At 42.3% G+C, this 144,179-nt stretch overlaps 1 protein-coding gene across 3 annotated transcripts; it reads right to left on the bottom strand.

Moving 5' to 3' along the window:
- Positions 1-67,641: 67,641 nt before the first annotated feature.
- On the bottom strand, positions 67,642-127,105 carry LOC110521751 (myosin light chain kinase family member 4). Of its 3 annotated transcripts, XM_021599591.2 has the most exons (15): positions 126,746-127,105; positions 110,122-110,416; positions 76,362-76,455; positions 75,807-76,143; positions 75,437-75,663; positions 72,544-72,649; positions 71,365-71,458; positions 70,622-70,731; positions 70,217-70,358; positions 69,390-69,460; positions 69,142-69,270; positions 68,773-68,925; positions 68,563-68,641; positions 68,292-68,342; positions 67,642-68,161 (listed from the first exon to the last, which is right to left on the bottom strand). In XM_021599591.2, exons 1-15 carry the CDS (start codon positions 126,799-126,801, stop codon positions 68,099-68,101), a joined length of 2,007 nt encoding a protein of 668 aa, XP_021455266.2. In that variant the 5' UTR covers positions 126,802-127,105; the 3' UTR covers positions 67,642-68,098. The 3 variants fall into 3 exon arrangements, with proteins under 3 accessions (XP_021455266.2, XP_036824959.1, XP_021455265.2); XM_036969064.1 differs by lacking the exons at positions 110,122-110,416; positions 126,746-127,105 and adding an exon at positions 94,812-95,188; XM_021599590.2 differs by lacking the exons at positions 110,122-110,416; positions 126,746-127,105 and adding an exon at positions 80,896-82,094.
- Between the last annotated feature and the right edge of the window lie 17,074 nt (positions 127,106-144,179).

The following is a 144,179-nucleotide window of genomic DNA, read 5'->3' as shown; positions in this document are numbered from 1 at the left end:
GCTCTCTCTCTCTTCCCTCTCTCTCTCTACTCTTTCTCTCTTACCTCTCTCTCTTCCATCTCTCTCTGCTCTCTCTCTCTCTTCCCTCCCTCTCTCTGCACTCTCTCTCTTCCCTCCCTCTCTCTGCACTCTCTCTCTTCCCTCCCTCTCTCTGCACTCTCTCTCTTCCCTCCCTCTCTCTGCACTCTCTCTCTTCCCTCCCTCTCTCTACTATCTCTCTCTTCCCTCCCTCTCTCTACTATCTCTCTCTTCCCTCCCTCTCTCTGCTCTCTCTCTCTTCTCTCCCTCTCTCTACTCCCTCTCTCTTCCCCCCCTCTCTCTCATCCCTCTCTCAATTCAATACGAAGGGCTTTATTGGCATGGGAAACATGTTTACATTGCCAAAACAAGTGGAACAGATATAATTAGCAAAAGTTATAGAATCTGAAATAAACAGTACAAATTGCACCCACAAAAGTTTCAAAAGAATAAAGACATTTTAAATGTTATATTATGGCTACATACAGTGTTGTAACAATATGAAAATACTTGAAGTGCGAAAAGGAAAATAAAATAGGCAGATAAATATAGTTTGTGTTTGCAATGGTGCTTCGCTGGTTGCCCTTTTCTTGCAGCATCAGGTCACAAGTCTTGCTGCTGTGATGGCACAATGTGGTACTGAATTTCACCTAATGGATATGGGAGTATATCAGAATTGGATTTGTTTTCAAATTCTTTGGGGGTGTGTGTAATCTGAGGGAAATGGGTCTCTAATATGGTCATACATTTGGTAGAAGGCTAGGAAGTGTAGCTCATTTTCCCCCTCACTTTGTGGGCGGTGGGCACTCGAGAACCAGGTCTCTCGAGAACCAGGTCTGCCTACGTTGGCCTCTCTCAATAGCAAGGCTATGCTCACTGAGTCTGTACATAGTCAAAGCTTTCCTTCATTTTTGGTCAGTCACAGTGGTCAGGTATTCTGCCACTTTGCTCTCTCTGTTTAGGGCAAAATGGCATTCCAGTTTGCTTAGTTTTTTGTTCAGTTCTTTCCAATGTGTCAAGTAATTATCTTTTTGTTTTCTCATGATTTGGTTGGTTCTAATTGTTTTGCTGTCCTTGGGCTCTGTGGGTTCTGTTTGTGTCTGTGAACAGAGCCCCAGGACCAGCTTACTGATGGGAATCTTCTCCAGGTTATTCTATCTGTAGGTGAGGGCTTTGCTGTAGAAGTTTTAGGAATCTCTTCCTTTTAAGTGGTTATAGAATTTAACATCTCTTTTCTGGATTTTGATAATTTGCGGGCATCATCCTAATTCTTCTCTGCATGCATTATTTTGTGTTTTATGTTGTGCACAGAGGAGATTTTTGCAGAGATCTCTGCATGCAAAGTGAATTCTTGGTTTGTGAGGGGACCCCAGACCTCACAGCAGTAGAGGGCAATGGATTCTATAACTAATTCAAGTATTTTTTTGCCAGATGCTAATTGGGATGTTGAATGTTATGTTCCTTTTGAATGGCATAGAAGGCCCTTCTTGCCTTGTCTCTCAGATCATTCACAGCTTTATGGAATTTACCTGTGGTGCTGATGTTCTGGCCGAGGTAGGTATAATTTTTTGTGTACTCTAGGGCAACAATGTCTAGATGGAATTTGTATGTGTGGTCGTGGCAACTGTACCTTTTTTGGAACACAATTCTCTCTTTATCCCTCCCTCTCCAGTCAGTCAGTTTCCTCCCACTCTTGTCAGCTGTACATCAGCAGGACCAGATGATATCAAAGCAGTAGAGGGGAGGAGAGAACAGGAGGGCAGGGGGGGGGGGGAGCCCCCCTGTAGAGACCGGGGACCAAACTGCCCCCCCCCCCCCCCCCCCCCCCACACCCTCCTCAGCTGCTGCTTCTGTTGTCTGTAATGAGCCTACCAGCGTCCTCTCTGATTAGGAGGGGTGAGACTCAACAAATTGCCCCACACCTCCTCCTCCTCCCTCCCTGTACCTCTGTCCTTCCCCCTTACACCCTTTCACACCCCACTTTAATACTCCAGCGCCCCTGTCGACTCTCCCTCCTGCCCCCCTCTCCCCCTCATCCCCTCTCATTTGATGAATGCCCCCGTTGTGAGCAGAGTCATCCTCCCCTCCCTACCACCCCTGCCCCTGGCATTGCTTACATGATCTTTGAAATAGAAGTGAAGTCAAGGGACCACCGCCCCTGCAGGTGCTACCCCTCTGGTCTCACACACACACACACACACACACACACACACACACACACACACACACACACACACACACACACACACACACACACACACACACACAGTCAAGCATACGTTTATTTTTTTATTTTCTAAAGTTTGGCTGCCCTGTAAACTCCAGACCTCTAATACGCCTCATTTACGCAGACCACAACCCCACCATCCCCTGCCCAGCCCTGTTACAGACCGACAGTCCTCCTGCCAGGGCCCACCCATGACCCCTACCCCATGGGTAGATGGAGAACAGCTGTGTCTTCATGTGTTACTGGCCAGCCTACTGCTTGGTGGTTGTGCTCTTTGGTTGTAAATACCATATTTTCTGTATGTGAACGACTGTCTGAGAGTCAATGAATGTGTCTACTAAGTCAACTTTTGATGTGTTACTAAAAAATAAATAAATAATAACAATATGGGGATGAGGTAGTTGGATGGGCTATTTACAGATGGGCTATGTACAGGTGCAGTGATCTGTGAGCTGCTCTGACAGCTGATGCTTGATGCTTGATGGCATGGAGAGTCGGAGTAATAACAGTGTAATATAGGAGTCATAACCGTAGTCATAGGAGTGGCCCTTCCCCATCACCCCATCACAGCACCACCTTTAATCTGAAGGAGATTATCTCAATGCCTTCCTCCCTCTCTTCCTCTCTTTCACCATCTCACCATCTTTCCCATCCCTCCCGGCCATGCACACTCACCCTATTTCTCCATCTACCTTTGCCCCATCCCCCTTTATTAGTCATGAACTGCTTATAAGTTATGTTAGAAGGAAATGAAAAGAAAGAAAGGCCAGCAGCATATCACTCTGCATGCCACTGCTGGCTTGCTTCTGAAGCTAAGCAGAGTTGGTCCTGGTTGGTCCTTGGATGGGAGACCAGATCCTGCTGGAAGTGATGGAGGGCAAGTAGGAGGCACCCTTTCCTCTGGTGAAAGAAAAATATCACAATGCCCCAGGGCAGTGATTGGGGACATTGCCCTGTGAAGGGTGCTGTCTTTTGGATGAGACGTTAAACGGGTGTCCTGACTCTCTGTGGTCACGAAAGATCCCATGGCACTTATTGTAAGAGTAGGGATGTTAACCCTGGTGTCCTGGCTAAATTCCCAATCTGACCCTCATACCATCACGGTCACCTGATCATCCCCATCTTACAATTGGCTCATTCATCCCTCCTCTTCTCCCCTGTAACTGTTCCCTAGTTGTTGTTGTTAATGAGAATGTGTTTTCAGTCAACTTACAAGAGAAAAAAAGAAAAAGAGGTGGAAGAAAGGAAGGAGAGAGAAAATGGAGAGTCAGAGAATGAAGGACCACAGCATTACTGGACCATCATGCTATGAGACTATTATAGTGTTATTAAAAAATATCTGGCACGTCTGTTCCATAATAAATCAGTGTTTTCATATCTGCTGCAGCCAAGTCCACAGTGCACTGTGCGATCAGAGAAAATATGTCCAAGTCCACAGTGCATAACTGGACCAGCAAAGGAACAAGAATGATCCATCACGCCATGGCACCTCCACCAGACCACCCGAAAACACAGTCATGTTATGGTTTGCCATTGTCTACACCACACTCTCTCTCTCTCCTGCCATTTTTTGAACCGTGTTTGAGTTCCAATGTTTGGTAGGTAGTTATCATCTCAGTAAGATAAGTCATATTCTTTTAAATCAAAGTATTTGAACTGTAACATTAAAGACAAAATGACAGACTGTGGCTTTAAGTCCCAATGTTTGGAAAGGGGTTATATGACTGATAGATAGGTGAATGATATCACGCAGGCATGCAGAGTGCAGAGAGAACACCCAACCGCTTTAAACCTAATAATCACACATTAATATCACACATTAATCTTTGGATGAAAAGCTGTATAATCTGAGCGCGTATGTCACTGCTTTGGTTTTAAATGAGAGTTTAATCTGGATCATCCATCTCAATCTCCATTATTAGGCACCAGATACTTCACACTTTAAGACTGCACACATACACTCTGTGCATTCGGACATTGCATTCTGACAAATGGATCATAGCACACACACACACACACACACACACACGCACACACACACACACACACACACACACACACACACACACGCACACACACGGTAACAGAAAGGTTACTGTAAGACAATGTGCAGGGTTCAGGTCAGATGCAGCTCCACCCGCATCTCTCACCAGGGTGGGAACGCCGTGTCAGGGGTCGGAATGCCGGGACGGAACGTCTTTGAAGGAGAGCTGTCACAAGGAACGGTTCGGGAAAGGGAAGTGCTCTGCTGGAGTTTTATATATCAATGGAAAGACTTCCCTTCAGCTCGGCTGCAGAGGAGAGCCGAAGTGCAAGCAGCAGCACACTGACACACACACAGTACAGAGTACACACACACACACACACACAGTACAGAGTACACACAGAGTACACACACACACACACACACACACACACACACACCAGCAAAGGAAAATGTCAAAGAAACATGAAACAGATATATAGTCAGGAAGAGAGGCCCTAAACAAGTGATATAAAACTCCAACCAATCCCACCCAATGACTGGGTTCTATACAGTGGTTGGCTGGTAGAGAGAACTACATACTGTACTGTGTGTTTACATGAAATGAATGACAGAACATGTGTTAGCTGAGAATATACCTACACTACTGACACTACACTATAAACCATAGATATGGATAGGCATATTGTGGGCCTGAATGCTTGATAATGAATGGTGATGATGTGAAGCATGACACATTTAGTATATTCCCACATTGGGTCTATCACTGAAGCAGTACTGTGAGGCATATATCTGATAATGTTGAGGTTTTGAGAGAAAAGATCAGTAGCTGCACTTAGATAAAAGGGTTCCAGAAGGGTTCTTCGGCTATCCCCGTGGTAGAATCTATGTGGGTTCCATGTAGAACCCTCTGTGATGCTTTCTTCGAGGAGCAAAACACAGACAGTCTATTTGTTTTAAGACAGCACATCATTTTTATTGGCTCACTGCGACAAAGGAAAACCAAAGAGGTTCTACCTGGAACCAAAAATGGTTCTTCAAAGGGTTCTCCTACAGGGACAGCAGAACAACCCTTTTAGGTTCTAGAGTGTACTGTAGGACATCCACCAGAGCAGAGGGGAAAGCTATATTCTATCCCACAATCCAACAGCAACCTGCCCAGACTACAGGAGCAAACTCTGGGTTCCGCAGCTGTTTGTCCCAGCATATATTCACAAACACACACACATACACGGACACACACAGTTCTGATCTGCTCCCTTGTCTTTGTTTCTATCCACCCTCTGTCTCTATGATCAACCACAGTAGGCCTACGCCATCATTCTGTTGACTGTTTCCCCACCCTGGTCTGACCACAACCCTGTCTCGGCAGGATCCTGTAACCGGTTAAATACATACAAATTCCCTTCCTACTGAATGACACACCATTACACTCTATCTGCATTCACACTGCTTATTTCCTCTTACTGGTGTGTGTGTGTGTGTGTGTGTGTGTGTGTGTGTGTGTGTGTGTGTGTGTGTGTGTGTGTGTGTGTGTGTGTGTGTGTGTGTGTGTGTGTGTGTGTGTGTGTGTGTGTGTGTGTGTGTGTGTGTGTGTGTGTGTGTGTGTGTCGGTGTGTGTGCACCAGGTTTCTTACAATGACACATACACCCTATACTGTTGGGTGGAAACAGTGTAAAGACAGATTCCTCAGCATTACGAGTCAGCCTTAGGTACTGAATACTTCCATTCTAACTTTCAAGACAAACAGCACACGGTATGTAGAGCTAAACTGCTATCCAAGGGATCCTGTGGAGGGTTGCTAAGCCGATGATGGGGATCTCACATAGACAATATGGATTAGGGCTTTATCCTGACAGGCCATGTCAACACACAGAGAGAGGCATTATTGTGTTTGTGACAACCTCCGAATGTGGTTACAATGTGTAAGCAAACAACAACCTACCACGATGACACCAACAGCCCAGGCAGCATCAACCAGCCATTCCTCTGTCTACATCTCTTTTTTTACCTGGGTGATGTCTTAGCTGTGCGGCTCAGTAGTTATCTAATGACTTGAATACATATGGATACATTCTTCACAGCATAATTGAGCGAGTGTTCTGAGAGGTGTCGCTTGGTGTCAGCAAGTTCACTCGCATTGTGTCATGTCATCCTCTTCTCACACTCTGTAAAGTTATAGAATCCCTTGGCCTTTCAGGGGGAGGACAATAGACAATTTGTTAGCTGCAAAAGTCTTAGCGTCTTTAACAATTACAAGTACTGTAGGCATATTATGTTCTTCAAAACAATTGGCTCGGCTGTTATAATATATGGATCATTTTGTTCTATGGGGGAAGATTTTGGACCGAGGCTAGTTATACTGTTGTTTCAAATACAATCTGATCAACAGTTTAATAGGCAACTTTTATGCTCCGATTTACAAGATAATAATCAGACCATGATTTATAGTGCCTTCAGAAAGAATACCCCTTGACATATTGTGTATGATGTTGTGTTACATCTTGAATTCAAAAAGTATCAAATATTTTTTTTTGCTAACCCATCTACACACAATAACCAATAATGACAAAGTGAAAATATGTTTTTAGCAAATTTAGCAAATTTATTGAAGGTGAAATGCAGAAATATATATGTTTTACACACTGTGACTTCGGAAAGTATTCAGACCCCTTGACTTTTTTCACATTTTGTTACGTTACAGCCTTATTCTAAAATTGATTAAATTGTTTGTTTCCCTTCATCAATCTACACACAATACCCCATAATGGCAAAACAAAAACAGCTTTTTAGACATTTTTGCTGATTTATAAAACATTCTGAAATATCACATTTATATAAATATTCAAACCATTTACTCAGTACTTTGTTGAAGCACCTTTGGCAGCGATTACAGCCACGGGTCTTCTTGGGTATGACGCTACAAGCTTGGCACACCTGTATTTGGGGAGTTTCTCGCATTCTTCTCTGCAGATCCTTTCAAGCTCTGTCAGGTTGGATGGGGAGAGTTGCTGCACAGCTATTTTCAGGTCTCTCCAGAGATGTTTGATAGGGTTCAAGTCCAGGCTCCAGCTGAGCAACTCAAGGACATTCAGAGACTTGTCCCGAAGCCACTCCTGCGTTGTCTTGAATGTGTACTTAGGGTCGTTGTCCTGTTGGAAGGTGAACATTCACCCCGGTCTGAAAAAAATCCTCACCCTGTCCTTGCTTCCCGTCTCCCAGCGTCTGTAGTTGCGGAACCGTTACTAAGGTATTCTATAAACCTGTTTTCACTTTGTCATTTTGGGGTATTGTGTGTAGAATGCTGAAGATGTAAAAATATATATATATTACAATAACGTAACAAAATGCGGAAGAAGTCAAGGGGTCTGAATACTTTCCAAAGGCACTGTAAGTATTCACACCCTTTTGTTATGACACTCCAAATTGAGCTCAGGTGCATCCTTGAGATGTCACTACAACTTGATTAGAGTCCACCTGTGGCTAATTCAATTGTTTGGACATGTTTTGCGAAAGAAACACACCTGGCAATATAAGGTCCCACAGGTGACAGTGCATGTCAGAGCAGAAACTATACTATGAAGTCCAAGGAACTGATCTCTAAGATAGAATTTTGATGAGGCATGTATCTGGGGAAGAGTATAAAACCATTTCTAGAGTGTTTAAAGTTTCCAAGAGCAAAGTGGTCTCCATCATTGGGAAATTGAAAAATTATGGAACTACCCACACTCTTCCTGGAGCTGGCCGTCCAACCAAACTGAGCAACTGGGCAATAAGGAGTTTGGTCAGGTAGGTGACCAAGAACCCAATGACCACTCTGACATAACTACAGAGTTCCTTGGCTGAGATGGGATAACTTGCCAGAAGGACAAACGTGTCTACAGCACTTCACCAATCTGGGATTTATGGGAGAGTGGCCAGACGGAATCCACTCCCAATAAAAAGGTGCATGGATTTTGCAAAAAGGCATATCAAAGACTGAGAGCGTAGGGCAAAAGATTGATGAACACTGGCCTGAATGCAAAGTGCTATGTCTGGAGAAAACCAGGCACAGCTCATCATCTGTCTAACACCATCCCTACCGTGATGCAGCATCATGATATGGGGATGCTTTTCATTAGCAGGTACTGAGGATAGAGGCAACAATGAATGGTGCCAAATACAGGCAAATCCTTGATGAGAACCTGCTTCAGAGTGCAAGTGACCTTAGACTTTGGCGAATATTTATGTTCCAACAGGACAATGACCCCACACATTCAGCCAAAGCTACACTCAGAGCAAGAATGTGATAGTACTTGAGTGGCCCAGCCAAAGCCCAGACTTGAATCCCATTGAAAATCTGTGGAAAAACTTGAAGATTGCTGTTCCCCGCCGCTCCCCATCTAACTTAAAGAGAGCTTGAGAAAATCTGTAAGGAAGAATGGGAGAAAATCCCCAAATCCAGATGTGCAAAGCTGATACAGGCGTACCCAAGACGACTCAAAGCTGTAATCGCCGCCAAAGGTGCTTTCACAAAGTATTGACTCAGGGGTGTAATACTTATGTAAATGTAATTTTTTTTCAAAACATTTGCTAACATTTAGAAGAACATGTTTTCATTTTGTCATTATGGTTTTGTGTGGAGATGGGTGAGAAATTCCGTCTGTAACACAAGTGGAATTGGTCAAGGCACTGTATATTATTGTGATGACGTGTAACTAAGGCGTCATTAATCATTATGCTATTTAAGAGAAGATTACAGAAAATTGTGAAAGAAAAACTAGGCTTGCGTCCAGGTTGATTCTGTGTCAGGCGACAGCAGGGAAATGATCTGTGTAGATAATTGACTGTGTCTGCGATAACGTTGGGTTACACTATGCCACGGGAATTAACTCTGATTAATGAAAGATCCCTAACAACTCCAAAAATACACAAACACAGATTACACACCACACACACAAAGATTGCATAATACACACCACACAGTCACTACACCCATTGGCATTGAGATAAAAGGCCCCACGGTGTCCCCCACGGTGTCCCCCCACGGTGTCCCCCTCTATTCTCGTCTTTGATACTTTCTTTGAGGAGCGAAACACAAACAATCTATTTATTTTAAGACAGAACATACTTTTTATTGGCTCACTGTGACAACGGAAAACAAATTCAATACTGAAGGTGTGCAGGCTTCATATATAATCCATTCTGTTTCTAAGGATCTGTCACTTTGGATAAGAAACATATGTATATTACTGTCAAATGCTAGCTAAAAATGGGTTTTGCAAATATCTTTGGTTTTCAGCTCATACTATTCAGGATGGAAACATTTTATTTCCTCATTCCAAAATCTTATATGTGTAAAATGGAGGAGGGTAAAGTAGTATATGAAGGGAGTAAAACTGTTACACTGCCCAACCCATGATGCCCTTGTTAGCATGACTAAAAATAGACAGCCTACCACTCTCTACACTAGGCTGCATCTAGGCCTATAACATCCACAACGACATTCATAAATCTCCCTAAACAAGACACAGTAGTAACACATGTGGTGATGATGGGCCATATTTTCTTACTTAACCCACAAGTCAAAGTCCATAACTGAGAACAGAGCCAAGAATAATGTATACCTAGAATAAAATATACCTAGAATAAAATACACCTAGAATAAAATATACCTAGAATAAAATATACCTAGAATAAAATATACCTAGAATAAAATATACCTAGAATAAAATATACCTAGAATAAAATATACCTAGAATAATGTATACCTAGAATAAAATATACCTAGAATAAAATACACCTAGAATAAAATATACCTAGAATAAAATATACCTAGAATAAAATATACCTAGAATAAAATATACCTAGAATAAAATATACCTAGAATAAAATACACCTAGAATAAAATATACCTAGAATAAAATATACCTAGAATAAAATATACCTAGAATAAAATACACCTAGAATAAAATACACCTAGAATAAAATATACCTAGAATAAAATATACCTAGAATAATGTATACCTAGAATAAAATATACCTAGAATAATGTATACCTAGAATAAAATATACCTAGAATAAAATATACCTAGAATAAAATATACCTAGAATAAAATATACCTAGAATAATGTATACCTAGAATAAAATATACCTAGAATAAAATACACCTAGAATAAAATATACCTAGAATAAAATATACCTAGAATAAAATATACCTAGAATAAAATATACCTAGAACAAAAACTATCCTATATATGTCTATGGCTCTGGAACAAAATATCCATTGCTAACGTCCATTTAACGTTGCTAAGATATCACTGCTTTGGTCTTTGCTCTCAGCAGTGGTCACCAAGGCAGGGGAGGTGATGAGTGACAGGTTGGTAATGCCTTCGTGTCTCTCAAACATGAACACCATTCACGCATAGTGAAGACATATCCCTGAGAGGTTGAGCGAGAGGAACATCTGGGGCTGAGGTATTCTCTCTCTCTCTCTCTCTCTCTCTCTCTCTCTCTCTCTCTCTCTCTCTCTCTCTCTCTCTCTCTCTCTCTCTCTCTCGCTTAGTGACTGTCTCTCAGCATCTCGCTTAGTGATGTTAGCGCTGTGATGGCAGCCAGAACTATGCAAGTCAAAACACAATCCAGCAGAGAGACAAAGACGCTCACAGAGCCTCAACCGCTCACCAATCATCACTAAGCACTCGGCTGCCCTTGTCTACCTGACAGACACCTACCTGGCACATCTACATCCACACATGCAGTACACAAGCACACACACAAGTTTATTGGTCATATGCACAGGATACCGGGGGTCCACAATAATTTGGGGGGGCATTTCATTGCACAGTATGCTTGTTGTGGGGCAGATGGTAGGGCGGGGGGGTTGTGCAATGAAATGCTTAACAAAAATGTAAGATATGCATAACACACACACACACACACACACATAAGGGAAGGCACAATAGCAGTTGAGGTTTCAACAATGCAGAGCTGAATTTCTTGCTTAGAGTGAGGCTTTTTATTAGCAAAGTGAGGATAATAATAGCTGGCGAAGCGTGAGAATATTTACCAAACCAAAATCACAAGGAAGACGCAGACAGGGAACAAACTAGGGCTAAACTAAATCAAATAATACGTTGAGTACTATCCCATTGCCATCTAATTACCAGTACAATGTGCGCTTTCTACGGCAAATGTAATACAAGAAAATACTTGATTGAAAGAATAAAATACCGGTGCGAAAAAAACTATTGATTTGCATTTGCCAAACCCAGTTGATTTGCCCAGAGAGATTGACGTTCTGAGAAAGTCGGAAAATGCCTTCAAAACCGACCAATAGGAGCAACAGTGAGCGCTATTACCGCCAAGCAGGCTTGGGTTTTTCCAGGGTGTTGTGGACAGGCGTAGTGGATGGGCATAATCCATGACTTTTATGTTTTAAACCTATCCCAAATTCGGGAATGAGTGCCTAAACGTAACCTTCAACTTCAAACTTTTGACATTTGGAGAAATGGAATAATACAGAGCAGCAGGAGAAATACAAAAACACTTTGAAACGTGTCATTTGGAGAACGTGGATGAAAGTCTAATTTTGCAGTGAGACTATGAGAGCTTGTTGCCAGCGTGCCGACCACCTCTGACATGCGTCTTTCTCTCTTTACAGGCTGCCGCACCAAAGGATATGGCATTATACACGTAACGTATTCCACAAATTCATGTGCATTCTCATAAACCCAGAAACTGTTTTTGATGTCTGGTTATTAATATGTCAAGTCAGAATATCAGGCACGGACTGACACCAACTCCGTGACACACACACACACACCTGTATGTGAACAACGAGAAGTCAGGAGTGGAATGTGTTTCGGGTTACGATCTGAACTTTACAGCCTTACCCCCAAGGGTGAGACAGTTTAATTCCACCATAATACGATGAACATGACAGTTTAGTTTTATTACACCAGGCAGTCTCATTTTATAATAATACGCAGTGTTTAAAGAAATTATAAACCTTTCACAGGCAGTCAGCGCCGCTGGTAGCCTTGCCTGAACGTCGGCCACACGTGTTGTAACTAAACGCTCCCTTATCACACACGCACACGTATGCACACACATATACACACACACACACACACACAGACAGACACACACACTATTCCTAGGTATCCTGAGTTGATGTCAGAGATGTAAACACACCGGCAGCCCAGGGGTAGATGGTGTTTTTTCCTTTGGGAGATCAAACCCGGTGGGGGTAGAGTGGATTGGCCCTCCCTGTCAGAGACGCTGGAGGTCTGGACAGCTAGGACAGTTAGAGAGGAACGTGTGAATGCTGCCCAAACCACTGTTTGTGTATCTATGCTTTTCCCCCTCATTATCCTAGTAATTGGGGGAAGGAATGTTGGGGGAACGTTCTGGTAACGTCGCAGCAATCTAACCTCTCTTTCGGCTTGCCTATCACCACCCTTCACCCATGTCTGTGTGATGAGTCAACCCACAGCAGAGAGAGGACGGAGCAAACACACTGCCATGGGTTTGTACAATATCCAATTATCTGCACTTTTCAGCAGGTCGGACATATTGTCATTTATACCATGGTATCATGACTTAGGATAAGACCCAGATGCAGACACAGGAGGCGGACAGTTATTATAAAACAGGGGGCAGGAAAACAGTAGGTCAAGGGCAGGCAGAGGTCAATAATCCAAGTCAGAGTCAATCAGGGACAGAACGGCAGGCAGGCTCAGGGTCAGGGCAGGCAGAATGGTCAGATCCGGAAAGACTAGAAAACAAAACTTGAGAAACAGGAAAAACTGGAAAAACGCTGGAATGACCTGGCAAGACAAGATGAACTGGCACAGACAAACATAAAACGCAGGTATAAATACACTGGAGATAATGGGGACACATGGGAGACACCTGGTGGGGGGTGGAGACAAGCACAAGACAGGGTGTGACACATGGCATTGTTGAATACTCATTCCTGATTGGCTTGAAGGGCATTCTAGAGCGTGGATTATTTCCCTACCATTAAATGTCCATGAAGTTCATTCTTACATGTTCGATGTTTGAGCTGCTTTCGAAAGTAGAAGTCGAATTGAAAACATTATTGTCATTGTTGAATTAGAGTATCATAATAGCAAGCTAGGACTGAGGATTTGGTTAGCTAAGTTAGTAGACGGTAGCTAGCTAGTAAACTTGCTAGCTACTTCAGTGGATGTTGAACACATTTCTACCGGAAAATTAATTTAAAAAATATATATTTTACCCCCTTTTTCTCCCCAATTTAAAAAAAATCTTGTTTCATCGCTGCAACTCCCCAACGTGCTCGGGAGAGGCGAAGGTGGATTTATGCATCCTCCGAAACATGACCCGCCTAACCGCGCTCTTTAACACCCGCCATCTTAACCCGGAAGCCAGCCGCACCAATACGTCGGAGGAACCACCCTTCAACTGGCACCTGGGGTCAGCCTGCAGGCACCCGGCCCGCCACAAGGAGTCGCTAGAGCGCGATGAGCCAAGTAAAGCCCCACCGACCAAACCTAACCCGGACGACGCTGGGCCAATTGTTCGTCTATGAAGTTGCCACTCCGCTAGCACGTAGTGGCACACATCTTCCACATTGTGCAATATTTTCCATAGAATGCATAGCCCCCCATTGTTTATCCCTTACGCATATCTTATAACATTGATTTTCATATTACTCACTTTCACACACCCTAAGTGAGCACTTCCAAAGAGACATTTATTCACCTTGGCCTCACAAACAGACAAATAAAATAAATTAGCCTGAATAACTTCTGATCTGTATGTGCGCGTGAGAACGTGCGTGTGTGTGTGTATTGGATGAATAAAGGCCTGTTTGTCAGCTTGCTGACGTAAACGGAAGAGAGCACTACAGGTATGACAGGCTGATTTAAGGCTTCCATTAAACACAGAGACAAAGAGACACAGGCATCCACACACACGCAGGAAAACTCTCATAGTAAAAAATAATAATACTTCACTTTAAAAGACTCCGACTAAAACAATTACCCTTCATTTAGATAACTATCCGCTGTCATTATACACTCATCCATGCTCCCTTTCTCCCCCTCTCTACCTCTCTCCCCCCTCTCTCTCTCTCTCCCTCCCACTCTCTACCTCTCTTCTCCAACTTCTTGTCTCTCTTGTTTTTGTGAGAAATACTCACTGATCCAAACAGGTGAGATCATAGGTCATTACAATGAATGAGTAAGTTTTCAGCAATCGTTAAATTGCCCAATAATACGCCCACACACTCACAATGGAACAAAGCCGTTTTAACTAAGAAAGATTACACAAGAGTTACAACACTGGTATTACCATTTACTATTATACAGTTGTATTGTAGCTTAATTAATATACACCAATTCTCTCTCTCTCTCTCTCTCTCTTGTTTTTTTGAGAAATACTCACTGATCCAAACAGGTGAGATCATAGGTCATTGCAATGAATGAGTAAGAATGCAGCAATCCCTAAATTACCCAATAATACACATACGCACGCCCATGCCCGCCCACAAAGGAAGAAAGCATTTTTAACTAAGAAAGATGATACAACAATTACAACACTGATTTACTATTTTACAGTTGTATTGCAGCTTAATTCATAGACTTAGATTTAAGCCATGCAGTAGTAGGGCTCAGTTAGCTCATGTGCTGAGTGTAAGTATCACGATGTAGCCACAGCCCACACTCAGAAGGAAAACCCAAAACAAACTAGAAAACTACACAAACAACCCATTATGCCTCCTCAGTGAAGGAAGCCTTGGTGTGTATTGTAATTATGATAGTGTGTACAAAGTGTGTCAGCTTCAATGAGACAGAGAGAGAGAGAGAGAGAGAGAGAGAGAGAGAGAGAGAGAGAGAGAGAGACAGAGGAACAAAAGTTAGGCCTTGAGGTCACAGATTAGCAACAATGTTTACACTTCTCCCAAACAAGCTTGTGCCACTGTGTGTGCATGTTAATGAATGAATGAGTCTCTACTGATGATAGACAAGGATGCTATCAAGGAATATACTAATCTGTTCCAAACTGCATGCCATGCTATGCATACAGAACAGGTATCATCCCAGCTGACAGTGTAAACTTCTCCTTAAATCACACACCTACTATTTTTAGAATTCAAATTGTAATTAAATGTACACAACAATCAAGCATTGCCCTCCTCCATTTGTTGTGTGTGTGTGTGTGTGTGTGTGTGTGTGTGTGTGTGTGTGTGTGTGTGTGTGCAATAAAGCCCTGTGTGTGTACGCATCTCTATATCCCTGAGTAGACAGAGAGTAAGCGCTGTATAAACACCTTTGTGTGTGTGTACACAATCTGACAATGCCTGTAAACTCTATGTCAACTGCCTTGTGTAAATAGAGCACTCGTTGTGTAAACTCTTTTGGAGTTTAGTATGTTGGCTATGTGTGTTTCTTGATGCTAGGTGTGAACATAAGCTCTCTACCTGAAACGTTGGCAAAGTTCGCATCAACCCTTGTGGATTGCTATGATAACTGACGCCAAAACACACACACAAAAAAGCATACACACGTATGCAGACAACCATTATGCGCAACCTAAATGTTATGTGAAGTGTTGCGCTGGCATGCATGCACACATATCAAACAGTCACAGCATTGAAATCTATCAAAGTGAAAGTTGGAAGTTCAGTGAGTTTGACAGATAAACTTAATACCGACTCATCTCTGCATGTGAAAGGCCAGGACATCACATGCTCTATGAACATGCTGTATATCATCAACGATAACACCACCAGAAACCAGAAACATCACCAATAACTCCAGCCTCAAGGCACTTCCTGTGAAACTGTTTATCATTTCCAGAGCCAAAATGTCATCCGGGATAAGAATGTAGCAACAGCCTCCATGATGCATTTTCCTAATAGCTGGTTACTGTGGGGAATGTGGGCTCTCCTCAGCATGCCTCCACTGTGTCCCTGCTACAATACTAATTAAAGATGGTGGGGAGGCTGAGTGGTGAGGTGTTTATCCAGACGACACACACTGGCTCTCCCATACTAGTGTGCAACGCTAACACACTAGGCTACGCTAAATCACTTCTCACTCCTCACTAAGAGAGGGGGAGAGAATGCTGACACCTCAGGAAACTAATATTCCCTGACCAACATACATACCTTCCCAAAAGTTCTCATTCTCTCTCTCTTTCACTTGCTTTGTCTCTCTCTCTCTCAAATCTTAATCTGCATAATTTAACAGTAGACATTGACTGAGAATCAAGCACCCTGAGAAGTAGTTCCCTCCCTGAAATCCCTCCTTATTCCTTTCCATCTATTCTAGCAGAGCGGTATGGTGCCATCTGACATCCTGGAGGCCCTAACATACTCTATTCTCAGACAGACCACCACAGCATACTATTCTACCACACTGTAGCACTCACATATATAATAATGAAGTGCATTGAAATGCTGGCCATAGCACACATCCACTCCATCATCCCAGACACCCTGGATCCACTAATTTCCAACAGACGACGCAATATCAATTGCACTAAACACTGCCCTCTCCCACCTATAAAAGAGGGATACCTATGTGAGCTGGTCATTGACTACAGCTTAGTTTTCAGCTCCATAGTGCCCTCCAAGGTGGTCAACAGGCTCGAGACCCTGGGACTGAACAACTCCCTCTGCAACTGGATCCTGAACTTCCTGACAAGCCGACCCCAGGTGGTAAGAGTAGGCGACAACACCTCAGCCATACTGACCCTCAGCACGGGGGCCCCCCTGGGGTGTGTGCTAAGCCCCCTCCTGTACTCCCTGTTCACCCACGACTGTGGCCACGCACGACTCCAAGTCCATCATCAAGTTTGCTGACGACACGACGGTGGTAGGCCTGATCACCAATGATGATGAGACAGCCTACAGGGTGGAGGTCAGAGACCTGGCAGTGTGGTGCCAGGACAACAACCGCTCCCTCAACGTCGGCAATACCAAGGAGCTGATCGTGGACTACAGGAAACTGGAGCGGGTGCACACTCCCATCCACATCGACGGCGCCCCAGTGGGGAGGGTCAAGAGCTTCTAGTTCCTTGGTGTCCAGATCAATGAGGACTCAACATAGTCCTCTCACGCCAGCACAGTCGTGGAAAGGCAGTGCCTCTTCTCCCTTAGGAGGATGGAACAATTTGGCATGGCCCCTCAGATTCTAATGGAACTTTTACAGCTGCACCATCAAGAGTATCCTGACTGGTTGTATCTGGAATGGAATGGAATGGAATGGCAACTGCACCGCTCTCAACTGGTAGGCGCTACAGAGAGTGAAGCTCACCCGCATCACTGGGGGTGAGCTTCAAGCCATCCAGGACCCACGTGCCAGGCGGTGTCTTAGAAAGGCCAAAAAATTGCCAATGAAGACATGGACTGTTCTTCATGCTCCCATCAGGTGCATCAAGGCTCAGAACCAACAGACTCCAAAACAGCTTCCATCCCCTGGCCAGAAAACTGTTAAATGGCTAACAGCTACTGCTTCCCCTCACACCTACGCTGGTGAAAAAGTTAGATTTATTACTACCATTACGCTGCTGTTCATTGATCATTGATTGCCGTTAACATTATTATCTATTTATCACTTTCTCCTAATTCCATGCCTACTGTACATGTACATATCTAACTCAATACTGGCATTGAACCTGTATATAGCTTCCTCTCTTATGTCTAATATTTTGTTTAAATTTTTCATAATTAGTTATACCTTTTTATATTGAATACTGCACTGTTGGGTAGGGCATGCAAGTTAGGTATTTCACTGTACGTGTGTGCATGTGACAAATACAACTTGAAACTTCACTCTGAGACTTTTGAATGTTTGTCTATTGAACCTGTTATGGTCCAACAGAAATGTCATAAGAGGAACCAAGTGTCTGTATATGTAATAGGTGCAGGGGGGTCAGCATTAATCTCTATCCTACCGTCCCTGTACTGTACACGCAGTATTGTCAAGGGAGGCCTTGGTGGCTCACTGCTGCCATCTATCTGTCACAGGAGGAACTACAGCCATTGGGGCAGCCCCTGATTCTCTACCGTGTTCACCAACTACTGAGTCGTGGGCCGAATTTGACCCGCAGGTGATGATTTATATTTTTTATAATTATTTTATTTGGGACATAAAAGACTGTAAAAACACCAGCAAATCAAATGAATAAACATTTTGAATTTATTCCAAATTATTTGCACGCATAATAGAGAGATGTACACTGAGTATACAAAACATAAAGAACACCTGCTTTTTCCATGACATAGACTGACCAGGTGAATCCAGATGAAAGCTATGATCCCTTATTGATGTCATTTGTTAAATCCACTTCAATCAGTGTAGATGAAGGGGAGATGACAGGTTAAAGAAATAATTTCCTTTCATGCTTTCGTTTTGTTTGTCTTTTTTGTTTTTTGTTTAGGCACTGTGCAAATAAATCCATCCCATAGAGTAGTACTACAAAACATCTCCCCTCATTCCAAAATACTGAGCACAGAAAGAGACAGACTTGCTCATCTTGGCATGAAGCTGTCTATTCTTCATTTAAAGTTCACTTTCACTTCAAATTAGGCAGCCAAGTCCGCTATAATCCCCAACCTTTCAAAACATGCCTCTAGGCCTGCCTGTCTCTGTCTGTCTGTCTGTCTGTCTGTCTGTCTGTCTGTCTGTCTGTCTGTCTGTCTGTCTGTCTGTCTGTCTGTCTGTCTGCCTGCCTGCCTGTCTGCCTGCCTGTCTGCCTGCCTGTCTGTTTAGAGGCTTAGCTAGACAGAATGACAGAGTGAATAGACCGCCAGGGCAACTCTGGCCTATCTCTCTTGTTCTTCAATGTGAGCTCTGGAGTTGGGTAAAACTTCACTATCTTTGCCTCTTTCTCTATTGGGCATAATCACCATGATCCAAATCTCCCGTGGGCAGATTCTGTGTGTAGACAGAGATAATCTGCCAGGACTGAATTGGATGCGTGAGATCCAAACATAAATTCTGTTTTTTGGGCTTTTCGTCACTGGTTATTTGGGCGTGACGGGAGTGCTGATAGTTTTCTTTCGCGAGAGTGGACTTTGTTTTTGCTGGAACTCTCAATTTCTAACACATATGAACACCAAAGTTAATCATGCAGCTGACCAAATTACCCAAGATTTGACTTCTGGGTAAACAGAGATTACCAAAATCCTGTTATAAACCAATTATTTAGACACAAAATAGTGCCGTTTTACACACATAGTATACACACACAGACACGCAATGACTCATCAGAGATAGAAAATAAACTTAATCACTTCACTGGGAATGTGCTAATTTGAGTCCAGATGAGACACGCACACACACACGCCCACTTGCACAGGACACACACACACACACACACACACACACACACACACACACACACACACACACACACATACGGAGAGTGCCACTGGAGGAGCTGGTTGGATGGTGGTAATGTAAACACTAATCAGAGTGAGGTTAAACTCAGCCAATGGGATGTTGAGGAGAACACACTCTTCACATTAAGCATGAGCTCTCATATAAAGCAGCTCGCACAATCACACACCACCACACCACACTATACCCCAGGGCATGTTCTCTATAATCTCGATGATTTGGTTTGGTCTAGTGAGGGGGGCTTTGTGAATATTCTATCTTTTCCCACAAGAATTCCACATCTGCTGGAGATGGCTAGAATGGCACAGGAGTGGCGCAGCGGTCTGAGGCACTGCATCTCAGTGCTAGAGACGTCACTACAGACCCTGGTTCAGTTCCAAGCTGAATCACAACCGGCCGTGATTTGGAGTCCCATAGGGTGGCGCACAATTGCCCCAGCATCGTCCGGGTTTGGCCAGGGTAGGCCTTCATTGTAAATAATATTTTTTTCTAAACTGACTTACCTAGTTGAAATAAAGGTTAAATAAATAATAGTATGGGAGAATAAACATCTGCTCTTAGTCAATATCTGAGGTCTAACCCCAACATTCTCAGAGAGCCCAAAGGTGTTCCAAAAGACAGACTAGGGGAGTTAGTAATGGCCAATGATACAGCAATTCTATAAGAGGTAACTGTACTGCATAATTGAATAGTACAATTAGAGAAACAGGGAAATGTGTAGGTGGATTAGGAGCTGCTTCTCTGTGATTAAACAAGGAGGTTGTTTGGCTCCTAAACCCTACTGTCTCTTCCAGGCCTACTCCTCAGGGTGCATTTTAGGATGCAGACGTCAAGAACAAAACAAAGGAAGTTATTCCCCAAATCACAGATAATAGAGCCGACAAATACTCTCTTCAACGCACTGGGAATACCAAAGCATGGGATTCAGTATACTGTTCACACAGAACCACATTCTGCCAACACACAATAGAGTACAGTTCTTTCTACCACATGGTATTGCCAACACAGACATCACGGTGACATTACACAATATGACTACTCACTATCAACAGTCAATACACCAAAACCACGAATACACATAAAGACAGACACACACGCAAAACCAACAATAGACCGGGCTTTTTGAGAACCCTCCCAGGTTCTAGGGAAACAAGCTCAGTAAACCACTGGCGTGGGAGTTACTGTAGAGTCAGGCCGGATGTGGGAAAAAGGGAAAGAACAAGGGATAAAGGAGGAGAGGAGGAGAGAAACTCAGGAGAAAGGAGGATGTTGAAAACACTTTCTTTCCTGTAGGAGTTGAAATAGCCTTTCTAAAAATAATGAAGCTAAGTATGAAACCCTGTCTATTTATGGAGTTCATGAATGGTATCAGTATGAGCTGTGGATTTTCTCAGCTGACTGAATGTGAGACCTGGCCTGAATCAGACACACCACATACTATACCCTCATTGGAGTGGAATAAATATCTCTCCGGGAAGAAGAAAGGCGGGGATGTATGTTTCATGATTAACAACGCATAATGTAATTGTGATAATATACAGGAACTCAAGTCCTTTTATTCACCCGACCTAGAATACCTCACAATCGACCGTATTATCTCCCAATATAATTTTCTTTGGTTATAGTCATGTCAGTGTATTTCACGACAGCCCACAATGAACTTCACTGGACTTTATGCAAACTGGAAACCACATATCATGAGGTCGCATTTATTGTAGCTGGGGATTTTAACAAAGTAAATTTGATGAAAAGGCTGCCTGATGTTCTATCAACACATTGACTGTAGAACTCATGCTGCTAAAACACTTGACCCGCTGCTACTCCAACTTCCGGGATGCCTACAAGGCCCTCCCTAAAGCCCTCACAAACTTCTACAGATGCACAACTAAGAGCATCCTGTCGGGCTGTATCACCGCCTGGTATGGCAACTGCACCACCCGCAACCGCAAGGCTCTCCAGAAGGTGGTACGGTTTGCCCAACGCATCACCAGGGGCAAACTACCTGCCCTCCAGAACACCTACAGCACCCGATGTCACAGGAAGGCCAAAAGATCATCAAGGACAACAACCACCCGAGCCACTGCCTCTTCACCCCGTTATCATCGATAAGGCGAGGTCAGTACAGCTGCATCAAAGCTGGGACTGAGAGATTGAAAAACAGCTTCTATCTCATGGCCATCAGACTGTTAAATAGCCATCACTAGCATATTAGAGGCTGCTGAAATCACTGGCCACTTTAATAAATGGAACACTAGTCACTTTAATAATGTTTACATATCTTGCGTTACTCATCTCATATGTATATACTGTATTCTATACTATTCTACTGTATCTTAGTCTATGCTGCTCTGACATTGCTCGTCCAAATATTTATATATTCTAAATTGTTAGATATTACCTGTTAGATATTACTGCACTGTCTGAGCTAGAAACACAAGTATTTCGCTACACCCACAACAGCATCTGCTAAACACGTGTATGTGACCAATAGCATTTGATTTGAAACCCGTCACACACTGACACTCTCAACCCCCGCCCCTCCATTTCTCCCTTCCCCCTCTCTTCCCCTCCTTACCTCTTTCTCTTCCTTTATCTCTGTTTAGTCAGTGTGTTAATATTCCAGTCAGTCTATTCAGCCCTACACTACTGTCACTCTCCCCTGACAGCTGCATGTGGTTGGCTGTTTTAGACAGACACCTTTGGGGTTTTGTTCCTCCTGTCTACTGACAGGGGGGCTCTGTGAGAGAGAACAATGAAATGGTGTGAGACTGATGATCATCACCGTATCCACATCTGTATTTACACTACTGTTCACACAGCATCATGCATATTTCAAATGGGAAGTTTCCAAAGTATTTAAGCTAGATGTATAATGAATTACTGTGTATTACTATTGTTGTGGACAGCATACACTACCTGGTGTTTACAGCATCTGTCTTGAACAGGTTTAGTGTAATAGTCACTGTAATAAACATACTATATTTCCATCTACGTATACTGATTGAACACAGAATTCAGAGAATTCATATATTCATATATCTCCTGTTGGAGATATATAAATACATATTTATCCTAATAAAGGCCTTTTGTTTTCTGTGTTTGTTTAGTGACTGTATTTTAATGCTGCAGCTGGGTCCCTAGCCCTCCAGTGTCGGTATACTATTCCCTGGCACTGTGACTAATGATTGAGGAAACAAGCACCCACACAGACAAACTCACACAAACAAGAAAACACAGAGCATTCAAACATACAGAGATTCAACATACTGACTCGTGGAAACACACACACACTACAACAATGTACAATGTTGAGCGCTAACTCTTCTGGGTTTCCCTTTAAATAAACAAATATAATGCTCTGACATACATAGAGGAAGGGGAGGTAGAGAGATAAGTATCTCCTAACATGCTGACCACTCCACTCGTTCAATCATTGAATCAAGACTGTTCGCGCGTGCCAACGAGCGTCTGCATTGCCAAGCGCTAAAAGAGTTGTCAGTTCTATTTGTGACGCTGAACACTTTGCAAGTCCTGCCTCTCCCTTCTCCTCATTGGTTTATAGAAGCATAAATCCGCGTGCCATCACCTCATTAATTTAAAGATGAACTGAGGTCGGTCGGTTGTTGTGGTAATACACCTTATTATGAAAGTTAGATGCCAATCGTCATATAAAGTCTAAAGAAGAAAAAGCCTGGAAGGAGGAGAGATGACTAAAAAAGATTAGGTTGACCGATTTATGTGTGGATTAATTGTCGGAGTTTATATCCCAGTAAGAATTAGCTAGTGTGACCGATGTGAAATGGCTAGCTAGTTAGCGGTGGTGCGCGCTAATAGAGTTTCAATCGGTGACGTCACTTGCTCTGAGACCTTGAAGTAGTGGTTCCCCGCGGCTTTTGTGGAGCGATGGGTAACGATGCTTTGTGGGTATCAGTTGTCGATGTGTGCAGAGGGTCCCTGGTTTGAGTCCAGGTTGGGGCGAGGAGAGGGACGGAAGCTATACTGTTACATTGGTGCCGTGACCCAGATCATTGGTTGCTGCGGAAAAGGAGAAGGTCAAAAGGGGGGTGAGTGTAACCGATGTGAAATGGCTAGCTAGTTAGCGGTGGTGCGAGCTAATAGCGTTTCAATCGGTGATGTCACTTGCTCTGAGACCTTGAAGTAGTGGGTCTCCTTGCTCTGCAAGAGCCGCGGCTTTTGTGGAGCGATGGGTAACGATGCTTCGTGTGTGTCAGTTGTTGATGTGTGCAGAGGGTCCCTGGTTCGAGCCCAGGTTGGGGCGAGGAGAGGGACAGAAGCTATACTGTTACACTAGCAACATCAAGCTAGCTAAATAGAACAAATTAGCTAGCGACTGCAAGCTAGCTAGCTAAATTGCCATGCATGTTTAATGCTCTTCGATCTGTCCCCAAATTATATAACTGGTTCAGAGTTTGTTTTGATATTTAAACCTGCGTGTCCTGATCACGTTTGGTGTGGGAGGACAAAATTCATTTGCGCACGATGGTGCACGCGGACGCAAGTACGTGTCCGGTTTGGGTATGGTGTAAGAAAGATATTTTCCTCCCTTGTGTGACCAGGATGAGTGGAAACGTCTCTACTGTTTCCTGCCAGTAATCTCGATGGCCCACCCATTAGCCAGATAGCCAGTGACTCAGGAGTCTAGGATGGCATAGGCTCACTGGTGAAGGAACTAATAAATGCAGAAAATACTCTGTATGTGTGTGTCCATATTTGGTCCAGGAAGGATCGTCCCACATAGGAGGTTGAGAGCAAAGTCATGGTCTTCAGGACCACAGAGAGGATGTGGTGGTGAAGGTCAAGAGTGGGAGAGACACAGAGGCTAGTCTTCTCTCTCTATGTGTCTCTAGCTGTGTCCAGATGACAAGCATATAGGAGTGAAAGCAATATAACGGGTAACGGGGTACAGTGTGCTTTTCTCTCAGCCTCGTTCACTTTCTCTCTTTCTCTCCCATACACAAACAGAGACCCCCACACACACCACAGGCACAGTGTATACACACTTCACTTTATTTCCCACACATACAGGCACAGAGAGAGTGGTTCTTTGTGTTGTCCGGATCCCAGTGAGGCTGCAGAGGCAGACAGGAGGTGGAGGCATTACACAGGGATCTCCTGGGATCCACTGGAGGAGATTGCCAACAAAAGGGACATTGTGTCACAGACACAAACACAGACACACACACACACATCCAAGAACCACAGCATCCTGCCTCATCAACCCCAATATCCTCTAAAGCACCGATTCCCAATGTTTATGTTCTTATCTACACATGTAGCAGTCAATACAAACTGAAGAAATCTGAGTTATAGTAAATCTAATTCACAAAGGGAATTTGAATGCACCACGCCAAAATTCAGGCCTATTTGTACTGTGCTCGAACAAACGTGAGGAATGTTTCAGCATGTTTTACCAAAGACTACAGCAGAGAACATCCTCTTCCTACCCTCTTCCTACCCCGCGCTGAACACACACTTATTACACATAGAATGAGTCCATGTAACTTATGTGACTTGTTAAGCACATTTTTACCAGTGAACTTATTTAGGCTTGCAATAACAAGTGGGATGATTACTTATTGACTTAAGACATTTCAGCTTTTCATTCATAAATCATTTGTACAAATGTCTAAAAAGTTAATTCCACTTTGGCATTATGAGGTGTTGTGTGTAGATCTAATTTTAACCCATTTTAAATTCAGGCTATAACACATCAAAATCTGGAAAAAGTCCATTCCTTTCTGAAAGCACACAATGCTTTACTGTAGACTTTATTTACACTACGGCCATGAATGTTTGAAATCCAAAGACCAGGGAGGTGTTCCATTGCTCTTCGAAGAAGGGCACCTATTGGTAGATGTGTATAAAAACTGACATTGTATATTTGAGCATGGTGAAGATTTTAATTAGACTTTGGATGGTGTTTCATAAACAAAGTCACTACAAAGATACAGGCGTCCGTCAGTCCTTCCTAACTCAGTTGCCGGAGAGGAAGGAAACCGCTCAGGGATTTCACCGTGAGGCCAATGGTGACTTAAAAACAGTTACAGAGTTGGCTGTGACAGGAGTGGCTGTGACAGGAGAAAACTGAGGCTGGATTAATAACTCCACAATACTAACCTAATACAGAATTTAAAAAATCCAAAACACCTATCCTGTTTGCAGTTCAGGCACTAAAGTAAAACTGCAGAAAACGTGGTGAGGAAATTCACTTTATGTCCTGAATACAGTGTTATGTTTGGGGCAAATCCAACACATCACTGAGTACCACTCTTTATATTTTCAAGCATGGTGGTGGCTGCATCATGTTATGGGTATGCTTGTCAATGGCAAGGACTAGGGAGGTTTTATGATAAAAATAAATGGAATAGAGCTAAGCACAGGCAAAATCGCAGAGGAAGACCTGGTTCAGTTGGCTTTCCAACAGACACTGCTTACCAAGACAGCATTGAATATTCCAGAGTGACCTAGTTATAGTTTTGACTTAAATCAGCTTGAAATTATATGGCAAGACTTGTGTCTGTCTAGCAATGATCCACAACCAACTTGTGGACATTTTTAATAGAATAATGTGCAAATATTTTACAATCCCGGTGTGCAAAGCTTTTAAAAGATTTAAAAGACTCACTGCTGCCAAAGGGGATTCCAACATGTATTGATTGAGGAGTGTGAACACTTAGGTAAATGTGGTATTTCTGTACTTCATTTTCAATTCATTTGCCCCCCCCCCGCCCCCCCCCCCCAAAAAAATAACATGTTTTCACTTTGTCATTATGGGGTATTGTGTGTAGATGGGTAAGATTATTTTTTTTATCCATTTAGAATTCAGGCATGGACTTTACAAAGTGTCAAAAGTGTTCCATACGGACGCTGGCCCATGTTGACTCCAATGCTTCCCACAGTTATGTCAAGTTGGCTGGTTGTCCTTTGGGTGGTGGACCATTCTTGATACGTAAGGTAAACTGAGCGTGAAAAACCTAGCAGCGCTGCAGTTCTTGACACCTACTACCATATCCCGTTCAAAGGCACTTACATTTTTGTCTTGCCCGTTCACTCTCTGAATGGCACACATACACAATCCATGTCTCAATTGGCTCAATACTTAAAAATCCGTATTTAACCTGTTCATCTATACTCATCAAGTGACATAAATAAGGGTTCATAGCTTCACCTGGATTTACCTGGTCAGGCTATACCATGGAAAGAGCAGGTGTTCTTAATGTTTTGTATCCTCAGTGTATATGTGAAGGTTGGGGTGTTGGCTTTGGGGAAGGTCTGGTGTTCTGGGGCTGCATAAGAAGCACTGTTGTGAATGAGATAACTGGGGACCACTTTACTGAGAGGACACTGTGTCCTGACCTCCCTTCCTTTATTCACTCTCCACTTCCTGCCTGCCTGTCCACCCCTCTATCATCCCCCCTCCCAACGAGTCCCCAGTCTGAAGCCTGGAGCAGAGCCACCTTCTGTGGTGCCTGAAGGCACTTCCTGTCCACTGTGGGGGCAGCAGGGCTGGTATGACAGGGGCGAGTCTTTTCTTTCAAGCACTGATTGTGCAGACGTCGGCTATTTAGAAGAAGGTTTTACTTGCAATGACGGTGATACTGTATGTGGTCTTAACCTCCCATCTGCTAAATGACTTATGTAAATGTAAAAAACAAAACACCCAGGGGAAATGAAATCATTAGCATGGAGAGTGTGTGGGTATTTGTGTCTGTGTGATTGGTGTACATGGATTTTAAGAAGTCACAGAAGTCTCATTATATCACCACAAGAGTGTTAGCTACATACTCATATTCAGTCAGTAGCACCCTGTAAAAATGTGTGGCCATGTTGACTTTCTGATGGAGCTGTGCTTCTGTGTAGCAGCAGAGGGTGAAAGTGATGAATGACCTCACTCAGGGTCGTATAATACAGTGTTAATTTCGTCAACAAAAATTGTGAAAACCATATTAGTCACTGCCGATTACCGACATTACTACAGTATTTAAAACCTTATTATAATCTCCCACCGTAATAATTGTTGCTTGTGAGCTTGTTATACATGTGTGTGCGTGTGTGTGTGTGTGTGTGTGTGTGTGTGTGTGTGTGTGTGTGTGTGTGTGTGTTTGTGTGTGTGTGTGTGTGTGTGTGTGTGTGTGTGTGTGTGTGTGTGTGTGTGTGTGTGTGTGTGTGTGTGTGTGTGTGTGTGTGTGTGTGTGTGTGTGTATATATATATTTTTTAAGAATTGTGGAATGTGGATCATCATTATTTGGACTGCATAGATGAACTAGATCAATCTGTTTATGGTCCAATGGCAGTCATGTTACCTCATTAGCTAGCTATAGCTAATAACCTGGTGCACGTTCAGCAGGACGCAATGTTTTGGAACGTTAAGATAGAAATATGCTATGTAGAACAAACATGTTGAAGAAGGAAGAACATTTAATCATTTTTTTGCAACTGAACGTGGCCATGGTAACATTGCCAATAGCCTACAGTGCATTGCAAAAGTATTCACCCCCTTGGCAATAGTCCAAATTGATGAACTGAAATGTAAAAAATTACTTGTTTCAAAAAATTCTAACGGAAAAGTGGTGCGCGCATATGTATTCACCCCCTTTGCTATGAAGTCCATAAATAAGATCTGGTGCAACCAAGTACCTTCAGAAGTCACATAATTAGTTAAATAAAGTCCACCTGTGTGTAATCTAAGTGTCACAGTTTCTGTCACATGATCTCAGTATACACCTGTTCTGGGTTATAAAAAAAATATCAGCAACTTTAAACATCCCACGGAGCACCATTAAATCCATTATTAAAAATGGCACCACAAAATGGCACCACAACAAACCTGCCAAGAGAGGCCCTCCCACCAAAACTCACAGACCAGGCAAGGAGAGGCAACAAGAGAGGCAACACAGAGGCAACAAAGAGACCAAAGATAACGCTGAAGGAGCTGCAAAGCTCCACAGCGGCGATAGGAGTAACTGTCTGTAGGACCACTTTAAGCCGTACACTCCACAGAGCTGGGATTTCCTGAATGGTGTCAAGAAAAAAGCCATTGCTTAAAGAAAATAATAAGCAAACACGAGTGATGTTCGCCAAAAGGCATGTGGGAGACTCCCCAAACATATGGAAGAATGCACTCTGGTGAGATGAGACGAAAATTGAGCTTTTTAGCCATCAAGGAAAACACTATGTCTGGCACAAACCCAACACCTTGATGGAATTATGGATGGCGCTAAATACAGGGAAAGTCCTGAGAGAAACCTGTTTCAGTCTTCAAGATATTTGGGACTGGGCCGGAGGTTCACCTTCCAGCAGGACAATGACACGAAGAATACTGCTAAAGCAACACTCGAGTAGTTTAAGGGAAAAATTTAAATGCCTTGGAATGGCCTAGTCAAAGCCCGGACCTCAATCCATTTGAGTGTCTGTGGTATGACTTAAAGATTGCTGTATACCAGCAAAACACATCCAACTTGAAGGAGCTGGAGCAGTTTTGCCTTGAAGAATGGGGAAAAAAACCCAGTGGCCAGATGTGCCAAGCTTATAAAGACATACCCCAAGAGACCTGCAGCTGCAATTGCTGCAAAAGGTGGCTCTAAAAACTATTAACTTTGGGGGGTGAATAGTAATGCACGCTCAAGCTTTCAGTTTTTATGTCTTATTTCTTGTTTGTTTCACAATAAAAAGTATTTTGCATCTTCAAAGTGGTAGGCATGTTGTGTAAATCAAATTATACAAACCCCCAAAAATCTATTTTAATTCCGGGTTGTAAGGCAACAAAATAGGAAAAATGCCAAGGGGGTTGAATACTTTCGCAAGCCACTGTACGTACATGCAAACATTTGGTGGCATAGAAAGAAAGGAACATGTGTAGCAAACAATTTGTTGTTTAAAACCCTCTTCACAACACTATATCTGACTGGGTAAATAACTTTATTTTGCGTTAATGTGGACCCAGTGACTCAAACTTGAGCGCATGGACCAGGACTTGAGCACTGGGACTCGGACTTCAGCCACAGGGACTCGTGACTCGACTCAACCATTGATGACTCTCACTCAAACACAGGGGTTTGGTGCTCCATTCGGACTTGAGGTTTAGTGACTAGACTACATCACTGGGCAAAACAGTCATCGGCTCCCGTTCAAAGTCATTAGCCCCCATTCTGCTTTTGGACATCAATGTGGCTGCTGCGACTGTGAAACGTTGATAAAGTGCAACCCATACTACTTTGCGGCACCATCTGGTGATTGTGCTTATCTCTCTCCCTGGCCCAGGAAGGATCATTCACATACTGTAGGAGGTTGAGAGCAAAGTCATGGTCTCTAGGACCACAGAGGCTCAGTCTCTCAGTCTCTCAGTCTGTCTGTCTGTCTCTCAGTCTCTCAGTCTGTCTGGCTGTCTGTCTGTCTGTCTGCATGCTTGTCTGTCTGTCTGTCTGTCTGTCTGTCTGTCTGTCTGTCTGTCTGTCTGTCTGTCTGTCTGTCTGTCTGTCTGTCTTTCTCTTAGTCTCTCTCTCTCGGAATTTACATGGCCAGATAACTGTTATATATTCTTATATACGTTTGTCATATTTCTGCTGTTGGGAAGATAAAACATATGTTGGTAGAACAAGGCTATGTACTGTATGTTTGTCAAAATGAAAATCAGTTATTTATGTTTACTATACTGTAGGTTAATGAGGCAATACAAATGTGATGTGACTAAAACAAAAACAAAACAAAAAATGTCCCACTGTTTTCATAATTTTGACAATAACTAGACTAAATCCACATTCAAATGAACTTTTTGTAACTAAGACCTAATTATATTTTAGTCAAAATGACTAAGACCAGACTAAATCTAAAAAAAGAGTGTCAAAGTTCATTAACAGTGGTATAACAGCACTTTCCTGGTTAACACCGCTGGACCTCGATGGACCCCACTTCAAGCTAATTGTTTCTGCAACCTTCTAACAGTGTAATTATTATATTTCATATACAGTATACCATCACAAAAATAGTAATTTGGTTGTGTTTATTATTAAGGCCTTGGGTAACATTAGAATATTTATTTTCTTTTATTTCAAATAACACAATAGCATTTTCATTCGTTTATGTTACTGTAGGCTATATGTAAAAAAATATATATATATTTTTTTTTATTTTATTTTATTTTTTTTAAGAAAGAAATGCCAAAATTCAAGTGTTCAGTCAATTTTATTCGTGGAGTGCCTTTGTTACAACTATGAAACAGAAAGCATATGTGTTAAAACACGGTAACAGCTTATTTTTATAACAATTAAAATACCCCAATCACCAAGAAGAACGGTCAAAAGACATGTGGTCAAATGATGAAAACAGCAGTAGCCTAAACATCATTACAAGCACCAAGTGGCCTCGATAAATAGTGACACTCAGCACAAAACCAATAATGGCACTATAATGAATATAAGTGTTGATGTGACGGCAGTTAAAAATAGTCAAATATTGTCAGCTCATATATTGTGTGCATCATCACACAATGGCATCAGTTGGATTTCATTTAGCTATTATTCCTTGTCAAAACAGTTGACATCATTTTCATAACTTTCACTTGCTTGACACACTTTGACACACATTTGTTAGTGTCATGACTTTGGCCTGGGGGTAGGTTTATGACAGTCATAAATACCTCTTTTCCCCTTTTTCCTCTGTCTACCCTACTGATGTTTACATTTGCAAACCCCTTTGGTTAACATAGAAATTCTTGGAACATCAGAAGGTGGGGGGAAATGAACTACATTCTGGTAATCCGACCAATTGAACATATGCGGTGGTACTTAATGAATATGATGTCAGTTCGGTTGTCATCTGAGACATTCTCATCAATGATAAGATGACAGAAACTCTACAGTGTAAAGTCTACACATCAGAGTTATCGGATTCACATGGAATTGTTGTCCAATTTAAATGTTTGAATATGAAATGATTCGTGATGGGATGAAATGTGATTTTAGCTTCTAAAATGTGAGATTTGGGTTTTCATAAGGTAGCTCTGCTCAATCAGTGGCCCGCCCCTGTGAAGGGACATTGTAATCAAGTTATGATTAATTATGTGTATGTGTAATTCTGTGTGATTAGTTAGGTATTTAGTAAATAAATAACCCAATTTTGCATTGCTGCTTCAACTTGTTAGCCAGGTTTCGTGAAGATAACCAAGAATGTACAACATTCAGATGAGACTGAATTAAGGTAACGATTAATATTAACTGCTATTGATGTAAAATATTACTAGGTCTTTAAGAGTTTATTCGGAAGATAACAGCTCTATAAATATTATTTTGTGGTGCCCCGACTCTCTAGTTAATTACATTTACATGATTAGCTCAATCAGGTAATATTAATTACGGATAAATTATTTTATAGAATAGCACGTCATATCACTTAATCCGGCATAGCCAAAGACACGACATTTGGTTGTCGTGCATAATAGTGTCCGGTTGACTCTTTATTGTGTTCCTGTTGTCTTGTCATTCTTCAGCACCTTTGTGGAGTACGATGGCTGTGCAGGTGCCTTATTTTGCGCAGAGGAAGCTCCCGTCTCACTTTGTTCATGGTGCCGGCCAGACCTGTTTTCTTTGTAAGCAAATGTTCTCCAATGGCAGTGAAGTTAAGAAATTGTCCATGGTGACATTTCTCTCCTTGCTAAAGTAAGGTTCACTACATTGTCCAACACCCGCTCAATGTAGATATTTTCCCAGATAATTAAATCCATTCAGCAAGTACAATTATCTATGCTCTCACTGTGTAGCCTAGTCCAAGTAGGCCAGAGTAGACTGATACGACTGCTTATGTGGACTGATATAGGGTACATACCATTTAACATTATTATTAGAATGGATCAATACAATAGAATGGCCTGCCCTGTTCTTCATTCACAATTTGGTGATACCATAATTATGCATCGTTCACTAACCCTCTCTCATCATCTCGCCCATTCCCCCCCTTTCTCCCCATCATCCTTTTATTAATTGAATCTGTCGTTATGTGTGAAATTAGTTTCGGTATAGTTTAGGTTTAGTTCAGAGGCAATTATCGGGTTGATTATCAGCTGGGCACTGCACTTTCAACCGTCTAAAGAAGGAGCGGAGCAGGCCCTACTGTTGGGAGGAGGGGCAATAGGGGAAAACCATTCAAAAAAATGACATGCCCTCCAAAAACTAGAACTCCAGTTCTATTTGTGATATTAAGATTAAGATTTTTGAGACGTCTCATGGTCTGACAAACACTGCTCTTGATATGCCACCTTTCAACGCAGATGTGGAAGCGTGATATATCTTCAGACGGATTTTGATGGGGATTTTTTTATTATGTTAATCATGGCCTCTAAAACTTCAAGCTGCATACTGGAACCTATTCCAACTAAACTACTGAAAGAGCTGCTTCCTGTGCTTGGCCCTCCTATGTTGAACATAATAATGGGCTCTCTGTCCACCGGACTTGTACCAAACTCACTAAAAGTGGCAGTAATAAAGCCTCTCTTGAAAAAGCCAAACCTTGACCCAGAAAATATAAAAAACTATTGGCCTATATCGAATCTCCCATTCCTCTCCAAAAATTTTGAAAAAGCTGTTGTGCAGCAACTCACTGGCGTCCTGAAGACAAACAATGTAATTGAAAATATTCAGTCTGGTTTTAGACCCCATCATAGCACTAAGACTGCACTTGTGAAGGTGGTAAATTACCTTTTAATGGCATCAGACCGAGGCTCTGCATCTGTCCTCGTGCTCCTAGACCTTAGTGCTGCTTCTGGTACCATCGATCACAACATTCTTTTGGCGAGATTGGAAACCCAAATTGGTCTACGCAGACAAGTTCTGGCCTGGTTTAGATCTTATCTGTCGGAAAGATATCAGTTTGTCTCTGTGGATGGTTTGTCCTCTGACAAATCAGCTGTAAATTTAGGTGTTCCTCAAGGCTCCGTTTTAGGACCACTATTGTTTTCACTATATATTTTACCTCTTGGTGATGTCATTCGGAAACATGTTAACTTTCACTGCTATGCGGACGACACACAGCTGTACATTTCGATGAAACATGGTGAAGACCCAAAATTGCCTGAAGCCTGTGTTTCAGACATAAGGAAGTGGATGGCGGCAAATGTTCTACTTTTAAACTCAGACAAAACAGAGATGCTAGTTCTAGGTCCCAAGAAACAAAGAGATATTCAGTTGAATCTGACAATTAATCTTGATTGTTGTCTCAAATAAAACTGTGATGGACCTCGGCATTACTCTGGACCCTGATCTCTCTTTTGACGAACATATCAAGACTGTTTCAATGACAGCTTTTTTTTCCATCTAATGTAACATTGCAAAAATCTGAAACTTTCTGTCCAAAAATTATGCCAAAAAATGTATCCATGCTAGGTTAGACTACTGCAATGCTCTACTTTCCTTGGCTACCCGGATAAAGTGCTAAATAAACTTTAGTTAGTGCTAAACACGTCTGCTAGAATCTTGACTAGAACCAAAAAATGTGATCATATTATTCCAGTGCCAGCCTCTCTACACTGGCTTCCTGTTGAGGCAAGGGCTGCTTTCAAGGTTTTACTGCTAACCTACAAAGCATTACATGGGCTTGCTCCTACCTCTCTTTCTGATTTTGTCCTGCTGTACATACCTACATGTACGCTACGTTCACAAGACGCAGGCCTCCTTACTGTCCCTAGAATTTCTGAACAAACAACTGGAGGCAGGGCTTTCTCCTTAGAGCTCAATTTTTATGGAATGGTCTGCCTATCCATGTGAAAGACAGACTCGGTCTCAACCTTTAAGTCTTTAGTGAAGACTCATCTCTTCCGTAGGTCCTATGATTGAGTGTCGTCTGGCCCAGGAGTGTGAAGGAGAATGGAAAGGCACTGGAGCAACGAAATGCCCTTGCTGTCTCTGGTTCCCCTCTCCACTGGTATTCTCTGCCTCAACCCCTGTTACAGGAGCTAAGTCACTGGCTTTCTGGTGCTCTTCCATGCCATCCCTAGGAGGGGTGCATCACTTGATTGGGTTTAGTCATTGACGTGATCCTCCTGTCCGGGTTGATGCCACCCCTTGGGTATGTGCCGTGGGGGAGATCTTTGTGGGCTATACTCGGCCTTGTCTCAGGATGGTAAGTTGGTGGTTGAAGACATCCCTCTAGTAGTGTGGGGGCTGTGCTTTGGCAAAGTGGGTGGGGTTATAACCTGCCTGTTTGGCCCTGTCCGGGGGTATAGTCGGACAGGGCCACAGTGTCTTCCAACCTCTCCTGGCTCAGCCTCCAGTATTTATGCTGAAATAGTTTATGTGTCGGGGGGCTAGGGTCAGTATCTTGTATCTGGAGTGTTTCTCCTGTCTTTTCCGGTGTCCTGTGTGAATTTAAGTATGCTCTCTCTAATTCTCTCTTTCTTTTTCTCTCTCTTTCTCTCTGTCTTTCTTTCTTTTGGAGGACCTGAGCCCTAGGACCATGCCTCAGGACTACCTGGAATGATTACTCCTTGCTGTCCCCAGTCCACTTGGTTGTGCTGCTGCTCCAGTTTCAACTGGAACCCTGACCTGTTCACCGGACGTGCTACCTGTCCCAGACCTGATGTTTTCAACTCTCAAGAGGCAGCAAGAGTGGTAGAGATACTCTGAATGATGGGCCGACCAACCAGTGCTCCTGCACATTGGCTAACCGGGCTATCTGCATTGTGTCCCACACCCACCACCCGCCAACCCCTCTGTAACACTACTGCTACTCTCTGTTCATCATATATGCATAGTCACTTTAACCATGTCTACATGTACATACTACCTCAATCAGCCTGACTAAACGGTGTCTGTATGTAGCCTTTTATAGCCTCGCTGCTGTCTTTTTACTGTTGTTTTATTTCTTTACTTACCTATTGTTCACCTAATACATTTTTTGCACTATTGGTTAGAGCCTGTAAGTAAGCATTTCACTGTAAGGTCTACTACGCCTGTTGTATTCGGCGCACATGACAAATAAACTTTGATTTTATTTGATTGGCTAACTGACATTTACTCCCGAGGTGCTGACCTGTTGCACCCTTGACAACCACTGTGATTATTATTATTTGACCCTGCTGGTCATCTATGAACATTTGAACATCTTGGCCATGTTCTGATGTTCTGTTATAATCTCCACCCAGCACAGCCAGAAGAGGACTGGCCACCCCTCATACCCTGGTTCCTCTCTAGGGTTCTTCCTAGGTTCTGGCCTTTCTAGGGAGTTTTTCCTAGCCACCGTGCTTCTACACCTGCATTGCTTGCTGTTTGAGGTTTTAGGCTGGGTTTCTATACAGCACTTTGTGACTTCAGCTGAAGGGCTTTATAAATAGATTTGATTGATTGATTCACCGACCCTGCCATGACTAACAAGGTGAAAAGGACGACAGAAAGGACCACTCTTTTACTGAAACACGTTCCTGTGTGTGTGTGTGTGTGTGTGTGTGTGTGTGTGTGTGTGTGTGTGTGTGTGTGTGTGTGTGTGTGTGTGTGTGTGTGTGTGTGTGTGTGTGTGTGTGTGTGTGTGTGTGTGTGTGTGTGTGAGCGTGCGCGTGTGTGTGTGTGTGTGTGTGTGCGTGCGCGTGTGTGTATGTGTGTGAGTGTGTGTGCGTGCATATGCACACAGGTGCATGACTGTGTGTGTTTGGGAGTGTATGTGCACCCTCTCAATAAGGTCTTGTTCCCTCCCAACCATGTAGCCTAACTTCTCTTCTCTTTTTCCCCCCTCGGTCTTTTCCAACCGCACATTGTGGAACATTCCGAACCAGTCATGGCATTACCTTTCCCCTACCTCCACCCCATTCCCCTCCACCACCCCAACAGTTCTTCTCCAGGTCTGGGGGTGATTTGGCCACAGACCTCCAGTTCTCCAGACCAGAAGGGGAACAAGGGAGACAGAAAGTGGGAAGAGACACATATTTTAGTCTACCAACCAAAGCCAAGCCATGTTCGAGTAACCTGGTCCCAGATCAGTTTGTGCTGTCTTGCCAACTCCTAATGACAACACCTAAGCCATGTTCAGAACCCTGACCCTGTTAAAGCCTTGGCCTGTAGAAGAGATCTGACCATTATGCTGAGTGTCTGCTGTAGGCTATGCCTATTGGATGTGTTGCCTGTCTGCGCCCTACTGGCACGGGGGTGAGGGGTATATGAGGCAACGGCCTGATATAGACTCCATGGGAGAATGGACAGTATGAGGAGCTCTGACCTAAGCGTAGAATTAGAATGAATGTACCGGTCAAACTGCCAAGGTCAGAGGTTCCAAGGCTGTTGTAACGGTTGTCGTCTGGAGGAAGAGAGGAGGACCAAAGCACAGCGTGGTAAGTGTTCATCATTATTTTAATAAACTGAACACTAAATACAGCAAGGAACAAAAGAAACAACCAAAACAGCTCCGTCAGGTGTAAAACACACTAAACAGAAAATAACTACCCACAAAACCCATGTGGGCAAGAGCTACCTAAGTATGGTTCTCAATCCGAGACAACGACAGACAGCTGTCCCTGATTGAGGACCATACCAGGCCAAAAACAAAGAAATACAAAAACATAGAAAAAAGAACATAGAACGCCCACCCTAGTCACACCCTGGCCTAACCAAAATAGAGGATAAAAAGCCTCTCTATGGCCAGGGCGTGACAGCTGTGCTATTCATTTCTATGGTCCACCACTCTAGTCAGAGGGATGTCTAGCTCATTCTACCATACTGTCCAAAGAGAGCCATATGAACCATCATACTCATTGTGGTCCACCATAGTCCAGAATGAACCAGTATGGTAGAATAGAGTTCAGTTCAGTGTAGTTCAGGTGGGTTCAGTGAGGTTGCAAGTGCGTAAATCCATTTGAATTCAATCACCTTATTGACAGCATCCCTTTTGATTTGAACAAAACCTTCCATACACTTTTACCATTCGTAGAAGTGCTGAGAAAGTGACTTTTTGGACCTGAACACCAAAATATTCAGTGCTCAAAGTGGATGCCTTTTGCATACCCCACCATATCATGAGACACCCAGGTCTTCATCACTGGAAAAGATAACTGGTTGCAATTTACATCATTTAAAAGCTTACAAACAGGTTTGTTAAAACTATTTAATATTATCAACAAAAAAACAAAAAAAAAGGTCAGTTTTACCATTAACGTAAATGATCTTAAAAACGTGTTAACTCCGATTATTTTCCTATTCGCATATGTTGTGCGCATTTTTAGATAGTTGAAGTTAAAGGTTGAAATACAGTAGTTTGAGAACTCTGTGAGCTTTTAAATGAAATCAAATTCAGCTGTTAATCTTTTCCAGTGATGGGGTGGTGTATTCAAAATGTGTCAGCGTTGAGTACCTTTATCTACTGAATACTTTGCCATTCAGGTCCAAAAAGTAACTTCTTCCGTAGGCTAACATGTACGGAAAGTTTTGAAACAATGGGATGGTGTCAAAAAGTGATTGAATTCAAATTGATTTAACCAAGTGGCTCTGGTCACCACAGAGCTGGAGTATGAGGGACTAGCTATATTAGCCCCCCTCTTGGGTAAGGAGGGTTCATTTAGGCTCAGGAAGGTGACTCTGGAGGTGGCTCTGTCTCTTCCGTTCTTTCTCTAGCTCTCTGGAGGGTGGATGGTGGAACTGAAGAACGACTGACACCAGCCTGACTGAGTCGGTCTTGGTACCAAGAGAGAGGTTTACACTGCCACCCTGGTACTACACCATGTAGCCTCTCCCTCCCTGTTCAATGAGCCCCCGTCAAAGTAGTGCACTATACATGGAATAGGGGGCCATTTGGGACATACCCCATAACTCCGTAACCTCACGGCATTCAAACCTCCGGCCCCTGGGTCCTGTCATATTTTCCTGCCCCAGTGCCAGGGTCAAACCTCGACGTGCCAAATTAATTATTGGAAAAAAAACATAAAGACTTGGTTTTCTTTTTGAAAACAAGAGGCTCTTTTGAGGCTGTTTCAGCCCATAAACCCTGGCCTCACCTCTCTGTTTCCTGTTACGGGGAGCCAGGGGAGGGTGGGGAGACACAAACATGCATGCATGCACAAATCCAGGCACACGCACACGCACACAGACACAAGGACACACACACACATGCTTCAGCAACTAAACTAAACAACAATTCCATTGGTCAGAGAGTGACAGGTCCGGGCTAAAAGGATTGGAGCATCTGACTGGTCTGTCGCTGATATCTTTCCTTCCGCATTTGAAACTAAGGGAACAACAGATATGTATCTGTGGTAAGTCTGATTAGTTCATTACAATACTGTACATTCTGTTCCCAGGGTGCAGTGTGTGAGATACACCTGCAGTAGGAGTGAGAGTCATGCAGAGCACACCTGTATCAGACAGGTCCAGGTGAGATATACAGTACCTGACCTCAATCTACACACCAGAGAAAGCAGCCAGCCAATCACAAGCCCCAGGTGTATGCTACTACGCACATACAGTGACAATGAGACAATAATACATGTGAATGCTGAACTGAGGCTATTTTAGCACAGGGGGAGAGTAGACCTGCCAGATGTACTTTCCATGGTCCTCTGGCAGTGGAATCGAGGTCTACATCCCAAATGACAAACTATTCCCTACATAGTGCACTGCTTTTGACCAGAGCAATATGGACCCTGGTCAACAGTCGTGCAATATACTGTATATGAAATAGGGTGTAATTTGGGAGGAATCCTCCCTTTCTAGTCCAGGACCAGGGGTATATAGTACATACCTCATCTTGATGATGTGTTATACACATTCTACTGTCCAACAATGGGATACAGAGGAACACGTTTCCCTTTACAAACACACACAGAAGCAGAGGCACATGTTCTATAGGGACAAGTTGTGAAGACGCGTGCCTGTGTGTGTTGTCCCACCAAAGATTCAACAGACCACCTAGCTTAACAAACAATCTCTGCCCTAACGAACAACGCCGAGGCTGGCTACACCAATCCAAATGTATGAAGTATGTTTGCTATGTTAGCTCATCAGAAACTCCCCCAAGTCCATCATTAGATCCAATAATCAGAACCATCATCATCACCACTTTGTATGGTTTCAGTTAGTGAAAGCATTGACTTGGCATCGATGGGCATAGTGAAGGCATAGTGAGTCAATCAATCAATCAATCAATCAAATGTTTTTATAAAGCCCTTCTTACATCAGCTGATGTCACAAAACCCCAAACAGCAAGCAGTGCAGTGGAAACTTTTGGTAAGAACAGACAAAACACGCTACATTGTCTTCTAAAGGTTTCATATTATGGTAAAGCAATCCTTACTCCCATCTCCCGACATTCTTTCCAATAAGGTATCCAGTATCCACAACACTGCTTACATCTCAGTCTAGTGTTACTGTTGTACTGTGGGAAAATGTGACGTATTAGCAAGACACAGTGATTGTGTTTATTATTCCTATATAAGCATGGCCATGCCTCAGTAGATAGAGAGAGAGAGAGGGAGAGAGAGAGAGAGAGAGAGAGAGAGAGAGAGAGAGAGAGAGAGAGAGAGAGAGAGAGAGAGAGAGAGAGAGAGCGAGAGAGAGAGGGAGGAAGAAGAAGAACAATATGTAACAGAGCGGAACATTTGGGATGATTGACATAATAAGCGATGTGCCATAGAAAGCTAATCTGGCGTCCCCTGCTGGTCTAAAATTGATATGACACGGTATTATTGCATGGCATGCTCTCAGTGACTGTATTTTATTTCAAGTCGAGGGTATTTATTCACATGATATTTGTCTTTATGCTTGAGTGACACATATCTTGGGGATGTAGAAGAACAATCTGTACAGAGACAGCTGAAATGTGTGTGTGTGTGTGTGTGTGTGTGTGGTGTGTGTGTGTGTGTGTGTGTGTGTGTGTGTGTGTGTGGGTGTGTATTAAAAATGCGATGCTTGTGTGTTTCAGAGTGTGTACGTACTGATCGTGCTTATTTGTCAGTGTGTATAAATTAATCAATTTAATGTGCTTTCTTTAGACCACAGAGAAAGGATTCCAGGCACACAACTAGGCGTAATTAGAGCTGATAGAGTTTAATGAAGCCGCAATCAGAGACCACAGAATACATACAAACACATATACAGTGTAGCACACACACACACACACACACACACACACACACACACACACACACACACACACACACACACACACACACACACACACACACACACACACACACACACACACACACACAAGCTCAAAACCACACAGACACACAACCACACACACACAGACTAAAATAACATTATAAGTATACAGTATTCTCTTGGAGTGAGCACTCGTAATCTAACCCTCTCCTTTAGCCCAAACCAGGCATGTCACTATAAAAAAAACCGAATGACTGAGCATGTGCAGAACTCCCTCACATATTCCAATGTGAGCTCTGTGGGGATTTCCTGTCCACACAGGAAATACATCACTTTACGTCTTCTCACAGTGGAGAGTGACATCGCACACACACAGCTACTGTTCACACACACATTTGTTTTACTATCCTTGTAAGGAACAAAAAATGTATTCCCATTCAAATTCCTATTTTCCCTAACCCCTAACCCTAAACCCTAACCTTAACCCTAAAACTAAACCTTAACCCTAACTCTTAACCTTGACCCCTAAGCCTAAAATATATTTTTTTCTTGTGGGGACCGGCTAAATGTCCCCACTTGTCTGAATGTTCCTTGTTTTACTATCCTTGTGAGGACTTCTGGTCAACACAAGCATAATAAAACCAAACCACACACACAGAGGGCTCTATTTGAACAAAAACCTAAGCACTGGCAGTAGCGCTATAGGTCAGGGGTTGTGTTAGAATTTTTTGTTTTGTGTTCACAGACATAATTATGAGTGCAAAAGCTGGCGGTGGCGTGAAAGCGCTCGGTTTGATGAATAAAGTTTTAGGTGTGAGGAGGACTTGGCCACTCACTGGCCAATCAACGTGTCCCATGGCTTAATACTACATGCGTTTGTCTTAAGTTCTGTAGGTTATTGACGATCTTTGCGTTGTCATCAACTCATATTCGGCTGGGGGCACTGAATATTCTCTTCCTGGTCCATTGTGGTTTGAGTTTATTAAATCAAAGTATCTGTGGTTCCAGATTTTTTGGAACCCGACTTGCTGTTGCTAAAAATACGATGATTTCTGCACATGCGGGATCCACTACCCTTCCTCCTTTCAGCTGTTGCTCCCATGCTCAGTCACTCCTTGACTTTGCTGCTGCATTGAACAATGTGGTTATTTGTCTGTTGTAACAGTAGGCTATTGCAAACATAAGCGCAACACAAACAGGTTGTCTAGCAATTTGATGTTCTTTTTTCAGGAGGGGAGTTACATGCAGCTATTTAGGAATGCTATATGTAGCTTACACAGCATGTTTTATAAGAACACACCTCAAATATTGCCACCTCACCCACCTCAGCGCAAGTGAGCTGATGTTAGGCAGGTAAATTGCCAAACCTGGCATTAGGGCTAGAAAATGCCAGTGCGCCAGTTTTTTAATGACGAAATTGCAAAGTAATGTGCGTTTGACACTTGCGTCTCCATAGCGGCAGCCGAAAATAGAGCCTACAGAATCTGCTACTGTTCACACACACAGTCTCTCTTATTTACAGTATACCTCTACTTTACAGGAGGTTGGTGGCACCCTAATCGGGGAGAACGGGCCCGTGGTAATCACTGGATCAGTGGAATGGTATCAAATACATGCTTTCCAGGTGTTTATTGCCATTCCATTTGCTCTGTTCCGGTCATTATTATCGGTCATTATTATGAGCTGTTCTCCCCTCAGCAGCCTCCTGTGATCTACTTCTGTTTTATTACAGCTCAGATTCATGGCAGTAGGATATAGGAGCAGACACATATAGGTGCATTAGCTCATACTTGATTAGCTAGCACTAGACTCACTACCATAGTAGTCTCACAGGGAAAATATCTGTCTGGGAGAGACTAGCGCCAGATTCACACTATACGGCCGACCCGAACCGTACTGTGCTGGCTCTGATGTTTTATTTTTACATCAAAAAGGGCTCTTAGGCCATTTAAGTCCTGAATGACACCTGACTGACAGCTCTGTCTCCAAGGCTGCATGCCGGCCCCAAGACCAGAGACAATTGCATGCAAGGAACAACACAACTGCAGGGTTGCTTAGCAAGCTGACCTAGCTAGCTAGTCTTTTGAGCTAGCTACTGTAGATACTCAGCTAGGTAGTCCTGTTAGCTAGCTAGCTAGTTATCTATGCTGGAGGTTAGAATTATACACATATCAGTTATGGGACACTTCATGTTTTGTGGATAGTACTTAAATGCGAGCTCCATTGTTGACAGGCTGATCAGATGAAATTTCAACCACAGAGCTTGATCCTTACAAAAAAAGATTGCAGTTTTGAAACTGCAATAAAAGTAACTGCACTCTGGCTGCAATCTGTTTTCATAAGGTGATTCAATAGCAGTCTCATGGGCTGATGAATCAGGATGCTGCATTGGTGCCTGTTTCATGAGCAAAGTTTCTTGCAAGCATATTATCTCTCAAAGTGCCTTACAGGCTGATGCATATGATCCAGCTCTGCGGCATGCTATTGAATCTGCTCAGTCTGTCAGGAATGGAGCTCACCCACTCTGTAAATTGTAATATTATCCACAAAACAAGAAATGTATCTTGTAATTATACACATATCAGTTAAGCAAGCTAACAACCAGCATACATAATTTGCTAGCTTGCTAGCTAACTAACAAGACGACCTAGCTAACTAACTAGTTAGCTAGCTAACAAGAATAGCTAGCCAAGTTAGCATGTTAAGCAGCCCTGCAGTTGCGCTGTTCATGAGATTTGCTCTGGTCTTGTGGTCGGCATGCAGCCTAGGAGGCAGGACTATGTCATGCCTCATTCAGGGCTGAAATAACCCACAAGCGTAAAAAGGTGATGCTATAACTTTCCACCAATATGAAGTTAAGGTTTAGCCTCTCTGGATTGGCTCCAATCAGAACCTTTTTTCTTATTTATTGAGTCCTGTTGGATCTCCAGATAGATCTCATCCCAAGGCAGAATCAGCCTTGGAGGGGCGATCAGGAGCGATTACGAGCAACGGAGGAGAGATCACAGAGGATATGTGCACGGATTCTTAGTTTTATGATTATTATTCCTGGCATTCCAACAACTCTGTCTCCCTTGTGTGACCACTATTGAATGCAGTCTGTGGAACGGAGGGAGGGGGGAGAGGATAGGAGCAGTGTGCAGTGTAGAACTCCAACAAAGAGTTAAGGAGAGAGGTTGTAGGTTGCACATCAAATAGGTTGGGGGTGTATCAAAACACAGTGTTGTTTTCCTAGCAAGACCAGTTAAAGAGAGCAGCGTAGTGGAGTAATACCCTAAACCAAAATAAAGGCCCATTTTACTGCTGACCAGAGAAGAGGGGGGGGGGGGGGGGCTGAATCAGGCCTTTTAAGTCCTCACCTCCCTCCCCCTCCCTGTCCTGATACTAAGACAGCCAGCAGAGAACAGAGCACAGAGTGGTCCCCCAGCTCTTTGACTCCTGCAGCTCAACCAACCACAGTAAGCGGATCCTGAGGCCACCACAAGACAAGCAGCCTAACGTATCTGCCCAGTCACTATTTTTTAACGGTAGTTGGCCTGGCGATTTATGGTATCCCCTCTACCTATCACCACACTGGTGTTAGAGAGCCACCCCCTGAGTCTGAGATGGTATATCCAGATGGTATATTCCTGTATGGAAATTCAACAGCAGGGACTAGGGGCCTCAGCATTCTACTGCTTTGTTAGGGGGGAGATATATCAAAGAGAAAGAAGGGCAAAATAAAAAAATGTATAACACTGGAGAGAGGTATGGGGAAGAGGGAGAGGGAGAGAGACAGTGGGGGGGGGGGGGGGGGGGGGAGCCAAGGGAGAGAATGCCACAGGTGTAATCTGGTGTTCCGAGCAGAGGGTGGCATGTGAGAGGTTGGAAATTACTTTTCAATATCAGGGAATGGTTAATGGGATGGCTCTGTCTCCAGGGAGGGCTTCTATAAAGGAATATCTGGGCCAGATGACATGTTAGTTTGTTCTCTCTCTCTCTCTCCCTCTCTCTCTCTGCTAATAACCCATCCGCAACTACCCGACTATATGTGAGACCCACACCCGACCTTAACCAATAAATATAGAAAATGTGCTGTAGGCTACAGTCAGAGAAGACATAACCATTTTTGGGGGGTGCCTAATTTAGATATTCTGCTTATAATATCCAACATCTTGCCCTAGGGCCTTCGACTCTACAAGGTGCCAAAAGTGTTCCACAGGGATGCAGGCCCATGTTGACTTCAATGCTTTCCACAGTTGTGTCAAGTTGACTGGATGTACACTACAGTTCAAAAGTTTGAGGTCACTTAGAAATGTCTTTGTTTCTGAAAGAAAGTACATTTTTTGTCCATTAAAATAACATCAAATTGATCATAAATACAGTGTAGACATTGTTAATGTTGTAAATGACTATTGTAGCTGGAAATGGCAGATTTTTAATGGAATATCTACATAGGAGTACAAAGGCCCATAATCAGCAACCATCACTCCTGTGTTCCAATGGCACGTTGTGTTAGCTAATCCAAGTTTATCATTTAAAAGGCTAATTGATCATTAGAAAAACATTTTGCAATTATGTTAGCGCAGCTGAAAACTGTTGTACTGATTAAAGAATCAATAAAACTGGCCTTCTTTAGACTTGTTGAGTATCTGGAGAATCAGCATTTGTGGGTTCGATTACAGGCTCAAGATGGCCAGAAACAAAAAACTTTATTTTGAAACTCATCAGTCTATTCTTGTTCTGAGAAAGGAATGCTATTCCATGCGAGAAATTGCCAAGAAACTGAATATCTCGTACAACGCTGTGTACTACTCCCTTCACAGAACAGGTCAAACTGGCTCTAACCAGAGCTTCTTTCGCGGAGCAAAGATCTTTAAAGATTTTCTGTGCAAAATGTCCAAATTACATCCATTTGACTGATTGTAAGGGAGTGTGTAATTGACATGCTGACTGCAGGAATGTCCACCAGAGCTGTATCCAGAGAATTTGATGTTTAGATAATTTGGCAGTATTTCCAACCGGCCTCACACGTGTATGGTATTGTGCAGGCGAATGGATTGCTGATGTCAACGTTGAGAACAGAATGTCCCATTGTGGTGGTGCGGTTATGGTATAGGCAGGTAGGCAGGCAGGCAGGCATAACTTAGGGATAGTGGCATGTGTCAAGATCACAGATTTTAGAGAAATAAAAAATGTCGGTACATATAAAAGTGTCTTATATCGGCTGAAAGCTTAATTTCTTGTTAATATAACTGCACTGTCCAATTTACAGTAGCTATTAGTGCAAAATAATGCCATACTATTGTTTGAGGAGAGCTCAAAACAACAAAACACTTTTTTCAACGCGATAGGTTTGATAAATTCACCTCTGAAGGTGAAATGTGAACTTACACTCTGAAATCTTGCTCTGATTTATCTTCCAAAGGGTCCCAGAGATAACATGAAGTGTCGTTTTGTTAGATAAAATTATTTCTCATATCCTAAAAAGGTCCATATAGCATGCATGATCGATTTTGTATTTCCACTCATTCAATTTGCAAAGAAAGGAATCTGTGAAAATCGAACCCTAAACGTTGTTTCAACCTGTCAAATCATGTTTGTATTTATTCCTCAGAGATCCTAGAATGTAACCAGACTTCACTATATCATTAAGGGTGTAGTATATCCTATAGGACACCAAATTTGGTCAGAGAGCGATGCCTTCATGGCACGCCGATGACGTGGGCGGTCTTCACCTGATTGATTGTAACTTTGTCAAATAAGCACCAATCGGGGTCAAACAAAGCTAGCTAGATAGCAAATGAGCCGGGCTTTATGGGAGTATCGGGAAACCCCGTGTCTGTCACAATATGTAGCCTCTAACCTTGTGCGACAGCAAGCCTTTCCTTTTGGACAAAAATTGAGAATTATGAAGTTATGAAAACGAGTATTTTACAAATGTTGAACAAATAATATGGCTACCTATACTGGAAAAGCTAAATCAAAGTCCAAGTATACAGATTTGACTAAATTCTTCCAGAAAAATGTAATGTGAATGTAAATGTCTCCTTCACGATTTGCCCAAATGTACCTGGGTGACGTCACACTAAATGTCATGCAGTTTGCCCATACTTCAAGTTATCCGTCTGAAACGTTGCACATACACTGCTGCCATCTTGCGGACACCATCAGAATTGCAACCAGAGTGATGGCTAAATTTGGGACCTTTCTGTTGCATTTCAAAGATGGTGGTGGAAAAACAATTGTTGTATTTTTCTTTGTATTTTCTTCAACCAGATATATTGTGTTATATTCTCCAACATTTAATTCCTATTTCCACAAACTTCAAAATGTTTCCTTTCAAATGGTACCAAGAATATGCATGTCCTTGCTTCAGGGCCTGAGCTACAGGCAGTTAGATTTGGGTATGTCATTTTAGGTGAAAATTGAAAAAAGAGGGCTATCCCTAAGGTATGGACAATGAACATAATTGCATGTTATCGATGGCAATTTGAATGCACAGAGATACTGTGATGAGATTCTGTGGCCCATTGGCGTGCCATTCATCCGCCGTTCATTATATTTCAGCATGATAATGTACAGCCCCATGCCGCAAGGACATGTCGCTGACCCTGTACACAATTCCGGGATGCAGAAAAAGTCCCAGTTCTTCAATGGCCTACATACTCACCAGACATGTCACCCATTGAGCAGGTTTGGGATGCTCTGGATCAACATGGAAGACAGCGTGTTCCAGTTCCAGCCAATATCAAGCAACTTTCCACAGGCATTGAAGAGGAGTGGGACAACATAACCATTCCACTCTATATACAAAGGATAAGATATGTACTCCCAGTCATGTGAAATCAATAGATTAGGGCCTAATGAATTTATTTCAATTGAATGATTTCCTTATATGAACTGTAACTTAGTAAAATATTTTTTATATATATATTGCATTTATATTTTTGTCAGAAAAGAACACATTGATAATATCATAAACCATTCCTCCTACACCACTTTGTAGGAGTTTTAAGAAAATACATTCATGCCATATGGAATCAAAGGCTTCTTGAAAGTTTATAAAAACGTAAAATATTTCTTAGTTCTTTGTGTTTTTTGAACAAGGTGTCTAGGGTACATACAGTGGGGCAAAAAAGTATTTAGTCAGCCACCAATTGTGCAAGTTCTCCCACTTAAAAAAATGAGAGAGGCCTGTCATTTTAATCATAAGTACACTTCAACTATGACAGACAAAATGAGAAAAGAAAATCCAGAAAATCACATTGTAGGACTTTTAATGAATTTATTTGCAAATGATGGTGGAAAATAAGTATTTGGTCAATAACAAAAGTTTATCTCAATACTTTGTTCTATACCCTTTGTTGGCAATGACAGGGGTCAAACGTTTTCTGTTGCTGTTATTTTGGCCCATTCCTCCATGCAGATCTCCTCTAGAGCAGTGATGTTTTGGGGCTGTTGCTGGGCAACACGGACTTTCAACTCCCTCCAAAGATGTTCTATGGGGTTGAGATCTGGAGACTGGCTAGGCCACTCCAGGACCTTGAAATGCTTCTTACGAAGTCACTCCTTCGTTGCCCTGGCGGTGTGTTTGGGATCATTGTCATGCTGAAAGACCCAGCCACGTTTCATCTTCAATGCCCTTGGTGATGGAAGGAGGTTTTCACTCAAAATCTCACGATACATGGCCCCATTCATTCTTTCCTTTACACGGATCAGTCGTCCTGGTCCCTTTGCAGAAAAACAGCCCCAAAGCATGATGTTTCCACCCCATGCTTCACAGTAGGTATGGTGTTCTTTGGATGCAACTCAGCATTTTTTGTCCTCCAAACACGACTAGTTGAGTTTTTACCAAAAAGTTATATTTTGGTTTCATCTGACCATATGACATTCTCCCAATCTTCTTCTGGATCATCCAAATGCTCTCTAGCAAACTTCAGTTCGGGCCTGGACATGTACTGGCTTAAGCAGGGGGACACGTCTGGCACCCGCAGGATTTGAGTCCCTGGCGGCGTAGTGTGTTACTGATGGTAGGCTTTGTTACTTTGGTCCCAGCTCTCTGCAGGTCATTCACTAGGTCCCCCCGTGTGGTCCTGGGATTTTTGCTGACTGTTCCTGTAATCATTTTGACCCCATGGGGTGAGATCTTGCGTGAAGCCCCAGATCGAGGGAGATTATCAGTGGTCTTGTAAGTCTTCCATTTCCTAATAATTGCTCCCACAGTTGATTTCTTCAAACCAAGCTGCTTACCTATTGCAGATTCAGTCTTCCCAGCCTGGTGCAGGTCTACAATTTTGTTTCTGGTGTCCTTTGACAGCTCTTTGGTCTTGGCCATAGTGGAGTTTGGAGTGTGACTGTTTGAGGTTGTGGACAGGTGTCTTTTATACAGATAACACGTTCAAACAGGTGCCATTAATACAGGTAACGAGTGGAGGACAGAGGAGCCTTTTAAAGAAGAAGTTACAGGTCTGTGAGAGCCAGAAATCTTGCTTGTTTGTAGGTGACCAAATACTTATTTTCCACCATAATTTGCAAATAAATTCATTATAAATCCTACAATGTGATTTAACCCTGGATTTTTTGTATAATTTTGTCTGTCATAGTTGAAGTGTACCTATGATGAAAATTACAGGCCTCTCTCATATTTTTAAGTGGGAGAACTTGCACAATTGGTGGCTGACTAAATACTTTTTTTGCCCCACTGTACACAGTACCAGTCAAAAGTTTGAACATACCTACTCATTCCGGAGCTTTCTACATTGTAGAATAATATTGAAGACATCAAAACAATGAAATAACACAAATGGAATCATGTAGTAACCCAAAAAGTATTAAACAAATCAAAATATATTTAACATTTTAGATTCTTCCAAGTAGCCACCCTTTGTCTTGATGACAGCTTTGCACGCTCTTGGCATTCTCTCAGCCAGCTTCATGAGGTAGTCACTTGGAATGCACTTCATTTAACTAGTGTGCCTTGTTAAAAGTTAATTTGCTGAATTTCTTTCCTTCTTAATCAGTGTGAGCCAATCAGTTGTGTTGTGACAAGGTAGGGGTGGTATACAGAAGATAGCCCTATTTTGTAAAAGACCAAGTCCATATTATGGCAGGAACATTTCAAATAAGCAAAGATAAATGATAGTCCATCATTAATTTAAGACATGAAGGTCAGTCAATGCAGAACATTTCAAGAACTTTGAAAATTTCTTCAAGTGCAGTTGCAAATACCATCAAGCGCTATGATGAAATTGTCTCTCATGTGGACCGCCATAGGAAAGGAAGACTCAGAGTTACCTCTGCTGCAGAGGATAAGTTCATAAGAGCTACCAGCCTCAGAAATTGCAGCCCAAATAAACTCTTCACAGAGTTCAGACATCAACTGTTCAGGGGAGACTGTGTGAATCAGGCCTTCATTGTCAAATTGCTGCAAAGAAACCACCACTAAACGACACCTATAAGAAGAATAGATGTGCTTGGGCCAAGAAACACGAGCCATGGACATTAGACTGGTGAAAATCTGTCCTTTGGTCTGATGAGTCCAAATGTGATATTTTTGGTTCCAACCTCCATGTCTTTGTGAGACGCAGAGTAGGTGAACGGATGATCTCAGCATGTGCAATTGGGTCCTGAACTTTCTGACGGGCCGCCCCCAGGTGGTGAAGGTAGGAAACAACATCTCCACTTCGCTGACCCTCAACACTGGGGCCCCACAAGGGTGCATGCTCAGCCTCCTCCTATGTTCCCTGTTCACCCACGACTGCATGGCCATTCAATCCTCCAACTCAAGCATCAAGTTTGCAGACGACACAACAGTAGTGGGCTTGATTACCAACGACAAGACAGCCTACAGGGAGGAGGTGAGGGCACTCGGAGTGTGGTGGTCAGGAAAACAACCTCTCACTCAACGTCAACAAAACAAAGGAGATGATCATAGAGACTTCAGGAAACAGCAGAGGGAGCACCCCACTATCCACATCGAAGCAACAGCAGTAGAGAAGGTGGAAAGTTTTAAGTTCTACGGCGTACACATCACAGACAAACTGAAATGGTCCTCTCACACAGACAGTGTGGTGACAGTGACAGACAGGTGACAGACAGTGCCTCCTCAGGAGGCTGAAGAAATTTGGCTTGACAAACTTTTACAGATGCACAATTGTGAGAATCCTGTCGGGCTGTATCACAGCCTGGTTATCGGAAACTGCACCGCCCTCAACCGCAAGGCTATCCAGAGGGTGGTGCGGTCTGCACAACGCATCACCGGGGGGAAACTACCTGCCCTCCATGACGCCTACAGCACCCGATGTCACAGGAAAGCCAAAAAGATCATCAAGGACATCAACCACCCGAGCCACTGCTTGTTCACACCACAGAGACTGAAAAACAGCGTCTACCTCAAGGCCATCATACTTTTAAACAGCAATCAGTAACTCCGAGAGGCTGCTGCCTACATTGAGACTCAATCACTGGCCACTTTAATAAATGGATCACTAGTCACTTTATACAATGCACTCTATGTAATGGCACTTTAATAATGTTTACATATCTTGCATTACTCATATCACATGTATGTATTGTATTTTATACCATCTATTGCACATTGCCTATGCGTTTCAGAGGACGCATGGCTTTCAACCTTCGTCTCTCCCGAGCCCATACGGGAGTTGTAGCGATGAGACAAGATACTAAAAATTGGATACCACAAAATTGGGGAGAAAAAGGGGTAACATTTTTTTTTTAACATTAAAAAAAAAAACTGTTGGAGGCAGTTAATTGTAGAGAAATGTACATTCAATTTTCTGGCAAGAGCTCTGGTGGACATTCCTGCAGTCAGCAAACCAATTGCACGCTTCCTTGAGAAGTCCTTGTTGTGTGACAAAACTGCGCATTTTTGAGCAGACTTTTACTGTCCCCAGCACAAGGTGTTATGATCATGCTGTTTAATCAGCTTCTTGATATGCCACACCTGTCAGGTGGATGGAGTATTTTAGCAAAGGGAGAAATGCATTTGAGAGAAATAAGCTTTTTTGTGCGTATGGAAAATGTCTGTGATCTTTTTTTTCAGCTCATGAAACATGGGACCAACACTTTACATGTTCCATTTATATTTTTGTTCAGTATATATAGATTCCACAAAGCCTGGTCTCGGCTCCACGCCATTGGTGAAGTTCATCATAAACTTCCTTCACCATGGAATGGAGTTTGGTCCTCTAGCTGTTAACACGACTAACCACTGAGCCACGGAGATTTGATGAAAAATGTCTGTATGAACATCAAACACTGCTTTTTATTGCTGACCAGCCAATGTCACTAATGTGCATTGTACAAAAAGCTGAGAGTTTTTTGATGTGGGTACGCAGACCTGCAATCAACTGCGGCCCCGCATGATGAGTTCAGATTTTTTGTGGCCCCCACCCCCATCAAAGTTGCCCATCCCTGTTATAGATTGATATCCACTGATCTCCGAATGCCTGTAGAGAGAAACCTGCTGGTGACTACACACACACGTATGCACACACACACACACACACACAAACACAAACACTTATGGTGACTGTTCCCTAAAAGAGAGCCAAGTGTGTAGCTATGGCCAGTCATCTCACAGGGGATAGCAGCATGTGTGTGTGGCTAAAGTGCATGGATAGATGTAGGCCTACTCTAAATGAGCCAATGAAAACCAATAGAGCCCAACATTACAACAACCCACTCTGGGAAGAATAGTAATGCACTGGAAATAATGCAAGTCAGTAAACGTCTTTGTGTGTGTGTGTGTGTGTGTGTGTGTGTGTGTGTGTGTGTGTGTGTGTGTGTAATGTGTCCGGTGATCAAATCCTGTAACAGTGTGTTCCCGGATGCGGCCACAGATTCAGAAACATTGGCAATAGCAAATCCGTCTGACGACCCTCTTCTCGGCAAACCGTCTGGCATAACAATAGTTCCCGGCAGCGTTGAGCATGAGCAAACATCTGGTCAGTTACGGAAACTACCCAGTAAGGGCCAGGCACGGCAATATTGACACAGTGCTTTATTGATCGAGATCAGGTATTCCCAAAATGGGGTACCCCCAAGGGGTGCACGCAATGCCGTCGGGGGTACGAGCAATTCCGTCGGGGGTACGCCAAATAAAAATGTGATTCTCATTTGTTTTTTTTTATTTGTACTTTTTTCACATTTCCAAACGGAGCTATACATTTGGGTGAGTTTTTTTCTCGCCTGAGTAGCATCGTTTCACTGGCAAAAAAATGTATTAAACTATCTAGTGTTCAGGGAAATAACAGCACAATGTCAAATACAGGTAGCCTCGTCAAATAATGAACGTCCAATCAAATTAACCGTTATCCTCTCATGGGAATTTCACTAAGTAGCCAAATGTAGCTGCTGCTCATGTTGGTATCTGTACTGATGGAGCAAAAGCCATGACAGGGAGACATAGTGGAGTGGTAACGCGCGTGCAAGCAGTTGCTCCCGAGGCTATGAATAAGAAGTTGGAGCTCTTCTCTGTCTGCATTAACATGGACAACACACAGATCTTTCCATCATTGTATGATTTTTTTGTGTGCAAATTAACGCAAGCTTACGGACAATGTTAAATGTGATATAGCGAAGCACCTGAGTGAGTTGGGTGCGCAATTACGCAGGTACTTTCCCATAACGGACGACACAAACAACTGGATTCGTTATCCCTTTCATGTCCTGCGTCCAGTCCACTTACCGATATCTGAACAAGAGAGCCTCATCGAAATTGCAACAAGCGGTTCTGTGAAAATTGAATTTAATCAGAAGCCACTGCCAAATTTCTGGATTGAGCTGTGCTCAGAGTATCCTGCCTTGGCACATCGCGCTGATTAGAAACTGATGCCCTTTGAAATCACGTACCTATATGAGATGAAAACTAAATATAGGCACTGACTGTGTGTGGAAAATGATTTAAGACTGAGACTCCAACACAACCCAACATTGCAGAGTTATGTGTATCCTTTCCTCACACCCTTCCCATTAACTTGTGGTCGGTTATTCACAATTGTTGATGAACAAATAGGGTTTTATATGTAAGATGGTTAAATAAAGAGCAAAATGATTGATTATTTTTATTTGTGCCCTGGTCCTATAAGAGCTCTTTGTCACTTCCCACGAGCCGGGTTGTGACAAAAACTCACACTCCTGCTTATGTTTAATAAATGTATAAATGTACAGTGTGTGTGTGGCAGGCTTACAATTATGGCAAAAAACAACAGTTGAGAGTACGCTGACTCTGGTGCTAGAGGGGGTACGCAGATGGAGGTTGAATGTTTGAAGGGGTACGGGACCATAAAAAGTTTGGGAACCACTGATCTAGATCAACACATTCAGAACACATCTAAAGGACAGCAGACGACTGAGTCAACATTGTCTTAACATGGTTCAGATAAGCATTTTTAGCTGAGTGTTTCACCTGTTGTGTACTGCTTAGAGTTGGAGTCAATTCCCTTTCAATTCAAGGTCCAGGGTTTTCCATTCAGGCTTCTTATCAAGCACTGAGAGTGAAATATACAGGCTTCTTATCAAGCACTGAGTGTGAAATATACAGGCTTCTTAACAAGCACTGAGTGTGAAATATACAGGCTTCTTAACAAGCACTGAGTGTGAAATATACAGGCTTCTTATCAAGCACTGAGTGTGAAATATACAGGCTTCTTATCAAGCACTGAGTGTGAAATATACAGGCTTCTTAACAAGCACTGAGTGTGAAATATACAGGCTTTTTATCAAGCACTGAGTGTGAAATATACAGGCTTCTTATCAAGCACTGAGTGTGAAATATACAGGCTTCTTATCAAGCACTGAGTGTGAAATATACAGGCTTCTTAACAAGCACTGAGTGTGAAATATACAGGCTTTTTATCAAGCACTGAGTGTGAAATATACAGGCTTCTTATCAAGCACTGAGTGTGAAATATACAGGCTTCTTAACAAGCACTGAGTGTGAAATATACAGGCTTTTTATCAAGCACTGAGTGTGAAATATACAGGCCTCTTATCAAGCACTGAGTGTGAAATATACAGGCTTCTTATCAAGCACTGAGTGTGAAATATACAGGCTTCTTATCAAGCACTGAGTGTGAAATATGAGTGTGAAATATACAGAGCCTTCAGAAAGTATTCACTACCCTTGACTTTTTCCACATTTTGTTGTGTTACAGCCTACATTTTAAATGGATTACATTTAGCTTTTGTGTCACTGGCCCACACACAATAATGTCAAAATGTAATTATGCTTTTAGAAATGTTTAGAAATGAATTCAAAATGAAAAGCTGAAATGTCTGCAGGAAATAAGTAGGGCCTATACTACCCCTTTGTTATGGCAGGCCTAAATAAGTTCAGGAGTATACGTTTGCTTAACAAGTCACATACTAAGTGTCATGGACTCACTCTGTGTGCAATAATAGTGTTTAACGTCATTTTTGAATGACTGCATCATCTCTGTACCCCACACACACAATTATCTGTAAGATCCCTCAGTCGAGCAGTGAATTTCAAGTACAGATTCAACCACAAACACCAGGTTTTCCAATGCCTCGCAAAGAAGGGCACTATTAGCAGATGCTTAAAAGTAAAAAAAGATGACATTAAATATCCCTTTGAGCATGGTGAAGTTATTAATTCCACTTTGGATGGTGTATAAATATACCAAGTCGCAACAAAGTTACAGGCGTCCTTCCTAACTCAGTTACCAGAGAGGAAGGAAGCGGCTCAGGGATTTCACCATGAGGCCAATGGTGACTTTCAGTATCGGAGTTTAATGGCTCAGATAACTGAGGATGGATCAACAAAATTGTAGTTACCTCCACAATACTAATTGACAGAGAGAAAAGAAGGAAGCCTGCACACAATCCAAATATTCCAAAACACGCATCCTGTTTGCAATAAGCCACTAAAGTAAACTGCAAAAAATGTGGCAAAGAAATTAACTTTATGTCCTGAATACAAAGTGTTATGTTCGGGGAAAATACAACACATCACTGAGTACCACTCTTCCTATTTTCAAGCATGATGGTGGCTGCATCATGGGTATGCTTGTCATTGGCAAGGACTAGGGAGTTTTTTATTTTTTTTATAAAAAGAGACGAAATAGAGCTAAGCACAGGCAAAATCCTGGATGAAAACCTGGTTCAATCTGCTTTCCAACAGCCACTGGGAGACTAATTCACATTTCAGCAGGTCAATAACCTAAAACACAGTGGTGGAAAAAGTGCACTATTGTCATACCCAGTAAAAAACTACTTGAGTAAAAGTCCAAAAGTATTTGGTTTTAAAAATACTTAAGTGTCAAAGGTAAATGCAATTGCTAAAATATCAAATGTAAAAGTATAAATCATTTCAAATTCCTTATATTAAGCAAGCCAGATGTTACAATTGTATTGTTTTTTGTTAGCTTGCAGATAGCTAGGGGCACACTCCAACACTAAGTTACAAAGCATTTGTGTTAATGAGTCCACCAGATCAGAGGCAGTAGGGATGATCAGGGATGTTCTCCTGATAAGGGGGTGAATTGGACCATTTTCCTGTCCTGCTAAGCAATCAAAATGTAACAAGTACTTTGGGTGTCAGGGGAAATACATGGAGTGAAAAGTACTTTTATTTTCTTTAGGAATGTAGTGAAGTAAAAGTAGTTAAATATAGAAATAGTAAAGTACAGATACCCCCCAAAAAATACAACAGTAGTACTTTAAAGTATTTTTACACCACTGCTAAAACACAATGCCAAATATGCACTAGAGTTGCTTACCAAGACGACATGAAATGTTCCTGAGTGGCCTAGTTGACTTACATCGGCTTGAAAATCTATGGCCAGACTTGAACATGGCTGTCTAGCAATGATCAACAACCAACATCTTTATCCTCCTTGTAGGGACATTTATTTTGCAGCACAGACTAATCCCATGAGACCATTTCTGCATTCCAAATGGAACCTTATTACCTGCATACGGGATTCTACAGAAGTCATGCAAATTGGAGGTTGTAAAAAAAAGCATCAGCACACGTCTTGCAGTATGTCAGATAGACGTATCTACTTCTCACACCCTTTGCTTGTATTGTATCCTTGAAATATTTACCTGAACTCCTTACCACCCCCACTAAATACAGGCAATAGGTTACATCACCTCATTCTGCATCAGAAAGTAGGCTGGCCCTCTCTTCTTGTAGATCAACGCACTGCTCTCTTTTTTGTTTATAAGGCCCTCTTGTGCAAACTTCCCTCATACCTTACTTGATTGTTAAATTGCAGACATGCGAGTCACCAGACCTTATCACAGGGAAGGCTAACTCTGGAGATCCCTTCCATCTCCACTGAGTTGGGTAGATTTGCTTTAATTCCACCTCACATGTGGAATGAACTCCAAAGCACTCCAACATTTGAGAAATTGATGCCCCTAGGGCAGGGGTATTCAACTATTATCCTATAAGGTCTGGAACCTAGTTTTGTGTTCTACCTGATAAGTTTCCCATTTAATTGGAACATTTGGGGTGACAGAAAATACCTTACAGGGCAATCAAATACACTGAGCAAATATCATATCCCTTATTCATCTGAGTAAAATGTGACCTTGTCTGAAAACATCTGTTCCCACAGTTAATCGGTGTCTCAGTCTGTGTCCAAAATGATAACCTATTTAGTGCACTGCTCTGGTCAAAAGTACCACATAGGGAATAGGGTGCAACAGTTTGCAGGATGCAACCTCAGTCTGTCGGTGATATTATGAAAGCGCTCACTCTGACTTCCCCGAGTGCATTGCACAGCGTGATGACCGATAAAATTCCATTACACCTAAATGTAAACACCGTCTCATTGGCTTTCCAAATAAAAACCACCTGCCTGGGGTCCTGAGAACCACAGAGGCTGTCCATCCACCCTTTCCGATCAAAAGGGAAAAGCTTAGAGCATTCATTTTTCCTGTGGTTTGATCTTTTCATCTCACTTCCTGCCTGTGTGTGTCTCACTGTGTGTGGCTAGGTATGTGAACCTCACTGTGTGTGTTTCATTGTATATCTGTTGGTATGTGAGTCTCACTGTGTGTGTGTCTTGCTGAGGAGAGGAGAGAAGCCCTTAACACCCTTACACCCTTGTGTGTGTGTGTGTGTGTGTGTGTGTGTGTGTGTGTGTGTGTGTGTGTGTGTGTGTGTGTGTGTGTGTGTGTGTGTGTGTGTGTGTGTGTGTGTGTGTGTGTGTGTGTGTGTGTGTGTGTGTGTGTGTGTGTGTGTGTGTGTGTGTGTGTGTGTGCGCGCGCGCGCGCGCGCGCGCATGTTTGTTTGTGTTTGTAACTGTGTTGGCCACCCAAGTCTTCAGGCAGATAACCGCCCTCAGCTTCCTAACCGCCCTCAGCTGCTAAAATATTTACAACCCTCACCTCATATCAGACATATGATAAACTACCACGTATACTCACATTTTCAGCTCAAATCAATTCATGCTAACTTTAATGAACAAAATATCAATAGTTCTAGTGCTAAAAATGCTGCACAAGAGGGGGTGCTGCTATTGGTAATGACATGTGACAAGCACGCCCATGTTCTGTGGTGGTCTCTCTCTGTCTCCTTCAGAGAGAATCCCCATGCTCTCTGTTTGTTGTGTTAAGCTCCAGCAAGTCCAGCTGGTTTTGATTCCACTCTCTAAGATCGCAGAGTAAAAGAGTGTGTGTGCACGTGCGTGTGTGTGGGGGTAGAGGATCTCTCTTTTTCTCTCGGGTCTCAAATGTAGTTTCTCACCAATTTGGCGTTGGGCCCCTGACAAGTGCTGGGTGTGGGTGTTCTGGGCGGCTGTCACACAGATATCCAGTAAGCCCTGCCCCCTAAAGCCTCAGACTCCTGAGGGCCGATGAGAGAAGAGAGGAGAGGGGAGGGGAGTAGATATGTGCTGTACTGACATGAATGCGCAATACCCCACTGTGCACTCCACACCATTTCAGCATGGAAATGTGGGTAATATTTGGTAGAGGCGTTGATCAATGAGATTTCATGTTTTATTCATTGTCACATACACCGGATAGGTGCAGTAAAATGTGTTATTTTACAGGGTCAGCCATAGTAGTACGGCGCCCCTCGAGCAAATGAGGGTTAAGTGGCTTGCTCAAGGGCACATTGATCGATTTTTCACCTTTTTATTCACCAACTAAAAAAGACAGCGAGAGGAATGTTGAATTTTTTGGTTTAGTTGTCATCAACACGTGTTATCACTGCGCTTTCAACCAATACACTTTGATTTTGTTTTGATTTAAAAGCTTAGCAAAGGCCTAGATCAGATCAAGAGTTAACAGACGATAGCCGACACCCGCATAGCTGGTACTTTGGTGGTGTGGGAGGTGTAACAGCTGTCAAATCAGAGCGTGTGGTCATTGCCATAAAGCCACGCCCGCCCCAATCCCAGCCACTTGTGTTAAAAGTTCAGAATGAAAAAGTGTAGGCTATACAGAAATAATGCTCAAATTGGAAGTCATTAAACAAAATAATGAGGATTTCTGTCAGGCTAATCGGGGGTGTAGATTGATGTAGATCTGTTCGAACTTGCAAATAAAAACAAACAAAATCAAATTGTATTTGTATTTGTCAGAAATACAACAGTGAAATGCTTACTTACAAGCCCTTAACCAACAATGCAGTTTTAAGAAAGAATAAGCATTGGGACAGTATTTACTGAATTAAATTGTAAACAATCAATTAAAATGTAAATTAAAAAAAATATTTTTTGGGGGAAAAATAACAAAAAACTAGAGAGCAACAATAAAATAATAGTAACGAGGCTATATACAGGGGGTACCGTTACAGAGTCAATGTGCGGGGGCCCAGGGTTAGTCGAGGTAATTGAGGTAATATGTACATGTAAGTAGAGGTAGAGTAACTATGCATAGTGTTTGGACCATGACAGTTTGTTGGTGATGTGGAAACCAAGGAATTTAAAACTCTCAACCTGCTCCACTACAGCCCCATCGATGGGAGTGCTCGGCCCACCTTTTCCTGTAGTCCACAATCATTTCCTTTGTCTTGATCACGTTGAGGTCTCTGACCTCCTCCCATTAGGCTGTCTCATCGTTGTCGGTGATCAGGCCTACCACTGTTGTGTCATCTGCAAACTTAATGATGGTGTTGGATTAGTGCTTGGCCACGCAGTCAAGGGTGAACAGGGAGTACAGGGAGGGACTGTGCACACACCCCCGAGGGGACCGCGTGTTGAGGATCAGCGTGGCAGATGTGTTGTTACATATCCTTACCACCTGGGGGCGGCCCGTCAGGAAGTCCAGGATCCAGTTGCAAAGAGAAGTGTTTAATCCCAGGGTCCTTAGTTTATTGATGAGCTTTGAGGGCACTATGGTGTTGAACGCTGAGCTGTAGTCAATTAATACATTCTCACGTAGATGTTCTTTTTGTCCAGGTGGGAAAGGGCAGTGTGGAGTGCAATAGAGATTGCACCATCTGTGGATCTGTTAGGGCGGTATGCAAATTGCAGTTGGTCTAGGGTTTCTGGGATAATGATAATGATAATGGTGTAAATAAGGCTGCATGGGATTTCTCTTAATACGACTCTGTGCAGCCAATGCCGATGTCTACATTAGGTATAACGCTGGCAGACTCTCTAAAGCAGTTCCACCTCAGACACCATCAAATCAACCGTTATTCGGGTGTCGGGTTAGCACGGATCTGATACAATCTAGCCCAAAGTTCAAATGGGAAGACAATGTCAGATATTTTGTATTTATACAACAACGTAATGTTATCGCTGTACTTCATCTAATAGCACAACAAAACCCGGATTGCAGTTGAGATCACATGAAAAGTACATAGTGCAAGTGATCAATGCTGTTTGAGATTCTGGGCATATTATAATAGAAATGGTGGTGATCTCTTTTGCATTCTATCTCGAACATGCATACTTTATATGATTACATAAGAAGACATTATAGTTACAGTAACCTCAAAATGTGAGTGTGTCACTATTTCCAAGGTTGAATAAATACTGTTACATTAGTTTGCAAGATAGCCTTCATGTTAGGCTATTTACTGTATATCACAAGTAGTAATTAATTGTGTTTGGTTGAGAACACAACCAACAATCTAAATGTAGAAAATAAGACAAAATCAAATGAAACTTCCTTTAAAGTGAATTTAAAGTTTGATTTGATTTAGTATTATTCTTTAACTTAGATTTTTGGTTGAGATGATGATGTGAATCCAACATACCAGACTGGGTCATTGGCACAGATGGAACTATCCAAGCAGAAGATGCATCTCCTTCAAGTGTTGACATTTGGTTGAATTGACAACCAAACACAATTCAACACCCAGTTTGTCTACAAAAAATAATAACTAATATGATGGATTGACATCATATATATATATCTTTTTTTTTTCTCCATCAATCTACACACAATACACCATAATGACAAAGCAAAAACTGTTGATTTTTTTTGTTTTTGCTACAAGCTTGGCACACCATGCGTTATAACTGTTTATGCTTTGTCATTATGGTGTATTGCGTGTAGATTGATGAAAAAAAATAAAAAAAAATCGAATCAATTTTAGAACAAGGCTGTAACGTAACAAATGTGGAAAAAGTCAAAGGGTCTGAATACTTTCAGAATGCACCGTATGAGTTGTAAAGGATGGTAACATTTCATTTGGTCCGTTAAACCGACCCTTTGGAATGACTTCAATAGCAACAGTGAATGTTATTACTATACTATTATTATAGAGTAGTCAGTCACAAATTTCAAAGCTAAGCAAGGCTTGGTTAAAACCTTGGCTGGGAGATCAAATTAATAGCTCTAGAAAGATCAACTCTGCAGTAGGCATTGCTGCCCAGCCTATTGTTTATTTTTCTGATATTGTATGTAACGTTGAAAATCTGACTTTGTTTCAAAGGTACAAATTTAACATACACCTTACTGCTATTAACCCATACAACACATTGAATCACATTTTCCCTGCAAGACATGTAAAAACAGATCGCACCATAGACAGTTAGTGAGTTTCACGTTTGGGGAAGCTTACAATTTATCCCACTATTTCAACCTATCTGCGTGCCAGTTACGATTATTTTTATATGCCTATGTCCATGGAACACTCATTTCAATAGTAGCGTTTTCTTTTCTCTAAAGCCTTATTGTCTCGTGTAGGTAGTAGGCCTATAACTTCTCTCCTCATCTAAGTAAAATACATAGGCCTAAAGCTGACAAATTAAAAACAGTATAAAATATTCTGACGAAAATGCAGGTTCCTTCAATCACATTAATCTCTCTAAACCCCTTTCTATCGGCAACATTATATCAATTTAGCAGATTGGGGTGCTCACGCGCTCCCTCAACTGTATCAGGGCTGAGAAACCAGACACATGCGCATCAATTTACTTTAGGAGAAGCCAGAATCCGAACAGTGCGCTGTGCACCCGCCAACTTTCCTTTCCAATTCGCAAAGGTCCGAAACCAAAGATCCTTATGTTATGACGAGATTGTTTCTATTTCCACCCTAACAATGCGAGTCATTGTCCCAAAGCCAGGTGACAAGCTTAGGTCTGCATATTATGCCCATAGAAACACATTGGGTTTATTCAGGACAGAATTTGGCGAGAGTGAGAGCTCTAGATTCGCCTCTTCCTCTTTGCTGAAACTGTGGAGAAAAACAGCGCCCCTCTGTCTTACCATATGTAACCCATGTATCTGACGCTTTCTGTCCAGATAAAGTATGACATGCCATACTCCTTCTGTCCAGACAGCATCAGATACATGGTCTACACATACGGGAGGCGCTGTTTCGCTCACTCTGATGATTTATCTGAGATTGATGCGTCTTTCTCTCGGTGCGCACCTCGGTCAAATGATCAATATTTCATTATTTTATTTGGACAAGCAAGGAGGTATGGTAGGGCGGGCCAGGCCCCCTAAGGACAGCGAATGAACACCCCCCCCCCACACTACTGTACAAACCGACAATCGGTTTGGTGATTTTTCTCCTTGCCTGTCAGGAGCGACTCCTACCTGGCTGACCTCACGGAAAGTAATGCACACCAGGTGAAACGCAGTGAGAAAGAAGGAGGCAGAAAGAAAAAAAGGACAGAGGACAAAAGAAAGGAGTGGTGGTTCTTTTGTCCTACAGACCCTGGAACTAAATGTGAGTGTAGGTACAACATGTGATTTCTTTGGCTTCTCCTGAGTCCTCTTCTCACCCTGAAGCAGCTGCTGTGTGTAAAGCCCCGCTATATCAGGCTGGACACTCATTATACATGAATAAACACATCAGGTAGATTTCATTAAAATCAATTAGAGTTCATTTGTTTATGTTTCAAGGGTGACTGATTTCGTTTTTGATGTCGGTAGAAATGGATCAGATTCCACAGTTTAGCTATAGGCATATTGGAACCTCTCACACTGCTGGTTGACCACAGGGTGGCCGACCAGCTCTGTTCTATTCTTTGACCTACCAAATACACACACACACACTCTCTCTCTCTCTCTCTCTCTCTCTCTCCTCTCTCTCGCTCTCCCCTCTCTCTCTACACGATAAAAACGCCCCCATCAATCCCGCCATCCCTTCAGAGTTTATTTGTTCAGGTGAGCGTAGTGAAGTGAATATATTGGCTTCTCAGTTGGAGGGCCTAATTACGTCTAGAACCTGCAGCTTTCATCTTGCTCTGCGTGACACGCATATCCCGCCGCCGCATCGCTCAGGGCCTGGTTTTAAGGTAAATACCTGGAGGCAGGGCACAAGGAGCACTAGCAGCACACCCATGGTAAGAAGTCAGGTCCTGCGGTCTAATCATGAGCCCACCACAGGCATCAAGCAGAGGTTAGACCTGTAGGTTTGTTGTATAGGATCGTGTACTGTAGGCCTAATAGAAAGTTATAGTCTAGCCACCGTCTCACTTTTGTCCTATTGGACCAGCATCAGGTCTGACCAGCCAAGACATTTACCCCTTAGGCCAGGTTTTCCCAAACTCGGTCCTGGGGCCCCCTTGGGTGCACGTTTTGGTTTTTGTCCTAGCACTACACAGATGTGACAAATAACCAGCTTCTCATCAAGCTTTGAATATTTGAACCAGCTGCGTAGTGCTAGGGTAAAAAAAACTAAACGTGTACCCAGGAGTGGCCTCAGGACCGAGTTTGGGAAACTATATGTTTCACAATGATTAAGTCTGTGGGGTGAATAAAAAAAGGTACATCTAAATAGGCATTGAAGAAGTAGTGTTAATGGTTTTGTTATAGCCCCTATCCAGAGAATATGTAAAGGGTCCATAAACAGCCCATGCAACTACCTCATCCCCATACTGTATTTATTTATTTATCTTGCTCCTTTGCACCCCAGTATCTCTACTTGCACATTAATATTCTGCACATCTACCATTCCAGTGTTTAATTGCTATACTGTAATTACTTCTCCACCATGGCCTATTTATTGCCTTACCTCCCTTGTCTTACCTCATTTGCACTCACTGTATGTAGACTTTTATTTTTTCTACTGTATTATTGACTGTATGTTTGTTTATTCCAGGTGTAACTCTGTTGTTGTATGTGTCGAACTGCTGTGCTTTATCTTGGCCAGGTCGCAGTTGTAAATGAGAACTTGTTCTCAACTAGCCTACCTGGTTAAATAAAGGTGAAATAAAATACCATTTTAAAAATGTGTTTTCTCCATATTTAGGCAACTTGTCTTACTGTAGCCTATGTCGTCTTCAAAAAGAGATATAAAATACTAGAAATATGGTGTTGATTCACCAGGGACTATCAAAGCAATATGATGTGGACCTTAAACAAATCAAGCATGAGCCGCACTGCTTGAAATATGGGGCTGCCTCAGTCAGTATGAGGGTTGATTGTTGCCGTCTAATACTGCTCTCTGGTGGCCAGTATGAGACATAAACAAAAGTCTCCAAATGATTACTGATTGATATGCCCTGTACAACAGGCATCCCACAGGGATACAAAAGAGGGGAAAGTTTGGTTGTGATTCAGCAGTTTTTCTCTTGTTATTTCAGTCACTCAAATAGCCCATGTCAGCAAAACATTTTTAGATTCATAAATTAGTCTAGCGGCCAGCTATCTGAACTTGGTCAAATTACCGACCATGGGCCCCCATTGATTTTTTTACTCACTCAAATATCCTATTAAAAACTGTAAACATTTCCCTCAACCCTATGGCAAAATTTGCAAAATTGCAGGAAATTAACTCTAAACCTATATTTTTTCTCTCCGCTGTTAAAAGGGTGATGCTAAAATGTTTTGCTCGCAAGGTGGGGGAAACACAAGTTGCCCATCCCTGCTGTAGAAAATAGGAGGATTCTACTGCCTCACAATTTTCCATAACTCCTTTCAATGAACTTTCTCTATACTGTCAATTAAAGTATTGTTCACATTGTAGAGTAAAACCAGGAATAAATCATGTCAGGATTTTTATTTATTTATCTTTCTACATTTCTATCTAGGAATCATCACAGGAAAACAAACTTGGAAAAACAAATCGCGTATTTTGTAACAATTCACAACGCTTTTCCACTTTGAAAGGGTATAAAGAGAACAACTTGATATCATGGAGGGGACATCTGACCAAGAAATAATCTGACAATCAATATCTGACCAAATAATAATCAAGCCACTATCCATAGGTTGAGAATAGCGAGGCAATAATACACACATTTTTATTTTATTTAGATCTACAGTAGAATTCCTCAAACACTTCAAATGTAATCAGTAGAACACAAATAAATGAATAAACTCTTCTTTTATGTGTTTTATTCTCTCCTGGGTCTAATATACTACTATATACCCTTCTCATGGACGCTAAGCCTTGCGTTTCAAGTAAAATCTGTTTAGGAACCAAGACAACTCATGAACATAAATTCTAACTTCAGAGCCTGGTCCCAGATCAGTTTGTGCTCTTGCCAACTTCATTGCTGTCAGTGTCAAGCTAATTATAATTGACATGACAATGAGTGACAAGAAGTTGGTGTGAGAGCACAAATAGACTGGCACTGGTTGAATCAGCGTTGTTTCCATGTAATTTCAACCCCAAAAATCTATGTGATGATGTTGAATCAACATGTAAAACTGTATGGAACAAAAATATAAACGCAACGTGCAAAAAATGTCAACAATTTCACTGATTTACAGTTCATATAGGGAAGTAAGTTAATTCAAAATAATAAATTCAACCCTAATCTATGTATTTCACATGACTGGGCAGGGGCGCAGCCATGGGCGGGCCTGGGAGGGCATAGGCCCGCCCACTGGGGAGTCAGGCCCAGCAAATCAGAATTAGTTTTTCCCCACAAAAGGCCATTATTAAAGACAGAAATACTCCTTAGTTTCATCAGCTGTCTGTGTGGCTGTTCCCAAACAATCCCGCAGGTGAGGAAGCCAGATGTGGAGGTCCTTGACTGTTACATGTGGTCTGCGGTTTTAAGACCGGTTGGACATACTGCCAAATTCTCTAAAACGACGTTGGATGTGGTCATGGTAGAGAAATTAACATTCAGTTCTCTGGCAACAGCTCTGGTGGACATTCCTGCACTCGGCATGCCAATTGCACTCTTCCTCAAAACGTGAGACATATGTGGCATCGTGTTGTGTGACAAAACTGCACATTTTAGAGTGGCCATTTACTGTCCCTAGCACAAGGTGCACCTATTTTAGAACTTGTTTTCAGTTGGATTAACATTCCTAACAGCCTACCCGACCGCTCGGAGGCGACTGCATGGTCCTAAAGCACACCGTTGCCTGTTTAGTATCACATTCCAATGATAAAACTGGGGGGGACAAAAATGCAATTTCAGAATGTGGGGGGGACATGTCCCTTGTTTCAGCTCATGAAACATGGGACCATCACTTTACATGTTGTGTAAATATTTTTGTTCAGTATAATTGGATTTACGTTGTCAACGTGAGGGCATTTCGTCTTTTTTTCACCCAACTTTTAACATAAATCTTTTAATCTAAATAATTATTGAATTCACGTTAGTTGACAACTGAACCAAATGTAAATCAAAAGTCGAACTGACATCTGTGCCCAGTGGATGGCGACTAACTTCAGTGATAAACATGAATTATTCAAACATATAGGTAGTGTTCAGTAGTATGCCTTCATGGAAGGTGAGAGGGCTACTCCAAATGGCCAAAGCAAAGCAGGGTCAAAGGTCAAGCCAACAGCATGCAAGCACAGAGGTGGTTTTATAGTAAATCCACACCTGTGGTGCCAGGAGAAAGTAACGTTAGCAGCAATGGGAAGAGCAAATACTAAGGAATAATCTGTTAATGTTCCAATTTCAATCAATCAATACAACAAACTTCAAATGGGGCAAATGAAGAAGAAATGGACAGTATTGTCAAATGTAAAGAAGAAAAAAAGCACTCCTAACTCTAGAAGCTATGCTAGGAAAATAGGAGGAAAATAAATGCTCCCACACCAGATTTCTAATTCAAAACCTCTCAAATAAATAAAAAACGCACTGGCATGACAAGACTTGGTAAACTAGACCTATGATAAGGTATTTCACATCCACAGTATGCTGAAAATGTACATAAATAATATGATGGGGGTTCCGTTTGTACTCGATAGTGATCCATTAACGTTCAGGGCATGATGCTTATAACATGTGACTGTGCAAAATACCTTGATTAATTACACAAAACTGTTATGACGGTAGCCATCATATTAACACATGCGTTTCTTTATCAAGTAATGTCAAGTTTTAGGTAACCTTTACACCACATTCATTGCAATATGATAAATACTACATCAATACTGGATACAATTTCTACTGGGGGAAAACGGGCACTTTGCTATTTCACGCCACGCCTCATCTTTCATTCAGCAGGATGATGCCTTACTGGGTCCGAGGGGCTGTGCATGATGTCCTCTCAGACTAGAAGCCCTCCTCCTAAACCTCAGCCTGGGGGCTGCACATGTCCGCTCTGTCCCAACGGGGTTCTTTCAGTTACCCAACTGAAGCTAGGAGAGCAATACACTGGCCCATAAGGGGCATCCAGCTGCTGAACAAACAGTTGTTGGCCACCCCACCTGCAATCCCCTCTTCCCTTGTCGTGGCAAAGGTTCCTTCTTCTTGTGCTTGCAGGACTGAATGATCGCATGGTGAACCGCACGCCACTGTGGACATTGTTAGCTGGGTTTGTTAGCTGAGAGTCTTTGGTGATGTTGTGGCCAGAGTAACAGAGTGGGAGGGGGCTGGGGTTGGAGGTAGAAATGTAACCCTAAACTTCCTGCCGGCCTCACACCCTCCCATCTGTGGCGAGAGCTATAGCGAGCCGCGGTGCAAAGATAACGAATGCGAGGATGTGAGGCAGTGCAGAGAGTAGTGATCGAGTAGTCATACAGGTACAGCAGTGTTGGTCCAGGTTGGGCCCCGCCCCTGGCCCCAGTGTCAACAATAGGCACCTGCCCGTGTCATCATAAGGTGCCCACAGGGTCTTGGGAGTCCTTTTGGAGGGGAGAATCATTCTGGATGGGGGACTAAACCAATAGAAAAGAAAGACTGAATAAGCCCCTGATGTTTGGCACCTACAGTATATTTGTTAATATAGATGAAAGGAAAGTCAATAAGGTTTGTGAGCTGGTTGGCTGGGTGGTTTTGAGGGCTTACCGGTCTAGATTTTCGGGGAGGGTGAGGGTGCGTTGAGTGGCACTTATTTTTCTGTAAGAAAATGTACAGTGTGTTTACCATGTTAGTGTACTGTGATACAAATGGGTTAAATGCATCATACCAAACAAATCTCAAGGATGGAAAGTTTGTTTGTTTGTGTTTGTGTTTGTGTTTGTGTGTGTGTGTGTGTGTGTGTGTGTGTGTGTGTGTGTGTGTGTGTGTGTGTGTGTGTGTGTGTGTGTGTGTGTGTGTGTGTGTGTGTGTGTGTGACCTTCTGATGCAGGCGGTAGTGAAGATTACGGTCCGACAGCCAGGAATGTTTCAGTGACTGTGAGGCACTCATCCTCCAACTAGGGAACACACCCACAAACACACACACGCATGATTGAAACACACACTATCACAGGGATACACAGGTCTACAATTGAATAATAATACAACCTTAGACAGCGCACAAAAAGTAACACACAGTAACTTTTACCTATTGCTCTTGATCAGCAGGCGCGCAATGAAGTCTTTGGCCTCCTCAGAGATGTCGGTGAACTCCTCCTCCTCAAAGTTCCACTGACAGGCAAGGATGTTGTTCAGTGTCTCGTTGTCATCGTCACCAAGGAATGGAGACAGACCAGTCAGCCTGGAGGCACAGCGAGAGAGGTGAGCCACAGTGATGACATTGAGGATAAGTGATCACAAAAGCTCTGACAAAGGCTAGGAGGCTGAAACGTTAGCTATTAATACCATGCAAGCTCCGTTGCGCGGGAGCCTGCTTCCTTTGAATAGTGTTGTTTAGGTGTCAGCACATTGAATTAAAACCATGTCGCTGGAAATGTTATTGGTTATGAGGACTCACAGCATGTATGTGATGACCCCCAGACTCCACATGTCTGTGGGGAATGAGACAAATTCATAGTTGATGACTTCCGGAGCTAGGAATTCCGGCGTTCCAAAATTAACCCTCAACTTTTCCCTGGGCTTATACCTGAGACCGGGATGGAGGAGGGAATGAGGAGAGAAGAGTGGTAATAAGAACATGTAGAGAATGCCCCCAAAGAGAGACAGAGAAATAGACCATATATACTGTAGATATGTGTATCTTACCTTCTTGCAAGCCCAAAGTCTATTATTTTGATCTTGTTCGTAGCTCTGCTCACACACAGAATGTTCTCCGGCTAGGAAAGGACACAAAAGAGTGAGACAAAGAAACTAGCTGCCTATTCTAAGACAATGACCGAAAGGTGGTGATACAGGCAAGGTCTTCAATAAAGATAAATAGAGAGAAGTGCACAGGTGGAGGAGAAAATGGGAAAGAGATGGATCCTCAAAAAGTTCTACAGCTGCACCATCGAGAACATCCTGACCGCTTGCATCACCACCTGGTATGGCAACTGTTCGGCATCCGACCGTAAGGCGCTACAGAGGGTAGTGTGTACCTCACAGTACATCACTGGGGCCAAGCTTCCTGCCATCCAGAACCTATATACTGGGCGTGTCAGAGGAAGGGCCAAAAAATTGTCAAAGACTCCAGTCACCCAAGTCATAGACTGTTCTCTCTGCTACCGCATGGCAAGCGGTACCGGAAAGCCGAGTTTAGGTCCAAAAAACTCCTTAACAGCTTCTACCCACAAACCCATAAGACTGCTGAACAATTAATCAAATGGCCACCCAGACTATTTACATTTACCCCCCTCCCCCATATATAGCCTCGCTATTGTAAACTTATTGTGTTACTTTTTATTTTATTTAGTACTTCAGTTTATTTAGTAAATATTTTCAAAACTATATTTCTTGAACTGCGCTGTTGGTTAAGGGCTCGTAAGTAGGCAGTTCCCAGTAACTTCTACACCTGTTGCATTCGGGCGCATGTGACAAATAAAATGGGATTCGATTTGAATGGCAAATGAAGACCTAAAGTGTGTGTCATATACCTTGAGGTCGAGATGTAAGATGTACATCTTGTGCATGTACTGTAATCCCTCACAGATCTGTCTGATGAACAGCACCGTGTCCAGCTCTGTCAGGTTGTAGTTCTCGTCGATGATCCGGTCAAACAGCTCCCCTCCATCCACACTGTGTAGAGGTGAGAAATACAGTCACGCACATTCTGGATGGTAGAGCGGAGAGAGATCCCGTCACACACAGGAATATAGACCGGCGATATATGGTGTAGCGCAAAGAGGAGAAACACACACACTTTAGATACTTTCTTTGAATCTTCAAAATCACACTACAAACGGAAGGATTCAAACATTTCAAAGGCCACAGATACAAACTCATATATATATATATACCTGTATATATACAGAGAATAAGAGAGAGAGAGGGAGACCCACTATTCCATGACGAGGATGATGTCGTGGTGTGACTCGAAGGCAGCGTAGAGCTGGATCAGGTTGGCGTGATTGAGTTGGTTCATCACCTGGATCTCATTCTTCACCACGTCCTGGGAAACAGGCCAATACTTTAGAGACAGACAGAGAGACAGAGAGACAGAGAGACAGAGAGACAGAGAGACAGAGAGACAGAGAGACACCCACCCAACGAGGTCCGTTTTTGAGACCTACAGCACCACACAGAAACTTGAGCCAGCTACGGCTTTGAGCCTGGTTAACTACACTTTATGAATATCTGAAATGACAACGTAGCCATTCAGCGATGCACTGCCACAGACATCTGATGGCTATCTCATCTCACATATCACACTAAGCTGAGATGAGACTGACTCATGTGCCGTGAGTATTAGGGGGGATTAAGCTATATCTATTTAAAAATGTTTCTCTATTCTTTATGGCGTTGTGCTATTATAAAATATCCTTCCATCTTCATGGAGGGGACATTGGACACATACTGTACAACTGACATAATGGCCCCTTTCCAAATGGCACTGTACTCCCTATGTAGAGCATTGCTTTTGACCAGGGCCCTGATCAAAAGTAGTGCACTAGATAGGGAATGGGGTGTCATTTGGGACATGCGAATTCTTTACGACATATGCCATCGATTTCTGAAATATATACCTGGGAGGCCTCTATTAAAGTATCTGTTTCAGGTCTAATATTTAGATCAAGGTCTTTACCTTCTCTTTCTGGCTCCTGGCTTTGATAATCTTGGCAGCCAGCTTCAGTCCAGAAGAGTTCTCTACGCATTTATGGACTTGTCCAAAACGTCCCCTATGGACCCAAAGTCACAAACAGAGAAACACGTTCACAAACAGTGATTACACCCTGTTCTTTTTGTCTAGGCTAAGGATAGTACAGTAATAACCTTATAGTAATGTTTATTTTCTATATCAGGCTTTTGGGGTTATCATTGTAGGGCGTAGGCATGGCAAACACACTCTCTCTCTGTAATGACGTCAATCAGTAATATAAATTATGTGTCACTATTGCAGCTATCTGGGAGATGTGTTAGCGTGCAGAGCAGTAATACAGTAATCAGCAGATACAGAGCCTGGGTTTAACACTGGCTGACTGGCTGGTTGCATTAGACACCCCTGTCACACACACACACAGTGGTGTAAAGTCCTTCAGTAAAACTACTTTAAAGTACTACTCAAGTCATTTTGGCGGGGTACCTGTACTTTAGTATTATATTTTTGATTACTTGTACTTTTACGTCACTACATTCCTAATGACAATAATGTATTTTTTACTCCATACATTTTCCCTGACACCCAAAGTACTCGTTACATTTTGAACGCTTATAAAAAATGCTTCATTTGTAAATTATGTTTGAGTCTTGGAGTGTGCCCCTGGCTAACCGTAATTTTAAAAAACAAGACAATTGTGATGTCTGACATGCATAATATTAAGGAATTTAAATTATTTACACTTTTACTTTTAATACTTAAGTATATGTAAAACCAAATAATTGTATACTTTTACTCAAGTAGTGTACTTGGTGACTTTTACTTGAGTTATTTTCAATTAAGGTATCTTAAATGTTTCTCAAGTATGACAATTGGGTACTTTTTCTACCACTGCCTGCGCGTACTCACACACACACTCTGTCATTGCGTAATAAATGCCCCCTGGGCCGTCTAATCATCTGCCATTGAGAAGGCATTTAAAACAGCTCTGGAAAATACTGTTTTCATTCCAACTGTGGAGTAAAAATAAATGGCCTGACTGTGATGTTGTGAGAGCTGAGGTTGGGGGTTTCAGTGTAGTGTGTGTTTGAAGGTCTAATTGAACTGTGAGTGTATTATGGATTCACTGCCTGGGCCTGCCATCCTTTCTCTCTCCTCCCAACTCACCCTCCTAGGACCTCCTCTCTGTTAATGGCGTAGAAGGTAGTAACCTGGTGAGGTTTCGGAGTCACGATGCGGTGGTCAAAGGGGGCTGCTGGCGGAGGGCTAGAGTCTGGAGAGAAGAGAGAGAGAGATGGAGGAAAGGGATAAGGGATATCATGGACATGGGGAGAAAGGGTGTAAGGGGACAGAAGTGAGGATAGGGAGGAGCATACAGAAGACAGATTCCTTTCTTAGTAACCAAACAGATCATATGGCGTAATGCCAGCATTTCATAATCCAATATGCCAGCTGTGTCATGTGTGTGAAGTTCATACATGCATGGTGTTAAAGAGATACTTTGGGAATTTGGCAATCCATTTCCCCAGAGTCAGATGAACTCGTGGATACCATTTTTATACCTCTGCGTGCAGCTTGGAGGAAGTTGCTAACTAGCATTAGTGTATAGTCTGGAAGTCTACAGGTACAGTTGAAGTCAGAAGTTTACATACACTTAGGTTGGAGTCATTAAAACTCGTTTTTCGGCCTCCCGGGTGGCGCAGTGGTTAAGGGCGCTGTACTGCAGCGCCAGCTGTGCCATCAGCTGAGTCCCTGGGTTCTCGCCCAGGCTCTGTCGTAACCGGCCGCGACCGGGAGGTCCGTGGGGCGACGCACAATTGGCCTAGCGTCGTCCGGGTTAGGGAGGGATTGGTCGGTAGGGATCTCCTTGTCTCATCGCGCACCAGCGACTCCTGTGGCGGGCCGGGCGCAGTGCGCGCTAGCCAAGGTTGCCAGGTGCACGGTGTAGCCTCTGACACATTGGTGCGGCTGGCTTCCGGGTTGGATGCGCGCTGTGTTAAGAAGCAGTACGGCTGGTTGGGTTGTGTATTAGAGGACGCATGACATTCAGCCTTCGTCTCTCCCGAGCCCGTACGGGAGTTGTAGCAATGAGACAAGATAGTAGCTACTACAACAATTGGATACCACGAAATTGGGGAGAAAAAGGGGTCAAAAATTCAAAAATAAATAAATAATTAAACTTGTTTTTCAACCACCACAAATTTCTTGTTAACAAACTATTGTTTTGGCAAGTCGGATAGGACATCTACTTTGTGCATGACACAAGTAATTTTTCCAACAATTGTTTCCAGACAGAATATTTCACTTATAATTCACTATCACAATTCCAGTGGGTCAGAAGTTGACATACACTAAGTTGATGGCTTTAGAAGCTTCTGATAGGCTAATTGACATCATTTGAGTCAAATGGAGGTGTACCTGTGGATGTATTTCAAGACCTACCTTCAAACTCAGTGTCTCTTTGCTTGACATCATATGAAAAGCAAAAGAAATCAGCAAAGACCTTAGAAAAATATTGTAGACCTCCAAAAGTCTGGTTCATCCTTGGGAGCAATTTCCAAATGCCTGAAGGTACCACGTTCATCTGTACAAACAATAGTACGCAAGTATAAACATGGGACCATGCAGCCGTCGTAGCGCTCAGGAAGGAGACGTGTTCTGTCTCCTAGAGATGAATGTACTTTGGTGCGAAAAGTGCAAATCAATCCCAGAACAACAGCAAAGGAGATGCTGGAGAAAACAGGTACAAAAGTATCTATATCCACAGTAAAAGGAGTCCTATATCAACATAACCTGAAAGGCCACTCAGCAAGGAAGAAGCCACTGCTCCAGAACCGCCATAAAAAACCCAGACTAGCATATCGTAATTTTTGGAGAAATGTCTTCTGGTCTGATGAAACAAAAATAGAACTGTTGGGCCATAATGACCATTGTTATGTTTGGAGGAAAAAAGGGGGAAGCTTGCAAGCCGAAGAACACCATCCCAACCGTGAAGCACGAAGGTGGCAGCATCATGTTGTGGGGGTGCTTTGCTGCAGGAGGGACTGGTGCACTTCACAAAATAGATGGCATCATGAGGGTGGAAAATTATTTGGATATATTAAAGCAACATCTCAAGACATCAGTCAAGAAGTTAAAGCTTGGTTGCAAATGAGTCTTCCAAATGGACAATGACCCCAAGCATACTTCCAAAGTTGTGGCAAAATAGCTTAAGGAGAACATAGTCAAGGTATTGGAGTGGCCATCACAAAGCCCTGACCTCAATCCTATAGAACATTTGTGGGCAGATCTGAAAAAGCATGTGCAAGCAAGGAGGCCTACAAACCTGACCCAGTTACACCAGCTCTGTCAGGAGGAAGGGGCCAAAATTCACCCAACTTATTGTGGGAAGCTTGTGGAAGGTCACCCAAAACGTTTGACCCAAGTTAAACAATTTAAAGTCAATGCTACCAAAAACGAATTGAGTGTATGTAAACTGAGAATGTGATTTAAGAAATAGAAGCTGAAATAAATCACTCACTATTATTATTCTGTTATTTATGACATGTCACATTCTTAAAATAAAGTGGTGATCCTAACTGACCTAAGACAGGAAACCTTTACTATGATTAAATGTCAGGAATTGTGAAAAACTGAGTTTAAATGTATTCGGCTAAGGTGAATGTAAACTTCTGACTTCAACTGTATCTACTAGCATACTAGCATTGGCTATTGAAATTTCCTTTAATTTCCTGTATTCTGGACACGGAGACATTAACATGGTATACACGAGTTCATCTGGCTCTGGGAAAGTAGTCAGATGTATCTCTTTAATGTAATGTGATCTGTGGTGTGAGTGACTGAAAGTCTAAGTCTAATGTCCCTAACTAGAAAGTTTCTGAATGTTTATCAGACTGCTTGCCCATCCAGGGTAATATCAAGATACTTAACTTAATTTACAGAAAATATCTCACTACCCTATTTTATTTTAGGAATGTTGCCAGAATGACAACAAAAGTCCAAATTAGCTTTGTTTTCAAACATTTGCCAGTTTCCCATTCTGAAAAATGATGAACCTTACCAATGATATACTCTTTTGGCTGTCCATCATCCACCTCCTCTTCCTTCTCCGTCTTCTCTGCCTCTGATTGGGCAGCCTGAAGCTCTGAACCCTCAGGAACTCCTTCTTCCTCCTCTCCCCCCTCTTTCCTTTCCTCCACTCGACTCTTTTTCAAGTTATCTTTCACCCAATACTCCTCTTTGATTCCACGTTTACTGCTGGCAGCCACCTCACCTAACTCCGCAGAACTAAATAACAAACAAACATCAAAACAACTATCAATTGTGTTAAGTAAGTAACTGCCAGTAGTTATTTTGGTAAGCGAATACAGAAGTTGAGATTTACAGTCATAGTAGTAATGTCATAAGATGGGTTGAGTGTCGAAAGGTACCTTCCTAGAGGTTCTGATGACTCTTTCTCCCCTCCTTCCCCTCTCTTCTCCCCGTCTTCCTCTTGAACGTGCTCCACCTTAATCTTCAGTGCCTCTCCCTCTCTTCCCTCCTCTTCCTCGGGGTCAGATTCACCAAATATATCCCCCTCCCCTTCCTCTTCTTCTCTGGCCCTCTGCTCTTCCTCCTGCTCAGGGGTTTTCCTCTTCTCCTCCTCTTCCATGTATTGGACAACAGGGATGTGGGGCATGTCCAGAACCACCCCATTACCATGGGAACGCTCAGCATTCTGCCTGTTGAGCTTCTCTACCTGGTCTAGAAGGAGGGCCTCTACAGAGTCTGAGGAGGGACAAACAGAGCAGACAACATCATGCTTTGGGGTAGATTCACCCCATCAACATCTTTATTTTCCTGAAACAATCATCCTTACTTTCAAAGAGCAGCCTTCATTGGATGTGTATTACCAAAGAGCACTCCTGCTCTAGTTCATTTATATTTATTTGACTGCTTCATTGTGTTAAAAGTTGAGGTGAAGTTTGTGTGTCTATCTCTGCTACCTGATGCATCTGGAGGCTTCTTCTTCTGGGCTTTCAGGCACTTCAGGCTGAGCTTGGCCTTGTCCTTCCCATCCCTCATCCCATTGCCCTTCAGCTGACAGGGAGATAGGAGGAGACATAGAAACATTAAACTCTCATAGCAAACCGAAGAAATCCCCATGAAAAGCTGTCCGTTTAAGCTAGAGATATTTGTTTTTTTGCATGGGCTGCGTTTCAATCCCCCACATCCTCCAATGTCGGCCTTCTGCATCTTAGCTAGAAGGTGGCCGAGCTACAGCTGTGTTTGTCAGACCAGAAGACATGTCCGAACGGTTTGGCCTACAAACTAATAGGGAAAGGTGAGACTCTCATGGACACTTACATGTCACCTGTTTTTCTCAAGAACACCAACAAGCATCACAGGACTCCTCTGAAGTCGGTACCGCCGATCTGCCAACTTCTGTTTGTATCGTCCGAACAGTATGGGCTACATACTAATATGACCCCTCTATGGAAAAGGTGAGTCTTGTTTTGCTCTAGAACACCCACCAGCCTCAAGACTCGCCTGAAGGCAGCCTGGTACCACTAAACAAAACACGTGCGAAGTATACTGCCCCTTCAGAAAGTATTCACACTTCTTGACTTTTTCCACAGTTTGTTGTGTTAAAAAGTTGGATTCAAATGGATTTAATTGCCGTTTAATTTTTTTCGGCGATGTTCTATACAAAATGCTCTGTAATGTCAAAGTGGACGAAAAATAGGAACATTTGTGAAAAAAATCATGAAACATAAAACACTAATATATCTTGGTTAATGCTATGAAGTATTCAACCCGCTGAGTCAATACATGTTAGAATCACCTTTGGCAGCGATTACAGATGTGGGTCTTTCTGGGTAAGTCTCCAAGAGCTTTCCACACCTGGATTGTGGAACATTTCCCCATTTCTAATTTTCAAAATGTTTCAAGCTCTGTCAAATTGGTCATTGCTAGACAACCTTTTTTCAGGTCTTGACATAGATTTTCAAGCAAAGTTAACTATGTGACTGTTTTAAAGTCACCATTGGCCTCATGGTGAAATCCCTGAGTGGTTTCCTTCCTCTCCGGCAACTGAGTTAGGAAGGACGCCTGAATCTTTGTGGTGACTGGATGTATTGATACACCATTCAAAGTGTAATTAATAACTCATAACTTCATGCTCAAAGGGATATTCAATGACTGCTTTTTTTTTTTACCCATCTACCAATAGATGCCTTTCTTTGCGAGTCATTGGACTCCCTGGTTTTTGTGGGTGAAAAAAATTCACTGCTCGACTGAGGGACCTTACAAATAATTGTATGTGTGTGTGGTACAGAGATGAGGTAGTCATCAACAAATAATGTTAAACCCTGTTAGTGCACACAGGTTGAGTCCATACAACTTATTATGTGACTTGTTAATGCTATGATAGTGAATGTAAAGAGAAGGGAGTGATGGAAAGAAATTTAGAAGGGAAAGATTTGAGACTCCAAAAGTGTTGGCACATTCGTTTCCACCTCCCATTACCAACAATTTGCACATATGGCCAGGGTGCTTTAATTATCTGTGAAAGCTATTAGTTCAGATTCCATGCATGTATTATATAACAGAGTGTGCATACAGCAGCACATTTCTGTTAGCAACAGTTAAGTTGTATCTTTCACTACTCATAAACAGATGCAGGTGTTTGTAGCCTTTGCTATGGTTGCCATCATAACTGAAGCATGGTTGTCATGTCGGACAGATCCTCTCCTCGACAGGAACAGTACAGGGCTATCATGTCATCTCAGTGTGTGTGTGTGTGTGTGTGTGTGTGTGTGTGTGTGTGTGTGTGTGTGTGTGTGTGGCGTGTCTAACTAGACTTATGGGGACCAGAAGTCCCCACAAGAATAATTAACAAACAAAAACTGGAAAGGGTTGAGGTTATGTTTTGAGTTAGGGTTAGAGGTTAGGGGAAATAGTATTTTGAATGGGAATCAATTGAGTGTCCCCACAAGGTTAGTTAAGCAAGACTGTGTGTATGTTTGTGTGTGTCAAATGTTATTTTATTGTATTCGTCACATGCGTCGAAAACCAACAGGTGTAGACTAGCAGTGAAATGCTTCACTCTGGTCCTCCCCAACAATGCAGAGAGAAAGAAAATAGAGAAATAATAGAAAAGTAAATACGTAATAATAAAAAAAAAAAAATGCAATATGAGTAATGAGAACATGGCTATATACACAGGGTACCAGTCAGTGGCGGTCAGTGCCATTAAAGATGAGGGAGAACAATATTTTTTTTATGAGCATGGCTTATTTCTATTACAGCATGTTGGATGACTGTCATTCATGTTCGGTTCACCCAGTTCAATGTAACATCGATAGGTTTAGGCAACTACGTGATACTCAAATATTTCCTATACCCATCATGGGGTTGCTACAAACCTAGCATATGTTGGTGACACACAGGTTGAGAGAAAAATGTGAGGTGACAGACGGTGACACATGGACAGACAGTGACACATTCAATGGCACTTTGCACACTCTTGCCTGCATCTAGCTGATATAGGGTGTAATCACTAGTTGCAGTTGCAAACCAGAGTTTCTATTGGACAAATTCAGGTATGTTTATCCCAATTTCATTCCACTTGCTTCCGTTTAAGAAATGTTTTTCAACAAAATCGGCAGGATGAAATAGACCCCTGATCACACATTAGCACAGTTCACTTTCAAAGCAGCCATCTACACACTCTCCTCCTCTCATCTTTTCCATTCATTTGTGGACTTTAATGCAAAACACATCAGCGGTCTGGGACTAGGCAAAAAAAAAATCAAACAAAAACCTTGATAACGTAACCGCTAACCGCTACACACAGGCTACATTGTTGTCACCATATTAGTTAAAGTAACGTCATAGTCAACATAGCTAATAGAACTAATGCGTTAGTAAACCCGCTAAAATCATGCAGTACTATGTACAGTCAGTAAGCAGTTTAGCAGTTACACCAGCGGGCCCCGGTGGAAGTAAATTAGTAAAACAAAAGCTTACCTTGACTTGGAAGAGTTCCAGTGTTGGATAGTCATAGCCAGCTAGCTAACATAGCATCCCGTCTGTTTGAGCCGGGTGTTTCAATATTTTAAACTAGCAAGCTGCATTAGCTAGCTAAGAAAATGAAAGTGGAAAAAAATATTGCTAGCACCCTCTTGCTCTCGCGCTCTCTCATCTTCTTAATTTCTGAAGAAATGGATTTGTTCAAAACTATTAAACTATTCTCTCTCTCTCTGAGTCAACTACTCACCACATTTTATGCACTGCTAGCTAGCTATAGCTTATGATTTCAGTACTAGATACATTTTCTGATCCTATGATTGAGTGAACAACATGTCAGTTCATGCTGCAAGATCTCTGATAGGTTGGAGGACGTCATCCGGAAGTTGTCAGTGTCAGAAACATTATGCCCAAAAATAAAAAATCATGATCAATGCAAAAAAAAAAAAAAAAAAAAAAAATAGCAGAATTGTTCAGGAGCCCGTAAAACGGTTGCTATCAATTACAGGGGTACATGCCATGTCCCAACAAGAGCTACTGAATCTGCAGAAAGCAGGTATAAATGATACCGGACTCATGTGTGCACATCACGCACACAGACAGAGTACAGCATTGTTCAGTTCACACAAACTTACAGACACACACAACGATAAACACACAATGTAAATATGAAATTAGCCTGAATACATAAGCACAAAGAAAACAGACACATGGTATGCGGTTCGACATTGGTTAAACCTAAAATATGTTGGCTGCTTCTAAAGTGTTAATAAAATCAATACCAGTCATCTAAAAACCCCACGAGCACTCCAGTTGCCTTTAGTTCTAGGTTGGGGCAATATTATCTCAGCCTTGAGAATAGGACTTCCATACAGTGGTTGAAGGATAGTTAAATGACTAAGCATGGTTGACATGCACAGTGTAATGCTGGACATGTGGAGATGCCTCCACAAAGCCAACTGTCCAACTGGTAGACTGATGAATCATGAGAAGTCATGTCACACATTCAGAGAGTTATCCACTAACACAATTATCCTCTATAAATGTCTGGCTCAGTCTCTGACTTCTAGACTCCTTCACTGGACACTGAATTTAGCTCACATAATGCTAAGGAACCCTAATATTAACTCCCAGAGACCAATCATTTTTTTTCTCATTTCACAGACACTATAGTCCTCTCCAATGCTGTGTAGACGATGTGACCAGGGTTGAATATGGACATTCAAAGTTTTGAGTGGTGATTCAAGCTAGCGAAGCCTCAAATGAAGATGCAAAGAGGACCAGCAATGGCGTGTGTCAGCCCTGATATTAAGATACAGAGCCCTGGCTTCAATATACAAATGGAGGAAAAAAAGGGTCAGCACTCACGTGATTATGATTTACAATTTAAGCTTTTAAATAATTCTCTTTCATAGCAACGTGTCTTTATACACCGCACACTGGCATGCGTTTCAGCTAACGCCTTCCTCGGGGCGTGTGTGGTGTGTGTAGTGTCCCATACAAACTCACCTTCCTGGCTTGTTTGGCCTTAGCCCCCTTACAGCCTCCAGGCTTGTTAAGCAGCAGCTCAGCCAGCAGAGAGCTCTTCACCACCTCACCGATGAAACCGATGACCTGATGCATTCCCTCCACCAGCCTCTCCACTCCCTCCAGCCTCTTCCCCTGCTGCTCAACTCGCTGGCTGGCCTCCTGCACCACCCCCTGGAGCACCCTACAGGCCGCAGCCACCTCCTGGGCCTGACCCTCCACCTCCACCCCCTGGGTCTGGGTCTTACCCTGGGTCTGGCCCAGACCTCCAGCCGACCCCCAGGCTCCGGACCGGAGAGAGGCCACCTCCCTCCCCACGCCCCCCAGGTCCCGGGACAGGCCATCCAGCCGGGTGATGACAGTCTCCTGGAGGTTAAGCAGACGCTCCATCTGGCTGCTTAGAGAGTCCATGCGGCTTTCAGTCTCAACGCACCATGTAACAATGACCGGAGAAGAGGAGGAGGAGGAGGAAGAGGGTGAGGACGGTGTCTGGGGTTGTTTGTCAGGTCCAGTGGGTGAACGTATCAGCTTTGTCCCGGCCAGTTTCTGACCATGAAGAGGGTTGGGGTCGTACACCTTGGCAAGAGAGTTGACCAGACTGGAGCTCATGGTGGGTTCCGCAGCAGAGCGGTCAACCATGGTCAATGGCTGGTTAAACCGTAATGTAACCACCTGTGTTCTTCACGCACAGCAGCTACGGTAGGTCTTCCCTGCTCTTCTCAAACACAAGCAACTTCCATCCTTGGTTAAACAACAGTCAATGGTTGGTTGAAATGACATGTAACCCTCCTCGTCCTGTACTTCCTCTAAATGGGAACCCAGGGTGATTGTTCCTTTTCCTTATCTTAAACCAGCACCTCTTTCTGAGTCCAGTCCACTAATTACAAGATGATACTCTTTCACTCCTTCACTCAGCAGCTTGCTCGTCTCTTCCCTGCTCTCCTCAAACACAGAAAACTCCCTCTGTGGTTATAGTCCAACCAGAAAACCGTCAGATCGTCCAACCAATTGACTGTTTGACCACTGAACTCTCTTCACATTGGAATAACGTCTAATAAGTCCAGTTCCAGCTTGTTAATGAAGAACAATGAAATTAAAATAATTTCCTAAAGACAAAAATACAGTCAGAGGAGACTGTGAAGAGAGACAGAGAACAGAGAGAGGTGCCAGTGTGTCCTCTTTTCTACACAGCTCAACAGAGGTGGAGTTTTATGAATAGAATGGGGCATAGAGGGTGTCCTCCGAAATACAGTGCAGCCCGCATCTGACGTCAGGACCTCACAGTGGTGAGTGGCTAGTGATGGGCACTAGAGGCTGGGGGTTGAGCACTGGTGGGTGCGGAGGGGGAAGCATGGGATATCTGTGTGAAATCTGAGATGCTCCAAAAGCTTCCAGTCAGATGTCACGATCCTGAGAATGTTCTTTTGAAACACAAGCCACGTCTAAAAGACAAATCAGCCAACATCCAAAGACAAAAAAATAGAAACGCTAACAGCCGCTGCAGTGAAGAGTGAAAAAAGGTGAGGGACAGTTCAGACCATTTGAACCCCGTTGGTTTGAACACAGGAAGTTGATTCTTTAATGGCTTGGTTGGTGTGTGAGTTGTTGCTCTCACAGTGTGTGTGTGTGTGTGTGTGTGTGTGTGTGTGTGTGTGTGTGTGTGTGTGTGTGTGTGTGTGTGTGTGTGTGTGTGTGTGTGCTGAATGCATGTGACAGGTGGGAGTGCACGCAAGGCCACTAAGACTCTATTAACTCTTCTGAACCTGTGTTACAAACACAACACATCGGGAGTATTTCTGAACCTCTCCAAATGCCAACCGGTCATTTCCAGGGTCAAATCTTTCCTGGAGAGCCTGCCTTCCACTGATCTCAGCGCAAGTCTCGAGGCCTAATTCACGTTGACATTAAAAGTTCTCAATTAGCGACTATGATGAGACGAATAGTATAATTGCTGAGTGAATACAAAAATGAATAAGAGACAAGAGGGGTTAAGTAGGTTTCCAACTTCTTTACTTAAAGTGATAGTTCACACAAATTACAAAATGACGTATTGATTTCCTCAGTTTGTAAGCAGTCTATGGACAAGGTATGACAGTAATCAATGTTTTGGTTTAGTTTCCCTGGCATTGTTTCCACATGCTAACGTTTGAGCATTCGTGGCACAAATCCCACTGTAAGTCAAGGGATGGTATTAGCATTTTTCGCGTATCATATTCACATGATCTAAAAGTGACTTTGTTAAGCTTCACTGTCAATTTGAGATACTTTTGGATGATTTAGACATGATGTGCGAAAAATGTCATACCGGTCTTGTGACGACAATCGGATTTGTGCCACAAATGCTAAAATGTTAGCATGTGGTAAAAGTGCCAGGGAAACTAAACCAGGGTTACTCATCAACTAAACCAGAAACTAAACCAGGGTTGCTCATCAAGACCAAGAGACAAAGTCAATGCACAATGGTTATTTTAATCTAGATCATCTGTATTCTGCACACCATCCTGTAACACTATACACCATCAGCTATCCCCTCAGTCAGCCCACGGTGATAGACTGACTTCACAACATGGGAGGAGGGACTGGGAGCATACCTCAGCCTGAACACAAGGCTACAATAATAGCCTCAGATGAAGAGGAATAGAATTAAGCCGCGCTAGCTAGTCGTGCTAAAATAAAGGTATCTGTTACATTGCATAAAAGGTTCAGACTACACCGTATGAGATAGCTTAGCATAGCCACTGCTACATAATTAGAATTCAGTTTCTGGTTACATATAGGAGATAGTGTAGCATAGCTTAGCCACTAGCTACAATACATTAATAGCCATTGTAGATTACTTATCAGGTAGACTTGTCTAGAATGTGAAGGTAGAGAAGGAGAGACATCCGTAAGAGTGGACAAATTATCAGAATATAAACAAACACACATGCCTAACATGTCCTGCACACTAGCCCCCTCAAGTCTCTCAAGCCTGACGTTATGTGTCACTGGCTTGTTTATCTTTGTCACTAGTATGTACCGGTATGTCCTTTCATGGTCACTGGACTGTGTCAGTGACGTCCAGATATGACACGTTCTTCATTCTGAATGACCTCAGAATCTGATTTAGTTGAGAGATTATTGCCATGTAGAGGTAGCTAGTGATGTCAGCTTTGTGAGCTGCTCGCTGACCGACGGGCTACACACTAAATTGGCCACTCATGCGGGGACACACACATTAACACACAAACATAAACACACAACGACCTGTTTCCCAGGATTATATTATGTAACTTTGCTTATGCCTTCAAGACAACTTTTTCGGAAAAGAAGTACCCGTAAGCCGGGTTTTCTGGGTAAACGGTGCCTTCTGACCCTGTGGTATGAGCAGTGGGACTGACTTCTCCTCCTAGCCCCGACACATGCATGCACACATGCGCATACACACACAGACCAAAGCCACACTGAGAAGGCCAGGGTGTTAAAAGAATAATAACTCCAGCCATCCTCAGTTACCCCTGGTGAAACTTGAGATACTTAAAAACCAAAACTCATAACAGGATATTATTTAGAAACGTACTGCACATACCTAACTTTACAAACTACCGCCAAGCAGTCCTCAAAGGACAGTCTAATGCAAGTCAGCATACTCGATCCTGGTTCTCACCTGCAAATAAATCTTAAGTGTCAATCAAACAGTAGCTAATTAGCTGGATTAGTCAAGAACCATCACTCATCTTTCGCTCCAACTGGAGTCAGAGAGGGTTACGCAGAATTAGAAGTCAGATTATATTTTAATGGAGTTACTCCTGTCCTTCCTTCGCCGACCACTAGAGATCAGGAGAGACACACAAACTCTCCAGGATGCTACAGAACTGGCCTCGTCGGTCACACCGACTGAATCGTTGAAGTACATGGTAATCCATTGGTGTCCCTGGAAATGTTGTTAACTAATCACACATCAGAGGGTTATAGTTGTAGTTATAGTTATAGTCCCACTGGGTACAGACGTCAACATCTAGTTTTGATTTACATTTGGTTGAATTTAAAAGTGAAATTAACAAAAGATGTCACCATGTCATTGGATTTAGGTTAAAAAAAAACTGGGTAAAAAAAATGATAGAATACATGCCCTTGCATTAATGACTTTTTGAAATTCCAATCAGTTTTCCACATTGATTCAATGTCGGCACGTTGAATTTTTAGGTTGAAATAACGTTGAAACAACATTGATTCAACCAGTTTTTTCCCCAGTGGGATCGCTTGTCCATGTTCACTGATGTATATCCCTGTCCTCTCTGTCTCTATCTATCGGTCTGTCTCTTTCAAATCTAGTCGTCTATCCGTCTTTAAAAGCCCAACGCGCTGACAGCCCATAAAGTGGGACTGCAGTAGAATAGCTCTTTAACTACCTACTGTAATCGTGTGTCAGTCAAAAGCTCAATTCAACCGTTTTCTCTCCTCCCTCTCTCTCTGCACTTCCTCCTCCCATCATCCCTCCTCTTTGTCCAGTGCTACATGGGTGATGTAAGAAATAGACACTCTTCTGCCCCTTTGACACTCACCTTCCCTTCCCTCCCTCGAAACCCTCAAAATGTCTCCCTAGCTTCTACTCCTCCCACAATCTTGCCCTCCTTCACACTCACTCGGTATGTTTGCCCATCCTCCATCCCTCCCTTCCCATCTCATCTCGCTATCATTGGCCTTAGGGAGACATGGGATGCGGCTGGGCTGGTCACATGACTCCGGGTTGTTGGGGAGACACACACACACACACACACACACACATAGACTACAGGCAAGAGCTACTAAACACACTCACTTTCACACACACGAAACACAACTGGCACAGTTTGTAATTTATTGCATGAGATACTGCAAGACTACATACATAGTAAGCGATAGAGGAACCTGTTTCTATGTCTGTGTGTGTATACGATGTCCTGTATGTGCATCTGCACAGGGTGCATCTGTTTGTGCTCTGAGTTCTGACCAAGTGTCAAGCAGCAAGCCAAGTAGGTGCCAGGCTGATCTGCGCTAGTAATGAGTTACACAAACGTCCCATTACCAGACACCAGAGACACACTGGTGTAACACAGTTACTCTGGACCCCGCAAGGTTGGAGTTCGAGCCCTCCACCCCTCTCCCCCCTCCACAAAGAGTAGACTACCAATCACTGTCTATGGTGCTGAAATTGTGAAATGTCTATGGGGGCATATCTATTGAATTGATAATATGGTTTCTTTAGTGCCCGGGCAAGTACAGCTTTCTTTAGCTAACGGATAAATGTTGATTAACAGGCCTATTTGGTGGTCATATTCTTATGTTAAGCCTAACATTTCACAAAACTACAGAGACTTGCGTAAGTATTCACCCCCTTCACCCTCACACAGTGTAGGAACATCCTTTTTTCACATTGAGGTTTATTTTTCCTTATATAGTTAAACCGTATCTTATCTAATAGGGAGCAAATAGATTTCGGACTGTCAAGACAAGAGAACACATAAGAGGCTCTAGACAAGACTTCAGCCTTAGTCGCTCTAGACAAGACTTCAGCCTTAGTCACCAAAACTCTTCCTTGAATGGACAAATCTCTGCCTCACCATGAGTTGAACTTATTTTTCCAATAGCTGAGACAACTGGGGAAAGATTAAAGGTTCTTGAGAGAGAGAGAGAGAGAGAGAGAGAGAGAGAGAGAGAGAGAGAGAGAGAGAGAGAGAGAGAGAGAGAGAGAGAGAGAGAGAGAGAGAGAAAATCGTGTCGTTTTGGGGGACCCATTATTTTCACAGGACCTTGCAAATACACATGTTCTATGGCCTTAATAGGCTACCTGAGCGTAACACCTGAAAAGGTGCTGAGATTCGGGACTGTCCCGGGATGACAAGTGCAGCAACATTGATATCATTTTCTTTTAACATGACACAGAGGTGGGGTGTAAACATTTTATTAATGTTTACCACTGTAGCAGTACAAGCTGCAACTTAAACAAATAGGAGAATGGTTCAATTAGCATTATTTAGAGATCCAATGTTTGACCCCCGTAATTCGCACTGGCTGTAGATGAAAACTGACTCTTCATATAGAGAGTGGAAAAGAGAGAGGCAGACAGAGATCTTCACATCTTCTGGGTAAAAGTGAGAGAAGTCAAGCTTGTCCTTTAACTAACGTATCTGTGGTCACACTGTATTACCGGACACACTAATGACACGCATATACCTCACAGGACCACATGATGACATATTAAGCTGTGTTCTTTCGCCACTGACACATACCAACCACATACCCACTCAGTCTCTCTGACATACACAGACACATACCAACCACATACCCACTCAGTCTCTCTGACATACACAGACACATACCAACCACATACCCACTCAGTCTCTCTGACATACACAGACACATACCAACCACATACCCACTCAGTCTCTCTGACATACACAGACACATACCAACCACATACCCACTCAGTCTCTCTGACATACACAGACACATACCAACCACATACCCACTCAGTCTCTCTGACATACACAGACACATACCAACCACATACCCACTCAGTCTCTCTGACATACACAGACACATACCAACCACATACCCACTCAGTCTCTCTGACATACACAGACACATACCAACCACATACCCACTCAGTCTCTCTGACATACACAGACACATACCAACCACATACCCACTCAGTCTCTCTGACATACACAGACACATACCAACACATACCCACTCAGTCTCTCTGACATACACAGACACATAACAACCACATACCCACTCAGTCTCTCTGACATACACAGACACATACCAACCACATACCCACTCAGTCTCTCTGACATACACAGACACATACCAACCACATACCCACTCAGTCTCTCTGACATACACAGACACATACCAACCACATACCCACTCAGTCTCTCTGACATACACAGACACATACCAACCACATACCCACTCAGTCTCTCTGACATACACAGACACATACCAACCACATACCCACTCAGTCTCTCTGACATACACAGACACATACCAACCACATACCCACTCAGTCTCTCTGACATACACAGACACATACCAACCACATACCCACTCAGTCTCTCTGACATACACAGACACATACCAACCACATACCCACTCAGTCTCTCTGACATACACAGACACATACCAACCACATACCCACTCAGTCTCTCTGACATACACAGACACGCTCTCCCTTTTTTTTAACCCTTCAGCTCCTGTCTCTATACTGTAGCTGTTTGCCACCCTTGACAACCCAAATTGGATATCTCTTTCTTAGAATTCAGCCATCTTTTTGTTGATCACTCTACCTATGACTGTGTCCTTCTTCGCTCTCATTCATTTCTGAGTAAGCTAAATCAGTCCACCCACTGGGGAGCCAGACCCACCCAATCAGATTGAGCAAAACAATTCAATAAATGTACATCTAATTTATGATTTGCAGATTATATAGAGTCTAAAATATGATCATCATACTGCAGATACAGTGCATTCGTAAAGTATTCAGACCCCTTGACTTTTTCCACATTTTGTGATGTTACAGCCTTAGTCTAAAATTGATTAAATTGTTTTTGCCCCTCAATCTACACACAATACTCCATAATGACAAAGCAATTAAAAAAAAATAAAAAACGGAAAACAGAAATACCTTATTTGAGTATTACATTTACATAATTATTCAGACCCTTTACTCAGTACCTTGTTGAAGCAAATTTGACAGCGATTACAGGCTCAAGTCTTCTTGGCACAAGAAGGTACAAGCTTGGCACAACCTGTATTTGGGGAGTTTCTCCCATTCTTCTCTGCAGATCCTCTCAAGCTCTGTCAGGTTGGATGGGTAGCTTTGCTGCACAGCTATTTTCAGGTTTCTCCAGAGTTGTTCAATCGGGTTCAAGTCTGGGCTCTGGCTGGTCCACTCTAGGAAATTCAGAGACTTGTCCCAAAACCACTCCTGCGTTGTCTTGGCTGTGTGCTTAGGGTCGTTGTCCTGTTGGAAGGTGAACCTTCACCCCCAAGTCTGAGGTCCTGAGCGCTCTGGAGCAGTTTTTCCATCAAGGATCTCTCTCTGTACATCTTTGCCTCGATCCTGACTAGTCACCCAGTCCCTGCCGCTGAAAAACATCCCCACAGCATGATGCTGCCACCACCATGCTTCACTGTAGGGATGGTGCCAGGTTTCCTACAGACATGGCGCTTGGCATTCAGGCCAAAGAGTTCAATCTTGGTTTCATCAGACCAGAGAATCTTGTTTTTCATGGTCTGAGAGTCTTTAGGTGCCTTTTGGCAAACTCTCAGACCAAAAGTGGGCTGTCATGTGTCTTTTATCCGAAGAGTGGCTTCCATCAGGCCACTCTACCATAAAGGCCTGATTGGTGGTGCCTGCAGAGATGGTTATACTTCCTGAAGGTTTTCCCATCTCCACAGAAGAACTCTAGAGCTCTGTCAGAGTGACTATTGGGTTGGCCACCTCCCTGACCAAGACCCTTCTCCCCCAATTGCTCAGTTTGGCAAGGGTGCCCAGCTCTAGGAAGAGTCTTGATGGTTCCAAACTTCTTCCATTTAAGAATGATGGAGGCCACTGTGTTCTTGGGGACCTTCAATGCTGCAGAAATGTTTTGTTACGCTTCCCCAGATCTGTGCCTCGACAAATTCCTGTCTCTGAGCTAAACGGACAATTCCTTCGACCTCGTTGCTTGGTTTTTGCTTAGACATGCACTGTCAACTGTAGGACCTTAAATAGACAGGTGTGACATTCCAAATAACACAGGTGGACTCCAATCAAGTTGTAGAAACATCTCAAGGATGATCAATGGAAACAGGACGCACATGAGTCTCATCGCAAAGGGTCTGAATACTTATAAGGCAAACATTTATAAAAAACCTGTATTGTGTGTAGACTGCTGAGGACTTTTTTTGTATAATCCATTTTAGAATAAGGCTGTAACGTAACAAAATGTGGAAAAAGTCAAGGAGTCTGAATACTTTCCGAAGGCACTGTACGTGTGTGTAGAGTGTGTGTGCTAACGTTTCCTTGTGTGTTTATACCTTGGTGTGTCTCTTCACAGTCCCCACTGTTCCATAACTTGTAGTTTTATCTGGGTTTTTTTTTTATCTGATTCTACTGCTTGCATCAGTTACCTGATGTGGAATATAGTTCCATGTAATCATGGCTCTATATAGTACTGTGTGCCTCCCATAGTCTGTTCTGGACTTGGGGATTGTGAAGAGAGCTGTGTGCTCGTAGTTTAAACAGGAGAGCTCAGTTCATTGCTTGTCAACACTTCTTACAAAAACAAGTAGAGAGGAATTCAATCTCTCCACCTCTTTGAGCCATTAGAGATTGACATGCATATCATACAATTTAGTGCACCATGTACATTTAAGGGCCAGCCGTGCTGCCCTGTTCTGAGCCAAATGTAATTTTCTGAAGTCCCTCTTTGTGGCACCTGACCACATGACTGAACAGTAGTCCAGGTACGACAAGACTAGGGCCTGTAGGACCTGCCTTGTTGATAGTGTTGTTAAGAAGGCAGAGCATCACTTTTTTATGGGCAGACTTCTCCCCATCTTAGCTACTGTTGTATAAACATTTTTTGACGATGACAGTTTACAATCCAGGGTTACTCCATGCAGTTTAGTTAATTGCTCAATTTCCACATTATTCATTGCAAGATATGGTTGAGGTTTAGGGTGTAGTGAATGATTTAAATTACAATACTTTAAGTTTTTGAAATATTTAGTACTAACTTATTCCTTGCCACCCAGTCTGAAACTAACTGCAGCTCTTTGCTAAGTGTTGCAGCCATTTCAGTCGCTGAAATAGCTGAAGTGTGTAGTGTTGAGTCATCCGCATACATAGACACACTGGCTTTGAATGGCTGCAACACTTAAAGTAAAGTAAAGATAGTAAAGATTGAAAAAACTAAGTGGCCTAGACAGCTGCCCTGGGTATTTCCTGATTCTACCTGGATTATGTTGGAGAGGCTTCCATTAAAGAACACCCTTTGTGTTCAGTTAGAAAGGTAGCTCTTTATCTACAATATAACAGGGGGTGTAAAGCCGTAACACATGTTTTTCCAGCAGCAGACTATGATCGATAATGTCAAAAGCCGCACTGAAGTCTAACAAAACAACCCCCACAATCTTTTAATCATCAATTTCTCTCATCCAATCATCAGTCATTTTGTGTAAGTGCTGTGCTTGTTGAATGACCTTCACTATAAGCGTGCTGAAAGACTGTTGTCAATTTGTTTGCTGTAAAATAGCATTGTATCTGGTCAAACAGAGTTGGTTACTGGCTGATTGGTTGGCTATACTATTCTTAGGTAGCGGAATTACTTTTGCTTCCTTCCAGGCCTGAGCACACACACTTTCTAGTAGTAAGATATGGCAAATAGGAGTGGCAATATCGTCCGCTATTATCAACAGTAATTCTCCATCCAAGTTGTCAGACCCCGCGAGTCTGAGTCAGGCTTATAACTGGGAGCATGTAAACAGTGTGCAGCAACTCCAGTGGCGGTGTTCCGACAACTCTCCATTTGACGTCAATCAATGATTTACTCAAGTTGTGCACACTTACTACCTCTGAATTGGACACAATGTCTTTGTCATGGTTTTGATCCAGATCTGTAGCTGCACCATAGAAGCAGAACCTTTTTTTTTCAGATCTCTCTGAGAGAAAGCTGTGTGTAACTAAATGCAGCCACTGCCACCCTCAGATCACATGGACATAGTTCAGATGAGAGATGGCCAGGTCTTCTTTCCAGGGCCTGTGACATGATCAATCAAACATATCACAGTCTACCCAGCACGTTGTCTCGCCTGGCAGTTTGGGCATAGTTGTCTTTCCAACATGGTGTCAGAGCATTTTGTATTATTCTGTACGTAAATCTGAGAAACTCCATATTTATGATATGTTATATTTCGTATGGTATGTACAGTGGGGCAAAAAAAGTATTTAGTCAGCCACCAATTGTGCAAGTTCTCCCACTTAAAAATATGAGAGAGGCCTGTAATGTTCATCATAGGTACACTTCAATTATGACAGACAAAATGAGAAAAAAAATCCAGAAAATCACATTGTAGGATTTTTAAATAATTTATTAAATGATGGTGGAAAATAAGTATTTGGTCAATAACAAAAGTTTATCTCAATACTTTGTTAAATACCCTTTGTTGGCAATGACAGAGGTCAAACGTTTTCTGTAAGTCACAAGGTTTTCACACACTGTTGCTGGTATTTTGGCCCATTCCTCCATGCAGATCTCCTCTAGAGCAGTGATGTTTTGGGGCTGTTGCTGGGCAACATGCACTTTCAACTCCCTCCAAAGATTTTCTATGGGGTTGAGATCTGGAGACTGGCTAGGCCACTCCAGGACCTTGAAATGCTTCTTACGAAGCCACTCCTTCGTTGCCCAGGCGGTGTGTTTGGGATCATTGTCATGCTGAAAGACCCAGCCACGTTTCCTCTTCAATGCCCTTGCTGATGGAAGGAGGTTTTCACTCAAAATCTCACGATACATGGCCCCATTCATTCTTTCCTTTACACGGATCAGTCGTCCTGGTCCCTTTGCAGAAAAACAGCCCCAAAGCATGATGTTTCCACCCCCATGCTTCACAGTAGGTATGGTGTTCTTTGGATGCAACTCAGCATTCTTTGTCCTCCAAACACGACGAGTTGAGTTTTTACCAAAAAGTTCTATTTTGGTTTCATCTGACCATATGACATTCTCCCAATCTTCTTCTGGATCATCCAAATGCTCTCTAGCAAACTTCAGACGGGCCTGGACATGTACTGGCTTAAGCAGGAGGATACGTCTGGCACTGCAGGATTTGAGTCCCTGGCGGCGTAGTGTGTTACTGATGGTAGGCTTTGTTACTTTGGTCCCAGCTCTCTGCAGGTCATTCACTAGGTCCCCCCGTGTGGTTCTTTGGGATTTTTGCTCACCATTCTTGTGATCATTTTCACCCCACGGGGTGAGATCTTGCGTGGAGCCTCAGATCGAGGGAGATTATCAGTGGTCTTGTAAGTCTTCCATTTCCTAATAATTGCTCCCACAGTTTATTTTTTCAAACCAAGCTGCTTACCTATTGCAGATTCAGTCTTCCCAGCCTGGTGCAGGTCTACAATTTTCTTTCTGGTGTCCTTTGACAGCTCTTTGGTCTTGGCCATAGTGGAGTTTGGAGTGTGACTGTTTGAGGTTGTGGACAGGTGTCTTTTATACTGATAACAAGTTCGAACAGGCGCCATTAATACAGGTAACGAGTGGAGGACAGAGGAGCCTCTTAAAGAAGAAGTTACAGGTCTGTGAGAGCCAGAAATCTTGCTTGTTTGTAGGTGACCAAATACTTATTTTACACCATAATTTGCAAATAAATTCAGAAAAAATCCTACAATGTGATTTTCTGGATTTTTTTTCTCCTTTTGTCTGTCATAGTTGAAATGTACCTATGATGAAAATTACAGGCCTCTCATCTTTTTAAGTGGGAGAACTTGCACAATTGGTGGCTGACTAAATACTTTTTTGCCCCACTGTATTACTTTGTAGATGTCCATCACCTATTTCGTATGATATGTTACGAATTCAAATTCATATTATACACTAAATTACCAAAAGTATGTGAACACCTGCTCGTCAAACATCTCATTCCAAAATCATGGGCATTAATATGGAGTTGGTCCCCCCTTGGCTGCTATACCAGCCTCCACTCTTCTGGGAAGAATTTCCACTAAATGTTGGGACATTGCTGAGGGAACTTGCTTCCATTCAGCCACAAGAGAATTAGTGAAGTTGGGCACTGATGAGGGGGCGATTAGGCTTGGCTTGCCGTCAGGAAATTCCAAATCATTAAAAAGGTGTTTGATGGGGTTGAGGTCAGGGCTCTGTGCAGGCCAGTCAAGTTCTTCCACACAGATCTCGACAAGCCATTTCTGTGTTGAGCTCGCTTTGTGCCCGGGGCATTGTCATGCTGAAACAGGAAAGGGCCTTCCCCAAACTGTTACCACAAAGTTAGAAGCACAGAATCATCTAGAATGTCATTGTACATCCATTTTATATGCCAACCCAACCACCCTCTTTTCATTTTTGCCTTATATAAACATCTGCCTTATGTAACCACACCAAATGTAACATATCATACTAAATGGAGTATCTCGGATATACATACAGAATAATACAAAATGCTCTGAGACCAGGTTGGTCTTTCCTAGCCATTAGGGCCTAGAATTGTATAAACTGATCCTTCAAAACCAGAGAGCTCCCAAATCCAGCATAGCCCTGGATTTTAAAGCATGCTCAATTGAGAATCTTCATTGAAAGTAATTTTTTGTCCAGGACTAGGCTTATTCTGTGTACAGGAAACCGGTTCTAAGTCTCTTTCACGTAACGACAAAGACTACAAACTATCACTGTCTTTACACATGTCAAGCCATTTGAGTATGCATTTCAAAGTCACTATGGATTAACATGTCTGTTAAGGTGATAATGTGTCATCTTTCAAGACATCACTTCCTCCTACAGGCCAACTGGTACTCTCACTTTCTGTCACTCTATCCTCTACCATCTTTGAATTATGACAGGATGATGAAAAACATGAAAACAGCCTGTGTAGAACTTGCTTCACTAGCAAAAATGTCCAAATCTGATGGGTCAAAAGGTGAACAGAAACTCACCTCCGCAAAAAGATTCAACCAGTCACACCTGCACTACCTGAGCATGCACAAAGCCCCGCAATCATGTACCCTTTTTACTCTATCATGCTGACCTAAACTATACCATTTTATTTTTACATTGTCCTCCAGCAACAATAGTGGATGCATAAACCAGCCAGCACAGTTCACTTTGGCTCAGCTCAGTAGTGTGAATGAACCCATTAAGACAGCAAACTACTAGTACCTGTATGTCTGGGGAGGGTGTTTCCCTGCCCCTCTTCCTCTTGTAGGTGAATAAATTCCAGATCCGTTGCCATAGGAATGATGCCACCAGACACATGCTGCCTACTATCCAAATATCCTTATCCTTCAGAAAGTTCTCCATGGTAACTGCTGCTCTTCCTCTTCCTCCTGCTCCACTTTATAGTCTCAGCTCAGGGCTGGATTATTTCAATCTGTCGCTCTCTTGTCGATGGCGGCGACGATCGGGTCTCGTGGGGCGATCGGCAGCAGGTTGGGGCTGTTGACATGGAAACCACAGCGGGCGCCAGCAGTTACGAAATAGTGAGGCCTATCTTTGTCGCTCTCTGACTGATCTGATCGCACTGTCATTCAGACACTCCCCCCCACTCAGAACAGAACGACAGGCACATCTCTGTCCAGTCACGCTGTGCCAACCCACCCCCCATTGACCATGTTACCCTGACCCCCGACCCTCCACCCCGCCTGCCAAGGGACCTAAAAGGAGAGAACATGCTGTCTCAGAGACGAGAGGGGGACAGGTGTGTGTGTGCTCCATTGGCTCTGTCCCAAATGGCACCCTATTCCCTGTAGAGTGCATTACTTTTGACCAGAGCCCTTTGGGACGCAACTCATGCCTGGTATCCTTTAACTTTGTCCACAGCACTTCATGCCTGCAGAGTATATTCTCCATACTCTTGCCTACACCCACAAGGCACTAACTATTTCTGTTGTTGTGGAGTCGCTTGCTCCTCGGCTCTATATCTTTCCAAAGAGCATAAATAAGACAGCACTCTTCAGCGTGCAAGGCAATGACAATAAATGTCACAACATTTCAATTGAAGTTAATTTACCAGAGTGCTGTCCTATAGTCTCTGCTCTGACCTGCACTGTCAACTGTGGGACCTTATACAGATAAGCGTGTTTCTTTCTAAATCATGTCCAATCAACTGAATTGGTCACAGGTGGACTCTAATCAAGTTGTGACGTCAAGGATGATCAAAGGAAATTGGATGCACCTGAGCTCAATTTGGAGTGTCACGGCAAAGGGGTGCAAGAATGATTGTCTATTGCACAATAGCAAGGGGGGGGAAGACTTGTGTAAATAAAATAATAAAAAATTCTGAACTGCATTGTTGGTTAAGGGCTTGTAATTAAGCATTTCACGGAAAGGTCTACACCTGTTGTATTTGGCGATTATGTAAAATGTGATATTTCTGTATTTAATTTTCAATCGTTTTGCAAAAATGTCTAAAAACATGTTTTCACTTTGTCATTGTGGGGTATGAATTCAGGCTGTGAGACTACAAATTGTGAAATTAGTGAAGGTGTATCGATACTTTCTGAAGACACTGTAAAACGGTAGGCAAAGCGATGACTTGGGGGACAGCATATTGAGACAGGTCCACTGTCACTGATATCGCCACCCTATCTGGACTGCGGTCTCTGGCACCTATCTGTCTGGCCAGAGGGGATGATTTACGGTCAACCGTGCGACGCCACCTCTACACAGGTCTCCTGGACCTTTAACAGGCAACAGCAGGTGGGAGAGCATAGAGCAGGTGTGCTCCCCACATGACACCCTATGTCCTATATGGTGCACTATTCCCTATGGGTCCTGGTCAAAAGTAGTGCAGTATATAGGGAATAAGGTTCCATTTGGGATATAACCAGGGGTTAGAGAGCAATACCTCTTCGATGTATCCTGGAAAAGAATCTGACCTCAGTAAGGAACAGGGGCCTCATTTGTCAAAGGTGCGTGTGCACAAAAAAACAAATACTCTAGACCTAGCATGTGCCTGTTTTCCCACAAAGGTTGGTATTTATAAATGTTGAACTTGCACATATGCGCAACTTCTAGTGGTTGATCAATTGCATTACAAGCATATTGTTCTTTGGGGGGAAATGGAGGTGTTTGATGCATGGGAACAAATATTAGGCAACCATTTATCCACTGCTCCTTCAATAGCCAACCATGCTTGGAAGTAAATAGACTGCTACGGAGGACACTGTCATTTATCTCATAGGCCTAATATTACTGTAGAGCCATAGCCGTGGGAAGTACTGTAGTTTGGGGGTGGAGGGGGCTTTGAGGGGGGTGGTGGGTGGAGGAGGCTTTGACTTTATTTTTTATTTATTTTTCTCCAAAATGCTATTTGGAGAACAGCAACAACAACAAAAATGACCCCAGACATCAATTATGACTGCAATATTAGGTTCAAAGGTCTGCAGCATGGCGTGTAAAATGTACTACTCAACCTCATCAGACAGAGGCTCCATTGACTCATTTACTTGTGGAACAGGCATACAGTGCAACATGAAATAGATGCATAAAACACACTATCAAGGCCGACTTCAAACACCAACCTCAATCTGAATGTAACCAGAGCATAAAACAACTGACTGATTGCAAACGGTGCCAGATAAATCCTACACATGCATTAAAATAAAAGGCATACAAAGGACAAGGACAAATAAAAACAAACAAATCTGACCAAGGAATACGAAATACAGCTATTTTCAGGTCTATCCAAAGTCCAGGCTTTGGCTGGGCAGCTCAAGGACATTCAGAGACTTGTTCCGAAGCCACTCCTGCGTTGTCATGGCTGAGTGCTTAGGGTTGTTGTCATGTTGGAAGGTAAACCTTCACCCCCAAGTCTGAGGTCCTGAGCGCTCTGGAGCAGTTTTTCATCAAGGATCTCTCTGTACTTTGCTCCGTTCATCTTTCCCTCGATCCTGATTAGCCTCCCAGTGCCTACCGCTGTAAAACATCCCCACAGCATAATGCTGCCACCACCATGCCTCACCGTACTGATGGTGCCAGGTTTCCTCCAGACGTGATGCTTGGCGTTCAGGCCAAAGAGTTCAATCTTGGTTTCATCAGACCAACAAATCTTGTTTCTCATGGTATTTTGGTGCCTTTTGAGTATTTTGGTGCCTTTTGGCAAACTCCAAGTGGGCTGTAATGTGCCTTTTTACTGAGGAGTGACTTCTGTCTAGCCACTCTACCATGCTGCAGAGATGGGGGTCTGAATATTTTCTGAATGCTCTGTATCTCCCCTGACGTGGGCATGTTTTCAACTCCTTTTGTCGTACAGTACTCCATGTAAGGCATCCAGACCTTTTGAGAGTTGCACAGTGTGCCTCTTGTAATAAATCAAATCTAGTGAAACATGACTTTTCTGCAATCTATTGTGACATTGTGGGAGGACAACCAACCATCTAATTAATGGCAAAGCATTTCTCAGCTGCGATAAGTGCAAGGTTACAAGGTCTCTTCTGTCAGTCTCCAGTATAAACATTTCCAAGCAAACAAAAACAGGGAGAAGGGAGAATCTGTACACATGCTGAGATGAAAGAACATACTCTTTGCCCAGAATTCAGCCAGCCTTCACGTGAACATAACATATGCAAATATGTCCCCTTTTGTGTTTTTCACCTCCAGCAGAATGACATTTCTGAGTGCATGATATTCAGTATAACTGGCATATAGTACATTCTATAGATGGTCTTAAACTGCAGTCATTTATGTCTGAGATGATATGAACATGGCCGGGCATTCAAACACATCTGTATCCGTTCATCATCATCAATTCGTGTCTCCCAGGTCTTCCTCACATTTTTGGTTCACATGTTTTGTGTCATCAGGAAAAGCCTCTATCAAACCTTGATACATTTTGGAAATCAACATTAGAGGTCTGTCAGACTGCCTTAAAATAGTTTCAATCTTATATCCAGTGTTTTCTGCACAGAGAGACAAAACTGTGTGACAAAACTGCACATCTAATAGTGGCCTTTTATTGTCCCCTGCACAAGGTGCACTTGTTTAATGATAATGAACTTCTTGATATGCCACACCAGCCGGGTGGATGGATTATATAAATGTGTGCACAAAATGTGAGATAGATAAATGTTTTGTGCATATGATACATTTCTGGGATGTTTTATTTCAGCTCATGAAACATGGGATGTGTGAAGTACTTAAGTGAAATACTTTAAAGTACTACTGAAGTTGTTTTTGAGGGGTATCTGTACTTTACTTTACTACTTACATTTTTGACACTTTTGCTTTTACTCCACTACATTCCTAAAGAAAATAATGTACTTTTTATTCCATATGTTTTCCCTGACACCAAAAAGTACTTGTTACATTTCAAATGCTCAGGCAGGACAGTAATATGGTCCAATTGTCACGCCCTGACCATAGTAAGCTGTTTATTCTCTATGCTGGTTGGGATAGTGACTAGGGTGGGTCATCTAGGTTTTTTTGTACGTCTATGTTGGCCTGACATGGTTCCCAATCAGAGACAGCTGTTTATCGTTGTCTCTGATTGGGGATCATATTTAGGTAGCCTTCTTCCATCAATGTATTTGTGGGCTCTTGTCTACCGGTAGTTGTCTGTGTGCACCAGTAGCGTGCTGGTTCGGTTGTGCTGGTTCGGTTGTGCTGGTTCGGTTGTGCTGGTTCGGTTGTGCTGGTTCGGTTGTGCTGGTTCGGTTGTGCTGGTTCGGTTGTGCTGGTTCGGTTGTGCTGGTTCGGTTGTGCTGGGTTTCGATTTATAAAAAATATGTGGAACTCTACTCACGCTGCGCCTTGGTCTACTCCTTTCAACGAACGTGACACCAATTCACGCACCTATCAATATAACGCGTTGTCATCCCTAGTGCCTCTGATCTGGCGGACTCACTAAATACAAATACTGTGTTTGCAAATAATGTCTGAGTATTGGAATGTGCCCCTGGCTGACCATAAATGTAAAAAATTGTGCTGTCTGGTTTGTTTAGAATAAGGAATTGTATGTATAGTATTTACCTTAACTTTACTTTTACTCATGTATGACAATTGAGTTTAAAAAAAGCTAATAATGCAAGCAGAGCAGAATTAAGTCGATACCCGCTAAAATCCAGGAAAGGGAGTTAAATTCTACAATTTAATAGACCACCAAATGCAGACCTGGCTCTCGAGAAGACAGGCTATGTGCACACTGCCCACAAAATGAGGTGGAAACTGAGCTGCACTTCCTAACCTCGTTCCAAATGTATGACCATATTAGAGACACATATTTCCCTCAGATTACTCAGACCCACAAAGAATTCCAAAACCAATCCAATTTTGATAAAATCCCTCATCTATTTGGTGAAATACCACAGTATGCAATCACAGCAGTGAGATTTGTGACCTTCTGCCACAAGAAAAGGGCAACCAGTGAATAACAAACACCATTGTAAATTCAACCTATATTTATGTTTATTTATTTTTCCTTTTGTACAATTACAACACTGTATATAGACATATGACATTTGAAATGTCTTTATTCTTTTGGAGCTTTAGTAAATGTAATGTTTACAGTTTAATCTTTTATTGTTTATTTCACTTTTGTTTAACATCTATTTCACTTGCTTTGGCAATGTAAACATATGTTTCCCATGCCAATAAAGCCCCTTAAATTTAAATAGAGAGAGAGAGAGAGCAGTCTGATTTAAATAGCCAGGAATCTTGAGTTACACTTACATGCAGCCCAGAGTCTAATTGGAACCTTTCCCTGGGCTCTCATTGGCTGTTGCTTGGGCAAACAGTGGTATAAATAGAAAATGAAAGCAGAGCACAGTTCATTTGCTGCTCAGCCTGCAAATGAGAACCCACTTCTGCTGTGGTGCACAAACAGCTATTTTGTAAGGAGATTTTACTTGAAATGATATTGATAATTTTGCATACTTTAGTTGTATGCACTGACAAAAATACATCGCTGTGATGAGACCACTTCGTTTGTATGTCTGACCTCTTCAAACCCACACTTATGGGCACATGTAAAAAAATAAAAAAAATAAAAAAATCAACACAGATAGAGTATAGCGGAAACACAATTATGGCATGTTCAGTAGCAGCACATACTGTGGTTTTCTGGTTAACTGTTGTGAAATATTTTACTCAGTCCCTAGACACCACCTTGCGGCTCTAAGTAATTATATGCTGGATTCAGTGCCGTCCTCACCATAGTTCCACTGTAGCGTGTGAGAGGGGCTCTCAATGCAGATTCACAGAGCCATAGCCTCCACTAGTGTTAGAAGTGAGATATTACATCAGCCCGCGTGTGCTGTGTTGCATGTTTGGCCTGTTCCACATAGCGAACGTTCGTGTAAATTTGTGAGATCAGGCAGCTTGCGAGGCTAGAATAGATCCTGCTACGTCCCAAATTGGTCCATATTCACAACTTTTGACCAGGACCAATCGGGTGCCATTTGGGATGCAAATCCTGCCTGGACTAGAGGAGCTGCTTATTTAAAGCAGCTGGGATCCTACGTCAAACAAGCTGGTGATACTGAAGGTTGTGTAAACGTAGCTCTTAAAAAAACAAATAAAGGAGAGACGCACACTCTAGGAGCTCAGATGCAAAACATTTCTGTCCAACGTTTCGACAGACAAGCTGTCTTCATCAGGGTAAATGTAGCTGCCATTTTTCACCAACAGAGGGCAGTACAACACCACAGTAAGAAAGCACCTGTGCATTTACAGTACAGAATACATAGAGAAATAAATGCACACCAGTGGAGGCTGCTGAGGGGAGGACAGCTCAAAATAATGGCTGGAACGGTGTTTGTATCAGTATCAAACCATGTCTTTGATATATTTGATACCATTCCACCTATTCAGCTCCAGCTATACCACAAGCCCGTCCTCCCCAACTAAGGTGCCACCAACTTCCTGTGATGCACACATACACAGAAAAACACACACACACATACAAACAAACACATACATAACCACAGGCTAAAAAGCGGTTTAATGCTTGTCCTCAACAGGGTTTTGGCAGAAATCCTTTGATTGGCCGTAGGGCCAGACAGATTACTAGGACGTGTACTCCGAGCATGCGCTGACCAACTGGCAACTGTCTTCATTGACATTTTCAACCTCTCCCTTACTGAGTCTGTAAAACCAACATGTTTTAAGCAGACCAACATAGTCCCTGTGCCCAAGAACACTAAGGTAACCTGCCTAAATGACTACTGACCTGTAGCACTTATGTCTGTAGCCATAAAGTGCTTTGAAAGGCTGGTAATGCCTCACATCATCACCATTATCCCAGAAACCCTAGACCCACTCCCATTTGCATACAACAGAACCACAAATGATGCAATCTGTATTGCACTCCTCACTGCCGATTCCAACCTGGACAAAGGAACACTTATGTGAGAATGTTGTTATTCATTGACTACACTCAGCGTTCAACACCATAGTGTCCTCAAAGCTCATTACTAAGCTAAGGACCATGGGACTAAACACCTCCTTCTGCAACTGGATCCTGGACTTCCTGACGGGCCACCCCCCACAGGGCCCCCTCAGGGGTGCGTGCTCAGTCCCCTCCTGTACTCCCTGTTCACTCATGAATGCATGGCCAGTCATGACTCCAACACCATCATTAAGTTTGCCGATGACACAACAGTGGTATGCCTGATCACCGACAACGATGAGACAGTCTATAGGGAGGATGTCAGAGACCTTGTCGTGTGGTGCCAGGACAACAACCTCTCCCTCAACGTGATCAAGACAAAGGAAATGATTGTGGACTACAGGAAAAGGAGGACCGAGCACCCCCCCCCCCCCCATTCTCATTGACGGGGCTGTAGTGGAGCATGTTGAGAGCTTCAAGTTCCTTGGTGTCCACATCCCCAACAAACTATCATGGTCCAAATACACTAACACAGTTGTGAAGAGGGCACGACAAAGCCTATTCCCCCCCAGGAGACTCACAAGATTTGGCATGGGTCCTCAGATCCTCAAAAATGTATACAGCTGCACCATTGAGAGCATCACTGCCTGGTATGGCAACTGCTTGCCCTCAGACCACAAAGCACTACAGAGGGTAGCGCGTACGGCCCAGTGCATCACTGGGGCCAAGCTTCCTGCCATCCAGGACCTCTATACCAGGCAGTGTCAGAGGAAGGCCCGAAAAATTGTTGAAGACTCCAGCCACCCTAGTCATAGACCGTTCTCTCTGCTACCACACGGCAAGTGGTAACAGAGCACCAAGTCTAGGTCCGAAAGACTTCTTAACAGCTTTAACCCCCAAGCCATAAGACGCCTGAACAGCTAATTAAATAGCTACCCAGACTATTTGCATTGCGCCCCCCCCCCTCTTATACTCTGCTGCTACTATCTGTTTATTATCTATGCATAGTCACTTTAACTCTACCTACATGTACATATTACCTCAACTAACCGGTGCCCCTGCACATTGACTCTGTACCGGTACCCCATTTACATAGCCTCGTTATTGTTATTTTACTGATGCTCATTCATTATTTGTTACTATTATTTTTTATATTTTACTCATCTATTTTTGACTTAACACTTATTTTTTCTTAAAACTGCAATGTTGGTTAACTTTTTCAGCATACAGGGCAGTGTTCGGAATTTCGGATGGCTGACATGCCCAAAGTAAAATGCCTGTTACTCAAGCCCAGAAGCTAGGATATGCATATGATTGGTAGCATTGGATATAAAATACTCTGAGGTTTCTAAAACTGTTACAATAATACCTGTGAGTATAAAATAACTGATATGACAGGCAAAAACCAGAGGAAAATCCATCCAGATTTTTATTTTATGAGGTCACAGGCCATTTCAATGCTAGCCTATGGGATATGCAAATAGATAGGACACAGATTGCGGTTCCTATGGCTTCCACCAAATGTCAACAGTCTTTAGAAGGGGTTTTAGGCTTGTTTCTTGAAAAATGAACAAGTAGTTGTAGTTTTTCCAAGGTGTCTCTCATTAGAAAAGTAGTCTTGGCGCGTGAATGAGGTGCGCACTCTTCGTTATTTATCTTCCCTATTGAAGATACTATTCTCTGTCTTAAATATTATTGTTTATTTTGATATTAGAGTACTTGAGGATTAATTAGAAACATAGTTTGACTTGTTTGGATGAACTCTACCTGTAACTTTTTGGATTTGTTTGTATGCAAGTTGAACGAGTGGATTACTGAGATCATTGGCGTCAACTAAACTTTTTTGGATATAAAGAAGGACTTTATCAAACAAAACGACCATTCATTGTGTAGCTGGGACCCTTTGTATTGCAAACAGAGGAAGATCTTCAAAGGTAAGTGATTTCTGATCCTCAGATAATCGCATGGTATGCTTTCGCCGTAAAGCCTTTTTGAAATCTGACAACGCGGTTGGATTAAGAAGAAGTTAGGCAAATAACGTTTGATTTGATTTAGTAGGAAACAACTTTGCCAACATTATCATGTCATCAAATGTACTTTAAACAGATGGAAATGTTACAGTATCATGAGCTATGTTGTTGATGTAAATTGAGAAGAGCGTGGGGCCTAGGATTGAGCCTTGGGGTACTCCCTTGGTGACAGTCAGTGGCTGAGACAGCAGATCTGATACATTGCACTCTTTGAGAGAGGTAGTTAGCAAACCAGGCCAAAGACCCCTCAGAGACACCAATACATCTTAGCCGGTCCACAAGAATGGAATGCTCCACTGTATCAAAAGCCTTGGCCAAGTCAATAAAAATAGCAGCACAACATTACTTAGTATCAAGGGCGATGGTGACATCGTTGAGGACCTTTAAGGTTACAGTGACACATCCATAACCTGAGAGGAAACCAGATTGCATACCAAAGAGAATACTATAGACATCAAGAATGCCGGTCAGTTCATTATTGACACTTTTTTCCAACACTTTTGATAAACAGGGCAAAATAGAAATATGCATATCACAGTTAGGATCAGCTTGATCTCCCCCTTTAAATAAAGAACGAACTGTGGCTGCCTTCCAAGCAATGGGAACCTCCCCAGAGAGGTGTCACTGTGTCGCTTGCTTGGTGGTGCCCCTTGCTTAGGGGTTTTGAAGACAGGTGTATATATACTGAGATCATGTGACAGATCATGTGACACTTAGATTGCACCCAGGTGGACTTTATTTAACCAATTATGTGACTTCTGAAGGTAATTGGTTGTTATTTAGGGGCTTCATAGCGAAGGGGGTGAATACATATGCACGCAGCACTTTTCCATTTCCATTTTTTTAAACAAGTTATTCTGTTCGATTCACTTCACCAATTTGGACTATTTTGTGTATGTTCATTACATGAAATCCAAATAATAACCTATTTAAATTACAGGTTGTAATGCAACAAAATAGGAAAAACGCAGAGGGAGATGAGTGATTTTGCAAGACACTGTAAGGGACATGGGCAGCTGTGAGGAGGGTTTATTCTCCAGGTCTTTAATCATTTTCCAGAACTTCTTGGGATTAGACCCACAGGGAGAACTGCTCCTTAAGGTAACTAACTAACTTTGACCTTCCGGATAGCCTGATTGCATTTATTTGTAATTTGCCTGAACGAGAGCCAGTCAGCCTGAGTATGTGTCGAGCCTTTCGCCAAATGCAATTCTTGAGGTGGAGTATCTCTGCCAGATCACGGTTGAACCAGGAGCTAAACCTGTTTTTAATTCTCATTTTCTTTATGGGGGTGTTTGTTAACAATACCAGTAAAAATATTTTTTTTAAATGTCCAAGCGTCTTCAACAGGGGAGATCAAGCTGATTCTATACCATTTTACAGAGGCCAGTTCATGTAGGAAGGCTTGCTCATCAAAGTTTTTTAGCAAGCGTCCATGACAAATCAGGACAGGTCATTTCACTGAGCAGCCATCACGAGCTGTACAAGCTGTAAAAACAGTGATGACTAAGGTCATTACAGAAAACATCAGACTGATATCTATCAGGATTATTTGGGGTGGCAGGGTAGCCTAGTGGTTAGAGTGTTGGACTAGTAACCAAAAGGTTGCAAGTTCAAATCCCTGAGCTGACAAGGTACAAATCTGCCGTTCTGCCCTTGAGCAGTTCCTAGGATGTCATTGAAAATAAAATTTGTTCATAACTGACTTGCCTAGGTTAAAAAAATAAAGGTTAAAAAAAATAGTGAGGAGTCAATCTGAGAAAAATGTAGGTAAATGTTTGAATCACCTGACCAAGTCCTAAAGCAATGGCCCCCTACAGGTCATCTAGCAGGACAAATTCAGACATAGGGCCAGGAGAGAGCTTAGGGCAGGTTCTGATGGAGGACGCAACAGTCAACAAAGAACTATTTGAAGTTTAATGCTTAAAACCAGCAAATCAAATTGTTTGGAGACAGACTTGGTGGAGACAAACGAGCACTGAAGGTGGTAAAGATTGCCACCCCACCTTTTGAAGATCAGTCTTGCTGAAAAAGGTTATAACCAGAAAAATGTGTATTTAAAACATTCCTTAACCATGTTTCAGTAATGACCGACACATCTGGATTGGAGGTGTGAACTCACACTTTCAATTGATCAATTTGAGGTAATAATCTTCTAGTTTTAACCTGCAGACAACCCTGCTTTTACGAGAGCAGAAATCAGTAAAGCAGATATCAGAGCACAAGTCAGAATTGGGGTTAGCAACAGTAGATGGGCCAGGGTGTACATGCACATTTCCAGATATCATCAGAAGTAATACAATCAAGGCACGGCAGAGGACAGGAAGAGCTTAGCAGTGTTGATTTATGACATTTGAATGTGCATTAAATGGCAACAAGATCATGTTGCAATTTCATCAGGTAACATGAATACAAAGCCGGCGAGAGGTGGTTAGAATAGGATGGGAGAACAAATGTCTGTATAACCAATAGAGAGTCAGAGTCCCGAGTGTAGGAACAAACATAGTCTGTTCCATGGTTGGGTAACAAAGAAAGTTCATAGTCAACAAAGCAGGTAGGAGTCATGAAGCAAATAGAAAAATGTCAAAATGCAATTTTTTAAAAATATATAACAACTTGGGGCTAGCCATTGTAAGGTCAGAGTCACTCGCCCCATCAGTGCGTTCGTGCTGGAGGCGAGCGAAAGCTCGGGAGAGAGGGGGGAGTGTGGTGGAGGTACCTGTACCAGACATGGGGAGACAGGCCAGGGCAGATGGTGAACAGATCACCAGGTGGAATCCAAGCAGCAGTGCAGTAGGCAACAGGAGTACGTGTCACACCCTCTTAGGAGAAGCTTTTATTTCTGGAGGCAGATTTCTTGTAGAAAATGCTAGTGGATGGTCTCTGAACAGCGGAAGGGGGCTTCAAAGGCCTCTGGATTTTGGTGGAGCAGGCTACAAGAGACTACTGCCACTTGTTGGGCCCAAAGGCTTCGACACCCCTCACTTCACACCTCAGTGCTAATTGAAGTTGTATATTGTCTGTCCTAGCAAGCCTGGCAGCCTTAAAAGGATCTGACCCTATTTTTAAATTTTAGCCTAAAATGACATACCCATATCTAACTGCCTTTAGCTCAGGACCTAAAGCAAGGATATCTATATTCTTGATACCATTTGAAAGGAAACACTTTGACATTTGTGGAAATGTAAAATGAATGTAGGATAATGTAAAACATTAGATCTGGTGAAAGATAATACAAAGGAAAAAATATGTTTTTTTTTCATCATCTTTGAAATGCAAGAGAACGGCCATAATGTATTATTTCAGGTTAGGTACAAATTAGCAGTATATGTGCAAAGTTTTAGACTGATCAAATTAATCATTGCATTTATTTTCAAGTCTGCCCAAATGTTCCTAATTGGTTTATTGATACATTTTTAAGTTAATAAATGTGCAATCTCCTCAAACAATAGCATGGTATTATTTCACTATAATAACTAGATTAACAGTTAGATTTACACAAATTTAAGCTTTCTGACCATATAAGATATGTCTATGTCCTGGAAAGTTTTCTTGTTACTTACAATCTCATGCTATACACATTAGCCTACATTAGCTCAACCATCCTGCATGGGGGAGGGGGGGGGGGGGGCACACCGATCCCGTAGAGGAATGTACTTTACTTTATTTTTATTTATTTTTTCTTCTTCTTCTTGGCTTTCAAAATAGCATCAGACCAAACACTACTCACTCAGTTCCTAATATAACAGCAATAATCATAATAGGCAGCCGTAGTCTATATACAGTTGAAGTCGGATGTTTACATACATCTCAGCCAAATACATTTAAACTCAGTTTTTCACAATTCCTGACATTTAATCCGAGAAAGAATTCCCCGATTTAGGTCAGTTAGGATCTCCACTTTATTTTAAGAATTTGAAATGTCAAAATAATAGTAGAGAGAATTATTTATTTCAGCTATTATTTTTTTCATCACATTCCCAGTGGGTCAGAAGATAAAACATACACTCAATTAGTAATTGGTAGCATTGCCTTTAAATTGTTTAACTTGGGTCGAACGTTTCGAGTAGCCTTCCACAAGCTTCCCACAATAAGTTGGGTGAATTTTGGCCCATTCCTCCTGACAGAGCTGGGGTAACTGAGTCAGGTTTGAAGGCCTCCTTGCTCGCACACGCTTTTCAGATCTGCCCACACATTTTTTATAGGATTGAGGTCAGGGCTTTGTGATGGCCAGTCCAGTACCTTGACTTTGTTGTCCTTACGCCATTTTGCCACAACTTTGGAAGTATGCTTTGGGTCATTGTCCATTTTGAAGACCCATTTAAGACCAAGCTTTAACTTCCTGACTGATGTCTTGAGATGTTGCTTTAATATATCCAAATAATTTTCCTACCTCATGATGCCATCTATTTTGTGAAGTGCACCAGGCGCTCCTGCAGCAAAGCAGCCCCACAATATGATGCTGCCGCCCCCGTGCTTCACGGTTGGGATGGTGTTCTTCGGCTTGCAAGCTTCCCCCTTTTTCCTCCAAACATAACAATGGTTATTACGGTCAAACAGTTCTATTTTTGTTTCATCAGACCAGATTACATTTCTCCAAAAAGTACGATCTTTGTCCCCATGTGCAGTTGCAAACCGCAGTCTGGCTTTTTTGATGGCGGTTTTGTAGCGACCCACTGGAATTGTGATACAGTGAATTATAAGTGAAATAATCTGTCTGTAAACAAATGTTGTAAAAATGATTTGTGTCATGCACAAAGTAGATGTCCTAACCGACTTGCCAAAACTATAGTTTGTTATTAACAAGATATTTGTGGAGTGGTTGAAAAACGAGTTTTATTAATGACTCCAACCTAAGTGTATGTAAACTTCCAACTTCAACTGTAGATTAGGCTATGGCTGTGAGTCAAAATGCAAGCTGAGTGCAATTCTCTGCTGGGTGTGGGAAATCATATGGGCAATGTATTGTCTGACATCCGTTAAATGATCTTTAGCCTATAGTGCCTAACTATTGCCTGTCGTGCCTCCTACTCAGTGGTGTAAAGTACTTAAGTAAAAATACTTTAAAGTACTACTTAAGTAGTTTTTTGGGGTATCTGTACTTTACTTTTTATATTTTTGACAACTTTTACCTTTACTTCACTACATTCCTAAAGAAAATGATGTACTTTTTACTCCATACATTTTCCCTGACACCCAAAAAGTACTCATTACTTTTGAAATGCTTAGTAGGACAGGGAACTGGTCCAATTCACACACTTATCAAAAGAAAACCCCTGGTCATCCCTACTGCATCTGATCTGGCAGACTCATTAAATTATGTAAATTAGGTCTGAGTGTTGGAGTGTGCCACTGGCTATCTGTAAAATATACTTATATAATTTACTTATATAATTTACTAAATTTATAATTTACTTTTGATACTTAAGTATATTTTAGCAATTACATGTTTTTTTGATACTTAAGTATATTTTTAACCAAATACTTTTTGACTTGTACTGAAGTATTAATGGGTGACTTTCACTTCAGTCATTTTCTATTAACGTAACTTTACTTTTACTCATGTATTACAATTGTGTACTTTTCCCACCATTGCTCCTACTGGCCCTCCAACACCACTTCCACCAGCAGCTGGACCAGGACCAAAGCTGCTTAGCTTCAGAGGCAAGCCAGCAGAGGGATGCCGTGTGGTATGCTGCTGGGTATGAATCCGGGTTTGGGGTAGAGACGAGAGGATGAGGGGGTACAGGTGAGGAGATGAGGGGTACGGGTGCAGGTGAGGATTTGGTTGCGAGACTTACCTGTTGGAGAGGGATATGGGTGAGGATCGGGGGTGATAGCCTTACTTTTTACAGGACTGTTGGAGCTAGAAACACAAGCATTTCCCTGCACCTGCAATAACATCTGCAAATCTGTGTAGGCGACCAGTAAACTTTGATTTGATACAGTTGAGGAATGGGGTGAAGACCCTACCTGTCGAGGGTGAAGGGCAAGAGGATGGATGGGTATAGGTTAGAGGATGAGTATATAAGAGGGTTAGGGTATGAATGAGGTTTGGGGGTATAGAGAAGAAGATGAGGAGTACAGGTAATGAGTGTTCGGGTGTAAGGCCTACCTGTTGTGGGTCTCCCTCCAGCTCCACATGCTTCAGCTCCCAGAAGCTCCTCATGGTCTCCACCTTCTCCAGGTGTCTGAAGAATGCCAGACGACCCAGACGAAGGCTGTTGCTATGGTTACGGATCACCTTTAGCCGCTCCATCTTGTCCCCAGCAGGGGAGGAGTTGGAGCAGGGCTGGGACCATGGCAGCCCCGACGTCTGGGTCTGATGGACTCCTCCATATTGCTTCCTGCTTCCTGAGGTCGACTCACTACCACAGCCCTCAGAGCACGGAGAAGGCTTCTTATCTGACCTACAACAGCAACATCAAACAAACAAACAAAATGAGATCAGTTTGAAATAGAATCAAATATTATACTATTTTATTGCTCCTGAGAGGGAATTTGTTTTTCTCATCTGATTCTGAATTGCAGATTTACAGGTCCTAATACAGTATCATTCAATCATCCATCAGTTTCCAGCTCTGTTGAAGCAGTCTATATCTGGAGATGATGGCAGTGCTTTGAAATACCGGTAGCTGTAAAGCTCTCCCTCACTAATCTTGCTAATCCTCCATGCCAGTGGGACAGTTTTACAATCTAACTCTGTTGAGTGATGATACGGAGGAGGAATCTATACTGATGCACCCTCTGAATGACACACATACAATTCATGTCTCAATTATGGATTTAACAAGTTACATCAACAAGGGATCATAGCTTTCAGCTGGAATCACCTGGTCAGTCTATGACCATAGTCAGGTGTTGCTAATGTTTTGTACACTCATTGTATGTAACTGCATAGCGGCATTGGTGTTCCCAGTTTTTACAATTACAAAGGTAATCTCAACAAGTGTATATAGCATGACAAGTCCTTTGGGGTGAGTTTCTATGAAGCTTCGAAACACTAAGTAGCATAATTTTTGTCTGTTGCCTATAATAGATGTAAGATGATCTTAGTGCTTTCAGGAAACCCAATTATGTCTGGTTTTGATGATTTGGGAACTTGACTGTGCCAAACAACAACTTCAAATGATTCTTAATAGTTCCTAAAACTGTATGAGTCTGTGAGACACTTATATCACCAGATCAGCAAGTAGTCAGCAGGCTCAAGTTAGTATTGTGCTGACCCTAATCATACTGCACTGGTGTGGATATTATCTTATTACACTCTCCTCTCCAGCAGGGTTCCAGCAACTACAGGGATTCGTGGCCAAGTCAGAACAGTGCAGCTTGGCTCGGCTCATTAGTGTTCATAAAGGATTTTACAGACGTCATCAAGGGCCAGTGGTCTGCAGGTTCAAGTTAGCACAAGTCCTACCGCCTCCGTCCCATCCTAAACCTCCCCCTCAAGGTCCTATTTCTTCTTCCTCAGAATCAAGGGACTTTTTCTCAGTGTTGGATTTCAAGACAATCTCAGTCAGCAATGTTGAAACCACACAGCCTGTCAGGAACACACCTGTTCTTCCTGCCTATTTCTGTCCTGTTCCACACACGGTTTATTTCTCAACATTTAAAGCAACTTCTACATTATATAAGAAGCCACAGGCCTGGATACTATTCCTGCAAGGTTTCTTATAGATTCTGCTGAGCAAATTGAACAATGCTTCTTTCCCAGGGACATGAAACAGACAAAAGCTATACCTCTGTATTAGAAGGGGATAGAGTCTGACCCTGGGAATTATAGGCCTTTATCCATCCCAAGTATAACTTCAAAGATCCTGAAGAGATTTGTACATGAGAAAATGTATGAATTATGTCAACAAACAAAGTCTAATGTATGATTTTCAGTCAGGTTTTAGTAGAACATACTCAACTGATTCATGTCTACTTTACTTGACTGACTACAAGTTCGTTGGTGTCCATGTCACCAACAAAATATCATGGTCCAAACACACCAAGACAGTCTTGAAGAGGGCACGACAACACATATTCCCCCTCAGGAGACTGAAAAGATTTGGCATGGGACCTAATATCATCAAAAAGCTATACAGCTGCACCATCGAGAGCATCCTGGTTGCATCGCCAACCTGGTATGGCAACTACTCGATCTCCGACCGCAGGCACGGCAGAGGGTAGTGCGTATGGCCCAGTACATCACTGGGGCCAAGCTTCCTGCCATCCAGGACCTCTATACCAAGCAGTGTCAGAAGAAGGCCCTAAAAATTGCCAAAGACTCCAGCCACCCTCATCATAGACTGTTTTCTCTGCTACCGCATGACAAGCGGTAACGGAACACCAAGTTTAGGTTTTATCCCCAAGCCATAACACTTCTGAACAGCTAATCAAATGGCTTCCCAGACTATTTGCATTACCCCCTACCCCCATTTTTACACTGCTGCTACTCTCTGTTTATTATCTAAGCATAGTCACTTTACCTCTACCTACATGTACATGTTACCTCAATTACCTTGACTAACCTGTGCCCCCCCCACATCGCCTCTACTGTTTCTACTGTAGATTAACAATATGAAAGCTGGTTGTTCTTGCCGTCTTTTCCTTTATGCGGATGCTTACTAAAATTAACAAATGGATTGGAGATAATACGCTATCTCTACACTTAGGTAAATCTGAGGGAATTGTTTTTGCATCCAGACCTAAATTGAGTAGGTCCTCTGAAATCAGAGTAGAGCTAGGGTTGAGGTGCTGACTACTAAAACCTCTGATAGCTACCTGGGATGTATCCTTGATGGAACCTTGGGAGGTGTGAGCATGGCCACTAAAGTGCTAGGGAAGGTTAATGCCAGGACTGTTGGTCTAGAAAATCCAAGCTGCTTGATAAGGACTCCATGAACGTGCTAGCCACTGCCCTCATTCAATGACATTTTGACTACGCTAGTACTTCTATCTAAGCTTATGAAAGGGAAGCTCCAGATAGCCCAGAATAAGCTGACCAGGGTAGTATTAAAGGTGAGTTCACATACCGACATAGGCAGGAGCTGCTTTCAGGAACTTAACTGGCTGCCTGTTGAGGCTAGGGTGTCCCCTAGCCTCAAACCTAGACTGGGTTTGGTTTACAGGACTATTTATGGTTCTGCGCCCAGATATCTAACTGATTTACTTTCCCTGCGTTAGGAATGCACACATTCACAGCACCAGATCAGGTGTTGCTAATGTGTGCTTATACAGGTTCCGGTATAACGCTGGGAAAGGTGATTTCTTGGATACTGGAGCCTCAGAGGGGAATGAGTTGCCTCTTCCCATAAAAATGACGTCCTCTCTGGGCAGCTTTAAAAAATAAAGTATAAAACTGTATTCTGTGCCCATAAGAATGACCCCTATGATGTAACTACAATGATGAGATAGATGTTCTTCTTTGTTTTCTGTTTTATTATCTCGCTGTCATACTGTGTTCAACCGTGTTCGATCTTACCTAGCCATCTTGCTTCAAGAGGACCACAATGGAAATAAGTCTTTATTGTGTGTTATCCTCAATGGCTTTACTCATGTGTTCCTGGGTCACTAGTCTTTTCAGTTCGCTGCAGCCAGCGACTGGAACGAGCTGCAACAAACACTCAAAGTAGACAGTTTTATCTCAATCTCTTCATGCAGACTCAATCACGGACACTCTTACTAACAGTTGTGGCTGCTTTGCTTGATGTATTGTTGTCTCTACCTTCTTTGCCCTTTGTGCTATAGTCTGTGCCCAACAATATTTGTATCCTGCTTTGTGTTGCTACCATGTGGTGGTCATGTTGTGTTGCTACCTTGCTGTGTTGTCATGTGCTGCTGCCATGCTATGTTGTCGTCTTTATGTAGTGTTGTGTTGTCTCTCTTGTCGTGGTGTGTTTTGTCCTATATTTTTATTTCTAATCCCAGCCCCCAGCCCCGCAGGAGGCCTTTTGCCTTTTGGTAGGCCGTCATTGTGAGTAAGAATTTGTTCTTAGCTGACTTGCCTAGTTAAATCAAATGAAATCAAATAAAAATGAATGTATGGCTTTTTCAAGTTATATGTGCTTGTTTCTTTTTTTTCAATGGTCGAATTGGTCAACTAAACCAAAAAAAGTAAGGGACAGGGGCATTTTCCAAAATAGGGGAGGGTTGTCAAACTTTGTTTTTTGCTTTTGGGATGGTTGTGTTGTTTTTTATTGGGCATGGGAAAGGGTTGTATGTTTTTTCACTAGTTTACATTCGCTCTTTTACAGGTTTTACTGGATCATTTCTTCCATCATAGCCACATTTCCTCATCTGCTTGCATGCGCCTCCCTTATATCAAGGTGTTTTGGCACTTGCCTTATGAACTATGCATTTTCACTCTAACTTTCACTATACCACAGGTCAATATAGTTTACCAGTCTAACTGTCTATCCTGCCCACTATCCACCATTCATAGTGAAAATAGTGGTAGGTGGATCGTTTGTCCAGATATGCAATAGGCCTACTGGCAGTCAGAGCACACATAAAAAAAAGCATTCAGTGCTACAATTTTTAACATGAATCCACAAGAACAAATTAGGACAAGCTGAGAGAGCGGAGAGTGCATGTGCATCTCATGAAAGAAAAGCGAAGACATGAGACAAAAAGCTCCCCTAATGATCTTGCTTAGAGACAATATCATTTTCAAATGACCCTACCTAGACTACCCTATAACACCACAATGTAATGAATAATTGCATATTGTTTCAAGTGAGTACAAAACTCTACTCTAGGCTTCAGTGAAAATGTCATTTGAATAATGGTGCAAAAGCCCTGTTTATACAGCTGCAAATGGAATGTTCCATTCCATTTGCATTAGTTCGTCCTATAATAATGTCGCCATATATACTACAAGACCAAAGGTATGAGAACACCTGCTCGTTGAACATCTCATTCCACAATCATGGGCATTAATATGGAGTTGGTCTCCCCTTTGCTGCTATAACAGCCTCCACTCTTCTGGGAAGGTTTTTCCACTAGATGTTGGAACATTTCTGCAGGGACTTTCTTCCATTCAGCCACAAGAGCATTAGTGAGGTTGGGCGCTGATGTTAGGCGATTAGGCTTGGCTTGCAGTCAACTTTCCAATTCATCCAAAAAGTGTTCGATGTGGTTGAGGTCAGGGCTCTGTGCAGGCCAGTGAAGTTCTTCCACACCAATCTTGCTTTGGGCACGGGGCGTTGTCATGCTGAAACAGGAAAGGGCCTTCCCCAAACTGTTGCCACAGAGTTGGAAGCACTGTCTAGAATGTATGTATTGTATGCGTTAAGATTTCCCTTCACTGGAACTAAGGGGCCTAGCCCGAGCCATGAAAAACATACCCATACTATTTTTCCTCCTCCACTAAACTTTTCAGTTGGCACTATGCATTCAGACAGGTAGCGTTCTCCCGAGGCAAAAGAAATGCACACCTATTTAGGCAAGGTGCTAGCGGAGTAGAACACTTGAAAAATAAAGGAGAGCCACACACTCTAGGAGCTCAGATGCAAAAATATTTATGTCCAACGTTTCGACAGACAAGATGTCTTCATCTTCTCTGGCTTCTCCCGGCTTCTGCCAAATCTCCCAGCTTCTGCCAAATCCAGATTCGTCCATCGAACTGCCAGATGGTGAAGCGTGATTCCTCACTCCAGAGAACATGTTCCCCCTGCTCCACAGTCAAATCGTGGCGAGCTTTACACCACTCCAGTCAACATTGGCATTATGCATGGTGATCTTAGGCTTGTGTGCGGCTGCTCGGCCATGGAAACCCATTTCAGGAAGCTCCCGAAAGACAGTTATTGTGCTGACATTGCTTCCAGAGACAGTTTGGAACTCGGTAGTGAGTGTTGCAACCGAGGACAGACGATTTTTACGCATTACGCGCTTCAGTACTCGGCGGTCCGGTTCTATAAGCTTGTGTGGCCTACCACTTGGTGGCTGAGCCTTTGTTGCTCCTAAACGTTTCCACTTCACAACAATAGCACTTACAATATAAAATCTTTGGAGGGAGCTGAAAGTCCGTATTGCCCAGCGACAGCCCCGAAACCTGAAGGATCTGGAGAAGGTCTGTATGGAGGAGTGGGCCAAAATCCCTGCTGCAGTGTGTGCAAACCTGGTCAAGAACTACAGGAAATGTATGATCTCTGTAATTGCAAAAAAAGGTTTCTGTACCAAATATTAAGTTCTGCTTTTCTGATGTATCAAATACTTATGTCATGCAGTAAAATGCTAATTAATTACTTAAAAATCATACAATGTGATTTTCTGGATTTTTGTTTTAGATTCCATCTCTCATAGTTGAAGTGTACCTATGATAAAAAAAATTACAGACCTCTACATGCTTTGTAAGTAGGAAAACCTGCAAAATCGGCAGTGTATCAAATACTTGTTCTCCCCACTGTATAATGTATGTCCCGGCAGGCCAAGTTATTCTGTAAAGTTGAATGTGTGCTCTGCCTGCCTCTTCTCCAATCCGAGCGGCTATTCCCCGCGAACCTAGAACCTAATGCTTCAATATATCTTAAATATGTATCATTTAACTTTTTTAATGTATTAGCTTTTATATGTGTCATACATACAACCAGTCACAATGTTTTAATCTAAATAGGCTACTACAAAGGGCTCCTGAAGGCATGCATTACTTTTGTCCAAAATATACTGAAGAAAAATATAAACACAACATGCAACAATTTCTAAGATTTTACTGAGTTCCAGTTCACATAAGGAAATCAGGCCCTAATCTATAGATTAAGCCTGGGAGGTCATAGGCCCACACACTTGAGAGCCAGGGCCCAGCCAATCAGAATGAGTTTTTTCCCACAAAAGGACAGAAATACTCCTCAGCAATAACTACAAATTAAATAAACATTTTGGGATGGAATTTTCTTTTTGTTGGACATGAGACTGTGAAAACACCAGGAAATCAGCTAAAAGTGATTTTAATTTAAGAACATGTTCTGAAGTATTCCTATGCAAAATAGAGAGACACTGTCATTGTAATCAAATGTAAGCAAGGTTTGAAATGATGATGTTTTAGTGAAATATCACATCTATTTGGGCTTTTTGTGGTCCATTTGCAGTCTACAAATGATTCGTAATTATGTTCCGGCACCCCGACCATCCGTTCAAGAACAACATTGGCCCGTGGCTGAATCTGGTTGATGATCCCTGATCTAAAGAATAAGCTACAGACAAGCCAAAACAAACTTGTTAGAATTGTACTTTAACCCCCTCTCATCTGGAGGTTGAGCATTTATTTGTCTGTGTCTCTGTAATGTGTCTGTATCCATGTACAGTATATGTATTTATGCTAACAAAAAAAAGGGACCACAATGGAAATAAGTCCCGACTTTATTTTTGCACTTTTAAAATCGCTGTGCTGTGTTTATATATGTATTTTTTTACCGACAAATCAAATCAATCCAAACTCTGCAGCGGCCGTTTGATTAATGGAAAGATACATCTGTTACAAAACGGCAAAAAGTTTCATGACTGTAGGCCTACCCAGCCTTTGATACTGGGTAGGCCTACGAGGTAGGTATGCTTTGTTTATTGGTTGCGTGGTGCATTGGTACAGAAACCTGTTGGTGGAAAATGTGTTGCATATATTTTACAGAATTATAAATATGGCATCAAAATGTGGAAAGTCTGATTTCCCCCTAGCTGATCATTGTCTGCAGCCGCCTCTGATCGTGCTGTAATTAATGGAACAGGCAGGGAGAGTGAGGTCGTTTGTGGTGGTCGGTGAACCCTCAACTTCTGGCCCATAGCCCTGGAGGCATTGACTGTGTCACAAAAGCATGCGGAAGTGGCAAAGTTGATATCTACGTTTATAAACACAGGGTCGCCACAGTTATTGTTATTTGTGGTCGTAAACATTCTTTTTAGTTATCTATGGGAGGGAAGGGTGTGCATTTATTTTACGGTACAAGGGGAGGGTGTGCATTTATTTTACGGTACAAGGGGAGGGTAATGTGAAAATAGTTTGAAGGTTGGGGAGGAGGGGGCATTTTTTTTATGACACCTTGAGTTTGACCGATTTCAAACTGTCCCTAACACAAATCAAAATCAAATCATATTGTATTTGTCACATGCGCCGAATACAACAGGTGTATGTAGACCTTACAGTGAAATGCTTACTTACAAGCCCTGAACCAACAATGCAGTTTTAAGAAAAATATGTGTTAAGGAAAAAAATAAGTTCAAAATATGTACAAATATCTACACAAAAGCATTACAAGACTATACCAAATCATGTAACGTATCTGGACAGTGGTAATTACACGTCTCACAAAGAGGAAACGTGTAAACCAATGATAAGTTCCTATCACTATCTCTAGGAATATACAGTAGCTGTCCAGAGTCATGGCTGTTAGACTCCTTAGTGGTCCCAGTGCAAGGGTTGTAATATCACGTTTCTGTCTGTGGTGGGTGAGTGGATGGGTTAGTAGAAAGGAGGAGGGTATAGAGATGCAAAGATAATGGGATAGATTGAGGTGTCAGAATTTGGACCATGCACGGAGGACAGGACTAAAACTGATCTGATGGACTACGATTGAGAAATGCTATATGGAAGTGTTATAAGCAGGTCATACCTAAGGATAATCTATGTAGCTATTTGATTTTGAATTTTAAGATAATAAAAATAAAAAAAACATACATTATTTTTGGCCTTACTTCTGTTTGCCCATATAAACGCATTGAATAACAGATTCACTACATGGAACAACAGATAGTCCCCCCCAAAAAAAATCAAAAGGAAGTTTGTTCTGAAGTGTCTGTCCTATATCTGTGAAATAAAAGGATACCTCGGGAGGAAAGGTAGCCTAGAGGTTAGAGCGTTGGGCCAGTAACCAAAAAGTTGCTAGATCAAATCCCCAAGGCAAAAAAATCTATCATTCTGGAAGGCATGCTATCACCAGAAATGCTATCACCAGAAATGGAAAACTCCATTGGTAAAAGACAGTTTGTTATAAAGCAGTCTGGGAGAATGTGGGATAGCAACAAAGCGCTAAATATAGGATTAACATACAGAGAAGAAAAATGTGAGAAACATGCGTTTCATAATGTGTGTATGCGTGGTAAATGTTTGTGTGTGTGAGCGAGCGAGAAATAGAGCGCGCTGGACGGAGAACAAGAGAAAGAGTCTAGAGACTTTGAAGGGGTCTATGAAGCTCTGTGCATAGCTTAACGATGCACTCCGGGATCTTAAGCACAACAAATACATATCTGTATTTGTAAACTTAGCAAAAAAAGAAACATCGCTTTTTCAGGGCCCTGTCTTTCAAAGACAATTCGTAAAAATCCAAATAACTTCACAGATCTTCATTGTAAAGAGTTTAAACACTGTTTCCCATGCTTGCTCAATGAACCATAAACAATTAATGAAAATGCACCTGTGGAACGGAGCTTACAGACGGTAGGCAATTAAGGTCACAGTAATGAAAACATAGGACACTAAAGAGGCCTTCCTACTGACTCTGAAAAACACCAAAAGAAAGATGCCCAGGGTCCATGCTCATCTGCCTTAGGCATGCTGCTAGGAGGCATGAGGACTGCAGATGTGGCCATGGTAATAAATTGTAATGCCCGTACTGTGAGACGCCTAAGACAGCGCTACAGGGAGACAGGACAGACAGCTGATCGTCCTCGCAGTGGCAGACCATCTGTAACAACACCTGCACAGGATCGGTACATCCGACCATCACACCTGCGGGACAGGTACAGGATGGCAACAACAACTGACCGAGTTACACCAGGAACACACAATCCCTCCATCAGTGCTCAGACTGTCCGCAATAGGCTGAGAGAGGCTGGACTGAGGACTTGTAGGCCTGTTGTAAGGCAGGTCCTCACCAGACATTACCGGCAACAACGTTGGCTATGTGCACAAACCCACCGTCGCTGAACCAGACAGGACTGGCAAAACGTTCTCTTCACTGACAAGTCACGGTTTTGTCTCAACAGGGGTGATGGTCGGATTTGTGTTTATCGTCGAAGGAATGAGTGTTACACCGAGGCCTGTACTCTGGAGACGGATCGATTTGGAGTTGAGGGTCCGTCATGGTCTGGGGCGGTGTGTCACAGCATCATCAGACTGAGCGTGTTGTCATTGCAGGCAATATCAATGCTGTGCGTTACAGGGAAGACATCCTCCTCCCTCATGTGGTACCCTTCCTACAGGCTCATCCTGACATGACCCTCCAGCATGACAATGCCACCAGCCATACTGCTCGTTCTGTATGTGATTTCCTGCAAGACAGGAATGTCAATGTTCTGCCATTGCCAGCGAAGAGCCCGGATCTCAATCCCATTTAGCACGTCTGGGACCTGTTGTTTCAGAGGGTGAGGGTTAGGGCCATTCCCCCCATTAATGTCCGGGAACTTGCAGGTGCCTTGGTGGAAGAGTGGGGTCCATGAGGAGGAGATGCACTGAAGCGCTTAATGCAGCTGGTGGCCATACTTTTGATTTTGACCCCCCCCCCCCCCCCCCCCACACACACACCCCCACACACCCCCACCCCCAACCCTTTGTTCAGGGACACATTATTCCATTTCTGTTAGTCACATGTCTGTGGAACTTGTTCAGTTTTTGTCTCAGTTGTTGAACCTTGTTATGTTGATACAAATATTTTTTAACCCAGTTTTGCCCCTGACTGGCAGCTCCCAGGCTTTTAGCCCCAAAACTAATGTGTAGATCTGATTAGCAGCTCCCAGGCTTTTAGCCCCAAGACTAACGTGTAGATCTGATTAGCAGCTCCCAGGCTTTTAGCCCAGAGTCTAATGTGTAGATCTCCAAATACCCCCGGACTAATTGATGACACTATCCAAACATGAACACAGTTTACCAGAAAGATCCCAAAGGAGGCCAAGTAGATTGTGTTTGTCCCTTGTCACCTCTCTTTAGAGGCCCTCAAAGAGAGGATGTGTGCTTGCGTGACGCTATCTCTCTAACTGACACTGTGACAGAGTCCACTTCACTAATTAATAGTAGGTTAATGCCAAATAAATTGAATACAATATGTGAGCCATCAGCAAGTTTATTTTCTCCATTCAAGCCAACAACATTCCTCCGCACGCACGCAAGCATGCACGCACGCACGCACACACACACACACAGACAGATCAGAGTATCACAGTATCACAGTATCATCACCATTACTTTTACTGAAAGGCTGGACTGGGGGTGTATACGATTACAACACCTAAATGCTCCATAACCTAACCCCAAGTCTATAGGCCTGCATGTATGTGGCAAACAAACATGAAGGCACATGAAACCATCTGAAACCATCTTCAAAGAGTATCTTAAATCATTCCACAGAAAGCCCCCCCCCCCCCCCCCCCCCATTTTGTGAACTAACACTTGCACTTGACTCTTTCCCTCTTGGTAGCTCTTACCTTGCTGATAGCTAAGTCTCTTTCTTATCTCTCTACCTATCTCTTCTATCTCGCTCACACACACAAACACACAAACACACTCGTTCCTCAGGCGACAGCCAAGCAACCTTGCAAAAAAGTGTAACTGTACCCGTCTCCTCCCAACCAATGTACTTTTCCATTCCACAGCAGAGAACAAAGCAGAGGGTGTCCTCATTTTAGTATGCAGAAGATGGACTCACATTCGGCATTACCAAAAATAATAATGATGGAATCTCACATTCAGATCTCCCTGCTGTGAATTTCTGCATGTGTACCTCATCTCTCTGTGCAGACATGTGAAACTGTTGCAGTTGTAGGTGTTGATGTTGTAGTCTGCATTATACTGTAACTGTTATAGCACTCATTTGCTCCATTATTATTTGCAGTACAAGTAATTATATTGCTAAAGTAAAAAAGCGAGGTATATTGAACTATAAGAAGTGGAGAAGTAGACAATATAGCATCTGTTATCATTGCATTTCAAAGGTTCAATTCAGTAAGGGTTCAGTACTGGCAGTTGAATAATTATCAGCTTCAAATATTCAATGATTTGTGTTGTCATGTCATTTTAAAGGTGAATTCCCTAAAATGTATATAAGTGTCTTTCCTGTCAGTGTGGCCTGCTGACTACCTTCTGAGTACCGTGTTACAAACAGCAGAGCCTTCCTGATTGGTTTTTGTTTTTGAGTTGAAATGTAAATGATATAACAAGAGGTCACACGCATGTAAATATTTTTGGGGGGGTTCATAACAAGGTTAATATTCCTCACTAAGTGCTATACTGTATGCCAACAGTATTACAAATCTATTCAATGTTCCTTGGGGCACCATTAAATCTACAATAGCTAAACTGTGAACGTTCCTGTGCAGAGTTTATTGTTAGCTATCACCTTGCAGGGGATGAAACCAACACCGTAGGGAAAGAGGTCCCAGCTAGCACATTTGGTTCCTTTGAAGTCGTAGGAATGCATGTTTTTGGTTTCACTTTGGTTGTAGGGACGAAGCCATACATTTGCTGACGGGTAAAACTGAAAGAAAAGATCGCGCACATCCATCCTATTTCCCAAGTATGACCAAAACATTATAATATTATAACATTATAATATTTTTATGCTATTAAAATGTTCAGAAATTAAGAAATTGTACCCTTTCTCTCATCTCTAACTATCAGGATGCCTGAGTGGACGGGGAGCTTTAAATTCACGAGCTCACCTTGACTGGTAGCTCTTTGAAACGCCCTTGTGGTCGTTGCCAGGTAACAAGGTAAACAATGGCCACATGTAACTGAAGACAAGGCAAACAATGGGCGACATGTCACTCCGAGCTGAAATAGTATGCCTCAACAACTGTTCTCCTCAAAATAATCTCACGGTCAACAGAACTGATCATGGACTGTTGGATATCAGGTAAAAAGCAGCAATACACAACTGCATTTCTATTGTTTTGTAACTCATTACAGAATACAGTTCAGTGATACCTTGCTTCATAAGAATTAGTAAAGCCCAGGCCACCTTAAAAACTTAGACATGAGGGAATGTACATGAAAACAGTATACAATTAGTGTACTCGACAATATATTGGTGCCTCTGCCATAATTATCATTATAAATTACCATTTGTTCAGAATTGTATCCATTGATCAGACATTTATTTGATCATTTACAATTGGCCAGCATAGCTGAAATATTGATCACCATTAACACTAATGATAAATAAAGTTGAGAAATAATGGTGAGACATAATTTGACATAAAAATATTTTTAGAGGCATTAAGCCTAATATAGGTACCCGGCCGGCCTAGAGTATGCAGGACCCATTGATTTGTATAATTTGTAACACTCATCTCCCATCCGAATGCTTGGGGGAAAAAACTATACAAAGTTATATTTTTTTTACCCTTTATTTAACTAGGCAAGTCAGTTAAGAACAAATTCTTATTTGGCCTAGGAACAGTGGGTTAACTGCCTTGTTCAGGGGCAGAATGACAGATTTGTACTTTGTCAGCTCGGGGATTCGAACTTTCAACCTTTCGGTTACTAGCCCAATGCTCTAAACACTAGGGTACCCTGCTGCCCGTATCATATCATATCAAGTAAAAGTGAATTACTTAGGCTTTATGAGATGCAACCAACTACAGAGATTGATGGGGAGAGGAGAGGGATAGGAGGGGGACCCATATACCCTGCTTCAATCAAGCAGGCTTCAGTCACCCACTTGGCTTCAGTAAACCCCAAAATTTAAGTGGGAGACAAAACCAACGATGGCCTCCTCCTTATCAGGCCTCTCACACTGGGCAGCAGGGGTGACATGCACCCCCAAAATATGAGGAAGTACAAAGTATGTGAGGATGGCTGGGGGGTGGTCCGGAAGGCGACTAGGCCCCCTACTGGAAGTTGGATGATTTGGAATTTTTCAAAGTAGGGGGGTTTTACCTGTTGAACATGTCATGTGTGTATTATAACTCAGGCTGATCTGAAATCCCGCAGATGCAGCCTTGGACTGATTCATGTAAAAGCCAGAAGTTATTTTTCGATAATGGATTTTATTGTAACTCCTGCCTTTCAAACCAACGTGGACGTTCTGGTTAAACTGAATCTTGGCTAAAGAAGTCTTTTAAGGACTCCGATGTGTATCTGATTGGTTCTAATGTTTTTAGATGATAGAGTTGGCAGAGGAGGGGGTGTCGCCATATACATAAAGAGCTATTTAAATGTGTTGGTATCCATCACAAACTCCCTAAGCAATTCGAATGTCTAGTCCTAAATGTGGGACTTGGTAAAAATGGCAATCTGAAGCTAGTGGGAATTAATCGCCCTCCCTCTGCCTCCATACTGTACGAGTTCTTAGAAAATAAAATTGTGTGACCTGCCATCTAACCATGCTCAATCTGACTTACTGGTAGTGGGTGATCTTAATCTAGATTGGTTGATGCCAGCATTTGATGGGCTGAAAGATATTTGTACCAAGCTAAATCTAACTCAGCTGATAACTCAACTAATTCACCCCAACTTTAAACGCGGCTAGATGGACTGATTCTATGTCTGATTGGCAGTCCTTCAGAGATTTGAGAAATAGACGTCTATCCCTGGTTAAAAAGTAAATCAACAAATGTCTTGAGTTGTGTCTCAGAGAGTGGTGGTAATCCAGCCAATTTCTGGAAAGTGGTCAAATATTTGAAACAAAACTCCAACCCCTCATTGCCCCAGCAGGTTTTGACAGCCTGTGGTCCCTAGACAAAAATTGAAAATTGTAATGCTTTTAATATCCATTTTGCTTCAGCTGGCCACCTATTGATTTTCATTTCAACCCTTTGATGTCTATGATGTATGAAGTGCTGTGTAAAGATTGATGTAAAAAAAAAAGCACAGGGGCTGATACACGTGATCCCTTCTCACTGCAGCTCTCTTCCCCACTTTGTACAGAACCACTGACCTAGATGTTTAACTTGACAATTGTTTCTGGTGTTATCCCTAGGATCTGGAAAGCGGCACATGCCTTCCCCCTACATGAAGGAGGAAATCCTCCCGACATAGATAACTACTGTCCAATTTCCAAACGATCTTGTCTTTCCAAAGTTTTAGAATCCCGGACTAACTATCTCTCAGTTAAGAATGTGCACCAATCCAGTTTTAGACCAGGACATAGTACAGTTTCAGCTGCTACGCTTGTTATAGATTACGTTTTAAATTGCTTGGATCACAACAATCATTGTGCCGCCTTATTTATAGACCTTTCCAAGGCTTTCGATACCATTGATCATCACATTCTCATCCAAAGGTTGACTGATATAGGCCTGCATCAGGCTTCTTGTAAGCGGTTGGAAAAGTATCTGTCAGACAGGCTATTTGAAGGTAATTAAATAGCATTCTGAGAACATTCTCTCAATGTTGCGAAACATTTGCTATGGTTATTATTGAAAGTTTTCTTCACACTCAAATTTTTATTGTCATTTTTTTATTACACTGTTATCTTATTTGGGGTAAACATATTTGAAGTCTAAGCACAGTAGGACACATGGACGTTCATTTAGGCATTAATCATGGAAACCACATATTTTGACAGAGTGAGATTCAAACCTATGATCTTCCGTTCTCTACCCCAGGAATTAGACCACTGCACCGCCAGGATGGAGCTAGCATGCCATGTTGTTTTATGCATAGAAAGCTGTTCATTTTAGCCCACCTGAACATACTTAACAAGAGAGAGGCTAGAGATAGTTTTGTTGACACTGAGAACGGAACATATCTGTTTTTAAATAACATTCGTAGAACCATTTCTGAACGTTACTAAACTTTACTTTTTTATGCAAAAGGTTCTTCATTTTCTTAGAACGGAATGTACATGTTTTTAAATAACATTCTTAGAACGTTTCCTGAGCGTTTTCTTGTGATTTTTATGGAAAATTCAAAGATGGAATTGAAAGCTATTTAATGTTAATATGTAGAGTTCCATTTTCTTTTTACATTTCCAAAATATTACCAAGAACTGCCATAATGGAAAGCCATATATTCTCTGGACATTTTGAGAACATCGCTTAAGTTACACAATTTTTTAGCACATTTCCAGAATGTAGTAAAAAATATTACCATAAATAGAACTACATCGGAACTTGTGGAATGTTCTGTGGAAGTACTGAAACTCCCACAGAAGAACGTTGTTTCTTAACATTCACGGAACCATTTGAGAACATTACCTAAAATAGAACCACGAGGAAACATGTAGGAAACGTTAGGCAGTAGTACCGACTTTAAATAGAACCATGAGGAAACCTGTATGAAATGTTATCCTTAAGTACTGAAAATCCCACAGTACTTTTCTTAACTATTTTAGAAACTTCCCAATGTCAAACCAATTTAAACGAAATGTATCCATGTTGAAACCTTTAAGAAACGTTCTGTTAACGTTAAATGTGCTGAGAATGTTCCCGAAGACAAGCAACTGTCCTGCACCATTCCAAGAAAGTTGCGAGATGGTTGTATGCAAAATAATCATAGGACAACCACACTCTCACCAAGCTCTAAGAAACCCATGGATTTCAGAACGTTATTTGCTAGCTGGGGTGTTAACGTTCATAGCATTGTTATTGTGCATGCATGGGATTGCACAGAACCTCTGTAGAATAACAGAGACCAACACAGATACAACAAAAGCTAACAAGAGGTTCAACCTAAAGGGCTCTAATCTATTTCCATACCAGAATGCAAATATGTAAAAAAAAAAAAAAAAAATCAGACTGGCTGAATTATTGTTTTGCATTATCAAGGTCTTCTTTTTACGGTTATCACAGCTCATTTGTAAAAGCAAACTGGATTGAGTGACACTCACCCCTGGTATTTCGGAACATCAGTAATGCCCAAAATCTTCTTCTCCTTCCCTCCCATATCTCATCGATGGAGTTCCTCTTTCTCTTCTGTCCACTGTTTCTGTCCCTCTCTCCTGGGATGAGCAGTGGGCACAGTAAGATAAACTTCCCAGCTCAGTTGAGCACTGGGGTGACGGGTCTGGTAATAGAATAGTATTTGTTCTGTCCCGTTTGTGTGTTTAGTAAGACAACTCAGTGTACAGGGCTGGAGTTAGTGTGATCTGTAGTGGCCCTGAAGGGATAAGAATCAATACTATGGAGGGGGTGAGGAGGAATATAGTGGGATGATGAGGTTGGCGGGTGAGAAGGAGGGGTACAGAGGAGAGGAGGGGCAGGAGAGGTATATAGAGAGAATAGGGGTTAAGAGGGGGAGGAGGGGTATAGAAGCAGGAGGTGGAGAAGGAGTGGTATAGTGGGAGTAGGGGGGCAGGAAGCATACAAACTAGAGGAGGGTTTATATATCTGCACCCCTCCAGGACCACAGGAACAGATGGGAGTGAGGAAGTGTTCCAGGGAATGTGGCTTGTTATAATGGAATGCCTGGAATGCAGTAGCGCCATGTGTCTCCCATCGGGGGAGAGGGGGACAAGGCAGGGGTGTAAGGGAGAATAAGGAGAGAAGAGCGGAGACGGATGAAAGGGAAATAAGGGTAAGAAAGGGCTGACAACTTGGACTTTGGGGGGTTTAAAGAAGGGAGAGAGGATTTTTATTTTTTATTTTTTTATTTCACTTTTATTTAACCAGGTAGGCAAGTTGAGAACAAGTTCTCCTTTACAATTGCGACCTGGCCAAGATAAAGCAAAGCAGTTCGACACATACAACACAGAGTTACACATGGAGTAAAACAAACATAGTCAATAATATAGTAGAAAAATATGTCTATATACAATGTGAGCAAATGAGGTGAGATAAGGGAGGTAAAGGCAACAAAGGCCATGGTGGCAAAGTAAATACAGTATAGCAAGTAAAACACTGGAGTGGTAGATTTGCAGTGGAATAATGTGCAAAGTAGAGATAGAAATAATGGGGTGCAAAGGAGCAAAATAAATAAATAAATACAGTTGGGGAAGAGGTAGTTGTTTGGGCTAAATTATAGATGGGCTATGTACAGGTGCAGTAATCTGTGAGATGCTCTGACAGCTGGTGCTTAAAACTAGTGAGGGAGATAAGTGTTTCCAGTTTCAGAGATTTTTGTAGTTCGTTCCACTCATTGGCAGCAGAGAACTGGAAGGAGAGGCAGCCAAAGGAAGAATTGGTTTTGGGGGTGACCAGAGAGATATACCTGCTGGAGCGCGTGCTACAGGTGGGTGCTGCTATGGTGACCAGCGAGCTGAGATAAGGGGGAACTTTACCTAGCAGGGTCTTGCAGATGACCTGGAGCCAGTGGGTTTGGCGACGAGTATGAAGCGAGGGCCAGCCAACGATAGCATACAGGTCGCAGTGGTGGGTAGTATATGGGGCTTTGGTGACAAAACGGATGGCAATGTGATAGACTGCATCCAATTTATTAATTAGGGTATTGGAGGCTATTTTGTAAATGACATCGCCGAAGTCGAGGATCGGTAGGATGGTCAGTTTTACGAGGGTATGTTTGGCAGCATGAGTGAAGGATGCTTTGTTTTGCAAAATAGGAAGCCAATTCTGGGATCTGGGTTTAAAGTCATGAACACAGGGGTAAAGGGAGGAACAACAGAAAGGGGTTAAAAATAGAATAGAATAATATACTGTAGGTCATTATTTATGGGTGCAGGATGGCTGACCATAAAGATACGCATATAGTTTACCCATAAGGTTTAACAGTCGGTTAACCATAAGGCTATGAGTGGGAAGGCCCTCTCCACCTGTATATTTAGGACTTTTATGGTCCAGCTGAACAACTCGTAACCCCCAAGGGTCACTGGCACTCACTGCTCTAATCCCCCAAATCTGTTCTTCTATATGGGTTGTTCCACAAAAACTGTTTCTACAAGAGTTTCTATTGGATAAATGCAGGTAGGTTCCTACCTCTTTTGTTCTGTTTGCTCTAATTTCTTCTGTTTGGTTCTTAAAACGGTAAATGGTTCCCGTTGCAAAACATAATGAATACACCCCCTGTTGATGCTGAGAATGGAATGAATATGTTTTTAAATAACATTCTTAGAACGTTTTCTGAACGTTACTAAAGTTTTCTTGTGGTTTCTATGGAACTTTTCCTCCATGTTCTGAGAACGGAATTGAGAGCCTATTGATGTTAATGTGTAGAATTCTTGTTTTTTTACATTCCCAGAATATTGCCAAGAAATTACATAAAGGAGAACTGTATAGTCTCTGAATGTTCTGAGACCATTGCTGAAGTCACACATTGTTTCATTGTTTTTTACATTCCCAGAATAAAAATATGTAAAATGGGACATTAAATAGAACAACATGGGAACTTGTGTGGAATGAAGTACTGAAATTCCCACAGAAGACTATTGTTTCTTAACGTTCTCTGAACAATTTGAGAACATGACTTTAAATAGAACCACGAGGAAACCTGTAGGAAACATTATGCTGAAGTACCCACATAAGAACGTTGTTTCTTAACGTTCTCTGAACTATTTGAGAACACTCCCAATGTCAAATCTGTTGGAGAACAGATGCTAGAGCATTTACCAAAACATTTATTACATTTAACCATGTTTCAACTTTTAGGAAACGTTTCGTTAATGTAACGAAATTCCAAGAAATACCAAGATCTAAGAAACATATAGTTCTTGGAACATTTGGTACTAGCTGGATTGCTAAAGTGCCAAAATTCAGCATTTTGACATGTCCCTCCATCAACCCTGTGTCACTTCTTTGAAGATTTGAACCCACTTAACCCCAACATTTCTCCAAGTTTTCACAATCATTGTAAAGCCATGGTTATTTGGTTTCTTTGACAAGGTCATTTCTGAAGATTATTATCTATGTCATGTGATTAGTGATTCATTTACGTCTGTCCCTCATTTTAAGGTTAACCTTTGAACGTGAGCTGAACTCTTTTTAACATGGAAAAAGTACTCCTAAAATATATTTTCAGAAGAAACACTGAACATCTAATAGTCAAACCATAGCGTAAAAGCAGGTGAGCTGGTTCTACTATTTTAGGAAATGTTCTGGTGTTTTGTGGTAGAAAACTGAGCCAGTCGAGGATAACAACCCTGTTACTCATAGATAGACAGGCTAGAAATGTTGTAACAACGTTAAAAAAAAGGTTTTGTGAAGATTAAATTCAATTGCCACTCCCTGTTGCACACAACAAGCATCCATTCCTCCTGTCACAAGGGGATTTAAATCGTCGACCCTATTATGGTCAACCCTGTTACTTTATTTATATATTTTATATAATAGGCACTTACTATAGTTTGTTTTTTATTTAACCGCTTGAGATGGGAAAACGCGATTTTTATGAAGTTGAACATGTGCTTTTACAGGTGCCCTGAAGCCAAAGGCATTTATTAATTCCATTCTTTTACTTTAAGATGTGTGTGTATTGTTGTAATTTGTTAGATACTACTGCACAGTTGGAGCTAGGAACACAAGCACCCGCAATAATGTCTGCTAAATATGTGTATGTGACCAATAAAATTGGATTTGAGTAATCCATTCACAGCACGTTGTCTGTTGGCATGGTTAGGGACGCCCACACACAGTTCTTTCATCTGACATACATTATTTGGCACACATGATTCCATTGTTCATTTATACAGTGATGATTATTATTCAACATGTCTTCTCCTGGGATTTGAACTCACAACCTCTTGGTTCACAGCATTCCGAGCTTCCTGTTAATGTATTGCTACACTTTGCACTTTGAAATAAATCTCAGCTCTGTTAAAATTACACTCAAGAAAAAGTATTTCATTTATCATAGTGATTAAGAAGTAACATTAAAACATATGAAAATGCCCCACCAAAATTAGGCAACTACTGTATATAGAAAACCCTAAAATTGCTGTACTAAGTAAATTAAATAAATGATGAGAAAATAGTCAGATTAACTGATACCTGATGCAGACATGGTGGCGTAGCAGGAAGATCAGATTGCTGTGAAACTAGAGTTGTGAATAATAATTACTGTATAAATAAACATGCATAATGGAATCACGTATGCAAGTTGAAACATTGTGCAGTATGTTGAGAGCACTGTGTGTGGGGATGAGCTGTAAACGGATTAGTGGTTCACCAATCAGTGTCACGTTCTGACCTTAGTTCCTTTGTTATGTCTTTGTTTTAGTATGGTCAGGGTGTGAGTTGGGTGGGTTGTCTATGTTCGTTTTTCTATAATTTGGGATTTCTGTGTTCGGCCTAGTATGGTTCTCAATCCGAGGCAGTTGTCAATTGTTGTCCCTGATTGAGAATCATACTTAGGTAGCCTGGTTTCACTTTTGAGTTGGGGTTGTTTGTCTTCCGTGTCAGTGCTTGTTGCCACACGTGACTGTTTCGTTTATTCACTTTTATTGTTTTGTTCCAATGTTCTGTTGTGTTTTGATTAAACATTATGGATACTTACCACGCTGCGCATTGGTCCTCCGATCCTTCTCGCTACTCAGAAGAGGAGGACGAGATCCGTTACAATCAGGGCACTGATGGGCTCTGCAACAGTAACAAGAGGTGTGTAAAGAAGCAAGTAGTTTATTGGGGGATAGCATCTCTTTGGGACAATCAGGCAACTTCCTAAAAAGTCTTTAGGGATGTCCCCGGAACAAACTGGGAACTAGACAAAAACCTCAAGGGGACCATGACAGAACATCCTGTTTTAAATGTCATTGGACACAGGGATGTTTTTGCCATATTCCCATGAAACGTGTCTAGAACATTAATGTCTTATATTCTGAAACCATATTCTGTGTGACGTTGAACTATTCTCCTAACCCTCAGAAAACTGGAATATTCTTGCATTGTTCCATTGAAACGTGTAGAATATTAATACTGAATATTCCGAGAAGATAGTAACCATGGTCTGTGTAAGTTTTGTTTGACATTTAGGGAATGGTCTCTTGGAAACATTCCTTGCACATCACTGGAACTTTCTAGGAAAACGTTAGGTAATGACCTAATGAGACTCTTAAGGGAACGTTCTCTAAAGTTGTGGGAACGATTGTTGCTGGCTGGGATAGAGGTCCCCTAAGGTGTCAAGTTTATCATAGGCTGCACTGCCTGAATTTGGCCTGAATTACACATCTATGTATGATAGGGAGGATACGTCTTATGTTTGAATGGTTGATTTTCCAAAACTCAATATAGACACATTTTTCACGTTTGTGTTTTTTCATAAGAAATTAATGCTTAATGTGTCTGTAAAATATTATATATATATTTTTCTATTATTAGATTTTAGATGTGAATTAAAATGGGGTTTGCTACAAGATGCTATGTATCTATTGTTTAGCTGGAATGGAATGTTCTCCTGTGTATTTTACATACAGATCTCATATTACTGTATTGATAAAAAAAAAAGATATTTATTTTTAAATAAATATTTAAATATAAATATATAATTTGCATAGTCACATTTGACTGTGTAAAACCGTGCTACTTTTTTCATTGAGAGTGAGGTGGATATATAGCGTTTTGCAACAAAACATGATTGTTTGTCTCTCTGAAATTAAACCATCTAGTGATTTCAAACAAATACAGTGGTGCAAAAAAGTATTTAGTCAGCCACCAATTGTGCAAGTTCTCCCACTTAAAAAGATGAGAGAGGCCTGTAATTTTCATCATAGGTACACTTCAACTATGACAGACAAAATGAGAAAAAAAATCCAGAAAATCACATTGTAGGATTTTTTATGAATTTATTTGCAAATTATGATGGAAAAAAAGTTTGCTAGAGAGCATTTGGAAGTTTGCTAGAGAGCATTTGCTAGAGAAGTTTGCTAGAGAGCATTTGGATGATCCAGAAGATTGGGAGAATGTCATATGGTCTCTAGAGGAGATCTGCATGGAGGAATGGGCCATAATACCAGCAACAGTGTGTGAAAACCTTGTGAAGACTTACAGAAAACGTTTGACCTCTGTCATTGCCAACAAAGGGTATATAACAAAGTATTGAGATAAACTTTTGTTATTGACCAAATACTTATTTTCCACCATAATTTGCAAATAAATTCATTAAAAATCCTACAATGTGATTTTCTGGATTTTTTTTCTCATTTTGTCTGTCATAGTTGAAGTGTACCTATGATGAAAATGACAGGCCTCTCTCATCTTTTTAAGTGGGAGAACTTGCACAATTGGTGGCTGACTAAATACTTTTTTTGCCCCACTGTACATGTCTGTCATTTAACAACCCCACATGTTCTGTAAACAAATGGGATAAAACTCTTCGGGCTCTATTCAATCCACATTGCGGAAGTTAAGGCTATACAGCGTGATTGAAATTTCAAGGCAAGGTTTCCTCTTTAGCGGAGAAACTGCATTCACGGTGAATGCTGCTGCATATGTCGGCTCAATCGGAAACTAACTTTACATTTTCTATTGAGGAATCTATAATGCTTCAGCTTTACAGATTTAATAGAGCCTTTCGTTTTTATTGAATGATACGTCTTGTGTTTTCAAGTTTGTCTTCTAAATCCTTTTGAAGTCAAGTCCTAGCGGGCTGCTATGACTGATGGGTTACATTTCTCTGGAGAACTTACTGTAAATGATACAGGTCATCATAGAACACTAATTGGAGGGAGTCCTATAACCTTGTTGTCCAGCTCTGAGATAGCAATTCTCTTTGTTTTCTGAAGGCCCACTCCTCTTGTATTTTCTGTTTATTGGATAGGATAGCTGAAGAGGAAAGATAATGGCAAGAGGTTTTGAAATAGCAGTAGGCTGTAGGTTTAAAACCCATGATGCAGTATTCCAGAGATAGCAGCTTAAGACTGCTAGACCGACCTAGGCCACAGCAAATACGTAAAGGCAAGAGGCACCAGCAGCAGAAGACATTGTGGCCTTCAAAGGGATGGTCTGTCCTGGGCTGTGTAACCTACAATTAGTTAGAGCAATTTATAGATCTCCATATAAACTGTACGGTATTCTGGAAGCATGCATAGCCTGAGATGGTGTGTAAACTGCGATAGATAAATCACTACATTTGAATGATTATACTGAGTGTGTGTGTGTGTGTGTGTGTGTCTGTGTGTTGACAGATGATAAACAGTATAACCTGACACAGTTTACTAGCAGTTTAATAGGACAGATTCCTGTGGGATCCCTCAGAAGGTCACAGCTGTTTGTGTGTGCGTGTGTGTCTGTGTACGTGCGTGCGTGCGTGCGCGTGCGCGTATGTGTGTGTGCGCCCATGCGCATGTGTGCGTGTGTGTTGGATATACTGGGCTGAGTCTGAGCATGAAAGCTGTCTGACCATCATGTGTAATCTTTTGTGCATTCATGCAGGGACTAGGGTTTGCCGCTTCCACAAATGCCAAAATTCCAGCCACCATCGTTTCCCAAAGAAATGTACACACAGCACCTTAACCCTATTCAGCAAATAAATATGACATGTTCCGGCCTTAGCACACATATGCCAGATGTGGCACACTGCCCTTTGCCTCAATCTCTTCATATCTTTCCTGTCATCTCTACTGTGTGTGTGTGTGTGTGTGTGTGTGTGTGTGTGTGTGTGTGTGTGTGTGTGTGTGTGTGTGTGTGTGTGTGTGTGTGTGTGTGTGTGTGTGTGTGTGTGTGTGTGTGTGTAAACATCCTGTGTTAGAGGACGTTGGTAGATAAATAACTTAAACAAGGTAGAATCCCTTGTGCTTTCCAGGATAAGCTGTCTTCCTGACAGGCCTGAACTGTATGTAACTCAGAAGGTTCATGGATAAGCCATACTAGCAATGAGGACTGTTTTAAAAGGTCAAACATTATTTGAGAATGGACATGTGTTAAAGCCTGTTGAATGTTCACTTATATCCCTAATAACATACTAGACTGATCGCAGATGTTTTGGTAATGTCACTCCTTGTCACAAGTGCAGACATTGTAAATCAGAACTGGGATCAGGCTAGCAACATACACTACATCTATCAGGAGCTGATTAACTAGCCGTCCCCCATTATCAGTATGCATCGTTTGAGAAAACATACACCGTAATCACATTATTACAAATCAAAAAATGTTTCCGGGTATTTTCCAAACTGTACGTACACATTTTGTGAAATTTGAGCAGGAGGTAAGCTGTAATTTCTCAAATTTGTGTGCCGATCGCTGCATATTCCTGATCCCGCACTGACACAAGTATTTCCGGGATTGGACACTCCCAATTACAAATTAATAAGGATTTCTGGGATCGTGCACACCGATTATTGTGCATTAACGTATTTTTTATTTTTTTTGGTGTGTAAACTACGTGACACTCGCGTTTGGAAAGAGGAGACATAGTGTCATGTCAGTACAAACTTGACCAACTAGCTAGTACAACTCATGTTGAGGTGGGGATATTATAATTTCAGTGTCAGTTTACTTTTTAGTCGTTTAGCAGACGCTCTTATCCAGAACGATTTACAGTTAGTGCACTAATCTTAAAATAGCTAGTTGGGACAACCACACATCACAGGCATAGTAAGTACACTTTTCCTCAATAAAGTAGTTATCAGCAAAGTCAGAGTTAAAAAGGGAGGGGGTCAAGTGAAAGTGTTGGGGGTGGGGGGTCGAGGAGAGGAGGGAAATTATTTAAAATACTCTTTGAAGAGGTAGGGTTTCTACTGTCCTAGCTTCAGGGGGGAAGCTGGTTCCACCATTGGGGTGCCAGGACCGAGAAGAGCTTGGACTGGCTTGACTGAGTGGGAGCTACCTTCCCGTAACAGTGGGAAGGCCAAGAGACTAGAGGTGGCAGAATGGAGTGCTCATGTTGGAGTGTAGGGTTTGAGCATAACCTGAAGGTAGGGAGGGGCAGTTCCTCTTGCTGCTCCGTAATCAATCACCATGGTCTTGCAGTGGATGCGAGCTTCGGCTGGAAGCCAGTGGAGTGTGCGGAAAAACAGGGTGACATGGGTGATCTCGGGAAGGGCTGCAGCATTCTGGACAAGTTGCTGGGGTTTGATGGCACAAGGGGGGGAGCCCAGCCAACAGTGAATTGCAGTAGTCCAGGCAGGAGATGACAAGTGCCTGGATTAGGACCTGTGCCGCTTTCTGTGTGTGGTAGGGTTGCCCTCAACAGATGTTGTAAAGCATGAGTCACTGCTTTGATTTTGCAGAGTCCAGGGTCACGCCACAGTTCTTTGCACTCTTAGGGGGCGACACTGTGGAGTTGTCAACCATGATGGAAAGGTCTTTGAGTGTGCAGGATTTCCCCGGGAGGAAGGGGCAGCTCTGGCTTGTCAAGGTTGAGCTTAAGGTGGTGGTCTGACATCCAAGCGGAGATATCTGCCAGGCACGCAGTGATCCCCTTCCACTTTTGAAACCCAGGTGGCGACATGCATCACTGCGTGTCGCCACCTGGGTGTCAGAAGGGGGGAAGGAGAAAAGTAGTTGAGTGTCATCTGCATAGCAATAATAGAAGAGACAACGTGAGGATATGGCGGAGCCAAGTGACTTGGTGTATAGAGAGAAGAGGAGAGGGCCTTGAACCACAATAACATACATTTTTAGAGGGCCTTAAAAAAAATCAAGCCTGTCCTCAATAGCTGTGATTTTAATGAGAAGACTTCAACAAGACTTTCAACAAAGTCGACTATGAAGGACTTTAACTTCTTGGCGCACCCATCCCGTTAGCGGGATCATTTTCGTCAACATCCTCTGAATTGCAGAGCGCCAAATTCAAATTAAATTACTAAAAATATTTAATTTTCATGAAATCACAAGTGCAATATAGCAAAACACAGCTTTGCTTGTTGTTAATCCACCTGGCATGTCAGATTTCAAAAAAGCATTACAGCTAAAGCAAAGCAAGCGTTTATGTAAGGACATCTCTCTCAGCAGACAAAACATTACAAACAGCTAGCAGCAAAGTAGATTGGTCACGAAAGTCAGAAAAGCAATAAAATGAATTGCTTACCTTTGATGATCTTCGGATGTTTGCACTCACGAGTCTCCCAGTTACACAATAAATGTTCCTTTTGTTCCATAATGATTATTTTTATATCCAAAATACCTCCATTTGGTTGGAGCGTTTTATTGAGAAATCCACAAGCTCGAGCGGTCACGGCGGGACAGACGAAAATTTCAAATAGTATCCGTAAAGTTCGTAGAAACATGTCAAATGTTTTTTATAATTAATCCTCAGGTTGTTTTTACAATGAATAATCAATAATATTTCAACCGGACCATAGCTTTTTCAATAGGAGAGAGAGAGAAATGTCTGCTCCAAGCTGTTGCGCATGCAAAACTCTGCTTGCACCCAGCCATCCACTGAAGCGATGTGATCGTTCTCGCTCATTTTTCAGAATAAAAGGCTGAAACTATGTATAAAGACTGTTCACACCATGTGGAAGCCATAGGGAAAGGAATCTTGTTGATATCCCTTTAAATGGAGGGAAGGCATGCAATGAAACAGGGAGCTTTCAAAATAAGAGGCACTTCCTAGTTGGATTTTCCTAAGGTTTTCGCCTGCAATATCAGTTCTGTTATACTCACAGACAATATTTTGACCGTTTTGGAAACTTTAGAGTGCTTTCTATCCTAATCCAACAATTATATGCATATTCTAGCTTCTGGGCCTGAGAAATAGGCAGTTTAATTTGGGTACGTTTTTCATCCAAACATCAAAATAATTGCCCCTACACTCAACAGGTTAAAAGAACCGAGGTAAGGGAACATTTTACACAGTAGGTCTAACAGTGTAGTGTCTCAACATCAAATGCTTGCTAGTTAACATTAGTCAGCTGAATGAAGTACCAAAGATTAACGGGGGAATTTCACCCTGGTTCTGCCACAACATATAGTCATTACTATATTAACAACATTACGTTTTTGGTCAGAAACATCAAAATTAGTGAAACCACAAGCTAGAACGAGCGCATTTTAATTTCACTGGTAGAATCGGGAAGTTTCGACTTTCTGTGTTTTCGGCTGCTCATAGTGAACCACAAAGTCCAGCATTCATAGCTAATGCAGATACCGCCCCGCTAGGTAGATGGGTCTGCCCAAAAACTTGCATGATGGCGTTGTTTACTTCGGACAACCAGCACACAGTAATCTCAGAACTTCTCTAGGCAAGATTTGTTTGAAAACATTTGTTTTTGACTAATGTTAGAGGGATTTTCAGGGTGAACTGATTTGTATTTATTTAACCAGGCAAAGTCAGTTAAGAACAAATTCTTATTTACAATGATGGCCTACCCCGGACAGCGCTGGGCCAATTGTGCGCTGTCCTGTGGGACTCCCAATCGTGGCCGGTTGTGATACAGCCTGGAATTGAGCCTGGAATTGAACCAGGCAAGTCAGTTAAGAACAAACTCTTATTTACAATGATGGCCTACCCCGGACAGCGCTGGGCCAATTGTGCGCTGTCCTGTGGGACTCCCAATCGTGGCCGGTTGTGATACAGCCTGGAATTGAGCCTGGAATTGAACCAGGCAAGTCAGTTAAGAACAAACTCTTATTTACAATGATGGCCTACCCCGGACAGCGCTGGGCCAATTGTGCGCTGTCCTGTGGGACTCCCAATCGCGTCCGGTCTGTAGTGACACCTCTAGCACTGAGATGCAGTGCCTTAGACTGCTGCGCCACTCGGGACCCCCATCCAATGGATGGGGAATTCATTTGGACGATAGCAGAGAAGTAATGCGAAACACTATTTTTTTCCTTCACAACAAAACATAAGATTCTTGTTTAGGGATAACATAACATTAGCTAGCATGCCAGCCTAGCTGGACTAGGTAAGTTAGCTAGCTAGCTAACATTAGAGTCCTGTATTGAACTCTGAAAGCCATCAGCTAAATCAAATAGCTAGCTAGCTATCTTTTGGATACACACTGTCAATCAATTTTGCCTATGCCATGGTAGTCACTGCTAGACTGGTACCTTCAGTAGAGTAAACATGTTTGTTTGTTCCTTCTATTTTTTACTAACATTAGCTAACATAAGCTAGCTAATATTAGCAAATAAGAGTAGCTCAATCTAGTAGCCATCTATTCCACCCTGGTTTGGAAAACACTCTGTTACTAAAAATATAATTGTCGATATAGCTTACTCACGCTCTGTTCGTGTGTTGGTAGCAATGATGAATGTGTATAAATCATCTATGATTGGTTAGTTAGTTCTCAGCTGGCTAGCAGTGTGGACTCCAAGAAAAGTAGCTGCTGCTTTTGCTTAATAAATACCAATACCACAGGGTACCTAATCAAAAGGGGACCATCGTGCTCTCCCAGAAACTTGGCTGGTGACCATAGAGTACCTTCCAGACCATGTAATCAATTTAGTCTATCCATTTTCTCTTTTTACCTTTTCTCTTTGTAAAACTCTGGTAAACTTGAGTCCTTCCACAGTGCCCTGCAGAAATATACACCAAAGCGGCAGAATTTGGGGTACAAGAGCATGACGGAGGGGACAAACCTTGCAATTATGGAGCACAAGATTGTGATCTAAAAACCAGCAAGGGACCCTGAAAGGTATACAATCAAGACTAGAACAATAATGACACAGCCACCTCATTCTTCTCTCTGCATATTCTCAAAACACAATACAAAGAGACGCCTACAAAACAAAACCATACGCCACAAGCACAAACAGTCTCAGCTTTCACAAGCCACCATGCCAAACACCACTGCCAGTGTATTGAAGCCGGATAAAGGACTATGGCTGTGTTTACACAGGCAGCCCAATTCTGATATCATTTTCACTAATTGGTTCTGAAAAAGATCTGATGTGATTGGTCAAAAGACTTGGGCTGCCTGTGTAAACACAGCCATAAACGCAGACAGTGTGGCTCAGCATAAGACCATATAGAACACCATTGATAGAAAATATCCATATTTATTTCATCTTCGAAACATGCCTTTATGGAATCACAGAAAATATAAATAAGCTGTACAGGGCTCTTTAGCATCAAACAGATGGTAGATATTCAGATATGTCTAAATAATGTATATTTGTCCAAATCTAAAATACAGGGGAGTGTACACTATTTAATGCTAACTCAAAAGAGAACTGGGTATTCAACAAGAATGTTATGTGGTAAAACTAACATCAGTGTTGTAAAGTAGTTAAGTAAAAATAATTTAAAGTACTACTGAAGTAGTTTTTTTGAATATCTGTACTTTACTTTGAATGCTTAGCAGGACATGAATATGGACCAATTTTTATTTCTTTCATCACATTCCCAGTGGGTCAGAAGTTTACATACACTTAGGCCCATTCCTCCTGACAGAGCTGGTGTAACTGAGTCCGGTTTGTAGACCCCTTGCTTGGATGCGATTTTTCAGTTCTGCCAAACACATTTTCTATAGGCTTGAAGTCAGGGCTTTGTGATGGCCACCCCCAATACCTTAACTTTGTTGTTCTGAAGCCATTTTGCCACAACTTTGGAAGTATGCTTGGGGTCATTGTCCATTTGGAAGACCCATTTGCAAACAAGCTTTAACTTCCTGACTGATGTCTTGAGATGTTGCTTCAATATATCCACATCAGTTTCCTCCCTCATGATGCCATCTATTTTGTGAAGTGCACCAGTCCCTCCTGCAGCAAAGCACCCCAACAACATGATGCTGCCACCCCCGTGCTTCACGGTTGGGATGGTGTTCTTCGGCTTGCAAGCCTCCCCCTTCTCCTTCCAAACATAACAATGGTCATTATGGCAAAACAGTTATATTTTTGTTTCATCAGAACAGAGGACATTTCTCCCAAAAGTATGATCTTTGTCCCCATGTGCAGTTGCAAACCATGGTCTGGATTTCTTTTGGTGGTTTTGGAGCAGTGGCTTCTTCCTTGCTGAGCGGCCTTTCAGGTTATGTCGATATAGGACTCGTTTTACTGTGGATATAGATACTTTTGTACCTGTTTCCTCCAGCATCTTCACAAGGTCCTTTGCTGCTGTTCTGGGATTGATTAGCACTTTTCGCACCAAAGTACGTTCATCTCTAGGAGATAGAACACGTCTCCTTCCTGAGCGGTATGACGGCTGCATGGTCCCATGGTGTTTATATTTGCGTACTATTGTTTGTACAGATGAACGTGGTACCTTCAGCCATTTGGAAATTGCTCCCAAGGATGAACCAGACTTGTGGAGGTCTACAATTTTTTGGCTGATTTATTTTGATTTTCCCATGATGTCAAGCAAAGAGACACTGAGTTTGAAGCTAGGTCTTGAAATACATCCACAGATACAGCTCCAATTGACTCAAATTATGTCAATTAGCCTATCAGAAGCTTCTAAAGCCATGACATAATTTTCTGTCTAAAGGCACAGTCAGCTTAGTGTATGAAAACTTCTGACCCTCTGGATGTGTGATACAGTAAATTATAAGTGATATTCTGTCTGTAAACAATTGTTGGAAAAATGACTTGTGTCATGCAAAAAAGTAGATGTCCTAACCGACTTGCCAAAACTATAGTTTGTTTAACAAGAGATTTGTGGATTGGTTGAAAAACTAGTTTTAATAACTCCAACCTAAGTGTATGTAAACCTCCGACTTCAATTGTGTTTTTTTCCTGGGAAATTTTCATGTGATTTACAACCAATTTACAAAATCATGCTAATCACATTAGCCTTCATTTGCTTAACCTTCCTGTGGGAAGAGACACCGTTTTTTTCCTTCGAATCCTAGTCGCACCTCATGTAGCCTAGCCCATAGGCTTAAATGTTTTCATAAGGTTTGTATCACAACTAAAGTGGCCAAATAACTTCTTAAAATGTAGCACATTAATCTGCTTTACAAGGGTTGTAGGATTTAACTGGCATACACAAGCAGTGGTGAGTTTCAAGTTTGAGAGAGATCATTTTCACCATAGAAATGCACCTTTATAATAAAAGCATTACATGCATAATTACATTTGCGTTCACTTTTGATAATGGTGTTTTCCACTGATGGAACATTCACGCTTATAGCCTACTACCAAGTGCGCATTGATGCGCTTACAGTGTGAATAAGTAGCCTAATAGTGTGTCAACATTTTAAGCTAAACATTCTGATCTGTTGCGTCAGCCACATTGCATAAAACAAGTATTTTGATGCTCGTGGTTGTATTAATTTGGGATCTATCGCATCCCACTGTTGTCCCAGACTATGTTTGGAATATTTATTTATCGCACGGAATAGAATAGGTCGACCTTTGTACTCTGGGGGATAGTAGATTGACATAGGCTATTGCTTTTGCTGTTCGTTGGGCCGACTCATCTTGTTATGCTGATGAAAATTAAATGTGGACAATTCTTCCAATATCTTCAATATGCACTTCGGAATTGGACAAGGCCACGTGCAGTTGCGTCCCGGATGTGTCTGTCATCACTTGTAGCATGTGAGAAAGACCCAATCATGTGATAGAGCACAGCACTCAGGGAGAAGGGCACAACCTCCACTGGCCGCAAAAGGTATGGATTTTTTTAGGGTGCTTTACGATACGCAAAGTGAATGCCGCCGTGAAATTCTACGCATTATCAAGTGCTTGTCAACTTGTGAATGAGTGACTGATGCACAAAAAAACAAAGTAGAGTTCATGTCTTTCAAGCGACTTTTTTCAAATAATCATTAGTCACATCATGCAGCCTTACAGTGTATTAAAAATCTAAACATATAGCCCAACATTTGTAGAACAACTAAAGTTACATTTAGTAACTCTAAATTAAGCATATAGGAATACCTATTACTTTGTTCACCGCTCAACAAAGAATAGCCGCATGGACGCGCACTCTAATATTTTAGATTTTTTTTCAGCTTTGTTTAATTGTATTCTTCATACTAGAAAATAATGCCACGGAATTGTAAGCAAATATTGTCAGCTAAATTAACTAGTGTAGCCCACAGCCATTTGGCATAGCCAGATCAGGACCCAACATAAGGACAACTCAAGAGTATGCTATTCTGTTGTTCTGAAATAGACTACATTTTCTGCATATCATGCTTTTTTAGACCTGTCTGTCAAAAATAAATAATGGACTTATTGCGACGATGTAGGCTATATTACATGGATTTATTACTTTTTAATATGTAGATGTTCCAAATATGTGGAAGCCAGGAGATGCTAAATGTGTTTATGTTAGTTAACGGTCAATTACCATGAGACAGTTATTTGCTTGACAATCACCGGCTGACAAAATTGTGTGGTCCCACAGCCCTATCTCTAAATGTCCTTGAGTGGCCCAGCCAGAGGCCGGACTTGAAACCGATCGAACATCTCAGGGGAGACACATAATGGCCCATAATGACAAAGGAAAAAGCTTATTTTTTAAAAACATTTTTTGCTATATAAAAAAAAAAGAAATATCACATTTACATAAGTATTCAGACCCTTTACTCAGTACTTTGTTGAAGTACCTTTGGCAGCAATTACAGCCTAGAGTCATCTTCGGTATGACACTACAAGCTTGGCACACCTGTATTTGGGGAGTTTCTCCCATTTTTCTCTGCAGATCCTCACAAACTCTGTCAGGTTGGATGAGGAGCGTTGCTGCACAGCTATTTTCAGGTCTCTCCAGAGATGTCCGGGCTCTGGCTGGGCCACTCAAGAACATTCAGGGACTTGCCCCGAAGCCGCTCCTACGTTGTCATGACTGTGTGATTAGCGTCATTGTCCTGTTTGAAGGTGAACCTTCGCCCCAGTCTGTCACGCCCTGGTCTTAGTATTTTGTGTTTTCTTTATTATTTTGGTCAGGCCAGGGTGTGACATGGGTTTTTGTATGTGGTGTGTTTTGTTCTGGGGTTTTGTTAGGTATTGGGTTTGTGGCTTAGTAGGGTTATCTAGCATAGTCTATGGCTGTCTAGAGTGGTTCTCAATCAGAGGCAGGTGTTTATCGTTGTCTCTGATTGGGAACCATATTTAGGCAGCCATAGTCTTTGGGTGTTTTGTGGGTGATTGTTCCTGTCTCTGTTGTCACCAGATAGGCTGTATAGGTTTTCACGTTACGTTTGTTGTTTTTGTATTGTTCGTTTTTTCATTATCATTAAACATGTATCAAGAATACCACGCTGCATTTTGGTCCGACTCTCCTTCACCTGAAGAAAACCGTAACACAGTCTGAGGTCCTGAGCGCTCTGGATAAGGTTTTCATCAAGGATCTCCCTGTACTATGCTCTGTTCATCTTTCCCTTGATTCTGACTAGTCTCCCAGTTCCTGCCTCTGAAAAACATCCCCACAGCATGATGCTGCCATCACCATGCTTCACTGTAGGGATGGTGTCAGGTTTCCTCCAGACATGATGCTTGGCATTCAGGCCAAAGAGTTCAATCTTGGTTTAATCAGACCAGAGAATCATGTTTTTCATGGTCTGGGAGTCCTTTAGGTGCGTTTCGAAAACTCGAAATGGTCTG

This window comes from Oncorhynchus mykiss, chromosome 30 (assembly GCF_013265735.2).
Source record: "Oncorhynchus mykiss isolate Arlee chromosome 30, USDA_OmykA_1.1, whole genome shotgun sequence".
In the NCBI taxonomy this organism is placed as follows: Eukaryota; Metazoa; Chordata; class Actinopteri; order Salmoniformes; family Salmonidae; genus Oncorhynchus; species Oncorhynchus mykiss.
This window is presented reverse-complemented; position numbering and strand designations above follow the sequence as displayed.

Coding starts and splice junctions, on each gene's coding strand:
- LOC110521751 (XM_021599590.2), bottom strand. CDS start 81,552: ATGGTTGACCGCTCTGCTGCGGAACCCACCATGAGCTCCAGTCTGGTC. Junction 70,732..71,364: donor CCAGGAGCCAGAAAGAGAAG/GTAAAGACCTTG, acceptor CCTGTTTCCCAG/GACGTGGTGAAGAATGAGAT. Junction 70,359..70,621: donor ATCATCCTCGTCATGGAATA/GTGGGTCTCCCT, acceptor ACCTCTACACAG/TGTGGATGGAGGGGAGCTGT.